This window comes from Peromyscus maniculatus, chromosome 5 (assembly GCF_049852395.1).
Source record: "Peromyscus maniculatus bairdii isolate BWxNUB_F1_BW_parent chromosome 5, HU_Pman_BW_mat_3.1, whole genome shotgun sequence".
Lineage (NCBI taxonomy): Eukaryota > Metazoa > Chordata > Mammalia > Rodentia > Cricetidae > Peromyscus > Peromyscus maniculatus.
Window position 1 is genome coordinate 130,232,289 of NC_134856.1, and position 133,593 is coordinate 130,365,881.

The following is a 133,593-nucleotide window of genomic DNA, read 5'->3' on the forward strand; positions in this document are numbered from 1 at the left end:
TACCAGGCATATGAAAATCCAGGAGGGTTTAACAAAGGACCAGAGACTGGGTGCCCTGGATGCAGGCATTTACCATCTCTGTTTCTAGAGGCCACAAGCCCCTCTCAAGGGTCTGCAGGGCTGCAGTCCTTTAGAGGCATCAAAGAAGGATCTGTGTCTGGCCTCTGTCCACCTTCATAGCTTCCTGGCCTAGGACAGTGTCATTCCTGTCTTCCCATGGCCTTGGCCCTGTGCTTCTGTGTCCAAGTTCCCTTTTTATAAGAACACCAGTCATGCCGGATAAGGGCCCATTCTACTCCAACATGACCTTGTCCCAACTCCTCAGCTACTTGTATCTGCAGAGGCCTTATTTCCAAATAAGGCTACATTCTGAGATCCTAGTAGTTATGTCTTGGCCCCATGAGTTGAGGGAGGGGGACATGGTTCAGACCCTAACATAGGGTGCTACATCTTTACAAAGCTTCAGTATGACTTCACCTGAGGGCCTCCAGGTCACCTTAGTTTGAGCCACATAACTAACTTCCTGGAAGAGCTCCCAGGGTGATGACAGGGAGCCTGAGCACCCCACTGTGGTTTGGGAAATGCAGAGCAGTACCTAGCCACCAGGGAACCGTGTGTGGAGGATATGGGCAGGGTTGGCAGCTCCACTAGGACAGGCCCATGACAAAAAGATCTCTTCCCTGTCCACCCCACCACAGGAAGGGCTAAGAGCAGAAAACGTGTGTCTAAGATATCATGGGGAGAGGTAGGCTGTGGGGGAACAATAAATTAGCATATTCTCAGAGCTAGTCACTAATGCTTGCCCTGCAGGAAGAGTTGAGATAGGCTGACTTCTTTGTGGGGTTTTGTTTCTTTTTCTTTTTTCTTTCTTTCTCTCTTTCTTTCTTTTTTTATTTTTATTTTTCTGGAGACAGGATTTCTCTGTGTAGCCCTGGCTGTCCTGGAACTCACTCTGTAGACCAGGCTGGCCTTGAACTCATAGACATTCGCCTGCCTCTGACTCCTGAGTGCTGGGATTAAAGGCATCCGCCACCACACCAGACCTCAGGTCTTCTTAGAGATCCAGGCAGGGACAGGCTGATTTTTGTCCCTTTTGTTCATGTAAGTGATGTGTGTATGAAAGTATAGACAGGAATTATCAAACATTCTCTGTCAGACAGAAAATGAAGAATGAAGCTACATTAACCATAACCATCAACATGTTTACCCTCCCTAGAAATCAAGGTCATATAATGAAAGCCAATTTTTGCCTGTCAAAATTGGCAAAACACCATCAGACTGGCCTTGCCACGCAGCTGAGCTTGTTCATACAAACAGCTCCTGGACGATGGGGGCCAGCTATACCAGGAATAAGAAGCAACAAGGACTCACCTACAGCATGGCCTGTCCACCCCTCACCCCATCTCCTGTCCTTTTATTTTCCTTATTAAATGTGAACACCTGTGTTGCTCCCCCATTTTAACGGAAATGCTTCAAGGTGCAGGCCTTGTGCCTTGTCCCTCGAAGGGAGAGCGAGGCCTGGTAAAGGTGCTACACAAGAGCCTTAAGGAAGCAGAATGTCCCCTCTGTGCTGAGAAAGAAAATTCTATTACAACAAAAAAGAAGACCATACCAAGAAAAAAAAGAGCCGGGTGGTGGTGGCGCATGCCTTTAATCCCAGCACTCGGGAGGCAGAGCCAGGCGGATCTCTGTGAGTTTGTGGCCAGCCTGGGCTACCAAGTGAGTTCCAGGAAAGGCGCAAAGCTACACAGAGAAACCCTGTCTCGAAAAACCAAAAAAAAAAAAAAAAAAAAAAAAAAAAAGAAGACCCAGTGTTCACAATAGTTGTTTCAAGATGGCAAAGAGTTACAGCAAAAACCATAAAAGTTTCTTTTTAAAATATGAGAAAAACAAAAAAAATGAAACAAAGCAAAAACCCAGGAAGAGCAGCAACCCGACCCCAATCAGCCATCAGACCAGGAACAACACCAGGTCGAGTTCATCTTGGGTGTGTACAAAGCCTCAGATCCGTTCCTGAGTTCTGGCCAGTGCTACATACCGCCAGAGTCCTATCCTGGCACTGGCCTCCTAGTGATCCCCTGCAATTCCAGTGGTGTGTGAAGAACATGAGCGTGTCTCTGGCGAAGTGAGGGTCCAGTTCCATATCCCTGGAGCTTCCAGGACACTCTCCTTCATGCTCAAGCCTAAACTTCCAGTCCTTAAGGTGGAAACCTACCTTGGAGCCAAGAGTGGTCTCTTAGGCCTTAAAAACATGCAATTTAAGTGATATGAAAACAGGGGAGGGGGGGCGGGGAAGAGATCCCATCCCTGAGATCCCTGGCTTTGGGACTTGATGGAGCACAAAACTACTAGCCCCTCAGTTTAAGCCAGAAGGCTGTTCTGATCAGTTTGCTGACCTCAGGTCAGTTGGACTGAGGATCCAGAATAATGAGGTTTGTGGATGTCACCGCGGGGAGACCCTGCGAGGGTTCCATGTGTGAAGGCTTATTCAGACTAACAGTCTTCTACTTCGGTTGCAGGGCCATTCTTTTGGAATCCAAAGTGGACTGGACTTGCTCCCCATAAGCCACAGTCCTCCCTGGGACCATGGCTTTGTAAGATGATATAGGTCCAGCTACCAACACAGCCAAAGGTTCTGGTGGCCTGATAAGGGCAACAAGTACCAAGGTTCACCGTCACTGAGACCCTGGAGACCAAATTAATATAATCAGTCAAGAAGTAATTTCCCCCGGAATTTGGAGGTCACGGCATAGTAGGCAGACGCCGGTGGGTCCGGCCCGGTGGCTGGAACTCCGGTCCTCCCTGACGCCTCCGGGGGTCGCAGAGCAGCGGAACACAGGTAGTGCAAGGCCGCAGCCGCGGCTCTTTAAGTAGCAGGGCCTGACCGACCGAGCAGGCGCAGTCCCAGGCCTCGTCACGCGGTTCCGCCCTGGCACGGCAGCCCGAGCCGCCAGCAGCCTTCGGCATGGTTCGGCCCCGCCCCTAGACGCGCGCGCATCTGCCGCGAAGCCCCGCCCCGCCCGCCGAGCAAGCGGCCTAGGCTGGGAGTGCTAGCTGCAGGCACTTCCTGGCCACTAAGCCAGACACGCCTAAACCAGGCTGCGCGGAGATGGGAGGTAAAAAGATGGCATAAAAAGCAGCCACACTTGTAACTGCAGGTTTAGGAAGGATTTAATGCAGATCAATTTTTCTCCCTTAGACCTCCAAAAAGTCACTTTTGACTTCTCAGCCTGATTGTCTTTAACGGAACTCAAAACGTTGTGCTCAGAATAATCTTCATATTAACCACTTTCTAATGTCCCTCTAGAATTACTCTGACAGGGCACCATATTTCTGAACTTTTTGTTATCTGATGAAGCTCTTCATAAGCTACCCCAATTTGAAATAAACCTCTGTAAAATTTATGCTTTTACAAGTGAATTTAAAAGCCACACCATACTTTATACTAAAAGAATAAAGATTTTTATTAAGCATTGTAAGTTGCATTCAATAGCCTCCAGATACACCACACCACAATCCATCGACAGTCAATCAGACCCAACAGCAGTTCATTCTTCACAATCCATGAGTTAGGGCGGAACTCCCTTCAACTTACAGTAAGATCCTACTTAGCTCTTGCGGGCAGGGGCTGGGGAGTTACACCTCATTTCTGATCACTAATGTGATGAAGAGCATCGGAAGTATATGAAACGTAAGAAGTGATTCTGATTCAAAGTACATTGTTTGGAAACAGTAACAAAACATCGAAATGATAGAAGTATACCTGCTTCTACTAAATTCCTGATGGGAAACTTCTCAAGAACAAGCAATCTGTTTCCTGCTACAGTAGGGGAGGGGTGTTTTCTTTTTTAAGATCAAAGGGGTTTTTTTCACAGAATTTCATATTTCGCTAATATGAAGGCATAAAACAGCAACAAAGAACAGTAATGCACACAGCAGTGAGTACACCAGGGAAATGTCGATATTCCAAACGGCTAGATAATTTTGGGGGGTTTAGAATAAATGCAACAGAGGTCAATAATCACAAAATTTTAAGGTTAGAGCAAGATCAGTCAATGACTAAACAGAGTTAACATCTTTTATAGGACTATTACTGATTATTAGCATTTTTGTTTTGCAAATGGGCACATACTGGTAAGAATGGAAGAAAGGACAATAACATGCATAATATTAACTACACACTTTAAAAATTATGAACCATGCAGAAGTTTAGCTCAAGTAGTAGTACTAATGGTCTACATCCGATTCAAAACCACATAGCTCATTGATCACAGATGCATGGTATTAGTCACGAAGTTTCAGAACACATTGTGTTGATTTTGAAAGGTCATTTGCATCTTCTATGATTTCAACTTATCTCCATTGAACTTGCTTGTAAAGTATGTATGATGTACTGTGTATTCAAAATCAGCACAACAGTAGTTTACTCTATAATTTTTTTTAGTTTTGATAGTTGCACTTTTTTTTAACACAAAAGAACCACATCAACAGTGATGGAATTTAAGTAAGAAAGAAAAACTGTGGTTGTGCCTTATTTCTTTCATAATCATAAAAATCAAAGCCTTAAAACAAAGCTTCATTGTGAAACAGTAATGCAGAAATCAAATATAATGGCATACATATGGTGCCAAATGCTAAAAATTATATTTTAAGCTATATATACTTAAAGACTGCCAAAATTTGTTTTCTTTATAGTTCAAGAAACACAACTCTAGGCTTTTGTCGTAACCAGTTAAAACTTTGTGTACTTCATTTTAAGTGCGGGAGTCAAATGCTCTTCATTTTCTTTCTCTCTTTTTTGTTTTATTGTAGCATTTTGACTACAACTGGTTAAAACTAAAAAAACTGTGTTGTTTAAATCTCTGATATCAAAGAGGGATCTGAATTTCCAAAGTCCTCATTTTTCTCTTACGGAAAGGACAAAATGTACGTAACTGCAGGCTCTCTTTCTCTCCAGATATTCCGAAATCCTTACCCTTCCAGCGTCCTTCACCCTCTATAAAAATAAGTTTACTCTTCTTTATTTAAGACAGCTGCCTCCAGAGCAGCCTCCCTGCGGCAGGCGCTGTCTGTACTTAGTGCATTTAAGTGAGGATTTGTATTGCACGTTTTAGAGTCATTGTTCAAGGCACTTTCAGAGTGGCTGGGGGCCCTGGAGTCGCCTGTGCTCCCATTCATTTGGGGCACTGGCTTCTCCTCGGCCATCACTCCATTTTCAGCCAGGGACCCTTCTGAGGACACGGCAGAGGACTTGGATTCCCCCGATTTTGACTTCAGTTCCTTGGCCACTTCTTCTGCTGACGCAGCATAAGGAGGCCTGCCCTGTTGAGGAGAAGTGACAAGAGCCTTAGGAATGGAGGAGGCGGGCTGGACTGGGGACAACATGGACGGACAGGGACGGCTTGGCCATAATGCCTCAGCCAGAGAATTCAAAAGCAAAATGAGAGAGGCTAGGCCCCTGCCTCTGTTCTGCTTGGCCTTCAGCTGTCTTGGCTAATTCCTTCTGTGGCCCCTTCCTTCAACCTCTCTGCTGGTAATGTTTGTTTTGACATGACAAAGTCCCTTGGAGTGCTCTATCTAACCCTTTACATAGTACCTAAATATTTATTAAAGTTACAAGCACCTTCCGGTGAGTCTTCTCTGAAATGGAGGCTGTCCGCATACTGTCCAAAATGCATAGGTCTCCAAATACACACGCCCCATCTTTATAGAGTGAACAAACTCAGTCAGGCAACCTCCACACAAAGCAAGGAAGGCTGTATGAATCACAGCACAAGGGCTGCGAATGACCTCTTCTGGATTGCCCCTCCTCCTCTAAGCAGGTTGACAAATAATTCCCTTGAAAAAAATGGACCTTGAGCCTGACACATTTCCCAACACAAGGCTCTCTGAGATGGTGATGCCTACATACTGACATGTGACAGACACTGTGGCCTGGCAGATTTCTGCTGCAAGTCTTCTCCCCTTAGAAACCAAGTTTCTAAGTCATCAAGTTATGACAATCTAGGCCTATAAAAGTCCCCCTAGACAAATGAGACTGAGTGGAAAACGGGAGCTGAAGAGAGGGTCCCGGGTGGGGAGTGACTGTCCACAGGGTTCTCTGGGAGTGAGAAGGATGGTGGGACTCACAGTGACACTTGCTCAAGCTTGAGGACAGACGGAAAGCCACCAAACTACAAACAGCATCAAAGATGATCCAAAGACAGCACAGAAGTGACACAGCAATTACACACGAAAAGATGTGATAAATACAGGTCACCAGGAAAACACACGTTTAAACAATATATCACTACACAATGAATGGTCAAATGGCCAGGATAAGAAAGGTGGTGTTTATTTTTTGCTCTTTCAGGAAGGCCTACCACCCAGTTCCCAAATAAAGCAGACATGGAGGCCTATTCTTAATTATAAATGCCAGCTCTTAGCTTGGCTTGTTTCTTGCCAGCTTTCCTTAACTTTAAATTATCCCATCTACCTTTTGCCTCTGGGCTTTTCCCATCCTCTTACTTCTGTAAATCTTTTTCCCCCCCGGAGCTGAGGACTGAACCCAGGGCCTTGCACTTGCTAGGCAAGCGCTCTACCACTGAGCTAAATCCCAACCCCTACTTCTGTAATCTTACTCTTACTCTGTGGCTTGCTGTGTAGCTGTGTGGCTGGCCCCTGGAGTCCTCCTCCTTCTCTGGCTACTTCTTTTCCCAGATTTCTATTTCTACACACTCTCTCTGCCTTCTAGCCCTACCTATCTTTTTCCTGCCTCATTACTGGCTGTTCAGATCTTTATTAGATCATCAGATGTTTTAGACAGGCACAGTAACACAACTTCAGAGTTAAACAAATGTAACATAAACAAAAGTAACACACCTTATTTACCCCATAGAGATGAGAACTTGGGAAACTATAAAAAGCCTACACTCAGTGTTGCTCATTTGAGGTGCTAGGAATCAAACCCAGGGCCTTGCCAGCACTATAACACTGAACAATGCCCGCAGCTCCACTGAGATGTCTACACAGTTCTGTTAATTCAACTGCCCAAACTGTAAGCTACCAAGACATCCTTTAGCAGGTGAACAGAACAAACTGAGATGTGTCTAGACAATGGAGTATTATTAAATTAAAAGGAAACAGACTCTCCATTCACAAAAGGACAATGAGGAACTTAAAATACATATTGTAAAGTGAAGGAAAAACAGTCCGAGGGGCTAGAGAGATGGCTCAGTGATAAACAGTACTGGCTGCTTTCCAGAGGACCCAGGTTCAATTCCCAGCACCCACATGGCAGTTTACAGTTGCCAGCAGTAGTGCCACATGCCTTTAATCCCAGCACTCGGAAGGCAGAGGCAGGAGGATCTCTGTGAGTCCGAGGCCACCCCAGTCTACAGAGCTAGCACTAGGACAGCCAGGACACACAGTGAAACCCTGTCTTGAAAAACCAAACCCAAAAGAGTCTGAAAAGACAATAAATGGGTGTAATTCTACCTATTTACCCTTCTGGAAAAGGCAAAACTTGGGGGATAGTAAAAATGATCAGAAGCTCCCAGAAATCTCAGACAAAGCAGCAAGTGGGCGGAGGGCGCAGCAGAAAATGTTTAGGGTAGTGAAACGTCTGCCACAATATGGGAATGCAGACCCTTCAGCACATTTCTGTTTGAACTTGTGGAGTGTACAGCACCAAGAGTGATGTCTGACATAAGCTAATGTTGTGGAACATTTGTTTAACTAGGTAAACATGCGTTACATTTGTTTATGCTGCATTTGTTTAATTCTGTAAAGATGTGTTGCTTTGCCTGCCTAAGGCACCTGGTTGGTCTAATAAAAAGCTGAACAGCAAAAATAAAAATAAAAATAAAGAAAGCTGAACAGCCAATAGCAGTAGAGGGCTAAGCCAGGCTGGCAGGCAGAGAGAAGAAAGAATTAGGGGGAGAGAGGGAGAAAGGGAGAGAGGGAGAGAGGGAGAGAGGGGGGGGGGGGAGAGAGAGAGAGAGAGAGAGAGAGAGAGAGAGAGAGAGAGATATGCCCAGGGCCAGCCAGGCAGCTGCCAGACAGACAGACACGGAATAAGACATACAGAATGAAAGGTAAAAGCCCCGAGGCAAAAATGTAGATTAAGAGAAACTGGTTAAATTAAGTTCTAAGAGTTAATGGGACAAGCATAAGATAAGGCCAAGCATTCATTACTAATAATGAGTCTCCTCTGTGTCATGATTTGGGAGCTGGTTGGAGGTCCAAAAGAAAGCCTGCTACAAGCTATGAACTGGGGAGATTCTGTGTGTCCTGGAGGTGCACCAACTGTAACAAAGGCATCACTTTGAGAGAAGACAGACAGTGGGAAGGCAGAGGGGAGTGCAGTAGTGTAGGGAAGTCTACCTTTCTTAGTACTGTGAACCTAAAACAATCCTGAAAATTAGTCTTTAAAAACAAACCAAAAAAACAGCTGGACATGGTGGTGCATTCCTTTAATTCTAGCAATCAGGCAGAGGCAGGCAAATCTCTGTGAGTTCGAGGCCAGCCTGGTGTACATAATGAGTTCCAGGACAGCAAGGGCTATGTAGAGAGACCCTGTCTCAAAAAATAAGAAATAAATAAACATAAACAAACAAACAAACAAACCCAAACAAGTAGGGCTCAAGTGGGTAAAAACACTGACATTCTGATTTCAATCCCAGGAATGTACACAAAGGTGAAAGAAAAAAAACTAATGGGACCAAGTTGAGCTTTATAGTGCTACGTGGCCAGTGTGGTTCATGAATATATTCACATGCACCATACTCACACACATACAATAATAAATAAAAATAAGTACATAAGGTGTGACATGGTGGTTCATATGGCACAGTGGTCCACAACTTTAATCCCAGCACCCAGGAGACAGTAGCAGGGAATCTCTATGAATTTGAGGCCAACCTGGTCTATATAGCAAGTTCCAGGCCATCCAGGACTGTGTAGCCAGATTGTCTCAGAACAATAACAACAACCAAAGAAAGGAAAAAGGGAAACAAAACAAAATAAAAACCCTATAGATAAACTGAAAGCTGAGTTATAAAACAAAAGAGAAGAGAGGAGACAAGCAATGAGGAGCCTGCCAAGTACCAAAGGCAGACATACAAGAGCCAGCGAAGGCTTCTGGGAAAGGCAGCAAGGCTTCATGGGAAACCAAAACCAATCGGAGCACATAGGTCTAGCACACGGCTGAGTTCAATGTGAATGACATTAGGGTAAGTTGAAGAAAAGGGAGTAAAGCAAGACAATAGTGGAGAAAGTCTACAAGTCGGTGTCCTGATTAGGAAAACAATCTTCCCACTGAACAGTTTCCTTCAGTCCTTCCTAAGGGGCAATTCTTCAAGTACCCACTGAGAAAAGGGCTTCAGAGACCAAAACAGATGCCTACAGCCTGAAGGGGACGTGGGACAAAAAGGTATTTATAGAACCAAGACAAATGAGGCACATCATGGCTCCCCGCCCGGATACCAAATGAGAATAGCACAACTAGTGCTTAAAATGAGGGTGGTGCAAGAATGTAAGGGGCGCGCGCGCGCGCACACACACACACACACACACACACACACACACACATTTTTGAGACAAGGTTTCTCTGTAGAGCTCTAGCTGTCCGGGAACTTGTTTTGTAGATCAGGCTGGCCTGGAACTCAGAGATCCACCTTCCTCTGCCTCCTGAGTGCTGGGATTAAAGGCGTGCACAATCACCACAGGACTGAAAAATAAGCAAATCTCAACACACACACACACACACACACACACACACACACACACCCCAAAACAAAGCAAAACAAACAACAACAACAAAACAGTCCCATATATCGTATGTACATGTTTAACCAGGAACTGTGATGTAGCCTGTGGACTGAGTAACTGTTGGTATCTAGCCTATACTCTCAAAATCCCATTTCCATCAGATGGCGGTGCAAGCTTTTAATTGCAGCAACACTCAAAAGATAGAGGCAAGCGGATCTCCATGAGTTTGAGATCAGCCTGGTCTACATAGCAACTTCCAGGCCAACCAGGGCTACATAGTGAGACCCTGAATATTTTCCACTAAAGAAGTTGCAAACTCAGAGATAGGTAGCCAGGGGAGCCTGGCTTCATTTGGTCCAAACAAGAGGTCAAACACCACAGCTATCACCCTGGTGAAGTTCCTCAACGAAAAGGAAGGACTTGGGCTCACAGGGAGTTTTATGTAAACATGGAAAGCACCTATTGGCCAGGTATCAAAGTACCAATGGACCTCACTGTCCTACAGTCAGGACACAGGCAGGGGAAAGAGCCTGGAGGGAGACACGGGCAGGAGTGACTGAGGAACACCGTGCTGGCATTACCTGAATGGCTCCCTGGCTTTTGTAGCCTCTGCCATAGTACCTTCCACCTCTTCCAAACGTTCTAATCACTGGAGTGGAAATAACTCCCCTTGGACGCCTGGGTCAATATAGAAAGACAAGAGCAAACAGACTTAAATCTACCAAAGATTATGTTTAAAATACTTTCAAATAGATCTTATGCTGTGCAAGACAGCGAGTATTAAGTATGGTCATATCAAATCCAAGGAATCATTTTTCTGGTTCATACTCAAGACATTTGACTCCAAAATTGTTATAAATATTTTTTAAAATATATAATAATGATTAACCAAACAATTATACAATGTTATCTAAGAGGATTCCATGGAACACTAAGAATAATGTTAAACAGGACCTATCCAGTGACATAAGAACAACTCCTTTGCTGGGCAGGGGTGGTGCACACCTTTGATCCCGGCACTCAGGAGGCAGAGGCAGGCAGAGCTCTGTGAGTACGAAGCCAGCCTGGTCAACAGAGTGAGTTCTGAGAGAGCCAGGGCTACACAGAGAAACTCTGTCTCAAAAAAAAAAAAAAAAAAAAAAAAAAAACAAGGTGGGGGTGGAATTCCTGCTCAGGAGGAGAAGCCAGTCAAAGGCTATTTTTTTGCCCTTACACGAAGCACACACCATCCAGGTCCAGAGCTTACCCTCTTGTTGGTCCTCCTACAGATACCACCTGCAAAGGGAAGGGTCCTCGGCTCCCACGGCCCCGCCTGCTTCCAGCCCAGTGGCCGACCACGGTGCCAGCTATTTCTAGCTTCCCTCCCTGAGAAGGAATAGGTTGGACTCCTGCACACAGAAACAAACAAACAAGAAGATAAGATCTTTATAACCACGGCATTAGGATCAACAAAGAGAAGCAATTCCCACTCAGTTCTGCTTCCTATTTCGTAAGATGCCATTTACTCTGCTTTATGAAGATTTTATTACAGAAGGTTCTCTGTGCACACCATGTAATTTCTTTATTATTATTATTTCTCTCTATGTAGCCCTGGCTGTCTTGGAACTCTTCAGGTTGTAACACAGGCCATCTTCAAACTCACAGAGATCCACCTGCCTCTACCTCCCAAGTGCTGGGATTAAAGACATGCTTGCCCTTGCACCATGTGATTTCAAGCTCTAAAAACCCATAACACAGCTAAGTATGGTAGTAAACACCTGTGATCAAAACACTTGGGAAACTGAAGCAGGAGGATTGTGGATTTGAGGCCCAACAGCAGTATATAGAGAGAGCCTGTATAAATTTAAAAGGGGGTGGGGGGTGGGGAGAGGGACGGGGACTGATGTGATGGCTCTTCCATCCAGTAATGGTGCTTGCCACTAAGTCTGACGGATGAGCTGTGTTCTATCACTGAGGTGATACCACCCCAGGTTTGAAGGAGAATCAACTCCTGCAAGTTGTCCTCTGACCTCCATAAGTACGCAGCATGTTCATACACACAATAAATAAATGTTTAAAATACAAAAACAAATGGCTCTGCAACTGAGTTGGATCCCAACTGCCCAAGTGAACTCCTATTCAGGGAAATTCCAAGTTGAAGTGTAGCTGAGTGCAGCCGGCTTGCCTTCTACACTACCAGATGGACTTGTGCAACCTCAGGATGCCTTTCTCCAGGTAAACACTTCCATATTTGTATCATTAGCCAAATGTTAGGGAAGTTAGTAAATCTAGACGCAGCCCTTCCTCTCTCACTCTCACAGTCCTAGGAATTGAACCCAGGGCCGGGCATAGGCTGGGCAAGTGCTCTACCTCTGAACTATATGCCCACCCCATGAAACAGGGTCTCACTGTGCAATCTCTTGACCCTCTTGCTCTGTGTGCTGGGAGGAATTATAGGTGGACTACATGCATTCCATAGTTACCATAAGATTATTACCTTAGATTAAATTAGATTACCTTAAGTACAAACTTAAATATACACTGTATTCACCAACTTCTTTAATCACTGATATCGTGAATATTCTAGTTTTCTGACCTAAGCCATTTCTTCAAGTGTTAAGTATAGGAAAACTACACTTGATCTTAGCCAAAAGGCTGAGAAGCAATAAGTATAGGAAAACTGTTCAAATGAGCCTGACCACCCTACTCCTGAACTTATCACAAGCTCCCTACCATCCTGGTGTCAAGACGTGTGCCTAGGACTGACTCACGAAGCTGAGGAGGCACTGGAAACAGGTCTGCCTACCAAGTTACCCACCCTTTTTAGGAGGGGCCTATGTTTCCTGTAGCCACGATAAGAGTATAAAGAAACAGGCAAGACGGGTCTCGTTTTCTTGAGACAGGGACTTAGCTGGCTTGGAGCTTGCTATGTAGACCAGGCTGGGCTCAAACCTGTCCCTGCCTCCAGCGTGCTAGGATTGAAGGAGTGTGCCACCATACCCAGCCAGACGATATGTTTTAATAATAGCTTATTTTATGCCAATATTATTGTACCAGTTACTTAAATAATGTTCTTTTGAGACACAATCTTACCACGTAGTATTGGCTGACCCAAGACTTGCTATGTACACCAGACTAGCCTTGAACTTGTGGAAATTTTCCTGGCCTGTCTTCTTTTTATTTTACTTTATTTTTTTCCTTTTACTAAAAATAGATTTTTTTTTTTTGTCTCACATAATATATCCTGATTACAGTTTTCCCTCTCTCTCCTCCTCCCAGTTCCTCCCTACCTCCCCTCCCATCTGGATCCACTCCCTTTCTGTCTATTAGAAAACAAAAGGCTTCTAAGGGATAATAATAAAATACAATAAAAATAAAACAAAAACTGACACATTGGAATTGGACAAAACAAACAAAAGGAAAAGAGCCAAAGAGAAGGCACAAGAAACAGAGATTCACTCGTTCACACATTCAAGAATCCCATAAAAACAATAAAGCAGAAGCCATAATATATACTCAGAGGACCTGGTGCAGACCTGTGCAGGCCCTGTGCATGCCGCCTCAGTCTCTGTGAGTGCGTGTGTGCTTTGCTCCTGCTGATTTAGAGGGTCTTGTTTTCCCGGAGTCCTCCATCCCCTCTGGCTCTTACACTCTTTCTGCCTCTTCTTCTGCAGGGTCCCCTGAGCCCTGAGGGGAGGGATTTGATGGAGAAATCCCATTTAGGGCCTGCCCCTGTCCAAGGGCTGGGATTACAGGCATCACTACCACCGCCCTACTAAGACTGAAGTTTTATTAAGCTAGTTTACATCTATTTTCTGTCGTGAACACCTTGCATGCACCTGTACTCCAGGTCCACAGCTGATATGCTTCAGGCGCACACTGCACAGGATGAGTGTGAACAGGACAGGCAGGAGGCAAGGTAAGCTCCTTGGATCTTCTCCTCCTCACACTGTCCCAGGGAGCATTCTCCCCCTCGTTTTCCCCAGCCACAGGACAGACAGCATCAGTCAGCTCCAGAGGGAGCTCAAACACATCAGGGTCAAGAACTACAGGAGCAGCCAGAAGGCAGAGAAGCCCTCAAGAGGCCGAGCAACAGGAAGGTCAGGGCCCACTGGGGCTGCAGACAACCGATCCTCAGCCACATCTTTCCATGCACCATGCCTCTTGCTGGCCACTGTAAGTGCCCAGGTAACTGAGTTGGCAAACGTTACAATCCAAAAAGGTATGCCTATCCTGAAAGTAACTCAGAATGCATCAGACCGACCCTGCACCAGGACTTGATGGCTTCAAGTGACAGCAATATTGCAATAAACTACTTCCAAATCAAGACCAACACAAATGAAGAAAGATGTAAGGAAAATTTACAATAAGCTACATTAGATTAGAATTTTCTTTAAAAACATTTCTGTAAAACAAACTATCAGAAGCTTTTGTGTGCCAGGAATTCTGCACCTGCTGGCATCTTCTACACAAGTACAAGCACCTTTACCAAAGGATGGCTGCATGACATACACCACTATGCAAAGCTGGCAGCCTAGCCTGCGAGCACAATGTGCTGGCCAGGTCACACTGGTACACAGACAAGTTCTCTTCTAGGTGGACACTTAGTGGCCTACCCTGGAAGCAGAGACAGGACAGCTACAACAGGGTCACTGCACAGACCTAAGAGCAGAGGGTCAGTCAGGGACCCATGAGAAAAAGCACTACATTAGAGATGGCTTGAGAGGACAGCCAAGGAAGGAAGGTGTCAGATGCTGGCAGAGGAAGTGCTGGCAGGCACAAGTCCGGAGTGGGTAATAATTACCGCCCTGGGACTTGCTAGTCCTGCTGCTGTCACTGCCTGAGAAGGCTCCACAGTGTCCCGATGCTGCTGCCACCCGGAAGGCACGGTAAGGGCCTGTTGCGACCGTTTCCCCATAGTGGCCTCCAAAGCCACAGACTCCTGTGGGACCCGGGGTAGAGAGAAACAGGAAACGCATGAGCAATGGAGTTCAGAGGGACCTCCCACGCACAAAAGAGGGCACAACAGTCCATATCTCTTTCTACTTAGGGCCCTTGTGCTGTCTCAATATCCCACTCCACCCTAGCCAGAGGACATCACTAAAGGCCAGCCTCCCTCAGCAGTCATTCAGTAGGGCGCTGGCTGTGGGCTCCTACAGACCCTGGAGATGTGCTTCCAGAAGAGAGCTCCCTCTGACTCGGAGGATTTACTTCCCGTACATATGAAAGATGACTGAAATCAAGGCGACTCCCTTTTTCTTTCTCACCATCTTCTTCAGGATCCTACTCTCTCACCCCTACTTGGAAGAATTATCGCCATAAGATGGATTCCTAAAATCCACTACTATAGGTCTCCACATGGCAAACTATGGTGCCACTAGAAGGACCACACGCTCTGTCCCCACTTAACAGATTTCCAAAATATGACTCACCTGCAAAGCCCCTACCCCTGCCCTGTGAGGGCGGGACTGGCCCAAAGTGCCGAGGGTACACAGATGCTGGATAGAAGGGCAGAGCAGGAGGTGGTGGGAAGGGGAGTGGGTGGTTCTGCCGGGAGAAGTTGAGCCCCTCCAGGATGCTCTGGCGCATCTTTTCCACCTTGGCAGCCTGCTCAGCCTGGAAGTCAAGACAGGTAGGTAAAAACATCATCCACATATCAATACATCTGACAGTCACTAACAAAACAAAGCCACTACTGTTCAAAGTCCGCATCTGCGTGTTCTCCTAATTCTTTATTTTTAATTATCTGTCTCTGTGTGGGTATGTGCATATGTATGAAGTGTCTGTGAAGTGGTCAGAGCCCCCCTGGTGCTAGTGGTTGTGAGTTGCCTTATGTGGGTGCTGGGAACTGAACTTAGGTCCTCTGCAAGAGCAACACATGCTCTTAACTGCTGAGCCATCTCTCCAGCCCCTTACCTACTCCTGATGCTTATTCTTTTTTTTTTTTTTTTTTAAATATGTGTTTTTTTTTTTTATTTTAATTTTATGTACATTGGTGTTTTGCTTATGGAACTGGAACTGGAGTCACAGACAGCTGTGAGCTGCTATGTGGGTGCTGGGACTTGAACTCAGGTCCTCTGGAATAGCAGTCAATGCCCTTAACCGCTGAGCCATCTCTCCAGCCCTCCTGATGCTTATTCTTAACACCTAAATCAACAGTTGGGTGCTTCCCTGGCCACTCTAAGACCTACATATACAGGGTGTAGGACACGACAAACTGACCCTAGCTGAGCTCCCGTGGGACAGCACTGCTACTTAGTTAAGCAGCTCATACTGAAAATGGGGCTCCCTGCTGCCCTAGTTCTGCATTTTTGCCCCCTTTGGTGGTTGCACTGGTTAAGATACTCCCACAGTACTGAAGTGTTCTTCAGGGCTTGAAAAGGAATACCAGGCTATGATGTGCTGCCACAAGCTTATCCTATTGGTGAAATTATTAAGGCCACTCCACGTTGGCCATGAGCTCAACGATCACAATCAAACAACACATATTACCTCTTAAGTAATGAGAATCAATGATCTGTTGTTGAGAATGATCCACTGGGACACTCAGTTTAGATAGAAGATGGCAGATGTAGTGAGTAGTTGTATGTCAACACGAAAAAAGGCTAAAGCCATCTGAGAGGAGGAAGCCTCAATTAAGAAAAATGCCTCCATAAGATCAGGTTGCAGGCAAGCTTGTAAAGCATTTTCTTAATTAGCAACTGATGGGAGAGGGCCCAGTCTATTGTGGGTGGGGCCATCCCTGGGCTGGTGGTCCTGGGTTCTATAAGAAGGCAGGCTGAGCAAACTAGAGGGAGCAAGCCAGTAAGCAGCACCCCTCCATGGCCTCTGTATCAGCTCCAGTTTCCAAGTTCCTACCGTTTGAGTTCCTGTCCCGACTTCCTTCAATGACATGGTGACGTGGCAGTCTAATAACCCTTCCACCCCAAGCTGCTCTGTCACGGCGTTTCACTACAGTAATAGTCTTGACTAAGACAGCAGATGTAGCTTGTACACTGCATCCCACTGTAGTTCAAGATGGCCACCCTGTCCCCAACATACCTGACCATCACAGAGGTCGATGAGTGGGGTCTTTTCCCGGCTGGCTTTGAGAAGTTTGGACTGGAAGAGCTTCCCATCAAAATACATCCAAGGACAACAGTGTTCCCAGGGGATGGGTTGCCCACACGCATCATTGGCAAACAGTGCCATGTCTACTCCGCTCATGAAGAGAGCCGACAGCTGAATTCCTCGGGGATCTAGGTTTTCAATCTTTAAATTGAAAGAGTAATTTATATAAAGTAAGAGTACTACAGTATCACACTTTCCCACTAAAACTCCCCAAAGCTAATATGGCACAATCCTCAACAAGAGTACCACCTTGGCTTTACCCAGACCCGGTCTTACTCAGAGCAAACAATGGTTTTTGTTACTACAATAGTTAGGAGCATGTTTGATGAACACACTGATAGCTTGACATCTGTAAATTACTACACAGTATGGATACTATGGTGCTAAGACTGGACGTGACAAAAGGTCTGACGAGGCTCAGTCTCCTTCATTGCTCAGAGCCCCACAATTCCTTTGGGAAAGCCTAGATCTGAACACCAGCCCTGGGCTAACAGAAGGGTGTCCAAAAGGAATGTTTTAAGATCCTGCATTTTTCAAGTAGCTGTATTAAGAAATTACTTGGCATAATTTCATTTTGAAATAAATTTGCACTATATGTTTATTGCTTTATATGTCGTTTCAAAGAAGCTTAATTAAACTGTCAACATGTTTTAGCTCATAAACAAAAGAATGCAAAGAGAGAACCACTGTACTTGAACTGTGCTTCTGGTATTCCCAAAACCTGTGTATTCCTAGGCTGACTCTCTTGTCAGACAAGAGGCAGGGTAAGACACTTGACATAGTCCTATGGACTCTTAATCATCTGTGTGCAAAGGACCTAGTTTATGGACTAGCCAGGACAAAGGTTTAGTTCTGCTCTGGTTTCTTTCTTCTCACCTCAACAGTTTTTCAAGAATGAAATCTTTGAGGGGTATGCGTCCAGGTAAGGCCGCACTGTGGCAGGGAAAATGACTTTTGGAAAATGGCATTATATGAAACAAAAAAGAACATTTCAGTGCCAAATGCTAATGAACTTATGATTATCTGCTATTTATTTCCCACTGTTTTTGTAACAATATTTCCCATCATCAGCTAACATTCTTGCCAATCTTTTCTAAAGTTTTTAAGTCAATATAATTAAACTTGCAAGGCCTAGAGGAGTCAGGTCATAAATTTACAAACACTATTTATCTATAGCTCTGGATCCTACTTGTGAGAAGCACGAGGTACTAGGGTGGTAGAATTAAACGCATTTTCATATTTATGTGCAATAAAGAGAAAGAGAGGGTCAGGCTGAAACAAATGAATGCATATGCTTTATTGAGATTCTATCTGTGAGCTACAGAAAGGAAGGAGAATCCTCACCAGAGTGAGCTGGCCTGCTGGAGAGCAGCCAAGCAAAGGTGGGCTGTAAACAAGCAGAGCCAGCCCAGCACACAGGTCACCACTACCCGCCCCTCCCCCCTGGGGACAGTGACTATGAATCCCTCATCTGGACCACTGCTTCCAGCCCGTGTGCTCTGGACCCTACACCAGAGAATGGAAAATCAGGATCAAGGTTTAGGCAGAGATATGGTGGTACTCTAAGGGTTTCTACCTCTATGAAAATACCATACTGCCTGTCTGTGGACACAACTGTGGCAGTCTGCAGGCAACTCTTGAGGTTATGGGTTACTACTGGTCATATCCAGATACAAAGCCCCGGTGATGAAAATCCTGGCCATATCCCAGTAAGTGGAGTTTAACGGAGTAGAGCAGAGGTATACACCACAGAATCACCCTGCTAGAATTCCTTATTTCTGAATTTGTTCAGAGGAATGGAGCAAGCCCTTGTGTGCGTTCATTCATATATGAGTTACACTGGCCACTGAGGGACTGCTCCTGTGGATTTAAAAAATGATGTTAGGTCCGAGGATGTAGCTCAGTGGTATAGAACTTGCTTAGCATGCATGAAACCCTGGGTTCAATTCTCAGCAATGAAAATAAAAAGTATACTTTCAAGATAATTATCAATTTTAGTAATGCCAACTATTGTTAATTTAACAGGTAAAAGTTCTTAAAATAAAAGCTATATAATTATGTGAATAAGATTTCCATTACTGTGTATATTTGACTTCCTTCAAAATGTTTTTATTGTTTTAGAGGTAACAGCTTAGTATATACCCCAGGATGGCCTCAAACTCTTGGTTCTCCTGTCTCTGGTTCCTAAGCATGTGCCAAAATGCCTGCCCTAAAGCTTTCTAAAATTCATACTGCAGTGTTTTATTTCCTTAAATGTTAATTTTTAAAAAATGGTTATTTATGTGTTATATACACTACATAAATGCCCAGTACCTACAGAGGCCAGAAGAGGGCGTTCAATTCCCAGGAACTGAAGTTACAGACAGTTGTAAACTGCCATGTGGTGTTGGAGCAGCAAGTGCTCTTAACTGCTAAGCCACCTCTCCAGTTCCCTTAAATGAACCCTAACTAGAACCCTGAACTGTACAGATATCTGTACTTATTGTCCTATGCCAATGACAATAAAATATTCAACATTATCCAAAGTTCCTCAACTAGAGAAACAGACAGAAAAATTCTGGCTTCACAAGAAATACAGCTGCAGAATTTATTCTCTGCCCATTTAGTTCCAGAAGCAATCCTAGTGAGGTGACTTTGACTTCTACTTACGGGCTACAGACTCTTACTCTATGTCATATTTACCTATATGCAAAACAATTCTTACAGGTATCACAGACATGTTGCACGCCCCTAATACTGTCTTTAAAGCTCTTCATTTTCCATCTTTTATATTCTGCACTTGGCATGTGAAACTGTTAAAAGAATTATAGGGATGTCAAGAACAAGGGAGAAGAAACTGGACAAATATCACAACGGTAAAAGTTCCTTCTCCTCGTCCTTCACCCACCCACTTTGAATCCCTGGCTCAGTGCTAATTTTACCTTAACAATTACACTCATGCTCAAAACCTAGGAGAATGGCTCAGAAAATATAACAGGGAAGAAAATGAGGATCATCAATCACTGTCACAGGTATTCAGGGAACCACACAGAACATGCTCAATTATTCATGGACATGGTGGACAGAGAAAGCATGGATGAGATGAATTCTTAAAAACTCATTTCAGCTAATGGTGCAGTGTCTCTTCCCACTAACCCTCTCTTCAGAAAAGCTAGTAGCAAGAGTCCAAACTGGCAGAAGTAGGATCTGCCTTCCTCTTTTCCTGCTCTGATGGCAAAGCATGTGTGGGACGCTGACAGGGACAAGAGTGACAGGTCTAGGCAATCCACAAATGGGGCGACAGCCCAGCCCAGCAACAGCGACAGTCGAGAGGTGACTGTGTCTTCAACAGTGAAGAGGCGTCTTACAGAAAAGCACCGTTGTTGCTTTTGACATGTCAAAAACTTCAATGATTAAATGAAAAAGCAGTTTTAAAATTTAATTTTCTACCACTGAATTCTGGAACACTGAACTCTACACAGGAATTCTGGGTAGCCTGAAATAAGAACATTCCCATCAATTCTCAATGCAATAGCTGAGAGGATGCTTAATCTTTAAAAAAACAAAAAAACAAAAACAAAAAAAAACAAAAACAAGCTGCCTTCCTCTCCATCACATGCTATTTTTCCCTGACAGCTCTTTGGAAATGTGTAGTAATCTTGACAATGAATAGTGTGGGCTGTGCTTGTGAAAACAGGACCACCAACTTCCACACAAGAAGACCCAGGCTGCGATGCATCAGACAGAAGGCCCCTGTTCGTGGAATGTATCTCACTGATACATCTGTAGAAATGTCTCGCCTTAGATGAAGAATCAGGAGAAAACCATGAAAGCACTAAGGCCTCAAAAGAACCAAAATGAAAGTTTTCAAAAGGTACATCCTGCATGTGGATCCGAAAATGAAAAGGATATGGGAGAGAAGATGGACTTTGGTTAAAGTAACTTGATGGTGAATAAGGAAGGCTTGGTGGGCATACCTGGTCCCTGGAGGTCTGATTTTCAGAACTGGGATGTCAATACTGAAGGAATAATCTACACAAGAGAAACAGGAGGAGAGGTAGAGGGTGGCACCACACTCTAGGGCAGTGATTCCACCCCCTGAAGCACAGCCTGCGGCGAGGACGGTGGTGACGGGGCACCCAGGGAACACGCGGGAGGACCTGACTGGGTCCGCCACACTGCCTGACACCGAAAACAAAAGGGTTAAAGACAGCAACAATTTCTGCCCAACAAACAGAAAAGCTTGATCCACAAAGTAAAGAACACAGTTGGAGGGCGAGTCTGCCAAGCTTTGGTTTTTGTACTTAGCTTGATTCGAAGTCATCAGAAGCCTCAAGGGAATTCCAGTTAGCACCAAAATATGTAATTTAACATAATAATTTTGGGAAAAACCTGAAATTTATTGAGAACCACCTGTCAAATACTAAAAAAATAAATAAATAAATAAATAAATAAATAAAAAATACAGAGCTAGTTTAAAATCTTTGCCATAAGATGCGTTCATAAAGAACAGCAAAAAGATCTAAAAGTGAAGGTAATTTTATCAATAGAGATTAGCTGACTTTAAATCATATCTGATAAAAAAATTAAATAACTGTTGACAAAGAAAAACAAAACCCTAACTTTAAAAAGAAAAGGCAGAGCTCTGAGTTTAGCTACCCTCGAGGTCTTGAACTTTCTAACATTTAATACAGAAATAGGAAAGCAATTATAATCATGAACACAGCAACTAATGGGTGTAGTGAAAAAGATGACACTACAAACCAGGGCCAACTTAGGAGAAAATGAACACTGCCAACACAAAGAACAAAGGAGTGCGAGAAGGCAAAATCAAAAGGAACATGACATTACAGGCTCACGAAAAGGGGGGTCGGGATGATGGTCTAACACCGTTCTTCAAGTGGCTCTTTTAAAAGGGACTGCGCAACACTAGAAGGGCAAAGAATATGCTTTAGAGAAAACTAAAGTTGCAGCTAGGAACAATGGAATGAAATAAGAAAAAGAATCCTGGCTAGATGTTAGAAAATTCCTAAGATTGAATTCCCTGGGAAAATAAAAAAAGAGAAGTTTATTTTCTGATGTGAAAAACAAGAATAAACATCCATTGATAAACATATAAAATCTGATAAATGTGGAAATTGACTGTTTTCCTGCTTACAAACCCTGATGGCACAGCCATACCTAGACAGGAATATCCCCTTTGCCTTGAAGGCTTTGACACATAGGACATTAGTATCATTAGTTTGGTGCCCAAACAACTGTCTGGTGAGGGTTAGCAAAGTTACACCAAAATCCAAAGCAAGACTTCCCAGGACAAGGAAACAAGGCTGATTGGTACCTTGAGTTCCTGCAGCTGGTCCGGCTCATAGAGTTTGGGGGACAATGCCTGAGCCAGGAAGGCATCCAGCTCCTGACGCCGCAGAATGCGAGCTCCGGGCCACTGCACCATATACCTGGTGAGAAATAAAATGAGAGTGGAATGACTGGAGCTGTTAGCCAGGACTTGGAAAAACTGAGGTTCGCAATAAATCTGGACGGTGCAAGCCAGGACACTGCCTTTGTACTCTCTTTCAACCATTCTGTTTCTATGAGCGAATGCCAGCTGTAAAGTGCGTACCTGATCAACATTCAGCATTCGAGAATGTTGTGTTGTGTTGTGTAGAGTCATTAAAAACAAGGTGCTTTGCCAGACCTGGTGGCACACGCTTTATTCTCAGTATTTAGGAGGCAGGGGCAGGTGGTTCTCTATGAGTTCAAGGCCAGCCTGGTCTACACAGAGAGTTCCAGGCCAGTCAGGGCTAGAGTGAGATCTGTCTCATTTGAATTGAGGTCTCCCCAGCAGAAGCTGAACATGGGAATGGTGCACGAAGTGTCCATGAGGAGGAGTTACTCAATGCACTGAGAGCACCTTCACATTTGGAACATCCTGGTGTGGATGGATGTAGGGAATCAACTTCCAATAGGATAGATCTGTCAGGCAGCCAACAGCCTGCATCACTACAGAATACAACCCCAAGTAGCTTCTAGTGTGGGACGGGAATGGCTGACTGTAATAGTCATAAACCCTCAAGCCCGCTAGCACGGATCCTGTACCCAACAAACCTTAAGGAGCACCAGATCAGGTTACTAGCTACCACTTAAAACAAAAACAAACAAACAAACAGCTCCTGAAAACAGACTGCTTTGTGAGTGCTGGAGAACAACTCAAAGGAGTATGGAGAGTCATGATAGCAAATCAACACTCTTTCCACTTTGGCCTGCTGAGTAGGCTTTCCAAGGCTTAAAACCAAGTTAACAAAACCAGGACCAGAGCTAGCATTCACCCATGGGAATGTACACTACGAGAAGGCATGGGTAGGTTCTAGTGAGATTGATAAGCAATGTGGAATTTTACATGCTCACTAAGAGGCAGGCATTGGCTAAATATATTTTACAGACAGGAACTTATCTATTGTCCTAGCAATTCTGAAGCAGAAATAAGTCTCCTGTATCAAAGATGAGGAAACTGAGAGACAGAGAGACATACACTTTATGGTACAATTATGTAGCATAAGTAGATGGGCAATTAAATTTCCTTGTGAAGGATACTAAATATTTTTACTGCACTTCAATAAAAGTGAATTCAACTATCAATATTTGCACTGACAAAACTTACATCCTTTGGCTGGAAATGGTGGTGCATTCCTTTAATTCCAGCACTGAGGCAGAGGCAGGTAGACCTATGTGAGTTGAGGCTAGCCTGGTCTACATGAGGAGTTCCAAGCCAGCCAGTTATAGTGAGATCCTGTCTTAAATAAATAATTGGATAAATATTACATATTTTGCAACTAAGTGCCAGAAGTCATATAAAATGGTCCCATTGAGGTTCAATAAGCTTAATGGAAAAGAACAAGTAAATGTGACAAAAGCCCCAACTATTGACTGATAAAAATATTGTTGTAGATACTATGATCAGTATCCACATATCTATAATATACAATATTCTTTTCCTTAAATAACCATGGTTTATGTTCCTCTCTTTTCTTCATGTTATCATTTGTATACTTCTACTCCTTTATTAATAACTCTATTTATTTGTAGCACTATACATATAACACAAACTTCCCTGTACTGTGTCTGTCCCTTTCTGAACCTGCAGGCTCCAATGCCATTGACACATTTCCAATGTCCTACAGCCTCGCTCCCCTGCTCAACTCCTTTCATCTCTTCGATGCAGACTCTGACCCGTGAGCACTAACTTCTCAGACTCCACCCTGTCTCTAGGTTCCTTTTAAAATTCTGGATCAGAGAAAGTTGGCAGTCATAGTTCCCAATTGTTTGCTGTTTTTCTGGAAGGAGACTCAGAACTCAGCATAGCTGGAGGAATCCATGTCCCTGTTGGTCAAAGTGTGCATTTCCTGCCCTTGCCCTTCTATTTGGTTACCTATAGCTCTTCTCAGATAGAGACAGATGAAGAAAACATATTTATGAAAGAAAGCAAGGATCAGAGCCCACAGATAACAGAAACAGCGACTCACTCTGGGGGATCTCATTTATTCAGTGTTTCTTATCTGCACGTTTAGAATGTTATCAAATACTAATTGCATTACCAATTTATCTAAGACATTTTTGGTGTCTTTTCTGTGCAATTAACTGGGCAGAGTATAAAAGGTAGAAGCAGGAGAATCTATGTCCATGAGTTCCAGTCAGTCAGGACTACATAGCAAGTTATAGGCCAGCCAGAGTTATATACTGAGACCCCTGTCTCAAAACACATATTTGGTGAGTTTGTAGCAATGGACTTGAAAGAGCTGTTTACATTGTCCCCTTCTCTGTTCTACCACAGAGGCTAAGGGGCAGTCTAGACTGTTCCCGCCCGCGCCTTCAAAGACTTGTCTGCCCTCTACATGGAAATTGGGGAAAAGGTGGTTTGACATCATCCTGAGAACACACCTGGCACAGTCTGGAGCATCTCCAAACACAACCAGATAGCTGAAGCCTTGCTATGGGACCTTGGCCCCTTCCTCCTTGAAAAATACTCATGTATATGTAGTTGGCTGTTTTGTTTTTTGAACTAAGGATCTTACTTTGTAGACCAGGGTGGTCTTGAACTGTTCACCCTCCTCCTCTAGCTTCTCCTAGTGCTGGGACTACAAGTGTACATCAACACATGCAGCCTCCTCCTTTATATTTCATACTGACTTATGAACACTTAACTTAAGCCCAGCCAGTATCTATTTGTCTGAGGTCTTGTCTCTTCACTTTCAAAGAAGCTCTTCTTGGATTTAGTTTGTGTGTAGCATGACAACAAACCTTCCAGTCTTCTCCCCACATCACACATCAACTTCTGCTCACATTCCTTGTTTCCTCATCTCTGGTTCCTGGATTCTAGAGACTGTACCAACAATGCCCCCTATCTATCCTATCTGCTGTCCTACTATGACATTCACAACATGGTAATGCCCAATGTGACCTTTCCCAGGGTGGAGGCTGAGAACACTGGCAAAAGCTGCCTCTGGAGAACGCCACACCATCTCTGTGGTTCTCTGCCGAAGTACACGAAGGTGTCAGGGATAAATGATGATCTACATGGGGAGGCAGAGGCCAGAGAGATACTTGTGTTCCTCCACCTCACCATGCCCATGGCCCACTCTTCCTTATGGGGCCAAGAGAATAAACAGTCAAGACATAAAACTATCATCAGTCCAAGAAGCATGAAGTTGTCCATTAGGCAGACAAAATGTGAATGTCACTCCTCATCCATAACTACCAAATATGGCTGTGTGCTGCCCAGAAGTGACCACAGATTATATATCCCATGGGGTCCAGTGTGCTACCTAGGACAAGCCATGTGTTACACATCATTTCATACTTGGAACAAAGACTATAAACTGACTGTACTTGACACAAACCTGGGAGAGAGAATCTCAACTGAGGAACAGCACCCATCATATTGGCCTGTGAAGATGTGTGTGTTTGGGGTGAGGGATGGAGTTCTTGATTGCTAATTAATGTAGGTCCCAGGACACTGTGGGTGGTACCATCCCTGAAGAAGTGAGTCTAGGCTGTTTAAGAAATGCAGCTGAGCAAGCCTGTAGGCTGGGCTCCTCCACTGATCTCTGCTTCAGTTCCTGCCTCCAGTCTTCCCTTGATGACTATAAACTATAAGCCAGAAAACCTTCCTCCCTCAAATTGCTGCTTTAAGTCTAGGTGTTTACCATAGCAACAGAGAAATGACTAGAACAATAACCAAATCCACTTTTGCTCATGATCACAAAGTGCACATATTTTCTGTGTGTGTGTGTGTGTGTGTGTGCGCGCGCGCACATGTGCGCGCAGTGTAGAGGTTGTGCACCTACACGAGCACACATATTTTCACACAATGACATAGTATTTACAAGCTATATGTTTTCCAAATATACCCATTCTATTAAATGTACTCTACAGTGTAAGTATTTGTTGCATTGATGTGACCTCCATCCCTAGACTATACATACGAACACAGATCTAAGACAATCTTAACAGACAGCACAATTCCTATACAGGAAGCTTGTCATTGTTCCAGAAGACTGAACATCGTGATTGTGCCCCTGCTCTGTAGCAGCCCTTAGTCCCATGGACAGTCACGCACCGTAAGACGCAGCAGAGCACCATGAGGTGAGTGGGCACATTGGCAGGGTTGAGCATGGCTGGGGTATCGGACCTCATGCAGGCCAGGAAGGCCCTCATCCGGCGGTTCTTGTCCTCCACCGCCTTGCCCAGCCAAAGCCTCTTCAGGTTAGGGCAGGTCCACTCCCGGAAGGCCAGCGCTTCCACTAGTTCTGGGGTCTGAGGAGACTTCCCCTTGTAAGCTGCCCATTCCTTAATGATCACTGGCGAGACTGCAGAGGAAGAACACAAAGAGGCTCATTGCAGCTTGCTCACTGGCCCTCCAGTCTGCACCAAAACAACCTGCTCTAGCACCAGGCCTCAGGACTGGCCTTCCTCACAGAGAATGAGGCCTTCTTTCTTTAGCAAGCTTCTAAGCATAGGGTTTCTCTGACCCTCTGTACTGTGATTAACAGCTCACTTAGATCTTCAGTCAGGCCACACATAAATTTTTTCTCAGACAGATCAAGACTTGATTTCCTATTTGCTGAATGTATAGACCATAGATGTGAGATTTGTTGCTACTTTAAATCTATTAGGAATTTTAGTGCTAACAATGGATGGAATACACAAAACTATGGGATTCTCCGGTAATCCAATATCTCTACCCGAATTAGGCATTCTCTTTTTCTCTATAAATACTTCCACAAGTCAGATCTGAGAAGCCATTTACATTTTGCAACAACTTTACTTAAGGATTTCTATCTGAACAGGCAGTAAGTACTACACGGTGGCCAGTACGACCATGGAGAAGGAACATTCCAACTTCTGAATCCCAGGTGGTGGCAGAACACAGCAATTATCTTCAGCAGGACTTAAGACTGTGCAAAGTTCTCCAAAACTTCATTGTGAAAGAGGCAAATTGTTCTAAATGCACGTAACAGACAATGACCTCACATCCAGGGTTTCATCACTGCTGGAGTCAATTCTTACAGACACAGAAACATAACATAGTCCCATAGTCTTCAAAGACAGCACCAAGGGATAGCTATAAGAGGGGCAATCCAAAGACAAACCAGCCTGCAATCTGCAAATTGAGATTCCTCAGTTCTACTGAGATAACAACCTGATGAACAAGCAGTGAACTCCAGAGACAGAACAGGGCCTGTATGCAAGGCTCCCCCTGGCTTGACAACCAGGACGGGGCTCAGGATAGCCTACCAAATAACCTTACCCTAGATTCAGTTCTCTAATGAAATACCTAGGGCTGTGGAGATTCGGAAGACTCCAAAATTGTGGGAGAATCACCCAAGTAATTGGCCGACCTCCAGTTCCACTCTGAGTCTAAATATAGTCGGGTGATATGACAATTTCTTCAAATATAATAAAAATTGCTAGGAGTTAGGCACTGAGAGGTACAATGTATCAGTAACAGGAAAATAAAATATGCTTGAACACATTTATATCTCAACATGTAAGCTAGCAGGGTCACATATGGGGACATCACAGGCAGGCACACCTTCAGGGAGAGCTCCAGGCAGGGCCCCTGTGGCATGCAGGCCAGCAAGTCCAGCAGGAATACAAGTGCAGACAGTCACTGAAATGTCCCTTTTACAAGAAGTACTGCTGTCATGAGGCAAATTCCTTTCATTTACATTTCTTAGATGGAAATATAAGTATTAACACGTTTAAGGATATCTAATATTGAATAGTGTTAGACAGATAGCTGAGACAACTTAAAATGCTTACTTGACAGTTTATCAACTCAGAACACTCTCTCTATATATATATATCAATATATACTTTTGTTTTTATTGAATATTTTAGGTGTCAAGAAAATCAGTAAAACGGCCATCAGCAAGCAGGGCCTGTCCGTGGACGCACAATCTAAGACATCACCACATCCCACCTGGTTCCCACTGAGCTCCAGCACAACTCAGATTCCCAAAGCTTCTCCAGCTGTGCCAGCATCAGGACATATATAACCACCACCACCACCACCACCACCACCACCACCACCACCACCACCACCACCACCACCACCACCACCACCACCACCACCACCACCACCCACCCCCACCACCCACCCCCACCACCCCCACCCCCAGCCCACCACGCAGCCATTCTGGAAGCCCATTCCTCTCCCTGCCTCTTCCCTCCTGTGTCCACCACAAAGGACACCTAGTACTGAGAGGAAAAGGCAGGCCAGGGCCCTTCAAACTGAGCTTGACCAGATTCCCACATCTGTGACAGTACTCATTTGTTCCTTCATGCGCACTCTCTCTCCCACTCTCCTCTCCCTACCCCCTACACACACACACACACACACACACACACACACACACACACACACACACACACATCACACAAAATCCACAAACACACTCTGCTTACAGCATGCATTTTAGTGGATCATAAAAGACAGATTTCCTATGTTTAGACTCCTTTGGGGTTTTCTTAAAAGAGGCATTCTAATTCATCTCTTTGTCGTCTTTCTTTCCCTTTCCTCAGCTGTTTTTAGTCTATCTTTAATGATTTTTTTAGCACACGTTCTGTTTCATTTATTTGGGGGACCAGATCTCAGTATGTACATGTCTTAGTAACAAGCAATTGTTTTACTTGATGGTGTTTTGTGCGCATTCTAGGCACTGCCTGCCTAGTACCCATAGAGCCAATTCCTCCAGCATCAGGACCCTGACAACTTTCTGCCTAGGGCTCTGAGGGCCAGCAGTGTCCGGAATTTGCCTCATCTGATGATACATTATGGACCCTACACCTTGGGGATTCCATGGGTACAGAGGGTACCAGGCAAGATCACAGATGCAGAAGGGATGGACGAGGAGGCTTCTGCCCTCTCACACAGCACTAAGCATTTGGTCATCCACCTGCAATGCTCATGATAAGCACGGTTCACACCTAATAGGTATAATAAACACACAAAAGGCAGCAGTGCTCAGGATTTGTTTTGTTTTTCCCAGATGTTCAGCTGTTTTGAAATAGTTCAGTATTTGGAGACCTTCTGAGTACATCACTACTCAATAGCTGTGCAATTGCTGGCCAATCACTAAACACAGCTAGTGGGTACTTCATATGGCAGGCAGGGACGGGACAAGAGAGACAGTTTCAGCACCAAGAGCAGTGCATGTGCCTTAGCTTCTCAGTCCTGGCCTGGTTCCAGGGCTAAGGAAAAGGGCTGAAATCCTGCTATGCGACAGAACACTAATTAGTAGCATAAGAAGCACCTAGCACTCTCTCCATGAAGGGAAAACTGTGGATCACAGCTTGTAATATGTTAAATTTATGATTATACTTATATTGATTACAATAATTTAAATTTTAACATAACATTTTATTAATTCCTTTGAAAACTCCATACAATGTATTTTCAGCATATTCACCCACCACTACTCCTAGATCTACCCTTAGCCCTGTAAGTTCATTTTAAATAACAGACTAAAGAGGGGGCGGGGTACTGGGTTGCCACGGGAGGGGGGCACTGTCTGGCCTGGGGATAGGGTGTGCATCAGTGGTAGGACCACTGCCGAAGTCACGCTCATGCTGCACTTTCAGGACAGAGAAAGATTACCCAAGAACTATGATCTGTCAGCTCAACAAACATGAATGTCATCTTTCCTACCACAGCAAAGCCACTGCTTCTAGAAGGGGCCCACTTCTAGAAGGTGATAGAGCGTATCTTTCTGATCCTACCCTAAACCATACTTTACCTTAGCAAAACCAGTTCTAGGAGATCAAGTGTTCATGGAAGTGGAAGCTCAATTTCTAATACACTTACTTTATAGAAAGCACACCCTCCAATGCAATTCGGGGCCATACAACACTGCCCTACTCAAGCTGTCCATAAAAACCCAGTGTTTGCCATCAGATGTTAATCATGCCCTTGTATTATGCCTAATATACGACCCCTAAACACTCCGGGCATCTATCCCCAGCCCAAGAGCAATAGGCACAGTCCACTTTGTAGAGCAGTGTCTACTGGCTGGTAGTGGCTGCCTCTACAGCCCAGTGCCACAGAAGTACCATGTCAGGGGCGGCTGCAGCATGCCACACCACCTCTACAAGGTGTGTGTGTGTGGGGGGGGGGGGGGAGATGCAGCAAGAGGAGCAGCTTCCAAACTTGTGACCTGTGTGCATGCACATGTGCACTGTGGAGAGGCGCTGCTGCCCCTGAGATTGTTCAGGGGAAACTATGTAAACAGCTTCACCTCAGGATAGAAAGAAAAACTGCATACTATGAAATCTGTTCTTTCCTTCTCATGGATGTTGCCCACTCCCAGCACCAATGAGTGGAAGTCAGAGAGGAGCACAACACTCTAGTTTCCTACTCTGAGCACTTCCACATCCTCAAAGGGGAATGAACTAAGAGTTTTCTCTTAAAACTTTCATTTCATTTCTGGAGAGATGGTGCTCAGTAGGTCACAGTTCACAGGCAGGCAGGCACACTAGCAAAGATGGGGAGATGAGTGCTGCTCAGTCCTCTTCAGTCTCCTCAGGCACATGACTCCTGGCATTTTAGAAACTCAAAAAGCCAAGGACTTAGGAAATAATAATCAATTCAAAAGAATCATCTTACAGACTGGTGGTGGTGATGATCCTGAGTAACTACTTGTGTTGGTTAATTTGAAGTCTGTAAGAAAACTGTCTGTGCTAGTACTGGAAAGCTGTACAGACAAAAGAAATTAAGAGTGATCTGTAAACAGGCTTCATAGAAACCATGGGAATGTCTGGGTGAGGGGGCACACAGGCCTATAATCTCATATCTGGGGCTGAGGCAGAAAAATGATTAAGTTCAAGGCCAGCTTAGGCTACACAGCAAGATTCTTTCTCAGTAAAAACAACACAAATGAAGCTAGATGGACATAAAAGCAACTCTAATTCTGAAATGCATCAAAATATTCTCATATTTCCCCGCACACACACACCCCAGCATTTAGGCATGTGCATAATGCCCCTGCACCCTCCTCCATAAGCTCATCTACTTTTTTCCTTTCTGCACGGCAGTTATGGGACTCAAACCTGGGCCTGGGCTACTGCTAAACTGCACTGTCCCTGCCTCCACATTTCATTCTTTGATAAGCCTAGTTCCTATGCATCATTCTGAGATAGTAGGGAACATCAAGCAAGGAAATAATGGCTAATTTAATAAAATGGATGGTGGTTTTGCTCTGTTTTATTTGAGACAAGGTCTCATTGTGCAGTCCAGGCTAGCCAGGAATTGACTATGGAAGCTCACGTCGTGACTCAGCCTTCTGAGCTAGGATTACAGATATGTGCTACCACACACAGCTCAAGTGTATCATGGTGAATGCATTCATCCAGCTTTATATTCTGAACAATGCACTTTGCAGTTGTAGTAAAGGCTCCTCATCCCCCTTTCTGTTGCTGAAACCTGCATTTTACTCTCATGCCTCAAATCATTTAACCCTTCCCATCAGTCAGTCCTTGGAGAATACCAGTGACTGGGGATAACTGAGAGGCCAGAGGTAATTAGGCTCAGGAGGGCAGCAGAGTCACAAAGCTTTCTGACCAGCAGGGGTGAACCAGGAAGCTCCAGAGCTTTACCTTTTCAAAGGGAAAACTTAAGACAGGAGATGTGGCTTTCAGCTCCTGCTACTACTTAGGCAACAGAAACAGGGCTCCTGCCTCTATGACAGCAGGGGCACTAAGCCTATTCTCAGTGTGGGTGCCCGCCCTGGATCCACCAACAGGGATCAGAATTTCACTGAAAAACTTGCAATCAGCAAAGATCCTTAAGTTTATAAGAATGAACTACGTCATCGCTACACAAGATGAGTACACTATTATTACTGGGTTACATCCCCAGACCTCCCTGGAGAATGTCCTTTGTTTTTAAATTTTAAAAAGTATGTGTGTGTGTGTGTGTGTGTGTGTGTGTGTGTGTGTGTGTGTGTGTGTGTGTGTGTCTGTGTGTCTGTGTGTCTGTGTGTGTGTCTGTCTGCCTGCAAACATGTAATAGAGAACAAACTTTCAGGAGTCAATTCTCTCCTTCCACTATGTGGGCTCCAGGAATCAAACTTAGGTCATCAGGCTTGGCAGCAAGATTCCTTACTTGTGACCATCTCACTGGCTTGCTTTCTGATAAATTTCTTAAAAGCAAAATTACATAAATGGAAAGCATAAATGGCATAAATGGAAAGAAATAGGAAGTAAACTACCAGTGCAATGCAATGGCTCTGAAAAGGCTGGTGTGTGGTTTTTTTTTTTTTTTCCTCTTTTCGTCTTCATCTTTCGCAGTGCTGAGATTAAACTCAAGGTCTCCCTCACAGGTGCTAGACAAGTGTTCTTCCACTCAGCCACACTCTAAGCCAAAGCTGAAATGTTTAAAGTGACTGATATTCCAGTTTAAATTAATTTTAGGTAAATGAACCTTAAGCAAAACACTTAAAGACTAAGAATAAATTATGAACATGTCCACATGCCTTAATCACAGGACTGTATTTACAAATGGGTATATGGGTGTAGTATTTTTAAATAAGGCATAAGATTTCTTTATACACTTTGGATAGTTCTCTCTGCTAATAAGGCCATCTTGGACAAATTTTTATTGCCATGGTGACCACTGACAGGCGCTTATCCCTATGTATTCTGAGGTACTTTGCACCATCTAGAGTCTACCCACATGGGTCATACATGGAAAGAACCATCCTACAAGGATCTGCCCTCATAGGACACTTTCGTGGCTTATGGCTCTCCTTCCATTTATCAATAATATCATGTACACTACAGGTCATTCATGATTGGCCACAGGTTAGAGTGACATGCCAATAAGACTGAAATCCAGTCATGGCTTTATCATGGCAAGTAAGCGCTCCTGAGTAGCGTTGTTAGGCGCTTCATGGCAGCACAACGCTTACTTTCCTGGCTTGTTCAGAGCCTTGGGAAGCAGCAGCAGTTACCTGACACTAGAACACTCAGCCAGCAATTAGCTACTGCAGATAATAAAGCTCCGTCTGATGCTCAGGGTAGTCAGTACTCAGTTGGGTAAAACTCAACAGAGAGGCTGTAAAAGAGACACTTTCAAGCACACACTGTAAGCATTAGGAGGCTGTGCCAGCCACACACACACTAAGTTCTCATACACTTTGAACAAGAGAAGAGGATTCAGGCTCAAAATGTTCAAGGGATGATAAAGACAAGAGTGTCTCTGCTGAGGGCTGGGAATCCAATGAGACTGTTCTTTGGTGGGAAGGAATTACTGCCATAAAAACTGATGCTTCTGGTGGTAGTGTTTTCTTTTAGTTTGGTTTTTAGAGACAGGGCTTCACTATATACTCCGAGTTGGCCTGAAACTTAGATAGGCCAGGTTGGCTGCATACTTGAGGCAATCTTCCTTCCCACTTCTGCCCCTGAGTGCTGGGACTACAGATAGGCATCACCACACTGGGCCTATAAAAAAATATTTTTTAAAGACTTGTCAAGGCCGGGCGTTGGTGGCGCACGCCTTTAATCCCAGCACCCGGGAGGCAGAGGCAGGCGGATCTCTGTGAGTTCGAGGCCAGCCTGGGCTACCAAGTGAGCTCCAGGAAAGGCGCAAAGCTACACAGAGAAACCCTGTCTCGGAAAAAACAAAAACAAAAAAAAATAAATAAATAAAGACTTGTCAAAAAAAAAATGCAGTAAGAGTTTTTTGTTTTGTTTTGTTTTTTTTTTTTTGGGGGGGGGGAGGGGCAGGGAGGCTGGAGTGATAGCCTAGCAGTTAAGAGCACTGGCTGCTCTTCCAGGACCCTGGTTCAATTCCTAGCACCCACATGAAGGCTTACAACTGTCTGTATCTCCAATTCCAGGGGAGCTGGCATCCTCACACAGACATACATGTAGGTAAAACACCAATGCACATAAAAATAAATAAATTTTAAAAAAAAAAAAAGACTTGTCCATCTACTCTCTTCCTCTCTCTTCCCCTGTGAATTAACTGATACAGAAAGCAAGAAATCTATTCCATTTAATCAGTTCTCCACAGAAGTCTAGATTCCAAACTGGTGGCTCATAAAAATCTTCCCTCGTATTTACAATACTAAAGTCCTTCAATATTAAACACTAATGATCAAAGTTACATTACTATTTCCATTCAGAAAGTTTCTATTTATGTTAGCACAGTAATAATACATTTCTCCAAACATCTGAAATTCTAGGGGTCTCATTAACTAACTACACAGCATCTGCAGGGACCCTTTCTTTACCATACAAAGGCCTCATCTGTTTTGAAGTCTACACACAGCTACCCCACATATCTTTCTACATAGCAGCAGCACTGACCCCAAACCTTGAATGACCCTCTTACTCCTATACAAAGATTGAAAACAAGGAGCTCAAACACGAGGAGGGGATGACCCAGCACTGAGCTTTCAAAGAACCTCAGTAATTACATGCTCACATGGGGATTTTAATTTCCTAAAACACTAAAAGAATTCGTGTATCCATCTCAATGAATCATAACCATACATTGGTATCAATCATTCGCTCATTCTTTTCTTTCTTTCTTTTTTTTTTTTTTAAAAGATGAGGTTTCTCTGTGTAACCCTGGCTGTCCTGGAACTCTCTTCATAGAACAGGCTGGTCTCAAACTCAGAGAGCCACCTACCTGCCTCTGCCTCTGCTGGAATCAAGGCATGTACCACCACCACCACCGGCCATTCATTCATTCTGTGATTGCCTGTTAGACACTCCTCTCTCTAGGAGTCACACACTCAGAAGTAAGACATGTTGACAGAACTGATTTCAAACACTTCCATCTAAGCACAAAGCCACAGCTGACAAGAGGCTGGCTCACTGTTGTGTGAGGACAAGATGCCCTTCGCACCAAAGCCCACCTGGCCGGTCCCACTCTTTGGCACAGTGTTACTTGGTTCCTTTTCCCAAACCAAGCCCCAACACTAAGTCATCCACACTCCTCCTGCCCTTTCCAGGAACAGTGGCTCCAAAGAATGGACGGACACCTCCTACCTCTCCAGTCTGCATCCAGACACTGGCTCCATATTTACACTTGTTTCTACTCTCTAGCACATACATTTTCTCTCTAGAGATCCTTCCTGGGGGATAAAGGAAGAAGGAAGGAAAGAGGCAGCCACAGTCATATCCAGGCAGCCTGTCTGTCATCTCAGCTGTGTCTACAGAGAAGAAGACACAAAGAACAGTTTGTCACCTGCAATCTGTACATTCTTCCATGTTCCTTTATCTTCCAAACAGGCCAGCAGCCTGCACACCTGAGATATGTGCATGAGTCACTTCATACTTCCTTACTCCAATCTTTTCTCTCCTTGATGGCTTATTCCATGGGATTTCTAAGGCTGCTTGGAATAAGGTTAGAGGCAGGCAGGCATCTAAGGAAAAGGCTTTTGTGGCCCCTAACATCCCCCATTCCTCATGTACTTTGCACATCAGCTTTGCAAAAGACTTGTCCTTGCTGCCTGCAGACTTGCAGCAGGACATAAGAGGTCAAGATTGCTCTCTGAGTGTCTCTGGCATGGCAGCACACCCTGGCACTGAGCGGAAGAAGTCAGGCACACCAGTTCTGTGGGATGGCATAATGGTTACTGGGAACTCTTTAAACAGTAGCCCTGTTTTTGAAAACATAAGCAAATAAACAAAAGAACATCTACTGAGAAGTCAGTCCAGTCCTTTGGCCCCTGGAATCCTTAGCCTTTTGGCACAGAAAGGTAGAGCAGAAGGGCTGGTTTCACATCTGTCAACCACAAAAAGGGAAACAAGGCATTTGTTTTAAAGCCTTATAGGTTCTAACTTTGGCACAAGAACAACAAAAAGAAAATTTAAGAATCTATTGAATTTAAACCAGGTGTTTTGGCTCATAACCTGTCATCCCAGACCTCAGGATGCTGAGGCAGGAGGGCACTCTGTGAGTTCAGGCCAGCGTCTGTAGATGGAGCTTAAAGTCTCCGTGCTCAGAATTACAGTTAGTCAGGGAGCGACGACCATCCGTGTCACCGCCTAGTGAGGCTAGTAAGGCGAACATTTGCTCACCACAGCCAGAGCCACAACCAAAGGTCCTTGCTCGAGAGACTATTCCAGGAATTTATGAATTCACAACATGCTGATTTTAGACTCTATGTTTTAAAGATAAATTCTGTACTTCCTAGCACATAGTGATTTTTATTTTTTGAGATAGGGTTTCTCTGTGTAGCCCTGGCCATTCTGGAACTCCCTCTGTAGACCAGGCTGGCCTTGAACTCAGAGATTCGCCTGCCTCTGCCTCCCGAGTGCTGGGATTATAGGCGTGCACCACCACTGCCCGGCCCATAAAGTGGTTTTTGTGTTCTTAAATTAGCAGATAAAAGTGTCAGGAAGAAAAGTGTCAAGAAGAAAAGGCGGCTTTCCCCAAAAGATGACCCATGCCTCAGGAAGGGCAATGCTTTGGACCTCAACTTTGACCAGCGTTCCTAACAGCGCTCTCCAGTGTCCACCCTCCCTTACAGTTGATGAGCTGAAGTGGTTGTACCCAGGTAAACCATGGTAGTCCTGAGGTGAGTCCATTATGAGATCTGTTCTCCAGAACTCTGAGGGGCTGGAGAGCACAGATCTGTGCCTCGTGAGCATAGAGCAGATACATATGCATCTTGGGTATAAAACTGGGTAATTACAGAGAGTGATGGCCATCCAAGATGTTTTCAGAGCAATATCAAGTTTAACATGGAAACCTGCTGTTTTATTCTTTTACCAGATAAACGTCATTACTAAAACAGTACCAAGTGTGGCCTCTCCTCCTGTTCTGAGGGTCTACCCTGGACTACCGCCCCGAGAACAGCCCACCTCCTACACAAGGAGGGACTCAGGCAACTCAGCCATGGTTCGTCTACGGCTTAGAAAATGCACAAGAGATTACGAGGTACCGAGGGAAACAAACAATGGAGTGTTACAGTACATACATTCTGGTGGAAGTCTGTTCTTTCTAAAAGCAAGTCTCTCAGTTTTCTTTCTGCTTTCTGCCAAACTAAACAGGACTCCGTAAACATACTGACGAACTGGCCTATAGAGCAGGGCGGCCGGAGGCAGGTCTTTGTTGGCTTCATCTTCAATAGAAACAGCAATTTTGATTTCACCCTTTGCATGGAAGAAAGCAGAATAATATTGCACATTTTTCATGTTGAATTTACAAGAAACTCACAGCAATATACTGCATCATCTCCATTAATGATATAGCTATTCTATTCCAGGTCAGTGGCTTTACAACTTGCCTATAGTGAGATGTTTAGGAGAGTTCCCTGGCAGTCTGTGATCCAAATGTATGTCCAGAGACTCAAAATTAATCCTATATTACTTTATCTTTAACCCAAAAACCAAGAACAAAAGAAAACCACATAGATGAGCCAAAGTCTTTTAAACATTCTACACAGATAACACCAGACAACAAATACAGAAGAAAGCATGAAGAATCTACAACTTTTATTCATGGATCAAGATGGTCAGATGTAATAAAATTTGTAATTTTCAATGACCTGTACAAAATCAAAGGAATTCAGTATTCTGAAATGAAAGTCATATTTTACCAAGCTTTTCCATAAAAAGTGACCACACGTTAGAAATTATCTCCTAAGAGAGCTCTTCTTTAAACGTGCCCTCCGCCTTCCCCCAGTGCAATAGCAGGTGCTTACCACAGGTCTCACCATGGTCGAGCCACAGACAGCTGATAGGACAGAAAATGAAAGCATCCCACCCCCAACTCAGGTCCCACCATGGCAAGACCTTCATCTGACTCAAGAATATGCCACCAAGAGACAAACGACTAGTGTTCAGCAGCTTAGGTTGTTGCCAAACTTCTACTGCATGGCATCACAATACAGCAAAATGTTCAAGGAATTTTATTTATGTATAGTTGTAACAAAACACACACATGACCTTCAATGCCTATTAAACATCATTTGTAAGTTCTCTTAATAACAACCTTGTATATTTGCTCTTTCACACAAATTTCAAAATTGCTTTTCTCCTTATCCTCAACACTTTCCTCTTCACTAATCCAGTAGTTAAACGTTCTCAACATTACTATGAAGCTTCACGTTACTGCAAAAGTCCCAGCCTTGACAATTGCATATCATGGCTATTCAGCTCACAAGAAATAGTATGCATTGTAGTCTAAACTGTCCCCTATACTGAAAAAACTTAAGTAGCATTTTTAAATTAAGAAAAGAGAGTTAAGTTTACTGTTCCCAACCCTGGACATTCTGTCAGTCTTCCCCTGAAATCTGTAAGACAGAAGAAAGCTATTGGTACTGTCTGTACTCTTCGCATGGATCTACTCAACTGCCTGACATCAAGGCTGGCAGCACAGACACAGAAGGTAGCTCCAGTATCCCTTACATCTCAAACAGTCTCACGAGGAAAGAGTGCCATCTCTGTACATGTTCTTTTGAAAAATGTCTTTTAAAATTTTGAGCTCTTAACTATACCAAAACAAAACTTGCATTTTGCGTAATTTTTGGTGATTCTCTAAAATGTTTGTCTTACAAGCACAATCTGACCACTGCTATTCATGCACGCATATTAAACAGTAAGACGAGACTTGGAGGCAGTGACAACTAAAAAGTCAATGAATTAAGAGTTGAGTTATAGCATTAGCTAAATATTCTCTGTGTTTGGATGAGTTGGCCAACAGTCCACCTCATGAAAACTATCAAATAGGAAGGAGCCTTTTGCATTTACTGACTCCATTTTACAAGCCACAAATGGATTGCAGAAAATGGGGGCGGGGGTGGGTGGAGAATAGGGGCCATGTAATAAAGAAAACATGTTGATAATAAGATATTAATAAACCAATTCTTTATGACAAATTTGTCACTAAAGTGACCTGTGCCAACATGAAGACCATAAATCACTGAGAAAATTTAGTTACACAGAGATACACTGAGACATAAGATTAAAAAACAATGTAAACTATATGCCTATATTGAGCTATACATTTGGTAAGACACTAACTAATAAGGTAAATTATGCCACTCCATAAAACGATTTCTAAATAGTACATTTTAACAAATTCCTGTATTGCAAGTGGGTCCTATCATTAAAACTGCAGTCAATGAAGTAGAGGAACAAAGTCAAAATGCATTAAGTACTATACGCTATTCAGAAGAAAAGTAATTGCCTAAGGACAAATAGTAAAGAAGTCCGATATCACTTACGACATTATGACTAACCTGACATTACAACACAAATATGGTGTAAAAAAGTCTTGTTTCAAAAAACGTTGTATTAAATTGAAGAGGAAAGTAAGATTTCATTACTTGCTTTTAAATTGCATTTACAGGTACAAATTTTTGTTTAATGTTTAGAAACAAGAAATACTTTAGAAAGAAAAAAAAAGTTTACAAAAGTTAAAAAAGTTACGCAGTGCCTGCCAAATACTTGAAGCTACTCCAAGCCCCTGGAAAATACCTTCGTCAGGACGTGGAAGATGTAGGGGTACATCAGTCCCTTCTTGTGCCTGTGTTCAGCCACTCTCAGCACCTCAGGTGCGACGGGGGGCAAAGGAGGTGTGGTAATGTCCATGTGGTTCCTGGTGGGCATCGACAGGAGGCATGGGATTGGCTGAACAGTGCCCATATGGCTCCCTTTGCCTTCAGCTAGCTGGCTTCCTGAAGAGGCAGTGGATGAACCTTCTGCCTACAGAGCAAAGGGCAGAAGTGGGGAAAAGAGTTCATGTCCCATTCTCATTATCTCAAATGTACAAGGCACTTGTGCACCTAAAAACCACAGAGAGCACAGAGATGACTCCTGCCTGGAGTGGTCAGATCCAGCGCCAACCAAAATGCAAGGTGGCCAGGGAACAAACACGCTCACCTCTCTCTTCTGACTGCCTTATGCACAAAACACCACCAACACACGCCATGCCAAGGAGGACAGCACACACTGCCTTCTCTAGTGTGGGGACTGGAAAACTCTCTCAGGAAGCTGCTACAGCTCTCCCAACCCTGGGTTTCCTGCACGGAGCTCCCAGCTCTCTGAAGCTGCCTCACTCTCTGACCATCACTATGTGTTCTGGCTCTCTGTGTTTCTGCTGTCCTTAAGATTTTGCTAATGTTTTACTCATTAGGAAACCAGCACTTGGGAAGACTATGTATTTGACCACTGTTCTATAATCGGTAACTCAAAAAACTGAATTCATACCAAGTCTGACTTCAGTCCTATAATTCAAAGCCACTGCTTGGTACTCAAGAATAAAATTTCCATCTAAAACTTTCTCTATAGTCATGATAAAAACCCCTCATGTAATTATACAGAGGCAAAAGTAAAACAGAATAGTAACAGCAACAATGCAGGACACCACAAATCTTCTCTCTAAACCCATCAAAAACAATGACTCAGACCTATAAATGCCAACTCTGAAAAGTGGGTAAGTGGAAAATGCCCATTTTGTTAACAAATGCTTACACACAGCAGGCACAGGCACAGGGCAGGAAAGCTGAACTACGATGGGTTAGCTTAGGGTGGCACCAGTGCCAGGCAGGATGCCAGAGAGAAAAGAGGCAGAGGCAGGTGTGTTGGCATACTCTGAACTGTCTGAAAAACTGCCCAAGAGTAATTATTATTTGCACAATAAACTTTCTTTCTTGGTCAGAATGCTGGAAATAAGAACAGCTTATTGCTTGATTTGATGTCACCCTAAAAACATGTATGTTTTTCTGTTTTGTAATAAATGTCTTCATTACAAGGCTATGTAATTGAGTGCTAATTCTATCCTTTAACATACAAGTGCCAATTTTGGTCTTAGAAGAACCTGTGAAATATTCCTAAGGGCTTTCTACACTTTCCCTCTTCCATAAGAATAGATACAAAACAGTACAAAGTATTTTGCTAGACTCTTTCATGAACAACAGCTCCTCCTGAAGTTATTTTTGTTCCTTATTTCTAATTGAGTCATCATCATTAGCAGACTCAGGGTTTTAAATGAATTTCTGGTACCCAGATGATTTTGCCCAACCCCTCTTAAAGCAGGAGTCTTGCTCTTCCTCGGGCACCACAGGTGGCAGACATGATCTTGCAAATCAAAAAAGTATTCCCAGAGGTCACTACTAGTAAACAAAAGTAGGTATGGGAAAAACAGAATTTTGTTCACTCCTAATTGTTTTTGTTTCGTTTTTTCAAGACAGGGTTTCTCTGCGTAGTTTTGGTGTCTGTCTTGGATCTCGCTCTGTAGCCCAGGCTGGCCTCGAACTCACAGAGATCCGCCTGGCTCTGCCTCCCGAGTACTGGGATTAAAGGCATGCGCCACCTCGGCCGGCACTCCTTTTGTTGAGACAGTGCCTCACTGTATAACCCTGGCTGGCCTGAACTCACAGATCCACCTACCTCTGCCCCTCTAGTGCTGGAATTAAAGACAAGCACCACCACACCCAGCTACTTCTCTACTTCTAACGAACATATTCCAGGTGCTTTCTAAATCAGTCTTCACAAAGTCCCATTAAAAGGAGGCACAAGAAGGCTCAGGTACCATGTCCTGGAGAGGAAAGAGTGTTCTGGGTGCCATGCTTCCCAAGTCAAATAGACTGAGGCAGTTTCAACAATTCCTTCCCTTCCTGAGCCCTCTGGAGAACATGTGACCCAGGACACAAGGCAGAAAGGATTTCTCTAACTCTGTCACCAGTGCGCATGCCCAGTCAGAAAATAAGCAGCAGAAGGTGTGGGTTCTGTACCTTCACTTGGTCTCCGGGGTCTCCCCGTGCCAGTGGCTCTGCGTGGCTTCCCGTCTTCTCCCAGCCAATCTTGTTCCCGCCGATGTGGCTAAACATAAATGAACAGGGCGTGACTACTATGGACTAAATCACCTCACGGTGAGAAGAAGGGCCCGAGCTAAGTCCGCAGAGTCAACATCAATAGGAATAACTCTCCATGCTCTAATGGCCTTATGTTTCCCCCATAATTCTATTTCGGGACTATTTCCTCCTGCTCCAAAGGGAAAAGGGGTGATCAGGCACTAACTAAGCCATGAGAAAGCAGTTCAAAGGTGTGCTCACTTGAAGAGTGTTGAGACACAGCCAGACTGGGGCTCCAAAGCACCATGATGGAAACCAGGAGAGGAAATCAAGCATCACACACTTCCAGCCACATCTCTCAGGCAGGACAAGACTCAATGTTCTCTGGCATAATTTCTCAGTGTAAGATAACAACACTCTTAAAGGCACCCCACCTTCATGGGAAGGGAAGAAAAGTGGGGTGTAGGCACAGGAGATAGCTGAACTCAAGTTCAGAGAACAGAGACAGATTCCTGTTTGGAAAACAGCCTGGCAAAGCGGAAAAACAGGGTTGGAAAGAGACGGGACAGTCAGGAGGACACAGTTCAAGCCCCACCTGACAACTGCAAGGTGACTCGTGAGCTGTCTGCAGCCTCTGAAAACACTTTCCTGAGTTTAAACAGTATTTTCAAAATCTGAAATGCAGCAGACGAGTTGAGTGGTCTGGAGAAGCATTACTTCATAAATCATTTGTTCACTTGTATTTAAGGGACACAATATTAGCAGGTAAGTAGTCATGGTCCCTAGCAAAGGTGGAAATAGGTAGCAGGGACACAAAATGCTTGAGACAGAGAGGTAGGGCATACAAGAATAAGCCAGTAGGCAGGGTGATTCCAAGTAAGGATAGCTGGGGCCACTCTGGATACATGGTCCCAACACCCATCCTTCACTGGCAGCCCTTTTGCCTAAATTACCTGTAATGACTACAGAACATGTCGCTTCAGGATATTGGCTTGCCTTCCTAAATGATCCACACAGCAAAGGGAAAGATTTAAATACTCATTAATTCTCCTACCTATTAATCAATTTCATTTTAGTTTTTTCCAGAAGTGGTAAGGGAAGCATTCTAGGACTGTCCCATCCATCTTAAATCATGAGTGCTGTTCCACACGGTGACACCCCAGAGTTTCCTTGATCCCACTCACTACACGGCAGGTTCTTCTAGCCAAAGACCGTACAATCAACATGAAAAGGTAAAGGGCTTCCTTCCACGGTGCTGCTGCTTCCCAGGGTCAGAGAAAGCACTCTTCTGTCCACACCCCCACTGTGTAAAAACTCAGTTGCAGCTAAACACACAGTGGGGACCAAAAGGCAAAAGGAGCACAGTCACCTCTGGAGAGTCAAGGGCACATCACCAAAACCACAGACACCCAGAACGCAGAGATGGGACACGGGTGACAGAGGGAGGCCCAGGGCATGATGAACCAATCACTCAGTGGTATACAGCCAAGGTACAGACCTTACTTATCTCTTATGTGACATAAAAAACAGCAAAGGTTCTCAATCTGCTTGTAAGCACAATTGCCTGGAATGCTCACTGAACTCACAGGTGTGTGTGTGTGCAGTGTTCCTGGGGTCCCTGAGGTTACCCAAAAACCAGATGGCAACAGTAGGAAGGAAAGCAGAAGGAAAGGGGACTCACTTCCCTGATGGCTCTACAGCCGAGGTACAGTACCATGCTACCTAACACCCCAGAGAATCTACACATGCCTCTTTGGTTATACACATACCATCATTTGAAAATACAGTAATGCCATCATCCTGATGCTCATGAGACAGACTAGCATTATTCTTCCTGGAAAGCATCTTAATAATAGCCAATGTTCAAGTGGTCTAATTCACTTCAATAGGCTACCCATTACTTCACAATGTAAGAAAACAAAGTATGTGGCCGGAATAAATGCTTTGCTTTTTGAAGAACACACGTAGTTCAGCACTCTGTAACTCATCTGACACAACTGGCAGCACCTTAAGCTTATTTTTAGAACCAGATGTCTCACCAGCCAGCATGAGCTCTCTCTGAGTCTCACCTATAATCCCATGGCATAAATCTCTGATGATCAAATTGAGGCTCAGAGAAGGAAATCTTCCCCTCGGCCCCCAAGAAAAAGGCGTTGGACTCAGTCCCTGACCTATTATTCCAGACTGCACCACATACTGTGATAAGACAGCCATCTGCAGATGCAATATACATGCAAAAATACAGCAAGCAAATAGCCACTTCAACTCCAACTCTGTGGAGACAGCTGCAGGGGGAAGAAAGGCCCTGAGGCAGGGCAAGCTTTGTAGGCTGTCAGAGAGCTGGTAGGCAGCACTGTACTGGTGACACTTAGGTGACACTTAGGTCACAAGCACCTGTTGAAGGTGGCAGTGTGTTCTAGACGTAAACAATCCCATCCCATCCAAGATCTCCCTTCAGAACATGTGGCAGTAGGACCTGGCTCACACTTTCCAAGACACCAATGCCTGTGAGCTTCCTACTGTGGTAAGACTAATGTGAAACAGCTGACAACAACTAGAACGTAGATTCTCTTGCTACAGGGAAGATCAAAAATAAAGATCAAAAAATTTTTCCCAAAAATAAAATTTTGAATTGCCTCAATGAAAAGATCTCAGAAATATGTTAAAAGAATCAAAATATGGGCTCAAGAGATGGCTCAGGGGTTAAGAGCACTGGTTGCTCTTCCAGAGGTCCTGAGTTCAATTCCCAGCACCCACATGGTGGCTCACAACCATCTGTAATGAGATCTGGTGCCCTCTTCTGGTATGCAGGCAGACATGCAGGCAGAACATTGTATATATAATAAAGAAATCTTAAAAAAAAAAAAAAAGAATCAAAATATAAATGTAAATTCGCACACTAGCCCAACCAATGGAAAAAAGCTCATCAGGTGCACAAGCAAACCTTTCTCTCAACCCTGTCTACAATGTTCTTGAACCCCAGAGTAGGGAAACATGAATTCTCTTTGTTAGCCACCAAAAATTGATAGATAGATAGATAGATAGATAGATAGATAGATAGATAGATAGATAGATAGATAGATAATCTAAAGTATACATTTCCTGAACTACAGGTCAAAAAGGTGAACAAAACCTTTCAGCTATTTTACATTAAAAAATCAAATCATTGTTTTAGTTTTATATTGCTCCACTAGTTAATTTTTGAACAGTGTGACAGCTGCCATTTATTCCAGACATCTTAGCTTATATAATTCACAAGCAACTCAGACACACACACACACACACACACCAGCCACCACCAGCCACATTTGAGTGTGCTGGGGTTTGGCAAGCAGGAAGCTACATAACCACAGCTAAAAATGCCAACCCAGATCCTGCAAGGGCAAGAAGCAGCTCAGCAGGCCTTTGAATGTTGGCACTTAGTAGCCTACCTTCTTGGGCTCATTTTTCACAGGTTAGATGTGATCCTGGGAATCATGAGCTATTAGAATTGGTGGAGGAGAGTTTATACAAGAAATACTACCATATTACTAGGATACTGTAACTCAAAATCAACAATATATACTGTACATCCTAGTACACTGGACTCTTTGCTCCATGCAAGACATACATCTATGTTCACAAAACAAAACAAGCCTGTACAAAGTCACAAAACTGAAAAGTTCAACCTCTCTGAGTAAGGACTTTTACATACACATTTTAAAACACCAGTAAAAAGTTAGCAATATTTATCAAAAGCACATTATTTATTAAACATCAAGTATTCATACATTTTATTTACATGCACAAATATGCTTAAATAATATATCAAGTAAAGGATAGGAAAAGTATAAAAAAAGGAAAAGGGCAAGCTGTCCCTAAGACCTCATTATTATAAAAATGGTTTTTAGTATATGCAGAGAAAAATAAGGTGCTACTCATTTACAAGCTTTGGCTAGTCACCATCTAGATTGGCCACTGTGCGGAATTCTTTGTATTTTCTAAAGTTTTAACTCTACATAATTCTGTCTACTAAAAGTGGTAATTAGAAAAAAAATGCATAAATGAAGAATTTAAAATATCCAAGTTATTAGTCTCCTTTGATTTAAATCTTACAAGCCCAAATAAACCTCTGAAAGTAATACAAAATAAACACCTCCAATCCAGACCCAACTGTAATTCTTAGTCCAAAACATATCTACAAAGGTTCAATAGAGGCCAGATGATGATGATGATGATGATGATGATGATGATGATGATGATGATGATGATTATTTTGAAATTTTAACAAAAAGTAGAGCAAGAAGCATGCTCTGTTGCTATTCTGATGGGGGGAGAGAATAATTTAGTTAGAAAGTAGAACACTTCTTTTTGTTTCTGTTGGGGTGGGGGGAGTTCAACTACCTGTCCTAAGCCTAGACAACTGGCTGGTTCAGTTGCTGCCCAAGGCACAGATAAGCCTGTTTTCCTCCACAAACAATGCACGAGAAAAGTGCAAGTCTGTGCAGAAGTCACCCATTAAAACTCAGGCCTAGACCTCCCATCAGCATGTCCATGCAGTTCACCTCTTCCGGTGTCCTGGCTGGGTGGCAAGTGGCCACCCACATCACAGAAGACTCCAAGGGAAGGGTGGGGCAGAGCCACCTTACCATTCATTCCACTAGAGAAACCAAAATGCTAGGCGAGCATTAAACAACTAAAGGGCGGTGAAGGAGTAAAGAGAGCATGCGGACGTTCAGCTCTTGCTATCCACAAACCTGGCAGCATGGCCTGCCCATCTGCGCAGGAGTCAGCTAGGAGCATCTGTATCCTCTGTGGCCTCATGGGCACCTGCAGTTCTTTAGGACATCTCTGCAGCACAGGCAATGTTTCCTGTACATATGGCCCCTGATGACAATAGTCCACACTCACCTTCATGCATGCACATAACATATCTCTACCAAGCAGCCCTTGTCACAGCAAGGCCAAGAACAAGGGTAGAGACCTGCTAGGAGTGGTCCCACCTCCATCCCACTCTTTTTGTTTATCTTTAAGAACAAGTATTTGATGGTTTAAAGGTTTTAAGCTGCATTTCATCCCCCCAGGGAAAGAGGCCTTCCTTTTACATATGTAATGATATCAGTGTTACTGCCAATTCACAAGTGTCTTATCTTTTGCCATTTAAAATATTTTACTATTACTTGTATGTGTATGTGTGTTTATCTGTTTGTGTGAGCACGACATGTACATGGATATCCATGAAGGCCAGAAGAAAGGGTCAGATCCTCTGGTACTAGAGTTACAGGTGGTTGTGAGACACCTGATGTGGGTGCTGGGAACCAAACTCCAGTCCTCTAGAAGCCCAGGAAGTTCTCTTAACTGCCATTTTTTACAGGACCTTATCATTTGTTCTTCGAAAATATTTACCTTATCATTTGCAGGAAACTCTTCTTGCATTTCTATTTCTTCTGTAACAGTCCCCAATCAATGATTACTTGATTTAAGGTTGGAGAAACCAGACCATTTACTCAGTAGATCATCCTATACCAGAATCTGGCTACTGTTCCCAAATACAGTATCACACAACATATACCAAAGGAAATATTTCTAAATTAGGAACCCACATTCTGTTTTGGGCCACAGTTTTTCATCTTAACTAGTGAGTATTTACTGAGTATATTGTGCTTGTCCCTAAGCACAGCCAAGTAGTCTTGGGGGTCTTAGCTGGCAAGGAGAGTCATGTGCACATTATGAGGAAACTGGAAGGACTCTCTTCCCTGTTTTTTTTTGTAGTATAGAACTTGTTAAGAGTTGATAATGCCCTGTTGGACAGGTTAAAAATTAGAATTATGAAGTTCAATTGTCTGTCTCAAAGGCAAATGGCACCAAAAAGGAAGTATATTCCTTTTAAAACAAACAAACAAACAAACAAACAAAAACAGCAGATCTCTACAGACTAGGTCCACTCAGCTCTGCAAGGCCAGATCTAGAGACCAGCACTTAATCCGCCCTCTGCTCTCTGATTTCCTCACATGGTCATCCTGTGGGAGGGACCCTATTGCCATCTGTAGACTGTCCTCCAGCACAGTACACCATTAGAGCACACTTCCTTCTCCAAACATTTCCAAACTGCAAGTGCCTAAGCATTTCTTGGACAAATGAACAGAAAACTTCCTTTCCCTCAAGACTCTCCTAAAAGCACAGTATTGGTCAAGCCCAAATCAAAGGTAAAATCCTGACTTACCACTCCTACTAATATTTTTGTTTTGCTTGAGGTTTTAGAAACAGATCTTACTCTGTAGCCCAGATTGGCCTGAAACACTATGTAATCACGCTGGCCTCAAACCTATAGCAATCCTCCGAACTCAGACTTTCAAGTGCTAGAACTATGGGAATGAGATACTGTACCTGGTATTGCCTTCATGTTTGAATACAAGGTCTCACCATGCTACCCAGGCTGCCTGAGCAAGTGCTCACAAGACCATACTGCTTCAGTCTCCTGAACAGTTGGGACTACATTATTGACCAGGGCGCAGAGCAACAAAGAACACAAGACTCTGTTCTCATATGCAGACGTGAGCTGCATATATCACACTCTACATGCAATTCACTCCATGGCCTCCCTAAGTAAGGACTGTAACCCCCACCACCACATTTATAAACCCAAACTGTATCACAGCATCCACCACAAAGCTTGAAGTACAGGGCTTCAGGAACAGGCTTCTTACCTCCTCTGCTACCTTCCTCACATTTCTAACACAATTTCATATTCATGGTCATAAATGAGGCCACCAATTAAAGGAATTAAATTCCTGAGTCAAACGTTGATGTGAGTCTGTGTATGTATCAAACCTCCTGAAGGACACTTTCTCCACAACACTGGCAAAACAATTAACTGCCAGAATGAGCAGTTTTTACATCATCTTTGCAGGAACAAGATGTATAGGGAATAGTCAAATAAACGATAGCATTCTGGAGAACGATCACAGGAACTTCAAGAGAGTAATGAGAACCCGGGAACAGCTAGCCACAGTCTTTTTTAACAGCAAAGAGCTGAAGACACTCTCATCCCAACCAGAGAGGAGCACTCTTCCCAATGTCCTCCCTCCACATCTGGTAATCACCATCCACCTTGTCCAAGCAACTACTTAGACCTGGTTTCCATAGCTCTGTCACTGCAAGGCTCAAAGCAAACACTTTCTTCTTTTGCCTTCTGCCAGTGTTTCATAACTTGACAACAAATGCTCCCTGTACAGATGCCTTGTTCTTACCGACCCTATGGAATGTCTCAGAATTCTAGACAGAGAACTTCTTAAACCACCTGCCAGTTGCCTTCAGGTTGGATGAGAATCAGTGTACTTGTTTAAAATGCAAATTTCTAGGGTGGCAACCCAGAGATTCTGGTTCAAAAAACCAAAAACCTATCATCCTGCTAAACAACCCATTTAAAAGTACAAATACTAAAAAACAATTCTTAACTTCATTTGGAATTTGCACATCCAGCCAGTGAGTATCCAGACAAGGTGTGCAGATTCAGTAAACACTTGACCCAGGTCAGCAGACACCTGCTTCCATTTTGCAGGTAGACACACCAGTGAAAACTTGCATTAATGCTGGAAACTGCCCCTCTCCAGTTTCTTATGTCTGAGGGCAGAGGTAAATGTAACGGGCTCCAGCCCTGCTGGCACCCATGCAGTAGTAGCCTGCCCTGGCTGGTTATCTCACGTAAACAGTACTCAGAGTAAGGAGATGGACTCACAGGAACATATTTAGTCCCCTTTCTTCCAATCAGAATACTTTAGGGGGCAAAGGAGGATACAGTATGATTTCTGCCATCTGATTTTAACCAACTGTGCATTTGTGAATTTTAATGCTCTCTAGGAAGAAGTCTGATCTGAATCCAGGCAGCATTCTATACTTTTGGCTAGGCAAATGGTGTTATTTCAAGAATGGCGCCTTGAACTGCTGAGTTTGGAGGAGAGAAATTCGGGGCTCTCTTCTCCAGGGAGCCCAGAAGTTAATGCTGCCAGGGGACTTGGTGTACATGATGAGCCCGTGGTGCCACACAGCAACCCCCATATTTGAGAAGTAACGTAATTGAGTTACTGTTAAACTTTCTCAGGTTCCTAGGATCTCCAGCCACAGGACTAAAACAGCAAGACTTGACACTGGAAAGACCTCCTCTAGGTACACACAGCACCCACTTGTGGTAGACAACTTTTCGCATAAATTCCAAGTAGCTGCAGAATTAAGGAAGCCCTCAGGTCACGACACCTGGAGCACTCGGTGACTGTGCATACTCACTTGGTTGTCCCGCCACTGCCCTCATCATTGTCTGATGATGATGATGTAGAAGAGCCAGGAAAGTAGGCAGAATCCACGTGATTGGGGCTGCCACTCTGGGCTGGGTTGATGGGCGAGGAGCGCTCATACAGCGGTGTGTGCTTCCCCTCATGAGGAATGTTGCTGTAGCTGTTCTGCTCTGTCAGGTTCTTCCCGCTAGTATCCAGGGCGAGGGCAGGCTCAGGGAGGCTGTATGGGTATGGACCCTGGCCTGGGGCACCCCCTGGGCTGGGCACCTGTGGGATCTGAGGTGTAGAACACAAGTCAGTGCACAGGGCTGGTAGGACCTGAGGCAAGCCTAGACTGGCTGTGTCCTCTTTAGACATTTTTAATTGGACAAATTGGCATCTACCTTATATATCAACCTAAGAATTTAAGAAAGTTCATATCCAAGGCCCACAGCACTACTTGACTCAGGGGATACCTTACCGCGGGCTTTGCTTGCAGAGAAGTCTGTGGAATGTTGAGCATCTGAGGGGGAACATATGGTGGCACCATCCCAGGCATTCCAAACGGATTTGGTCTGGCTGTTTTGTCAATATGGGAAGAAAATGATAAGACAGCTGTGAAGAGAATGTCATATCTCCAAGACACCCCGGGGAAAGCCCAGGGTCCATGTGCCCTGCCCTTTTCAGATATACCACTGCCTAGAAACTTTTAGAAACTCGAATTTATCGTGTGGCTTCAGATGCCATGACTTCCTCATCTTGCTTTAGAAGTGGAAACAAAGCAAGCCCAGAGCTCCAATTCAGTGTTCTCTTCAGATCAGAGGGCTTTCTAGCCTCTGCTCTGAACAGCACTGGGCAGGGGAAGCACACGTGACCACCACCTCTTAACCCAGCTTCTAGCCAAGGAACCTACCCCACTCCCAGAGTTCTTCACTCTCCCTCTCTGTGAAAGAAAACCTCCAATTCCATATTGCAGGAGTGATTCAGGGTCACACTAGGACTATAAATGCAATGCTAGCCTCGCTGCTCCAATCTGGCAGGCACAGGGTCTCTTAAGAGCCACGGTGCAGCTCACAAACACTGGAAGAAACACACAGATCGCTGCACACTTTCTCCTCTCCCACGAGGATCCAGGAGCTAAGCTCACAAGCTGCCATCTCTCTAGCATTCTCATCTCCAAGAGCCTACAGCTCTCAGCTCTGAACTGCCACACAGGCCTTTGATCCTGGCTCTCACTAACTAAATCCTGGCACAGCTTCCCCTTTATACTGAACAAAGAGGACTGCCCTACAAACAGCTGGGAAGAGTCAGCCTGGCATGTGTGCTCAAAGGGCACATTTACACATGCAGACACACCAAACATGCATGCACCTGCACACAAGCAACCAGTCTACCAGTTCTCCAAGTGTGAGGTAAAAGTCATTGCACCTGTTAAAGACATTCTATGGTAATTCAGAATCATAGTGGAGTAGCGACCAAAAAAAAAAAAAAAAAGGCTACAAAATCCAGTAATGCTTAAGCACTGTCACTGGAGTCACTGTAGAAAGCCTGCTTAATTTCTGGTAGCTGACCTTTTCTATTTAACTTGGGAGGCGGTGGCTGAGACAGGGTTTCTCTGTGTAGTCCTGGCTGTCCTAGAACTCGCTCTGTAGACCAGGCTGGCCTCAAACTCACAGAGATCCACCTGCCTCTGCCTCCTGAGTAGTGGGATTAAAGGTGTGCACCCCCACCACCCGAGGCTGGCTAACTTCTGAATAATACAACAAGGTCTGGGCTCACAGCTTACAGTCATCCCTTTCAGCTGAAGATAACCACTCTGTGTTATGCTACTTTTAGCTAGAACTACTAATACCTCCCTAAAAAGCACAAACTTTCCTTTGAACAAACAAATAAACAATATAACATAAATTCAAAGATTCCCTCTAAATTGTATTTCTATTATTTTTATTTGTGTGCACACATGTGTGTCATATGAGTGCAGGAACCTGTGGAGGCCAGAAGTAAGCACCGAATCCCCTGAAACTGCCTGACATGGTGCTGGGAACCTAACTCAAGTCCTTCGCTGAGACACCTCTCCAGTGCCCTAAACCAAACACTGTAGTCAATGGCTGCAAACATACGCTGTGTCTCCACAGAGCAGGCTACTGTTCTCTCATGTCAGTCCTGTGGTGACTGAATGAGTTTGTCTGCATATTCCTGAAGAAATGCCTGACCACTCAGGACCTGTCTCGGGGGGCCTCTCTCTAAATTGGTTCTTGTTCTCCATGCCAGTGCAGAAGCTGAAAAGAACCATGGTCCCCCTTCTCTATGACAAGAGAGTCTCAAAAGAGACACAGGGCCCAGTGTACAGGCAATACTGCTGCTTTCCAGTTTCCTTTTTACCACCACATACTAGAGGCAGGCTTTTGTTAGCAAAGTACAACAAAGGGGAAAAAGAATGCAGGAAGAATGTTTACTTAATGTAGAGTATTTTTACAACTTTAAAAAAAGTGTTAAGTATTACAGACTTCTCCAGGAATGTGCAGAAAAGCGGCACATAGAGCTGCCTTTGAGGTGCGTTCACTGACTTTTCTCCCCAAGACCCCAAAGCTCAGTTCCATGACCACCCCAGTGACTCACATTGCCCATAGAGCTGCCTGGCTTCTCCTCTATATTAAACTAGATACCTGTTTAAAGGAATGGTGTTATACTAGAACCACTTCCAGCTAACTGCAGACATAACAGCCCAACCTAACAGAGGCTATTCTGTTAAACTAGAGATGCTACATTAACCCAAACACAAAATAGGAACAGTAACCTTTTAAATGTTCTGGGACTGGGAGATGGCTGGTGGATAAGAGTGCTTGCTCTGCAAACAAGACCTGGATTCAAATCCCCAGCCCCCACATGCCAACATCAGGATGAGGCGGCAGAGGTCAGCCAGGCAGCCTAATGGAAATGGCAAACTTCCAGTTCAATGAGAAGCCTTGTCCCCAGGTAATAAGGTAGAGAACAAAAGAGGAAGACAAGCTATATCTTACTTTTCCAAAGATGTTAAAAATGGAGCTTTGAGGCCAGGCGGTGGTGGCGCACGCCTTTAATCCCAGCACTCGGGAGGCAGAGGTAGGCGGATCTCTGTGAGTTCGAGGCCAGCCTGGTCTACAGAGGGAGTCCCAGGAAAGGCGCAAAGCTACACAGAGAAACCCTGTCTCGGAAAAAAACAAACAAACAAAAAAAAAAATGGAGCTTTGAAAATTGATTCAAAGACTAAAACAATGTAACTCCTGCTGTCGACATTAGTTTTCAATGATTGTTTATAATTGGCGGACTCTCTTTTCCAATGGGCACATTTACTGAAAAGTGCTTTAGGCTTTACCTGGTCATCGCTCCCTTGTTATAACCCTAGAACCACTGATCTTTTCACTGTCTGCATGGTTCTGCCTTTCCCTATGGAAATATGGAAGTATATTCCACACAGCTAGAATCACGTAGTATGGAGCCTTTAGTTTCACTTCTTTTATTTAGCAATGTGCACCTAAGGTTCCTTTGTGACTCTGCATGGCTGAATAATGCTCCACTACACCCGTGCTATCGTTATCCACGCAACCCATCTTTAGAACATCTTGGTTGCTTTCAAGTTTGGACAGACATAAATTAAGCTGGTATGAGCATCCATGGCAGTCTCCACAAACATGAATGCTGGGATCATAATTGTCAGAGTATGTTTTACTTTGTGAAAAGCTGCCAAATTGTCTGATAAAGTGTCCATCCCATTTTACATTCTCTCCAGCAACAAAGCTCTTTTTTTTTTTATTACATTTTTATTTATTAATTTTGTGAGGGTGCATGTGTGAAGGTACCAGGTACACATGACACAGCACGTATATGGAGGTCAGAGGACAGCCTGTAAGAGTCCCCTCTCCCTCACTCATGTGGGCCACCAGAAGTGAACTCAGGTTGTCAGGAGTAGCAGAGAGTGCCTTGACCTGCTGAATCATCTCAAGAGCAGCAACACTTCTTGTTATTTCACATCCTCAACAGCGTTGGACAATTTAACCTTCTGGACAAGAGTGTACTAGGAGCTCATTTACTTTTCCTAAGTGTGGTTCAGAATCATAGTGGAGTAGCGACCAAAAAAAAAAAAGAAGAAGCTACAACATTCAGTAATGTTAAGCCCACAGGCTCCTGTTTGACTACTTGGTCCCAGTTGGTAGAACTGTTTGAGAAGGATGAGGCACGGCCTTGCTGGGGAGGGTGTGTCACGGGGGACAAGCTTTGAGGTTTCCAAAGTCCATGCCATTCCCCAGCAGTGTTCTCTGCCTTGTCCTTGTGGCTCAGGTGTAAGCTCTCAGCTACTCTAGTGCCCAGCCTGCCTGCTGCCATACTCCCCGCCATGATGGCCACGGCCTCACCCTCTGGAACTGAGCCTCAATAAACTTTTCTTTCATAAGTTGCCTTGGCCATAGTGTCTCCTCACGGTAACAGGAAGGTAGCTAAGGAGGGCTCTCGAGTCACTCATGCAGCTTTTAAATGTGCATAAGCACTAGTCTGTGCTCAAGTAACTAGTAGGACATTAGTACTTGTCTTATCTGTCACTTTAAACCACAAATTCTGAGAACTCAACTTAAGCCTTTCTCACGCTTGTGTTCAAAGTGGTGATTCATGACAAGCTGTAACGGATAGTGTGCTAGGACACAAACCACGCCACCCCTAGTGTGTGTGTGTGTGTGTGTGTGTGTGTGTGTGTGTGTGTGTGTGTGTGTGCGCGTGCTGACATGCAGCACAGCACACGTGCAGAGGTTGTCAGACAACTTGCAACAGTCGGTTCTCTTCTTCCACCATGGGAGTTCTGGGGAACCACACTCCCCGGCCAAGCCTTCTCAATATGCCCTGTACTTACTTTTAAAAAGCTAAAAGAAGGCACAAAGACATTATCTGAACACATACTTTTTCCATCTTTCAATAATGCCTCACACATCTAGCTCACGGGTAGGATAGATACTGATGTCTCTCCAGGCCTCCAGGGTAGTAGTATTGAAACAGTAATGACTTTTATCAGGTCAGGCCCAGAGAGACCCTTATAAGCTGAGGGTGCTGTCCTTTGAGTGGATAATACAGAAAACGAAACTGAATTTCCAGTCAACTTTATCCATAAAACACTTAAGTATCATTTAATTACTGAAAACATGAATGCACTTCATACACATTGTAACTTAAAATTTACCTTGTTTACAACATGGTCTCTAGCCTTGACCAACGCAATATCATGTGTACAGTCAGGCATCCCTCAGTATCCCCAAAGTATTCCAAGGGTGTCCTGATAACTCCATTATCCCAGTGGATACCAAAAGCCATGGCTGTCCAAGTCCCTTCTCTATATGGTACATTTACAAAGAACCTGCATACAGAGAATTCATACAGAGAGAACCTGTGCACATAGAATCCATACACAGAACCTGTGCACACCCGCCTGTGTGCTTTACATAAAAGACTAAGAACAACAACTAAATACCTACAAGGTAAATGCTGTATATACAGTTGCTATGCTGCATTATTGGGAGGAAATGACAGGGAACAAACAATCAGTACATTTTCCACACAATTTCCTTTACAAACATTTTAGGGACTCAGATATGGAGGGCTTACACTATCTTTCACCATATTTCCTGTCCTTAATACACTGTGAGGCACCATTCTGCTTTCATTATCTCCAGTAACTGCTTAAAATGGTAGCTGCTGCTCACTGCTCCATGTGCTGTGGTCTGGATATGCTGTCTCTAAAAGGGTCATGTGATGGAGCACAGTGGGAAGGAACTACTGAAGACCCTTGGACCCTAGTCGTCTGTCTCTCCCTTCTGTCTCTCCCAGCATGCTCTCTTGTGACAGCACAGAGCTATCACTGTGGCCCCATCTGCTGTTCTCTCCCTCCACCATGTGAGACCTGGAGAGAGAACCCAGGTCATCAGGCTTGGCAACAGGGACAACCTTTACCTGTGATCCATCTTGCCAGCCCAGTCTTCTTTTCTTTAGAACGCTACTCAGCCTTAGACATTTTGTTATAGCAGTGAAAACCAAAGTAATGCAGAGAGCCAAATGTCGACACCTGATGATGCCGTCCTACTTCCTTGAACAGTCAGGCCTCCTGGCTGTTCATTTAGCATTCCGTCACTGATTCAATTGGTTGGTGCCCTTTAGGCCATTCTGCCTGTAACAAATACTTCACATACACTTTCTCTTTCATATTCATGCAGTGATGCCGCTACAACAGAACATAAATCCAAGGCCAGCAAGTAGTTGTATTAGATGGGCCAGACACAGGGTCTAGTGTTGATTTCATGCTTTCTATCACCTCAACAAGCAATTATGAAACATCTCCTGTGTGCAAAGCATACAGCAGATATATCCTAACTGATGGAACAATGTATACCTGTTCCATTTTATAAACTATGTTCCTTTTCCAAGAATGATGCCAAAATACACCACATTACTTCACTCCCTTGATTTAAAAACATAATGGTTTAATTCATTCAGTCAAGTATTTATCCACAGAGGATGAGAACAGGCCCTGGGTCCCTAGTCCCTGTGGGTGGAAGAAGGTGCAGAGGTGAAGCCACCAAGAGTTGCAGACACTGTGTGAGGATGTAGCAACTGACAGAAAACACTGGGTGCCCTCGGTGAATAGACACCCACATTTGGGTCTCATACACCAGCTGATTCCAATCCAAGGCAGTCGGGGAGAGGAAGGCCAGATGTACTAGTCAGTGCACAAGGCCACCAGCAGATGCCAGCTTCGTCCACTCAAGGCAAAAAGGTTCCTGCGCCATGGGCCTGAGGGGCAAGCTGTCAGCAGGCAGGGCGGGGCCAGGTGCAAGCAGAGTCAAGACAGGAAGTCAAGCCGAGTGTGATGGAGCCAGCTCAGGGACTTAAGTGTACTATGTCATATTTTGAAAGATTGCTCTGACTACTCTGAGAAAAGTGAATTGCACAGCATACAACTGAGTATCAGGAGAGAGAGAGGCTGGGTGAACAGATGGCCAGGCTCCCCTAGCCCTTCAATCCCATCTCCCTCAGCCACGGTGTCTGACAGGTACACTGACTTGCTCAGCTCCCAGCTGTCATGCCAAGCCCAGGACCTCTGCTCTGAGTTCCCAGTGCCTAACACACTGACACAATCATACCTGAATCCTCCACAAAGAACAGCTCTTAGGGTCTAGGTAACAGTGCTTTCCACACAAACCTGACGACTTAAGTCTGAGCTCTCCCATTAGGAAAAAATGTCTCTCGAGCTGTGGCACACATGTGCCCCCACCCACCCATAAACACAACAAACAAAGATAAAAAGAACTTTTGAAAAGTATAATTCCCACATATATCTAAGGAACATCCTATTTTTGCTAACAGTTGCCATGAACAAACAACACCAACAGGCCTTGGTGCCACTTCTTAGACTTTCTTATCTCTATATTGAACCTGCCCTTCTGCAAGGAAAAACAATGGCCATGGAGGGAGAGGAAGAGGAGGAGGAAGAGAAGAAAAGCAGCAGCGATAGCAGCACAAGAGGAGCTCCTATCAATCTACCGCACTGTCTGTGTCCTCAGGAGACCCGTCCCTGCTGTGACCTGCAAGCCTGTCTCCCTGGCCTCCACTTTTCCCTTCCAAGTCTATACATTCCCTCTTAGGAACCACTAAGAAAGTGGGCCACACTTGTACAAGTGCAGAAAATCAGACTTTCAAAGAACAAAGCTGCCATATGTGGTGTGTATATCTTTAATCCTAGCACACAGGGGCTGAGGCAGGCAGATTTCTCTGAGTTCAAGGACAGCCTGGTCTTCATACTGAGACCTTGTCTCAAAATAGTAAGTAAGATAAACAGATAAAATCTGCTGGAGAATAATGAACTCTCAGGATTTATACACTTAATGGCCATGGCACAGAGGCTTTGTTTACTTACCTAAGTAATGTGGTGGGTGAAATGGCATAGGCTTGCTAGTTGCTGAGTAATATCCAACTGCTCTCTTAAATCGAATGACTTTGTCATCTGTTCGAGACTGAAAGAAATGTGGGAAAGCCTTAGTTATGCCACTGGTCATATGTATGAACACTTTTATCATAATTAGCACATGAATAATTTGTAACCTTTCAGGTTAGATAAGAATGGAGAATGATATGAAAACCTTCAGATCAAACACAATAGACTATTGCCAAACTTTCAAACAAAAACTAATGAAATGGAATCAGAATCAATGTGGTTAGAAAGTAGGCTTCTCAGCTGGCATCAGAGATGGGTGCTGTTTCTATGGCTTCTCTGATCAACTCTGTTTGGTCTCTGACACTCTCCCCACACCGCCAAGCCTACCACCTGCTGTGGGATGGACGGCATAGACTGGAGGGGTAACATGAGCACGGTGAGGCTCTTCAGGCCGAGCCTCAGCATCTCAATCCTCATCCGCTCTACTGAGCTGACTTGTCTGCATTCTTTATTTCCCAAAACAGAAAGTCTAATCGTCAATCTACAATGCCATCTGACCAACATGCAGTTTATCTTTTGAAAACTTTGGCATGAGCCAGGCATGGTGATGCATAACTTCAGTCCCAGCACTGAGGAGGCAGAGGCAGGTGGATTGCTGTGAATCCAAAGCCAGTCAGGGCTCTACAGAAAGACCCTGGCTCAGGAAAAAAAAAAAAAAAAAAAAAAAAAAAGAAAGAAAATCAATCACCTGGTACACACATCTTATGAGCACAGAGCACCACAGACCCTGGCGTCACTACACTGACTCCCTCCTGTTCACCAGACAAGCAAGGTGACAATGGCTGAGACCACCCAGCTGCTGAAAGACACACTGGACATACTAATCCTCTGACCCAAGGCCTACAGCATCCTATCTCAAGCACAGCCTTCCAACCTATCCCCCTGAGCACAACCCATGCAAAGCCCAATTCTTCCGATTTGTGCTGTTACCTGTGAATGCTGAAAAACATCTTTAGCTATGGCATCCAGGTCAGAGGTGTCGTGAATGCTGCGGACATAGTCAGCAACGGCTTTGATCACTACATCACAGGGTGGTAAGACCAGCTGGTGGGCTCGGACCTGGAGGACAAATCACATGTCAGCAGCAGGCAGGAGCCTCCGGGATGGGTAAGTCTGCATGCAGGGCCCCGACACTCCAAAGGGTGCCTACTGGACCCCTGCTAGGACCTGCATACCTCCCACCCATGAGATCCTGGCCTGGGCTCCTCTAAGAGTAGCTGGCTCTACCCTGTGGGGCTGAAAGAGCACAGCTGGGCTTTCATCACTCAGCGTTCTACACCCCACAAACTCAACAGCTCCACTGGAAGCCATTAGCTTCCTTTCTGTATTAACAGGTTAGGCCAACATAGTGTGACCTTTGAACCTGCACCCAAGGCTCTCTGAAGCTTGAAGGATGAACTCAGTTACCAAGTGCCTACACCCACCACATTTATGTATGAACTTGACAACAACGGTAGTACTGTCAGTGCACTAAAGACACACTTGAAAAGAGAGGACTAGAGACTGTAGTCTAACATCCAATAATGAGAGTGGGGTCTCTCGTTATCCAAGAACAGCTCCTACCAGCAGAAAGCAGGTTAGTATTAGAAGGAAAGCAAAGTTGGGGTAGACACAGCCATGGCTCCCACGACTATCTCCATTCCGCTATCCAGAACCTGCACGTACACTGTGGTGTGCAGGATAGAAGAGGTTGCCAACTGTCTCACCTAAAAATAAAGTCCTGTCTTAGACTGTGTGGATGGCAAAGTGTAATCACAGGGTCCTCCATGGGGGGCACAATGTCCGAGAGGCGGCATGAGAAAAACAAGACCTGCATTGCTGGTTTGGATGACAGAGAAGGAGCCAAAAGCCAAGGAATGTAAGCAGCTGCTGGAAAGTCCAGGGAGAATTCTGGACTGCCGATGAACACAGGCCTGTTAGAGCTTGACTTTAGCCCAGTGAGACCATTTACACTTCTAGTCTCTCTAACACTGAGATAATGTTCGTGGCTTTTTTTTTTTTAGACCAGAGGTGTGTGTATAGGGAGGGTAATGATTTAAGAAAAGTTTAACCTTAATAAATAAAATGGAAAATACATGCATTTATTACTTTGAGATTACTATGCAAATTTCCAGATGCCCAAAGCTACATTAAATTTCCCTTTAAAAAAAAAAGAAAAGGCAATGTAGTTTTCCCCCTTAAAACACGTGGAATTTTCCATGTGGATCACTGTTTTTCACCCATAAGAGCAGCACTTTGTTTGGTTTGTAGACTCTGGTTCAGGGAAAATACCATGAGGGCTCCCTGAGTGTGACTGAAGTGTTTGCTGATGTTGACCATCAGCACATTCCTAGAAGCCTAAAGCCCCTCTGTGTGTGGCAAAAGACTACTGCCACCCGTGCTCCCAGAAGACATGCAGAAGGGTGAAAGTGCTTGAGACTGCTCTAAGGGGAAGGGGCTATGCTCTGCCTCCTTTGGGATGTTTCAACAAGCCCAGGACAAGGCAAGTATGGGGTCACCCCAGCAGCCAGAGAAGTGAGGTCAGGACAGAAATCCTGAGCTAACCCATACTACCTCACTCTCATGTTCCTGCTAACAGACATTTGGGCACCTTGCTCTCAGTGAGTGTCCCATCACAAAGGGCAGCATGTGGGCTGAGGGGTTGGGGAGTGTCTTGATGGCCTGGCTTCAACCTATAATCCACAGGTTCAAACAGGTGTTTGTGGCTAGCTGGCCACTCAAATACTAGATGCACCACTAATGACTTAATGCTTAAACAGTATCTGAAACACTGGTTATTTAGGTGGCTTTATACATTAAAAGACAATAACTCAAGATGGCAAGAACAGAAGTCACTGGATATAATAAAATAGCTTCTTGATTGCTCTTTCAAAAGCAAAGGCAGCCCATGGCTGGAGCCTGAGACCTCCCTGCTGTCACTCCACCCAAGGCTGCTGCCTCAAGAGTCCTGATCTGAACAGATGGCGTAGTAAGCACACCCAAAATCTTTTAGGTGGCCCGAGCAACAACCGTCTATTCTTAGTTCCATTTTTAAATTTTAGCTTAAAATATAAGGTTAGGAAAAACAAACATCAAATAAACTCCAGCGACTCCGAAGTTGGAAACAATTATTCTGCTTCTGAGGAGAGTATAGATGATTTCTGCTTCATTAAAAACTGTTTATGGTCAAGTTCACAATCATGAAATTGGGAAGAATTTTACTGTAGATCACTGCTTTGTTCAAAAAAGGAGGGAGGTATAAAAAAGCCACAGGGTTTACCCACCCTGTGCTTCCCAGAAAAAAAAAAATTAAATAATAGGTAATGTTATTTTGGTAAAAATGATAATTACCTAAGCATAAAATTTTCATGTAAGCTGGGTGGTGGTGGCACACACCTTTAATACCAGCATTCAGGAGGCAGAGACAGGAGGATCTCTGAGTTCAAAGCTAGCCTGGTCTACAGAGTTCCAGGGCAGCCAAGGCTACACAGAGAAACTCTGTCTAGGGATGGGGGTGAGGAATCTCCCAATGTGAATTTTCACTTTGAGCACTATTTTCCCAAAATGAACCGTTTTCTACTGAAAACTTTGTGCTATGATCTTCCACACATCTGTGACAGATAGCTATAGCACAGAACCACCACACTGGAATCAGTGACCTGCCAGAGTAGCCCCAAATGACAGATTACAGTCAATGAATCAGCAGACAAGACATCCCATTCCGTCAGAACATAAACTCTGTCCTTTGACCTCTGTTTGAATATGAAATGCCCCCTCCCTAAACACACACACACACACACACACACACACACACACACACACACACACACACACAAACACTTGGTCCCCAGCTGTAGTCCTATTTGGAGAGGTTACAGACCCTTAGGAGGTGGAGTCTTACTAAGAGAAGTATTATCACTGGGAAAAGGCTCGATTTTACAGCCTCACTACACCTCCCATTTGCTCTCTCTCTGCTACCCATGTATAACTGAAATATGATCAGCCAGCCTCATGTTCTTGCTGCCATGCCTTCCATGCCATGATGGACTCTATCCTCTCTGGAATTATAAGTCAAAATAATCCCTTTCTCCCCCAAAGTTGCTTTTTATCAAAGCATTCTATCATAGCAATAGAAAAAACAAATAATACATTTAATTTGAATTAAAAAAAAAATTCTCCAGGAGACCCAAGCACCAGGGCTGGGTCGGTGACGTGGGCACTGGCTGCATTTCCTAGCCTGTTCCCAGAGCAGGTATCTAATCTCTACAAACACTATGTCCATGCCATTTGAGGTTCAGCTATACCACCAAGCAGCTGACAGTCCCAGGGCTGCTTTCATTCTTCCTTGGAGTGGGTGTAGAGATATCCATAAGGTGGTAGGATGGTGAAGGATGGTACTCACACCACAGGAAATCAAGGCAGCCTCTAGCAACTAGATCATGGGGATCTTGGAAGGGAGGGGGCTCTACAGCCAGAGATGCTGATTCTTTACAATCACTGATTTTGGTCAGTTATTTCAAAGGACATCTTAAGGAAGCTAAGAAGAAACAATACACTATACCAACAAAGCACAAAGTAAACAATCTCTTTCAGATAAGACAAAATACCAATGGCACCTGTTATAGATGCATTTATTCACTGCGTATAACCCTGCAGCTCCAGTCTTGACTCCACTGTAAAGCTCTAAATTCATTTAACTAATGTCACTATATTATATTCCAGTTGTTAGGTTAAGCCCACCACAACACAGTATTCAGATATTTTCATTATAACCAAAGACTCATGGAATATCATTGACAAAAAAAAAAAAAAAACCCAACCTCCCAATGCTTTCTAAAACTCATCATTAGAAAGGATAACTTAGCAGTCTTTAATGCTTCTGTGCAGGGGTGAGGTTCAGGCCAGTCTCCCCAGATAGCTCCCACTGCACAGGGAGCTTATAGGCGAGCTGCTTTCCACAAAGCCCAAGGGGAAATCAATACACTATTTCTGATATGTCAGACACTGAGACAGCAATTATGTTTTAATCAGGCACACTTTCTTCATCAGGGCAATCACAGCACTGCACTGCACTTGTAGACAAACACTGCCTCAATTCTAAGTGGTCTCAAAATCTCATCCAGAATAGGATTTGTGTGTGTGTGTTAAGACAAAAAAAAAAAAAAAGACACTTACCCAAATATATGTCCTTTTATGTTGGGTAATATTCCTTCCACCCTGCTTTTTGAGACAAGATCTCACAATGCGGCTCAGGCTAACCTGAAATTTGCTATCCAGCCCTCTCAATACATAGCCTTGTCTAGCCTCCAACTCATGTTCTTGCTGCCTCAGCCTCCTGAGTTTCGGAATTACAAGTGTGTGCCACCAATCCTCATCACTTCAAAATTCTTCTTCAAAAATGTTCTTTTCTTTGTTTACTTTTACCTTTAAACAACTGTGGATGCCCATTCACCCTATGTATGAGAACTCACAATGTACACTCAAACAGAATGCCATCCATCATTTGGGTCCTGCACCATGCCACCAGACCATCACTCATATCCATGCTGCATCTTAAGGAAAAAGAACTTCAACATTAGGATGGCCACAAAACAAAGGAGCACATTTATATACCAAACTGTTTATTACAAAAAAATGGGTGCCCTCAGCCTGGAAGCTGTATGAGACTCAGCTGAAGACGAGAAACACAAGGAAATGTCGGCACTTGGGGTTCAGAAAAAAGGTGCCGTTTTACTTTAAGCAACATTCATACCAGGCATTTCTCCTCATCTAGAATACATGATTTTTAGCCATTTGCATACTTTTCATCATATAGGCAGAAATTGGAAAATAGCTGTTTACAAATTGAAGCCCGTGAAACAGTAAATAGCTTTGTGACTCACCAGATTCTGTGTGTATATTGGTATGTGGATGAGGAGCACAATTCATTATACAAGTTTTTCCCAGTAAACAATTCAGCTAGATATCGGGCTTTAATAAAATTGCTAAGTGCTCTTTAACTGTTTAAGTTGGTATGAAAGTGGGAGACGGGCACACTTGACGCCACAGTGCTGTACTGCATGGCATACTCGTTTCGTGGGAAACAACAGTTTGTGACTTTAAACATTTTCTCACAAAGGTGTTCAGAAAACCTAACAGTTTTAAAAATCCAATATTGAATGCATGAAGCAAAATTAAAATAATGCCACATGCTTGTTTTGTTTGAAAGGATTGCAGCTTTGTATCAATTCTCTTGCTGCTAAGTGTTCTTTTGGTGTTTTGTTTTGGGAAATACTAAAACGTGCTATAAGAGATTATGTAACAGCACCCATATTTCCAAGTTTTACATTAAGTATTTGTATTTTACATGACACTTCAGTCTGACTAGTCTGAAAGCTTCTAGGCCAATCCCAAAGCAGCCTAGCCTCCCGCTGATCTGCCTCCTGTCACCACGGTAGTCTTCTCTACAGACTCACAAGAGTGCAGCATATCTATTTCCTCTGGGTCTACAGATAACACTGTTGGGATCTGTGTATGTTACCAAGACCTAACTGTGCTCCTTTGGTAGCTGTTTATCCACCCATCATCTTTCAGTAAGAATTATCTCTAGGCTGAGGACGTAATAAAGCTGCTATGGACGTTCAGGTGAACGTCTGTGTGAACGTGGTGTTTTTTTATTCTCAGGAATGAGACCGCTGGGATGCGCAGGGTGTGTCTGACTTACAAGAAGCCACCATACTGCCCTCAAAGTGACTGTTATTCCGATGCCACTCCACAGCAGCAGAGCTGCAACTGCTTGACACTCTCCCCAGTCGCCCTCATTTAGCCCACCATACTCGGTTAGAAGTGGCCATAACTGCTTTAACATTGCAATACCTCTTATGTACCCTTTGAGCATTCTGTAAAATGACTGACCCAAACCTGTGCCTACTGTCTTACTGGGTTATCTGACTCTTGTGTCAATCCCCATGTACCATGGATGTAAATTCTTTATTAGACACATTCTATTTTGCAAACAGTTTCTCTTAGTGTGGTTGTTTTTCATTCTCTTAACTAAGTATATGGAACTCATAAAGATTTTCTTCTAATTTTTGGGTTGGTGGTTTTTTGTTGTTGTTGTTTCTGTTCGTTTGTTTATGTTTAGAGACAGGTTTACTCTGTGTAGCAATCCTCACTGTCCTGAATCTCGCTCTGTAGACCAGGCTAGTCTCAAAACTCACAGATATCCACCTGCCTCTGCCTCCCAAGTGCTGGGATGAAAGATGTGCACCAACCATCATTGCCCTGCTACTTTCTTCTAATGCTAAATTCTATTTTGCACATGGATATTCATTTGTTGTAAAGTTACCTTGTAGCATGAATCTTAAATGGTCTTATTAATAAAAAACAAACCCGGAGCCAGGTATTGGGGTCAACGCTGAAAGATCAGAGAAGCAGAACAAGCCACAGCCACCTCACCTTGCCAATTCCTCAGCTGATCCTGTTTCCTCAGACTGGAAGCCTCTGAGTCCTTATCCAGAATGAATCTCAGCTGAACTGTTGCTCAAAAGCCTGAAAGCTTAACCAACCTAGTTCCTGGTTTTCACGCCTTACATACTTTTCTGCTTTCTGCCATAAGTTCCTGGGATTAAAGGCTCTTGTTACCATGCCTGGCTGTTTCCAGTGTGGCCTTGAACACACAGAGATCCAGGCGGATCTCTGCCTCTGGAATGCTAGGATTAAAGGCGTGTGTGCCACCATGTTCTGGCCTCTATATCTAGTGGCTGTTCTGTTCTCTGAACCCAGATAAGTTTATTAGGCTGCACAATATTTTGGGGAACATAATATCACCACATTACCTTGGAATTTCTGATGAAATAACTGACAATACATATGTGCTATTTCTGGATTGTTTCACTCCACTGATTTACATGATCATCCTGGCTGACAGTGGTAGCTTTAGTCTTGAAATGTGACAGTATTAAGTCATCCTACTTTGTTCTTCATATTGATAATTGTATTTGGGACTGGGGAAATGGCTCAGTGGTAGAGGACTGTCTGTCGATATGCTCAAGGTCCTGGGCCTAGACCCTAACACAAGAGAAAAAGGGGTGAAGGGATGGTAGTTGTTATTTTCAGTCCTTTAAAGTTCCATATGCATTTTAAAATCAATGTATACAGAAATTCTGGCTGCAATTGTGATCAGAAAGGACATTTTGACAATGGGCTCACAGGCTCTTTCTTTAATTTAGACCGTGTCTCCACAATGACATCCACCTGTTCTTTAAGAGCATGGTAGGAAGGTAAGATGGATGATGTAGGGGTAGCGGGTGCATGATGCTTATCAGGAGTTCCCTGGGTGTTCTTGTTTCAGTACTGGAGGTAAAATGTCATGGTAGCAGAAAGAATTATATTATTAGAATTATTAATTATTTAGAATTAAGTCAGTACGTGGAAACTCTGGCTCTAGAGACAGGAGGCTGCAGTAGAGTACAAGAGGACCCAGGGTGCAACTCGGATGTCTGCACTAAACCAAGGCACTGAGGAGGTGGGGATAGGGCAGATGACGTAATGGAACCGAGTCAGTGATGTGGGGATTATCAGGACACCACTGAGGAGGAGAAAAAGTCAACAGCAGGCTCAGCATGGAGGTACGTATATAAAATCCCAGTCTGAGAGGGTGGAGACGAGGATGGGACGCTTGAAGCTAACTTGACTCACTGTTTCAAAAATCAAAGACATACAAAACATTTGCAAATTTTGTATCTAACAGAAAAATTGCATCTGAATATATTAAAATCTGTTTTAATTTGATGAAGATAAATAACTCAATTTCAAAATAGGCAACGTGCCGGGCGGTGGTGGTGGTGGTGGTGGTGGTGGTGGTGGTGGTGGTGGCGGCGGCGGCGGCGGCGGCGGCGGCGGCGGCGGCGGCGGCGGCGGCGGCGCACGCCTTTAATCCCAGCACTCGGGAGGCAGAGCCAGGCGGATCTCTGTGAGTTCGAGGCCAGCCTGGACTACCAAGTGAGTTCCAGGAAAAGGCGCAAAGCTACACAGAGAAACCCTGTCTCGAAAAATCAAAAAAAAAAAAAAAAAAAAAAAAAGGCAACCGATCCAAGTAGACCTTCACTCAAAGGAGGCAGGGAAATGGCCAAGGGGCATAGGAAAAGATGTGCAACATCCTTAGTTATTAGAGAAAGTCAACTTGAAAGCAAAATGAAGACCTCAATAAGCACTAGGGACTAAACACAAGAACAGACAGTAACAAGTGCTCTTAAGGATATGCAGAAATCCAACCCTCCACATACTGCTGAGGGGAGAGAAATTGTGTAGCCACTACACAGCATAAATGGTGTGATGAACTCTCAAAACACTAAGCATAGAATCAGCACACAGCCCAGACACTAAGGAGAAATGAAGAAATGTATAAAAAGGTGTGCCAATGTGTTCATAATAGAATTTATTTAATTTTTTTTAAATCTTTTGTTTTTGTTTTTTGAGACAGGGTTTCTCTGTGTAGTTCTGGCTGTTCTGGAACTCACAGAAATCTGCCTGCCTCTGTCTCCCAAGATTGAAGGCATGTGCCACCAATGGCTTACAATAGAATTTAAAATCACCAGGAAGCATAAACAACATAAAAGTCCATAGACTGACAAGCAAACAAAATGTGGCATAAACATACAATGGGATGTCCTCCAGGCCCAGGAAGGAATGTGATGCTAAGACATGCCACAGTATCAGCAGACCCTGAAAGCATTATGTCAAGTGAAAGTAACCAAATAAAGAACAGTACAGTGTCTGATTCTATTAATAATGAAGCAAAAGAGTTTAATATCAAGGAATTGGGGTATATTAATAAGTACATAATTTTTGGCATAACAAAAATATTCTATGATGGCTTCACAGCTTTGAATGTTAAAACCCTTAACATGTACAAAGTCCTTGATTTGACTGTATGTGAGTGATACATCTTAACACAGCAGTTACTGATAGGAAGAATGGGCTACTATAGAATTGGAGATGGGAACCAGTTGTGTCTGAGCCTGAGCCTGAGCCTAGGCAAGTAAGAAAGGAAGGGGAATCCTATATAGAAAGCCATATTAAACACAGCCCACAGGAAGGACAACGTCTCACTGGGGAAAAGGCTAGTTTCAAGAGGCCAACTTGGACAAGGCCTAAATCAGAGCCTTGAAGAAGCCAGTAAGCACACAAAGCTGGGCTGGTACACCCTCCATTTCTGACCTAAGTGTCAGATGTAGTCTTGAAAAACCATGTCTGCACTAACTGACACACCCACACAGTGTTAAGGATAGAAGCATCAGCATATATACTGACTACATCCCCAGACCTGTGGTCTAGCCTTAACAAATGATTTCTCTAGGGAACAGAGAACTGCCCTGGAGCCTCCAGTGTATGGATGTAGTGTAACAACAGTGCTGGCCGGCCATCTGCTCAGGGTGAGGGGCTGGCAGAGATTAGAGAGCAGCACTGAATGTCACTGCACCCCAACACCGTCCCGACCTTCAGAGTAAGGTGAGTGCTGAGCAGGAAGCACTGGAACCCACCCGGTTTGGAACAGAGCCAAAGCTATGGCCTCGAGTCAGGACATGAATTACTGCCGCTAACTACACTGCCATTTCAAATGAAACTAGAGCACTGCACGGTGCGCACAGAAGGTACCAACACCAGCCTGCAGCCTCCCTCTGCGCCCTTCCTCCTGGCTTTCTCCAGAGTTCTCAGAAGCACCACCCTCCATGCCCAACCCTATCACAGACCTATTACTAAGTCTGAGCAGTTGCCGCATGAGGTCCTCACTCTCTCCATGGAAGAGCAAGTCCCTCTCTTCCTATCACGATGAGGGGAAGCCCATCCTAACCTAGAAAGTATGGGCAGAAAGCTACGCCTGAGTCCCAACAGACTGCAGCGAATTCCTTAGAGCTGCACATTTCCCACATTGATTTTTAGGAAACAGAAAGCCTCTGAGTTGTCATGTACTTAAAAGCATTCCACTTAACAATTCAATTGGTAAATTAAAAATGAGCAAAGAATAAATTTCATACTAAATCTAGGTTCTCAGGGTTCGTATTAACCACTGAGAACATGTAGTAGGCCAGCAGTGGTGGCTGTTGCCTGTAATCCCAGCACCTATGGGGCAGAGACAGGAAGACTGTCCTGAGTTCCAGGCCAGCCAGGACTACACAGCAAGACCCTGTCTCTAAACAAACAAACCAACAACACAAATGCCTAGGTAATATACATCATGGCCATAACTCAATGCTAAACAGTAGCAGATACAATTACTTCTAGAAGACCAAACACAAACATGCTAAAGGCAATTCTCTTCTCTAGAGCAGGATTTTAGGTGGCTTTCATTTCCACATTACACTTTTCTCTACCATTTGGAGTCTGGAGAGTAAAAATGTTAAAAGAAATAGGAAAATCATAAAGATCAACTAATAAGAGCAAATGTGTAATCAAACCACCTCAAGTTAGGTGACTACATTTTTTTTCTCTTCTATTCAGGCAATGTTTTGCTTCTGTTGTTTTTTTACAGGCAAAGAAGGAAGAATGTTCAGTTTATTTGCCTTTCAGTCCCTACTATTGTTTTCTCCAGAGTCCAGGAAGTACTCACATCTCAGATATTGTTTCTTTGCTCTTACTGAGCCAAAGACTGACTGAAGGTAAAGGATGCATTGTGCTAACTTCAGCTTGACACTAACATACAGGCAGGAATTCCTTCCCTAGAAGATTCATGGAGACAAAACTGTCCCTTTGTGCTAGGACAAAAAGCAAAACAGGTATTTATTGAATTTATATCCAACTGAATTTTAGAGACCATTCCAGAACATTAAAGCCACTAGTCCACCAACCTAGCTCCAGTACTCATCTGACACAAAAGAAGCCTCTAAACACTGGAATTTTGCTGTTCCTCTTGGGGGAAGCTGGCTCCACACAGCGACATCAGCTTTCTGGGTCCCTGCTGCCACCTTTCCAAGGACAAGGTCCAGCACCACAGACACTGAGGTTAGTGACACTGGACAGTAAGCATCATTACACACACACACACACACACACACACACACACACACACACCAGGGGTGAGGGATAGTAAATCATTCCAGAAACTCCAAATTCTGGAAAATCATCAACAAGAAGAAATTATATATTTTTTAAAAGCTAGCAACATTGATAAGACTTTTTAAAAATTAAAACAAAATACCCACCCAAAAGTTAAAATTCCTGTATCTGGTAAGGACACAAAAATCATAGAATAACATAAAACCCACAAAACACACTTGGAAAAATCACTTTTAGGGTGTGTCTGTGGCCAGGGCCCTATGCCAGGCTAATGTTACGGCCTCACACACCTGTGCAGAACACTTGCAAGGGCTGGGTTGTGTGAGGCCAGTCGCCAATCTTCATACGCAGGCAAAGTGACCTAATTATCCCCAGGGCACAAGGGAAGCAGGGTCAGGGGCATTGCCACAAAGGTAATGGTAGCGCACACACTTCAAGGCATGAGGCTAACTTGAGAGAACACTCTGCCCCACCAAGACCAACCAAGTGGGCACAGCAGGATGTCCAGCAGAAGCCGCTTTGGCAGGCCAAGGCACGTTGATCTGATGTTCATTACTGTAAGTCAGTACAGAAAAGTTCTTCACAATTACATAACTAAGACTAAAATATTATATACTAAGAGCATTTTCTTCCACCAGAAGGTTACAGTGAAGATTGCTCTGTACTTAAAAAGAGGGTATTCCCCAAGTATATCCAGCCACTCCAGGTAAACGGCATACTCTCCTTTTACAGCCAATGAACTCACATACAGCCTCAGGTCTGGGAGTCCGACCAACCCTCAAGTCACCTACCCTGCCACCGGTTACTTTCTTTCTGCCATTATCAGGGTCCCCATTAACAGGGCCAACCCAGCCACTGGGCCTCTAAGACTGAAGCAAAGGACCTCAAAGCCAAGATCCTGATTGTGTATGACCTGAAAAGCCACTGAAAAAGTGCACAATCCAGCAACTGGGAGGCAGAGGCAGGTATGGATATTTTTAAGTTCAAGGCCATCCCGGTCTAAATAGCAAATTCCAGACCAGCCAAGGTTACATAGTGAGACCCTGTCTCAAAAAAAAAGAAAAGAAGAGAAGAAGAGAAGAAAAGAAAAGAGAAGAAGAGAAGAGGAGAGAAGACAGGGAGGGAAGGGGAGGGGAGGGGAGGGGAGGGGAGGGGAGGGAGGGAGGGAGGGAGGGAGGGAGGGAGGGAGGGAGAGAGAGAGAGAGAGAGAGAGAGAGAGAGAGAGAGAGAGAGAAAGAAAGAAAGAAAGAAAGAAAGAAAGAAAGAAAGAAAGAAAGAAAGAGAAAAAGAAAGAAAGAGAAAAAGAAAGAAAGAGAAAAAGAAAGAAAGAGAAAAAGAAAGAAAGAGAAAAAGAAAGAAAGAGAAAAAGAAAGAAAGAGAAAAAGAAAGAAAGAGAAAAAGAAAAGAAGGGAGGGAGGGAGGGAGACTGACTAAAAAAGCTCTAAGTGCCGGGTGATGACTGCGTCCAACCCAGCACTCAGTCTAGTGATGAACACAAGGCACTGACTGACAGGGCAGCACAACCTTCCCACCTAGCTGTCCCCTTTGCAGGTGTTCATGAGTTCCTCAGCTGTTCAAGAGCAGCTGGGCCACAGAAACCTGTAAAGGGAGTGAAAGAGGAGAGAAAAGGGAAGGAAGAGTCCCAGCGATGAAAGCATACTGAGGACTTTGAGCCACATAAACTGTGGACTGCTAGCTTCTTATCCATATGTGATTTTATTAGCTATTTAAAAGATGAAACTTTCTCGAGACTTTGAGTTTTCTTTTTAGCATACTGTGTCAGATTCTTTTAAAGATTTTCAGTTTATATGCTCAAGTGTGAGTCTTCACCTATTTCAATCTTTCATCACACATTTGGCACATTTTGCCAGAATGAAATTTATTACATTATTGTTCACAGTGAGTTGGTCCTACATGAATTCACTGTCTAACAACTCAAGGCACATGAACCTGGGAACAAGATGAAAGAGAAAGGGGGTCTCAAGGAGCAAAGAACAAGCTGGAACAAGTAGCAAAAGAATTCTACTTGAGCCCTGAGGAGACAGCAAGGTTAAGTGCAGATTACATATCAGGAGGAAAACTTGAATTTGAAACTAAGTATCAATTTTTAAAACCAATTAAAATTCTAGGAGTATTATGGAGATAAGCAACAAGTATTCAAATTTTCAAAAGATAGAATTAATTTTATAACTGAAAAATGAGAAAGATTAAAATAGCAGCTGGGATGCATATCAATAATGTTCCAAGAGAAAAATCATCCCATTCAGCTCTCAACCATGTTAGGATGATTAAGACAGTGCCACACACAGAAAATGCCTACAAAGAAATCTAAACATAAAAACTGGCCAACAACAGCTAGAGAGATGGTTCAAATGGTTAAAAGCACAGGCTGGATGGTCGGAAAACTTGAATGTGGGGCCAGCAGCAGTGCTCAGCCTGGGAAACATGCTGGCTGTCAAGCCTGCCAACCTAAATCCAATCTCCAGATTCCTACATGATGGAAAGAAGAAAGCAATTCCTGCAAGTTGTCCTTTGACCTCTCCAAGAGATATATGTGTGTATGTATGAGCACACACACACTTATAAAATATTAGTAACTATAAAAAGTTTTATTAAATATTTTATTTAATATTCATACATTTATAATGTATTTGGATCCAACTCATTTCTCATTCCTTCCCCTCCAATTCTTCCCCTAACCTCCCTCACTTTTTCCTCCCAACTTCACAAAAATAAGTTTTTTTTTTTTTTAAAGGAAAAATGGAACATAGACCTAATGCTCAAATTTCCGTTTGTGAATTGCCGGGAGTTTTGTTACTGGTAACATTAATACAGAGAAGACGCCCTCAGTGGTAGGTGCAGTGATGCAAGATGGAATACGCATAGATGGAATGCTGCGACAACTGCATCTTATTTCCAAACAGTCTGAGTTAAAACAAGACACAGACATGTCTACATAATTTATGGGGAAATGTCAGCAAGTACTGAACCAAGATGGTGGCTACCTGGACAAACATTTTCTATCCTTTCAGCATTACATATACTTACTAAGCTGGTTTCCCAACAATCCTACGAATTACTCTTCGTATCTAGGCTTATGGAGGGCAAAGCAAAGGCGGCCCAGCTGAACATGTGACGATACATGCACAGAGCGGGAGGTTTCCACTCAAATCCCTTACAGCAAGTATCCACGAAGTCCCCACTTATAAGGACCCAGTGCTTAGCAGGCCAAATGTGCACAGGCGCAGCACCGGGAGCCCAGCGGTTAGAGACCACACCACCCCAGCCTCTACTCCACTCGCCATCAAGATAGCAGGTCCTGTCACTTCATTCCTAAGAACACACAGGAGACACTCCATTACCAACAGCAAAAGGAAAGCTTTGCAAAAAGTAAAAGGGAAACAAGTGATTCCTAAAAGGAAGGGGAAATTAACCTTCAAGAGAAGTTGAAGGTTACTTAACCAAGAAATATTACAGTGAAAAGAAAATACTTCAAAGACACAGATGAGAGAGGAAAAGAGGTTCTGAGCAGCAAGAACTAAAAAAAGGAATCCTTCTTGAGAGATTTCCCTTCAGGAAATCAACAATAATGCAAAGAAAGAAAAACTCACATTTAAAACTGAACATCAATTACAACCGTTAGTGAATGCAGATTTGCAGCACGCCTCTGGAGACCACCCACTCTGCCCTTCCCTTAGTCTAAGGAAGCTGGTCCCAGAGCTGGAAGTGACAGTGTCCAAGTCCCCACCTAAGGCACCTAACAAGTGAGAATGCTAGTCATAGTGTCACTGCCAGATGCCAGAGAGTGTCCTCCCGGCCCACATCAATCTCACTCCTTTCTTTTAGGCTTTCATAGAATAGACAACCTCCTCCCTTCAGAACCCCCTGGTGAAATGTCTCTTTTCTGATGTTCATTGCTATCACACATGGAGAAAAACAAAAGGGAAATGAGAAAGAAAGCGCTGTGTTAATAAACCAATGCAAATGAACCGTCCTCTCATTATTCAAGAAGCACTAAAACACTATTTTATAATTGTAGAAAGGTAAAAAGTTATGACTATGTTAAAAATTCTCAGACTGTGTGCTAAAAGATGTTGATCTAAGTGACAGATGACATTACCCATTTAAAAAAATTAGTATTTTAAGTGAAAATGTGAATCTATAAAAATTACAGCTCAAAGATTTCTTCTTGTCTAGCTAGGCACAGGACATTCTCAACACAGGTGTTGAGAACAAGGAAGGCAGCAGGTTACTTATGAAGACAGAGCAGATCCCCAGGTGAGGCACAAACAAGACACTCTACCCACACAGCATGTCCCTCCCTTCTTCAGGAAAGTCACTAAGGCACTGTTAAAGCAGTAGCAGAGTCACAGTAGTGAGCCACATGCTAGAAAACCAAGCGACATTTGTACCTTCAGTGAGGCGAGTGGATGTTCTGGACCAAGTAAACTCCAGTGAAAGGAAGCCAGATCCTCATCAGGTAGTATGTGATTTCCTAGAATATAAATGTGGACAATGTAAAAGCCATCATTACCAGCAACACAGGGAAACATCCCCACCACTGTATGCTAGCTAACTTGCATTCAGCTTTCAAGCAGACAAACATTTCTTCACACTGTTCTATGAAGCAACACACAGCAGGCAGTCCTTAAGGCTGACTCAAGCACCAAGTGAATGCTCAGTCCAGTCTGGACATCAATCACACGAAGGACTTCCCAGCACTATGCAAAAAGTCAGTCTAAGGATTCCAGGAAGTCACATAGAGACCAGATCTAAGTTTTCATGTGTTCCTGAAACACCTGTGGTTGGAAATGATTTGACAATTATTTAGCCAGATGTGGAGTCTGCAGTTATAAAATCTTCCTAGAAACATTAAACGATGACAACTGTGTTCAGTACGAATCACCACAAGTATCTGTGACAAAGCACAGACCACAATATCTGAGCGGTCTGTCCTACCTCTAGGGCTATGCTAGTCTACAAGTACGAACTACATTCCTGAAGGGTATTCTACTTTCACAGCAGGGCATGAATGCCTGAAACACTAACATCTACAGGGTGCTGGTACTCTCGCTGCAATTCAAAAGTAGTAATTTCCTAAGTAACTCTGTGATGTTTGTACCATGGTTTTATCACTTCCCCATTAAAACATCCGATTCATTAAAGGTAATGCTGTGCCGCATCGCTACAGCACAGTACCCACCCCAACATGCAGTACGAACCAGGACATCAGACCAACAGATAAGCCCCAGCGGTGCACACAACTGGGCTCTGCACTGCTGCTTGCTGTTAGTGAACTGCACAGAACCTTATTGTGAAATAAAGTCTCAGAGTGATTTTAAAGATTCAACTTAAAAAAATAGGAAGTTAATTCCAGTATCAGTAATGGACTTTGTAAAAAACTCAAACTTTTTTCTTTTTTGGTTTTTAGAGACAGGGTTTCTCTGTGTAGCTTTGTGCCTTTCCTGGATCTTGCTCTCTAGACCAGGCTGGCCTCAAACTCACAAAGGTCCGCCTGCCTCTGCCTCCCGAGTGCTGGGATTAAAGGCGTGCGCCACCACCGCCCGGCAAAACTCAAACATTTAAATGAGTATTCCACTCAACTTTCTAAAATAAAACTTTAAATAGCTGCACTTTTTATGACAGAAAAGGAAAATAGCTTTATTTAAAGATAATGACATTTTTACAAAATCTAAAATAAACAAATTTACTCATAATTTGCCTTAACTTCTTAAATAGACTAGACTCTTATACCTCAAATTAATTGGATGACTTTATTATTATTTTTTTAACTATTGGGAACTGAACAAGGGCTGATATCATCCTATCACTGAGTTACACTCCAGCCCCCTTTTCACTTTTTTGTCTTGTGACAGGGCCTTACTAAGTTGCCCAACAGGACTTAAATTTATGATCTTCTTGCCCCATTCTCCTGAGTAACAGGGATATACAGAGCTAGCTAAAGTATTGCTATGGATTGTTTCTTCACTTATTTCAAATTTCTCTAATACAATTATTTAGAAAAGTATGAGTTGATGTTACCTCAAAGAAATATACTCAGTATTTCTTAAACAGAAATCAAATATTCGTCCATATTTCAAATTCTAGGCAAAAGACATTCTGCTTAGCACTTAAGTAAACATTGAATCATCTACATAACGTGTCACCTACCTACCAATATATATGTAATATATTAGGGCTTTTTACTCGGGGGGGGGGGGGGGGGGGGGGGGATTTCAAGACAGGGTTTCTTTGTATAACAATCCTGGCTGTCCTGGAACTAGCTCAGTAGACCACGTTGGCCTCGAACTCAAAGATTCTGCCTGTCTCTGCCTCTCTCCCAAGTGCTGGGATTAAAGGCGTGTGCCACCACCACCTGGCTATAAAATAGGTTCAGATACAACTCTGCCGACCTGGAACTAATATGTCAAGGTCACCCAGGCTGACCTCAAATTCCCAATCTTTCTGTATCAGCCTTCTAAATGCTGAGTATGTATGCCCAGCTCAACACATACTTTTAACATCAAAAAAAAGTATCCATTTACATTATAACTTCTGAAAATATATTTCATTTCTTTTAATCTTCCAAATCTCAAAACACAAAAATTCCATAAGAATTTTTTGCTATATTTGCAACTAGATCTAAATAGAGACAGATCAGTTGGCAAATGCTTACCTTACAAGCATGAAGACCCAAACTGTAACCCCAAAACCCACATAAAAAGACCTATATAAAGGCACATCCTATATAACCCCAACATGAGGGGCATGTGCACCAGACACAAATGGACCCTCCTTAGGGCTCACTAGCCAGCTAGCCTACACTTACTGGTGAGCCCCAGATCCCAATAGGAAACCCTGTCTCAAAATAAAAGAAATCAACAACAAAAGTGGACAGTTGTCCAGAGGAACGTCATTGGAGACCAACCTTTGACCTGCATACACCTATCTTTCTGGTAACTAGAAATTTGTAAAAATAACCCACAACCTAATTAATTTCCCAGGATGGGCTAACTCCATAGAAAGCACAGTAACTTCACTAGAGACCATGCAGCTCCCCAAAGGGCCCTGAGTATCTAAAGTAAAGAGCCAAGGGGTTAAGTCTCAGGAAAACCTCACTCCAAAAAACATGCATTTCTACTTGGACACAATTATGCAAAAAAAGTTAAAGAGATGAATTTTAAAGTAGCTTGACACATACACAAAGACATAGGAAGGGGAAGCTAACAGGAAAGGAACTGCACAAGGCAGGTGCAAAGTAAAAGGTGTATATGTGCAGCTTTAATCCCAGCACTCAGGAGGCAGAGGCAGGCAGATCTCTGTGAGTTCAAGGCCAGCCTGGTCTACAAAGCAAGTTCTTGGACTGCCAGGGCTACACAGAGAACCCCCATCTCGAAAAACAAAAGCAAAAAAGCAAACAAACATGTGTATATGTACATGTTACTACTTGAAACGTATTTAAGTAATATAAATTAATACATAAAGTATATCCTTTCTGGAAATATAGCAAAATAATTCTTTCATGGGATGTTTTTAATCTACTTACAATAGTTTGTTTTTATTTTAAAGTAGTTGTTTTTCTGCTAGGTGTGGTGTCACGCACCTGTAATCCCAGAGGAGACAGGAAGACCTAAAGTCCAAGCTCATCCTCAGCTACAAGGTCACTGGAAGCCAAGCTGAGCTATATAAGACTCTTGTTCAAAACAAAATACAACAAAAAGGTACTTGTTTTCTTTTATAATAGTGGCTATCATGCAAAGGGAAAGAAATCATAGCAATGCTTTAGCCCTGTGGCATATTTTCTTTGTGTTTAAGATTTGTGTGTGTGTGGTTTTCTTTTCCCTTTAGTTTTTTGAGATAGCATTTCTCTGTGTAGTCTTGGCTGTCCTGGAATTCACTCTGTAGACCAGGCTGGACTTGAATTCAGAGATCCCCCTACCTCTGCCTCCCCAAGTGCTGGGATTGAAGGTGTATGCCACCACTGCTCAGCAAGATTTTTTTTTTCTAATTTTAAACTTATTTATTTTATTGTATGTGTCCAAGTGTTTTGTCTACATGTATGTATATCGGTATGTATGTGTGCCATACATGTGTGCCTGGTGCCCACAGGTCAGAAGAGGGCATTGGATCCCTTAGAACTAGAGTTATAGATGGTTGTGAGCTACCATGTGAGTGCTAGGAACCAACTAGGGGTGGGGGTGGGGTCCAGTGCAAGAACAGTAAGTGCTCTTAACCTCTGAACTATCTCTCTAATCAAAGATTTATTTTGAATTGTGTGTATGGGGGGGGGGCATATGTAATTCAGAAATGTTATTACTCTAAAATTTGGAGTTTATCACAAAGTAAGTTTTTCAGCCTGGATAGAACATATAAACAAAAGCTTAGAAACAAGAATAATACGTTACTAGCAAATAAAGAAAAAAAATATCCAAAAGAATGCAATTGAAGAGCCCATTCTTTCATTCTTTTTTTTTTTTTTTTTTTTTTTTTTTGGTTTTTCGAGACAGGGTTTCTCTGTGTAGCTTTGTGCCTTTCCTGGAACTCACTTGGTAGCCCAGGCTGGCCTCGAACTCACAGAGATCCGCCTGGCTCTGCCTCCCGAGTGCTGGGATTAAAGGCGTGCGCCACCACCGCCCGGCTCCATTCTTTCATTCTTAAATGTAAATATCAGATATAAAACCAAAGCACTCAGGCAGAAAATCTTCAAAAGATACATCAGTATGCTTACTGTACCACTCCCTTAGCAAATAGTTTTCACACTACTCCACCTACCTAACAGAGCAGCAAAAATAGGAAAACGATTTGGGTTCAGGTCCAGTTGCTTGGCAACTTCGTGCATCAGATATTGGCTTGTGGTGAGACTCTTCCCATTGCGGCTCAGTTTCAGGGCATGGGCACTGAAGTAGTAGGGGATGTTGCACAGTGCATAATCAGAGTCATACGCCACCAAGCCATGGAAACCATTCTCTCTGCAGAAGCCAATCACTTCTTGATGGTGATCCTCAATGCTCTGTGCAACCTACACACAAAAAAAAGGAGATGCCATCAAACGCAGGCTCTAACTGCAGCAGCAGGCTCAGCAGGCAGTCTGACATAAACATTACCCAAATGATCACAAAGCGCCAGGTCCAAGTGTGTAGCACAGTGCTCCAACAGGAATCTCGTAGGAAAACTGAATTCAAATCACCTCTCAATAACCTACCATCCCATCTAGACTGCAAATTAATTCCCACTCATGACAATCCAAACTCATCCTACTTAAAAACAGGCAAATCTGACTGATCCCTCTGACAGTATCTAAGAGAAAGGAAAATGGAAGGGGTAGGGGAGATGAAGAAGAGAATAAAGCAGAAAGAGTAAGACAAAGGAGGCACCCACATTTGCATAGCCAACCATCTCCTCAAAGTACATCAAAAGGGTTGGAGAGCAGTATCATACTTTCTCCCCTAAAGAAAGGCCTGCATTACCTGTCTCCTAGTCTATGCTCCTGAGGTACTCATTACAGAGGAGCCTCGGGGTACACATGAACACCCTTTTAAAGATAACTGTCCCTGTGCAAGCCATATCAGGACTGCCACTTAACTAACTGCCATGTTTGTGAAGAAAAGGAGCCCAAGCACTCTCCCTCTGCACCCCACTGTCAACTAGACACAGCAACCTAGCCTGGAGGCTCACCGAGGAGCGGAAGACACCTAAGAAGCCCTCTGGAGTCCTGGACACATACCCACAGCACTGAAAACTGCTCTGAAAGGTTAAAAACCAAAGTCAAAATCGTTTTTAAAATCTTAAACAAGGTATAATACTTCAAATCCCAAACTACTGATTTCCCTTTCTTATTAATTCTCAAACTCTGTCCAACTAAAATTCTAGAAAGCTATTTGTCTCTATAATGAATAAAGGTTTGTTTGTTTTTTCTCCTAGACAGGGTTTCTCTGAATAATTTTGGAGCCTGTCCTGGATCTCGCTCTGTAGACCAGGCTAGCCTCCAACTCATAGAGACCCACCTGGCTCTGCCTCCCGAGTGCTGGGATTAAAGGCAAATGAAGGCATTTTAGAGACTAGAATTTACATTGAAGCAGGAGACTCAGTTCAATCTCCACAGAGACTTAGGAGAAACACATGCCTCTTTAACCTGAAATTTCTAGAACTACAATCTAATGTATGGATGTAACGAGTAAAATTTTAAGTTCCAGCAGCCAAGGGTCAAGTGACCAGCAGCTTTCCTACTGCACCTAAGTGACACAGAACGTCTGTGTCTCCTCAGTGGTGGCCATCATTAAGCTCCTTGCTGGCTTTCACAATGGAAGTGGTTTCCAGGTCTTGCTGAAATTAGTTGTAATGAAATCTCATCAAGAGGCAAAGCAAACTGTTGAGGATAATAGTTAAAGGAAAAATAACCTTTTGAATTCTCTTGAGGAGAAAATTTAATAAAACATACAAGTTATAAGAAAAAGCAAAACTACAATTAGGTAATGCTCTCCCTAGAATAAGAGAAATTTATTTCATCCTTAATCTAGAAACATACCAGCTAAAATAGAAAAGTAGATGAAAAAAATTTCTAAAATTAATCCCATCTAGAAATGGTAATCTTAGTCTAGTCCAAATTCTTTATCAAACATTCTTCCACACTGGTTGTTTTCCAGCCATCCCCTAAAAGATTCCATGAGCTTGAGGAGATGGTGCAGAGAGTCTAGGCAGTCCACGCTTCTATCTGCAGGAGGTTTATCAGCACCTTGTTCCAGAAAACTGAGAGCAGAGACACCCACCTCCAAGGTCACAGCCAGAAGGGCTGGGCTCAGCTCCTAGTACATCACTCTCTGAGCTCCTAGACTATCGCTTCACAGGGCAGGGAAGTGGCTACATCCCAAAGCAGGAGAGGCTTCTCTTAAGGAAAAGCTTTTCAACCAAAGGCTGAAAGAAGAGGCAGTTCCGGGTGGGTTTCCACGGCCATGCCCATTCACATCTGAGGTAAAAATCAAAGACCGGGAAGTAGAACTCCACCTGGGCTCAGAAGCCAGAAAGCGGAAGGTGAAGACTGAGTCAGCAGGGGTCAGGTCTAACTTGTCAGCTTTCAAATAACACTGGGAGTGGTGTAAAACAGTAGGCAATATATTTTAAAAGCTGTAAAACCTTCATGTTCTTTGACCAGTAACCCTACTCCAACAAATAGACTAAAAATTAATCTACCAAATAAAAATCATTAGAACCATGAAAAGAATCATAGTAACTCCTACAGGAGAAAACTAAGCTTAAACTATGAAACAGGTAGTCACTACAATGTTTTGTAGAAAAACTTGAGAAAAGTTTCACTAAAACATTAATCATATGCCGGGCGGTGGTGGCGCACGCCTTTAATCCCAGCACTCGGGAGGCAGAGCCAGGCGGATCTCTGTGAGTTCGAGGCCAGCCTGGGCTACCAAGTGAGTTCCAGGAAAGGCGCAAAGCTACAAAGAGAAACCCTGTCTCGAAAAAAACCAAAAAAAAAAAAAACATTAATCATATTAGAACACAATAAAATGTTAATTATAGCTATGCAAAACTGTGTCTGTGGAAACAGACTGGAAATGAAAAGCCCCAATAGAGTTGTATCAGGGTAGTGGAATTATGGGTGCACAACTTTTTAAGAGAGAGAAAAAAAAAAGAAAAAAAAAAAACCTGCTTAAGGGCTGGGAAGCAGGTTAGTGGCCAGGAGGGCCTAACATGTGCAAGTCCTCAGTTCCATCCCAGCACTACTACAAAAGGAAAGAAAGAACTGTCCCACTAGAAAGCAGACCACTCTCTGGTCCTCTCTCTGCTGTAGACTTCAGACAGGTTCTTACAGTTTAGAAGTCTGTCTCTACAAAACACAAGGACCTCCACTCATCCATCCCCTGCAGCTAATCATACATCCCATGCAGCCACTCATGCATCCCCTGCAGCCACTCATACATTGCTTGCAGCCACTCATACATCCCCTGCAGCTAATCATACATCCCCTGCAGCTAATCATACATCCAATGCAGCTAATCATACATCCCCTGCAGCTAACCATACACCCCCTGCAGTGAATCATCCATTTCCTGCAGCCACTCATACATCCCCTGCAGCGAATCATACATCCCCTGCAGCCACTCATACATCCCCTGCAGCTAATCATATATCCCCTGCAGCCACTCATGCATCCCCTGCAGCTAATCATACATCCCCTGCAGCTAATCATCCATCCCCTGCAGCCACTCATACATCCCCTGCAGCTAATCATACATCCCCTGCAGCCACTCATGCATCCCCTGCAGCCACTCATACATTGCTTGCAGCCACTCATCCATCCCCTGCAGCTAATCATACATCCCCTGCAGCTAATCATACATCCACTGCAGTTAATCATACATCCACTGCAGCTGGCTATTTATTTAGGGCTTTATCTGTCTTTGTTGAAGAATCACAGTATTGTTAATCATTTGCAAATTAGAGTTGGGGTAAATTACTAAAGTTTGTGAGCTTCTTAACACATTGGATTTTTGTTGTTCCTTTGTTTGAAGCAGGATTTCACTGTTTTTTCAAGCTTGCAATCCTCCTGCCTCAGCCTACGAAGTGCTGGTGTTACAGGCCTTCATAGTCATACCCAGCTACACTTTGCTTTTAAATGCTAATCTGAAAACCAGTGTTGAGAACAAACAATTCTGCTGGGGTGGAGGAAGAAGCTAAAGGGGGAATTGCTGCAGACCACTCAGCGACTGCGCATATTGTTGCTGCTGGAGAGACCACCTTGCTCATCTGTAACTTAAGAATCCTGGGGAACTCACAAGCTATAGCATTTCTCCACCTCAGTGATTCCCCGGTGTCAGGCAGCAAGTCTTCTCTAATTCAAAGATGTGTGTGTGTGTGTGTGTGTGTGTGTGTGTGTGTGTGTGTGTGTGTGTGTGTGTGTGTGTGAGAGAGAGAGAGAGAGAGAGAGAGAGAGAGAGAGAGAGAGAGAGAGAGAGAGAGAGAGAGAGGGCGCAGGGGTCCTTGTTCTTTGTAGAGAGAGTCCCATAAACTGTAAGAATCTGCACCAAGTCTACAGCAGAGAGAGGACCAAAGAGTGTGTTTCTTTTTCTAATCAGACTGTTCTTCTTTCTTCTTTTGTTTTGTGTTGTAGTAGTGCTGGGCAGAATCCACCCTCAACCCACCACTAACCTGCTTCCAGCCTTTAACCAGGACTGACTGACTGAGTGAATAATGGAATGAATGAGCGAGCTAGATAACTATGAATGTTTATAGTGGCCGAATACACAATTCTCCAAGCTTTAAGCCAATGGTAGTTGATACAAAGACCTAGCAGAGGCTGTGATCAGAGTGAAAACGGCACCAAGAGGAGCTCTGAGCGGGGGGAGGGGAAGAGGGCCGCACCACAGGCCGTCTTCATCAAATGTAGTAATGCAGAAGCTGCACGTGGTGGCACACTCCTGTAACCCCAGCCCTTGGTAAGTGGCAATAGAACCAAGAGGTCAAGGCCAGCCTCAGCTACATAATTACTGACTCAAAATAAATAGATTGGATTGTATTTTTTAAAAACTTAAAACAAGGTTTGGGGAGATGGCTCAGGTGATGTGCGTGCCATACATGCATAAGAACCTGAGCTGGGATCCCCAGAATCCATGTAAAAGAACTTCTGTAATCCCAACACTAAGGAGGAAGGCCAAGAGGATCGCCAGGAGCTCACTAGCCATACCAATGGCCTCTAGCGTCGATGAGACCCTGTCTCAAAAAATAAGGTAGAGAGTGAGAGGAACACACTGAACATTGACCACTGGCCTCCACATGCACACACACACATATGTGCACATGTACATGTGCACACACATACACGAACACATGTACATGCACACACAAATGAAGTACTAAAGCTTCAGTGCTCAGAAGATAGGGTAGGACAAACAGGAGCCATCCTCCTCTGGTAATCAGGACTCCATTACTTTTTGCCTTTTCTCCTGCTTCTACTCTTCCCAAGATGAGCCTGGGAGTAACATAATTTGTATTTTTATAGCTTCATAAATTTGTTAATTTCATTTTTAGATGTGAATAAAAACGACGCTTAAGGCTAGAGAAATGGCTCAGTGGTTACAAGTGCCTGCTCTGCAATCGTGAGGACCAGAGTTGGACCCAAGTACCTAAGCCAGCATCCCCACAAATGCCTGCAGCCCCAACTCCCTCAGTCCCCAGGGCACAGTAGGGCAGAGACAGGAGGCATGGTGGGGTTTGCTGGCTCCCAGCCTGGCCAAGAAGGACAGACCCTGCCTGAAAAGGAACAGGCAGAGATCTCTTCTGGTTCATACACCTGCACATACACTCACACAGATACACACAAGTCAGTTAATTAATCTTTGGTATGGGGTGGAACTCTAGGGTCAAGTGCTTGCCTAACAAGCAGGAGACTCTAGCTCAGTGCTTCTCAACCTTACAGTTCTTCATGTTGTGGTGACCTCCAACCATAAAATTATTTTCATTGCTGCTTCATAACTGTAATTTTGTTACTATTATAAATCATAATGTAAATATCTGTGTATCCTGATGGTCTTAGTGACCCCTGTGAAAAGAGTTGTTTGGTCCCCAAATGGGATGACACCAGGTTGAGAACCTCTGTTCTAGATTCAAATCCCAACACAGGGGAAAAAATGTATGTGGTCAGTTGGTGGCAGATGTCTATAATTTCAGTGTTCAGTGTGCCAAGGCATGGAAAGTTCAAGGACAGTCTAGGTTACATAGCAGGACCCTTTCTTAATAAATAATAAATAGCTGGGCAGTGGTGTTGCACCCTTTTAATCTCAGCCCTCAGGAGGCAGAGACAGGTGGTTCTCTGAGAGATCAAGGCCAGCATGGTCTACAAAGTGAGTTCTAGGACAGCCAGTGCTGTTAACACAGAGAAACCCTGTCTCGAAAAATCAGAAAAGAATGCTATGAGACACAGCATTGAGAAGATTGTTACTGTTACCCCCAGAAAGCATACAACAAGAGAACGAAGCCTTCACAGCTACTTAGAGAGAATCCATCTGTCATTGGAAATCCCATATCAGAAGCCAGAGACCACCTGCCATGTTAGAAGTAGTGCATGCTTCCAACCAAGAAAGTGAAACTCCAGAACCCCTGAACACACTCAAAGGAATAATCTTCTTCAGCTCCAGCTGAGGGCAAGGCCAGCGACCCACACAAGGTACCCGCCTAAGCCAGCTCTCCCAAGAAACCGGGAAGGGAAGGTTAATGCTGACAAGTTTAAGTGGCACCAAAATGTACCGGTTTAGCTCTCAAGGAAGTGCCTTCTATTTAGCTTAGGATGATTTTTATTCTACTATCAACTTACACAGAATTCTGGGTTGATTTTTAATGTCAATATGGTGTTAGATGTCATATTAAAAAAAATAAATAAGAAGCTGAAGAGATGGCTCAGATGTTAAGACCACTGGCTGCTCTTCCAGAGAACAAGAGTTTGGTTCCCAGCACCCACACAGTGGCATACAAGAGTCTGTAACTCCCATTCCAGGGATCCAAGGCCCTCTTCTGGCTTCCGTGGGTACCAGGCACACAAACAGCATACAGACACATGTGCAAGCAAAATACCCACACACACTAAAAATAGAGGGGCAAGTAAGTCAAAGCTGCTTCTATAAAGAATAATGATTTCAAGTTTCCAAGATTAGCTAGCAAGTATAATAACTAATCTATTAACTGTGAAATGCAGACAAAGGGACAGCCCTGGAGGCAGCACTACTACTCACCCCTAAACTCCAGGGAAAGCACGCTCTTATGTCCCTGCCAAGCAGGTGGGTAAACTGCCCACTTAATAGTGGTGTACTTCTGTGTTCATTACAAGGAAACTGGGATGAGTGGACACATTACATGTGAACCTCACAGAATCATTTCAAGTAACAAACAATTGAAATGTGTCAGGCACTTCTTCAGTAAAACAGGACATGTCACAGAGAAACACTGTGTATAACTTTTCTTAAAATGCTTTTACAATAACTCAAGGAATAATTAATCCATCCTCCAGCCATCCAAGAAGATACAAGTTAGCCTGATCATATGAGGATGTAGATGAACCTCACTTCTTCTATTTAAAAGACGAAACAAGAACAGGCTTTGACGTATGCCCACAAAAGTCCAGTCAAAAGGTATTAGGTAGTGAAACTCACTCCTGGCTTCTGTTCCTGCCCTCATCCAACTCACAAATCAGACACAAATTGACAGAACCCAACTGTCAATTCCAGCTGGTGAGGTGGGTTATTGCTTCTGACTTGAAAGGAGAGATTTAGCTGTAATAGCATTCATTCCAATTTCTCCCTCTAGAGAAACTGCAATCACAGCTGACCAAGCAGATCCTACATGCCTCATTTATCCCATAAGAACAGAAGGCAATGGTCCTAAAAGCAATGAAAAATATCTGAACTCCACCACAGCCAGCAACATTTCTTTTGAAATAAAAGGAGAGGCACCAAAAAAGATTCACAACTTTGGCAAGTATTAGAGAAATGCAAACCACACCACAAGTAACCATGCTCAGCAGGATGGCTACTATTCAAAACAGGTAAGAAGTATAGGCAAGCATGTGGAAAAAAAAAGAACCCTGGGGAGTGAGAACGTAAAGTGGTAGAGCAAGTATGAAGCACAGCATAGTTCCCAAAAAGGTGCATCATCAGGGTGGAGAGGCGGCGCAACAGGGTAAAGCAGCTGCCTTGCGACTGTCCACCGACCCACACCCATGTAGACCGGTGGGGGGGGGGGGGGGCGGCATGGTGGCCCATCTGTAATTCCAGGGATCAGAAGGTGGAGCTGAGATTCCTAGGACAAGCTGGCTAGCTAGACTAATGGAACCCTCAGGCTCTCTGAGTTCCAGTGGGAGACCGCCTGCCCCTCAACACAGAAGGTGAAGATCAGTAAAGGATGACACTCAACATCAACTGGCTTTCACATGTACACATGCACATGTGCTCACACAAGAATGCACACTACACACATATATATGCAAAAACTGGTTAAGGTACCAAATTATGCATACCATACTACAATTGTAAAAAGACAATAATAATAATAAAAGAAGGGCACCACCCCGACTCCTGATAGTCTTAGAAGGCTTAGGCACTTAACTCCAAGACAAAACTTTTTACTTAATAAAAAACACAAACCTTATTTTCCCTGTGGATATATGACAATTGAACATGTATGTAATGCCTTTTCTGAACTACCAAAGGGTGTGATTTTTTTCCCCCTTTTAATTCCTTTAGCAGGCTGTTTGTTACATGACTGCAGTTTGACTCTGCTTATTCAGTAATAAAACTGTTTTCTTTCTCTTCTTTAAAAAACAAGGGAGTAGATATAAAAGAAATGCAAGTTAAACTTTACATTTTTTAAAAATTAAAAAACCTAATAAGAGACATTCATAGTATTTTATATGGATTCTATTTAAAATAGCCTACTATAAAAACCTCCAAGTGACTCGACTAAAATTTAAAACAGATTTATTTTTGTTAAAAAGTCATTCTAAGAGCTGGAGAGATGGCTCAGCAGTTAGGGCACTGGCTGCTCTTCTAGAGGACCCAGGTTCAATTCCCAGCACCCACATGACAGCTCACAACTGTCCGTTACTTCAGTTCCAGGGGATCTTCACACCAATGCACATAAAATAAAGTTAAGCCGGGCGTGGTGGCGCACGCCTTTAATCCCAGCACTTGGGAGGCAGAGCCAGGCGGATCTCTGTGAGTTCGAGGCCAGCCTGGGCTACCAAGTGAGCTCCAGGAAAGGCGCAAAGCTACACAGAGAAACCCTGTCTCGAAAAAAACCAAAAAAAAAAAAAAAAAAAAAAAAGTTAAATAAAATTATTTTTCAAAAAAAAAAGTCATTCTAAGCTGGGCACAGTGACATGCACCTGAAGTCTCAGTTATAACATAGCAACATCTTGTATCTAAATAAATAAATAAATGGTAAAATTTTAAATTCATTCCAAAATTTAAAAGCCAAAACTTAATTCTCAGAGTTCAGGGGAAAAAAAAAAAAAAAAGGAAGAATTTTAGATTGACACAATTTACCCCAGCAATGTTTGCAAAGTTCTATGGTCCAACAGCTTGCAATGGTCTGGGCAGGGTCTAGAGCAGCTCAGCTGTCTCAGTGGTCCTGTCTCTCTCTCTCCATGAATGGGCTCTAGTTCCAAAAGGCCCACACTGGCCCTGAGGAGTCAGTCCATCAGCCTCTGGCTGAACTGCCTGTTACTACACCACACTAGCTGCAGTGTTTTGTAGCGCGGCAAAATGACAACAGCACGGGAAATCCACTCTTTCCCAAACCACTACTTTAGTTTTTTGTCATGGTTCTGTTTTGTTTTTTTCTGAGACAATAGCAAAATAAATACCAAATGACTAGGGCACAAATGGATCCTGTCTCTCAAAGGCAGCTCAGTCCACACTCCCCCGTGATGCCTCAAATCAGGAGCAAGGAGAAAAGCAGAAGCCAGTTTACCTCCACAGCCCTCCTTTAGGCCTTCTCAACAGAGTACATCTGAGTTAAGAAGCATAAAAGGATTACTGCAAGATAAACCCCAGGCACCAGGTGGCTGGGATGAGCTCAGTCAGTCACCTTTGGAATTAAACTGACTCTGGGCTGAAAACCCGTCTACTTCCTCCTGTCCCACAGCCTGCAGAAGGAAGCTGCAGGGTTGGGTGTGTCACACTCAGCAGGTAGTCTGTGAACAACGACATAAGCCAGGGATTGTTCCAGGAGCTGGATGACAGCCAAGGTCCTCCCTCATAGAACTTACTTTCCATAGAGGGAGGAAAAAAAGCAAAAGCAAAATGAATGATAAACTACACAGGCATCTGGAGAATTTTAAAACATTGCATGTTGTTATTTATTTAGGTGTACATGTATATGTCCACATGAGTGAGGACAGGGATGTAAGATCCCCTGGGGCTGGAGTTACAGACAGAGCTGCTAGATGGGGTGCTGGGAATAGAACTCAAGTCCTCTGGAAGAACAGTTATGTGCTCTTAACCACTGAACCATGGCTCTGGCCCCAAACTTTGATTCATTTATATGTCTAATTGGCTTTAGGGGTTTGTTTGTTTGTTTGTTTTGTTTTTTTTTGAAATTCTGTCTACAAATCCACTAGAAAATAGCCTAATCATTCTAAAATACCTTTCTTCATATACAGTCTTTTGACATTAACTCCTACAGTTAATTGCTTACCAAAGTGGAATGTGTACTGTGTTATTAATTAGCTTCTTCTCATTAGTATAAATTTCAGTAAACTCAAATGAAGAGTAATAGAAGCCTAAAAATATCTTAAAGATAGGGTGTATGTATATGTATATGTATATGTATATGTATATGTATGTATATGTATATTTTAGTTTAGAAACTTGAGCTGTACTTCTGAGTTCTCTTCCTGGCGTACAAAGGACCCAAAAGCCCTACCACTTAGAACCCTTGACTTGAGGGCATCAAGATTTCCTTGACTTGGCACTACTGGTATTCAGGACTAGGTAACTCTGCTGCAGGGAGCTGTTCTGGACTTCTGCAGTATCCCTGGCCTCTACCCAATTAACATCCTCTGCCCTGGGGGCTCTGATGACACAGCCAACTACCTCATCTGTCAACCCTAACTAAGAACTACTCCCAAGTCTTCACAAATATGTCATCTTATGGCATCAAAGAAGTTCTAGACATTAATATGAAAGACTTACCTCGATGCTGGCTAACCCAGGGAAAGCTTCCCAAAGGCTTCCCTAATTCTCAGTTCCCTTCTCTGCTCCATGACAAGCAGTAAGAGGCACTCAGTTGGCTGCTAAAATTAAGCCCCTTTCGGGGCTGGAGGGATGGGTCAGTAGTTAAGAACACGGGCTGCTTTTCCAAAAGACTGCGAGTTTGATTCCCAGTACCCACATGACAGTTCACAACCACCTATAACTCCAGACCTGGGGGAACCTGATGCTTTCTATTAGCCTCCGTGGGCACCAGATATGTACAGATATGTATACATGCAGGCAAATGATCTATACTCATAAAATAAGTACACATAAAAAAAAAGGAACTCCAGCCGGGCGTGGTGGCGCACGCCTTTAATCCCAGCACTCGGGAGGCAGAGGCAGGCGGATCTCTGTGAGTTCGAGGCCAGCCTGGGCTACCAAGTGAGCTCCAGGAAAGGCGCAAAGCTACACAGAGAAACCCTGTCTCGAAAAAACCAAAAAAAAAAAAAAAAAAAAAAAAGGAACTAAGCCCCTTGAGTAACAGAAAGAAAGCATAAGAAAATACATTTTAATGCATATTGATCCAAATGTTGAAAGAAAATAAATTTTTTCTGGCTATATAAAAGAATACAGTAAATATTTTAATTTAAAAAAAGTGAATGTTGATGTAGTGGTGCAAACCTTTAATCCCAGTACTTGTGAGGCCAAGACCAGCCTGGTCTGCATAGCAAGTTCTGGACTAGACAATTCTACATAGCAAAACCCTCAAAAAAACAAAAACAAAGCCTGGCATAGTGGCACATTGTAACACAAATCTTAAAAGGTCTTATTAATTTAAAATATGGTGCCAGCTATTGGGGTAAATTCTGAAAGATCAGAGAGGCAGAACAAGCCACAGCCAACCTCACCTCGCCAATTTCTCAGCTGATCTTGTTTCCTCAAACTGGAAGCCTCTGAGTCCTCACCGGAATGGATCTCAGCTGAACTGCTGATGAAAGCCTAAAAGCTTAAAAAGCCTCTAGTTCCTGGTCCTCACGCCTTATATTCCTTTCTGTTTCCTGCCATCACTTGCTGGGATTAAATGCTGTTTTCAGTGTGGCCTTCAACTCACAGAGATCCAAATGGATCTCTGCCTCCAGAATATTAGGATTAAAGGCGTGTGCTACCACTGCCTAACCTCTAAGTTTAATCTAGTAACTGTTCTGTTCTATGATAAGTTTACTGGGGTGCACAATACATCAACCACAGTACATGCCTTTAATTCCAGCACTCCAGAGACAGACACAGGCAAATTTCTGGGAGTTCCAGGCCAACCAGGGCTACACAGTGAGACCCTGGGGTTTTTTGTTGGTTTGTTTGTTTGTTTGTTTGTTTGTTTAAGGAAATGCTGGGACTATGGCGATGGCTCAGTGGGTAAGAGTGCTTGTCTGCAAGCATGAGAACCTGAGGACAAATCTCCAGAACTCACAGTTGCATGCTTCTGTGACCTTTGAGGGGCAGAGACGGCCAACCTAGCCTAACCAAAACAAGCTGCAGTTCACTGAGAGACCCAGTCTCTAAGCAGTTAGGTGGTCACTAATACAGGAAGATACCCAACAGGACATCGTGCTCAGGCCTCCAAATGCATGAACATGGGTACACACGTGTACACACACACACACACACACACACACACATACCAAGGAAGCAAGGTGGTGTTTGAGACAGGCTTTGAAGCGAGTATAAGTTTGCCAAACTCAAGTGAGGTAGCAATCAGAAAAGATGGGATGACAGACTCAAATAAGTTAAACAGGTAAATAAGGTAGGGATGGTATGAATCATGAAGCATAAGATATAATGGCCAGGGCTGCAGAAGGGTCTACAAGTCTGAACAGAGCTGGACTCTAATGGCTTTAGTCAAGTCTGAACACAACAGAGGCCTCCCTGAAGATGTGGCGGGTTGCTCTGCCAGGGTGTGAAAGATGAATAACCTGGGGTAACTAACTGTTCGAGCCCGAGGCCATTCTGACATATCAGCAGGAAATGGTACTAGTTCCTAGTACATGTCTTACATTTCTAGATTCTGGTTGTATGAGTCTATATCATTTCTTAAATGCCAATAGATAGAGAACAATTTGGTTTCAGAACCTGCCAATTGGTTTGCAGAGCAGCTGTGTGGTAGGTAGCCTTCTGTGTCAAGGATGCTGGGAATGAGGAAGAGGAGGAGGTAAGAAGATTGTGGTGCTATCATGTGTCATTAGTGTAGGGACTAGCAGAGTGGGGGGTGGAACAGTCAAGTGATTGAAGCAGTAGAGACTGATGGGAGTGATCTGGAGGCTCAAATCTGTCTGGGTAGAAAGTAAAACTACAGAATTGGGAAAAGGAATGTTAGAAGGCAAGGGAAGTCCAGGGAAGACGTCCAGAAAGGAACACAGAACACAAGCCTTGAAGGGATTGGCACTTCTTATCAGGTCCAAGCTAAGGACAGCAACAATGAAATTGGAAATTTATTCAGAGTGAGAAGCCAAGAGGCGGATTAAGAACATAGCTGGTGGGGGTGTGAGCATGTGGGATGTGGAGAACAAGCCTGGTTGGTAGAAGGGGGAGAAACCACTGGTTAGTAGGGCAAGGAGACAAGACACGAATCAAGAGCTTGGCGAGTGTCAGACATTAAGAGCATGTGGCTGGGATACCCCTCACAAAAGGTGATACTGGACACCAGGAAAAAGAGGAGCATGGAACAGAGAACCCTAAGGCCTTTGGCCTGTAGGGAAAGTCTCTAAACTGCTTTGGCCACTGAAGAGCGCTCAAGGTGGGAAGAGAGAGTGGGACTCTAGAAAAGACTTTGGTGAGGACAACAACTTGATAACCGTCAGTGCTCAATGACAACCTTGTGCTCCAGAGCTGAATCCAGCCTAGAGCACGGTTTTGCTTGGCTTGACAGTTTTTAAGTAGAATAACTTTAAATAAAATGTGGATTTCTGGTTTACTTGAAAAATCTAGACATCTGGCAACATGGATACACAGTCCCGCTTGGCTTTCATGCCACTGGGCAAGGTGGCTCACATCTATAATCCCAGGAGGATGAAGCAGGAAGGCTGCCATTAGTTTGAGGCCAGCCTAGTCTACACAGTTAGCTCCAGGCCAGTCTGAGCTATACAGTGGACCTTGTCTGGAAGAGAAAAGTAAAAAGGCAAGACATGAGAGGAGATGGGAGGGTAAATGAGGAGGGAGGGAAGAGAAGAAAGGGGGCGTGGTGTTGCAAGCCTTTAATCCCAGCAAAGGCAGAGAGGCGAGAGTATCTCTGTTGAGACCAAGAGCAGCCTGGCTTACATAGTGAGTTCCAGGACATACAGAACTTTATAAATAGAGAGACCCTGTCTCAAAAAAAAAAAAAAAAAAAAAAAAGACACAAAGATTTTTTTCACATATTAAAAATTGCTGATATTTTTTTCACATATTAAAAATTGCTGATAATGTATAATATAACATGACATAAAACACATAGCTTCTGTAGCCACTGTGGTAATAGCAAAGCACTTTTGAAAGAATTAAATAGATGACTGATGTAACTTAGTGACAAAGTTCTTGCTTAGAAAGCATGAACCCTTGACTCAATCCCCAACACCACTAATATGTGTGGTGTGGTGTGTGTGTGTGTGTGTGTGTGTGTGTGTGTGTGTGTGTGTGCATGCTAAACAAAACTGTCAATTACGTGGCTATTCTACATCTGAGTACATACTTAAAAAGAAATAAAAGCAAAGATTCAAATCTATTTGCATACCACATTCATAGAAGCACTACTCATTTTTCACAATTATCAAAAAGCAAGAGAAATTCAGACGTCTAGCTATGGATATGTACCACACACAGATGGAACACTGGTTAGCTTACAAAAGTACTGACCCTGAAGTGGCGAGCTGCAGCCATGGGCCTGGACAGTCAGTGTCAGCACACACTGTGTCTAGCTTCCTACTGCACCTTTTCTGTTCTGAGCTGGAAATACCATTATGTCCAACTGTCTCTGGTGTTCTTACAGTCAGACACTGTACAGGCCTGCAGCTGAGAGCAACAGGTCTCCAGAGATATACATATACATATACATATACATATACATATACATATACATATACATATACATATACAGCCTGTAGGCTACACCAGTTAGGTTTAAGTATACGTCAAGAAACCAACTGAATATGTATTCCTCCTGTCGTTAAGCAACAGAGGACTAGTTACAAAACTGACATATGAGAGAAAAATATTTATTTTGAATGGATGAGCAGTTTCAGTAAATTCTCAACTGTATTTCCTGGTTACTTAAAGGTCCCTGAACATTGCTCTTAGTTCTCTGGATCTAGTGATGGAGAGCAGAAACCCTGCTGCTCCTATTGTAACTGCAGACGCCTGCTCTCAGAACAGCCAGGGCATGAGCACTATGTAGGCACACCCCTAAAGTACTCATGCAATGGAACTGGACTTTTGACTTCAGCCTGCACTTCCCTCTGCAGGGTGCCTAGTCCCCATTTGTAACTGAATCAGTAGACGCTGTTTCTCACCATGTAAAATAGCCAGGAAGATAGAGACTGAGTACTAAGGACAGAGTGAATGTGACTGAGGACCAGGAAGCATCCAGGCTGACACTGGTTATTCCTTGCCACTGACTCGCAAGAAAAGATCAGCCCTAAAGACAAATGTGTTTCCTTGGCGTGGCTGAACACAGGAACACCATTTTGTGTAAGCTCTGAGGAAACAGACCAGAGCATTGATTTACCAGAGCCCTACTGGAAGGAACTCAGGATGAGGTCTGAGGAACCTCAGGATAAACTTTCACACCTACACCTCCAGTCTGGTAGGAGAGGTGTTTAGACAGTGCCAGTGAATGAATGTCACCAAGATTTTTAAATAAACACAAGTCACTCCTGAGGCTTCAAAGGTTACCATGACTCAAGGCACACAAAGGCTACTCTCCCAGTGACTAGCAAATGCCATGTTCAAGTAATGCTGTGTAATGTCCACAAGAAAATTATCTCTAAACCAACTTCTAATGGTCACAGATCCACTAACTGTGCAAAACATGCAGTGAGGGCCAGCAAGACGGCTCAGCAGACAAAGGCCAAGTCCAACATCCTGAGTCTGTCCCAGGACCCACCTGGAGAGAAGCCCAACTGTCCTGACTCCACAAGTGCCCCAACACACATGCCCACCACCAAAGAAATAAATTGAAATGCAATTTTAAAACATAGTTATTACTCTATCAAAGAAGCATTTTCTAAATCAAAAAGGATTTCTCTAAACAAAGATGACAGAAAATTATACCTTTCTGCCAATTTATAAAACACTAAAAAGGTAGGAAAGTGGGAAAGGGGAGAAAGAGCTGGAGATGACCAAAAGAGATGGTTTACATGTATGAAACTGTCAAAGAATAAATAAAAGATATCCTATTTTAAAAACACTAGAAAAAGTTAAAAAGATGGTATTTTGTATTTTTGTAACAGAAATGCTTTTTATACAACATAATATATGCATAGGCATTCATGTCAATTTCTTTACCAAAATTTATCTTTTTTTTGAAGTAGTAACTATCATACAGTAAATTAATTTTTATTTAGCTTTGGTGTAGTTTTGATTTTGAAGTGTTATTATCACCAGAACAGACAGTTCTGCCCTCAGCTCCAAGCAGCTCACTCCTGCAGCCAGTGTTCACACCCTCTCCCCTCCTGACTCTCAGTCACTTCCTGGACTCTCATCCCTGTGGCTTTCCTTTCTCTTTCAGAGGTCATACAAAAAGAGAACAACACTTTGTGAATCTCTCTCTCTCTCCCTGTGTGTGTGTGTGTGTGTGTGTGTGTGTGTATGTGTGTGTGTGTGTGTGTGTGTGTAAGCCAGAGGTTCAGGATGGGTGTCTTCCTCAAGTACTTTCTACCTTTGTGAGAAGGGTTTCTCCCTGAACATGGAAACTCCTGGTCAGCAACCCCGAAGATCTCCCCATGTCCATCCACATGCCGCACTGGGGTTAGAGCTGACACTGCCATGCTCAGCTTCCTCTATGGGTGCCGGGGTTCAGACCCAAGCTCTTGTCTGTGCAGCAGGCATTACTAACTGAGCCACCTTCCCAACTGCTACAGGCTTTCTGTTCTATTTTGTTCTCCAAGACAGGGTCTCACAGAGCCTAGGCTGGCCTCTAAGTGCTATGCAGCTGAGGTTAGCCCTGAACTTCTGATTCTCCTGCTTTTACCTCCCAAGTACTGAGACTAGAGGTGTGTGCCACTATGTCCAGTTTATACAGTGCTGGGCATGAACCCGTGGGCTTCACACACACAAGGATGCTTTACCAACTGGCTATATCCCCAGGCCAAATGCTAGTGTTTATGTGAATAAACTTTTATTAAGAAAATACCCATTAGTGAGATTTGGTAGAATATGTACACTTAGTAAGAAACTGCCACTAGAGAAAAGGCTCAGTGGTGAACACTGGCTGCTCTTCCAGGGGACCCAGGTTCAAGTCCCAGCACCCACATAGTGGTTCACAACCATCTGTAACTCCAGTTCCAGGAAATCCAATGTTCTGTTCTGACCTCTGCAGACACCAAGCACAGAAGTGGTGCTTGTCTACCACGCACAGTTGTGTCCTTCCTGAATCTAATGTCCTCACTTGAATGCTCTAGTGTCTGAGCTATGTGAAGCTGCTTGTGATGAAGAGTGACCACAGGGAATGGAGAAATCCTGCTGCTTGGTGTCAGTTTTTAGGTCTAGCATTGGGACTAAGAGTATATGTGTACACAGGGTAGAGGGACAGGGCTGCGGAGGGAGACACATCTACATCATGCAGGCAGAACACCCATACACATAATAAAATAAACTGCCAGCCCAATTCCAGATGCTCAGAATCCTGCTAGCACCTGGTGCTGACAGTCTTTCCTATTCACCTATTCCGTCAGACATGTAGTGATAGCTCATCACTGTTTTACGTTTTTATGAGCATTCAAAAACAATTAAAAATCCAATACACACATGCACACACAAACACTAAAGGTAATTTTTATGACTCAAAATCATCCTTTTTAAAACATGTACAGTACATTATTACTTTTTAAAATTATTTTTAGATTTATTTATGTGTGTGAATGTTTTGCCTGTTTGTATGTATGTGCACCACATTCACAGCTGGCGACTGAGGAAGTCAGAAGAGGGCTTCCAATACCCTGGAACCGGAGTTACAGAGAGCTGGGAACCACTGTGCGGATGCTGGGAATCAAATCCAGGTCCCCTGCAAGAACAAGTGTTCTTAACAGCTAAGCCACCTCCCAGCCCCTGAAAATCATCCTCAGAGGATAAATACTGCACTACCCTCAGGGGTACCAAAGTGCACAGGATTGTTTGCTTGTTTAAAAATATCCCCAGAATCCCGTCTGCTTTCTGCAGTTCCCCTCTTCTCTCTGGTGTCTCTCCTGCTATTAATGGTAATCCTGCCGCCAGCAGACTCTCTTCTTCACTCCTCTCTCCTCAAGCAGAGCTGAGAAAATGGACAACAGAGTTGCTAGAATTACCTCTGCAAAGGCTAGAGCAGGCTGAGAGAGGTCCTTCGGGCAGGAAAGACAACACTATTCTCCTGTCATTCTACCCCATGTTCTTGAGATTGTGCTTGGTTGCTAAGAAATTTCTAAAAGCTAAATCTCTTAGGCATTTTTCAAAAAAGTGAGGTTGCTAGGAAGATCACAGGTTCTCACCCTAAAGCCCATGCATGCTAACCTCAAACTCAGGATCCTCCTGCCTCAACTTTCCAAGTGTTGGGATGACAGGCATGTCCCACCAAACACATCGAGACTGTCTTAAATGTGGCTTACATCTAGCTTCTAAACACACACTACATTGGTCAAAACTCCGAGGTATGGGAGGCATTCACAAGGGCCCAAAGATGTTACAATCAGCCAGATATGGTGGTGTGACCTCAGGAGGCAGAGGCAGGGGCAGGTGGACCTCTGTGAGTTTGAGATCAGCCTGGTCTACATAGAGAGTTCCAGGCCAGCCAGGGCTATATAGTGAGATCCTATCTTTAAAAAAAGCTTACAATTTGTAAGAATTCAACATTTCTTGCAAAAAGGTAAAAGCACACACGAACCCACACGCCCAGATTCTAATCTGAAGTAATTAATATTCAATGTTTTCTTGAATGTGGGCTGCCTTAGGATCCAGCCCTGTGCTGTTAGCAAAAGCAGGTGATAGCTCCTTGTGTGTTAAATGTCACTTCCCATCACCAACAGCACTAAACCAGGACCTTTTTCAGGCTGTCCACGAGAGGTGGATCACAGAGGAACGACTCCCCTTTCCCCTTCCGAGAGCCCCAGGCTACAGAGAAAAAGTGAAAAAGCACACATCGCCTCTCACACGAACTAGCTGAGAAATGACACGCGGTGTAGCTGCCACACTCCCGGGCCAATCACCACTCTTCCAGCTGCCTCCACCCACAGACTTAAACACAACTTCACCAATTGCAACAGGATCCTGGGTGGGACTTCCGCAATCATTTTAGGCTTAACTACCACCATCTCATCACTGCCAGCAGGGATGATCAGGAAGAGGGAGACAGTCTAAAACTTTCAACTCAAGCTCAGTTCCCAAAGAAAAGAACAAGTTGGAAGACAGTGACAGATATTAAAAACTCAGACAGCCTCATCCACCCTGCAACCCCCCAAAAACAAGTGTTTTAAAGAAAACATGAAAATGCAAGCTATCCAAACTTGAAGATAAGTTAGGTGCTCCGCTTTCAGGCAACTGCTGGGCCCTTACGCTCCCCTCTGGCCCAGTTCTGGCTGCAGTCCTCGGCCAAAGGGACGGCAGCAGGCTGACAATGTGCAGCTCTCCTTACCCACTCATCAGGGCCCGGTGAAGGTCACTGAATGCTTCCTGTGCGGCAGAAAAAAACAGCTCTAGCAAGCTTGTGCCTATGCCAAACGATCCCCAAATTCTGACTCCTGATTCTGAACTACTACCTTCACATCAGACATACAGAACTGACAAGACGCCATCTCATCAAGTTTTACAGTACCTTGAAACCTAACACCAAAATTTTACCATAGCAATTTCTCCAAACATCTCATTTTCCAAGGTAGAGGGGCAGGGGGTCTGCCTTCAGAATCCGAGGCCAGCAAGGGGCTGCACACAAGGGTCGCCTCCCACAGCTCTGGAGGCAATCTCTACTTTCAGCTGCCTGTCCCTAAGGCCATGGCGGTCCACTGTCACTATTCTACAGGCTTCCAAGATAAACCTGTTGCTGGGAAAGAGCGGGTTAATTTCGACAGATGCATCTACAATTAAGTCTAAGACCATGGAGTGGCCTGCCAGCCTCCAAGAGGGGAGAGACTGGGAGGATGTTGGAGATGACACCACCAATCCCTCTTGGGTGTGGGTCTGTCCACAAGCCTTAAGTGTCTTACACACAAGTCCACGGGCCCACAGCAGACCAGAGAGAAAGTGGAGAAGAATGGCTGTGGGCGGACTCCAACCAGGCTGGGCCTAATGGGCCCGACATCCATCTTGCTCCAGGCCCCCTCTGCGGACTTCGCATCGAGCTTGAGCATGGTGACACGCTGTGTCCCAGGGGGCCCCTAAGAGACACTGAGGCCTGCTCCCTGGCCTTCCACAGGCAGGGGCACCCAAGACTCGGCCTGGGCCAGGCTGGGCTTCCCGGAACTCGTCCAGCCCTGACACTGGCCCAGGGAGAGCCCCACAGGCCCAACCCAAACCCAAGCCCGAAGGGACTCTAGACCAAGCCTTGAACCCTAGCACAAGGGACCCGGGGCCCAACTGTAACCCTGGCCCGAGGGACCTCTGGCTCAACTCCGATCCCTACCCCCATCAACTCCAGGCCCAGCCCAAACACAAGCACGAAGAGGCCCAGAGCCCAACTCTTGACCCCTGCCCAAGTTGACACCAGACCCCCAACCCTGACCTAACCCCGAAGGGATCCCAGTCCAAAGGGCACCCGGCCCGACCCTGACTCGAGCCCGAAGGGACCTCAGACTCAACCCCGAGCCCCCGGCCCGCTGGCCCCAGCCGCACCTTGACGTGGAAGCGGATGAGCGCCAGGCGGATGCAGTGGGCCATGCAGACCGGTGGCAGGAACCAGACCTTGGGCGGTGGCGTGCCCTTGTTCTGGACATGGCTGACGATCTGCTGCGCCGTCTGGCGCTCGTTGCCCTGCCGCTTGACCCACTCGTGCAGCCGGGCCTTCTCGAGCGCGCCGTTGAAGAAGACGAAGAGCTCGATGTTGCCGCCGAAGCAGGCCTTGGCCAGAGCCGCCAGGTAGCCGAGCATGTGGTTCCACTGGCCGCCGCTCACCCAGTCGGTGTAGAAGCCACCGTACAGGCGGTGCAGGCAGTTGTCGGCATCCACCAGCAGGCGCAGCGGGGTCTGCGGGGGCCGCTGCCGCCCGCCGCCCACCAGACTGCCCCGGGCCAGCTTCTGCAGCTCCACCGGCACCACGGCGCTCGGACAGTGCTTCTCGATGTAGTCCTGGAAGCCCTGCACGCCCATGGCGGCGGCGGCGGCGGCGGCGGCGGGGCGGGCGCGCGCGGGCGGCGGCGGCGGGGCCGGCGGCGGCGGGGCGGGGGGCGGCGGGGCCGTGGCGCGGCCGGCGGGCGCGGGCAGCCTCAGGGCGGGCTGGGGCTGGCCGGGGGCGCGCTCACGGCCGCCTCGGCCGCCATGTGCTGCCACCTCCCAGGGCCATGGCTGGGGAGGGACCTGCGCCGCCGCCGCGCTGCGAGGCCGAGGCCGAGGCTGGGCCGGGCGGGGCGGCGCTGACGTCGGGCCCGCCCGCGCGGACGCGGAAGGCGGAAGAGGCGGCGCCGGGCCGCGGCCGGGCTCCCGGGGCGGCGGCGGCGGCGGCTGCGGAGGAGGAGCGCTGCTCGGCTGCTCGGGCCCTGAAGGGGCCGCGGCCGGGCGGGCTCGGGGAGGCGCTTGGGCCCGTGCAGGCCGCGCCCCGAGGCCACGGGCCTCCGAGGCCGGCCCCGCCCCGCGCGCGGCTGCGGGCTGGGGAGGCGTGGCCGGCAGCCTGCGCCCCTCCTCCGCCGCGTGTGTCGCCCGGCGGGGCGAGGGAGCCGGGAGCCTGAGAGTGCGAGCCTAGGAGTGCGAGCCGCTGAGGAGGACAGGGCCGGCAAGATGGCGTCGCTCCCGGGACCGGGCCGTGAAGTCACGGCTTCGCGTCAGCGCCCGGCTGAGGAGACTTTTCCCCGGGAGCCGCAAGCCTCCCCGCGTTGCGCCGCCCTCCGGAGGGGAGCGGACGTGCGCTGCCTCGGGGCTGCCCGAGAAGGTAGCGAGGACCCCGCTAAACCCGGGCGGCCACGGTACGTAGGCTGTGCTGGGACCGAACGCCCTGACAGAGAACTCTTTCCCAGCGCGCCTGGGCGTCGGAAAGGGAGCTGGGGATGTGGCTCGGCTGACATGGTGCTTGTCTGCCGGGCACGGAGCCCAGGGTTCGAGCCCTGTGTATTGCGCGGGCCGTCCTCCCAGCATTCTGGAGGTGGAGGCAGGGGGATCAGAAGTTCAAGGTCATCTCCATCCAGTTGGAAGCCAGTCTGGGCTACGATAACCCTGTCTCAAAAGAAAATAAAGTTTGAAGGAGCGTTTTGGGTTTTGCTTACCTCCAACTCTTCATCTGTTCTTTTTTCTGGGCAAGCCCGTGCTGGAGCGGGGTGCAGCAGACACAGGGGTCGCGCAGAGTGAGCACCAAGTCCATGCAGACCCAAAGCCCCCCCCAAAAGAGTCTCCGAGAAAAGGCAGACTGAATTCCATAGGGTTTTTTCCTTTTAAAGAATGTCTTTTATTCTTTGGCAGCTTCGTACATGTATACAGTGTATCGTGATCATAACACCCTTTTCTTAATCTCAAGCACCGGCCCCTGTGACGTAGATAAAACACTCGTGGTGCCTTGATGGATTTTGAAAACCCGATAAATTATGCCTCTTATGTATAGGATTAGTGATGAGGCCAGGATTACATGTTATTTAGAAACTGGAGTTGCACTTAAAGCCTCGCTAAGTAATAACACCCCCAAAATAGCCAAAACGTTTTGGAATTCATGGTTGGTACACAAGATTGAGTCCCCGTCACTTGTAGTTTCACTGACAATACATTCCACATATTTCCATCCAGGTGTTTAGGTTTGGGCTTGTGGTTGAGGTTTCTTGTTTGCTGGTCTGTTTGAGAACTGGTGGACCACCTCGGGCCTTGCATATGCTCCGCCACCCTTTGGCCCTGCCGACTCCCCATCCTGTTTTTATTTCTTTTAAACATTCTTGCTTTTCTTTAAAAAAGAGAGAAGAACCTATTGTGCCTGTATTCATGATTCTGGAAATAAATGTACTTTTCGTCTTAAGACGGGAACGCTAAGGTTCTGGAGGTGGACCACAGAAACTTCGTTCTCTTTACTCTGGACCTTCTAAAAACCACTTCGCCTGTGAGAACCCTGGCTTTCACTGGCCGCCCAGGTTGTTACACAGATGCTAATAATACTGAATTTGTAGTCACTTCCTACTCCTGTGATTGTGTAGACTGTGGAATTTTTGCAACTTTAAAATTCATTTTCATAAGCAAAGCCTTCAAAATGTAATCGTGCTTACTTTCCCTTCTTAACTAGGTATGCACTTCAAAATAAACAATTTCTGAGTAAAATTTATTGATGCGGTAAATGTTTGGCTAACAACACTGTAAATAAAACTCAGGTTGAGTGACATTTAAATTCTCTAAATACCAAGGTAAAAGCAAGCCCTATTGAAAAATACTAAAACTTTTTATCTGCTTATAAATACAATATGATTCGGGACTTTTTTCTTTGTTTAGTCTTTGGGTTGTATGAGAAGAACGTTTCATGAAGAGATTACCAAGCTATTGAGGAAAAAAACAGCTGAAAAATAAAAATGTTAAAAACCGACTAAGCATAGGCTTCACAAGAATTACCAAATAAAAATGCTGGGGGCACACACCTTTAATCCCAGCATTCGGGATGCAAAGGCAGGTAAAGCTCTGTGAATTCAAGTCAGGTCTACATAGTGAGTTCCAGGCCAGCCAGTGCTACATAGAGAGGCCCCAGCTCAAAAAAAAAAAAAAAAAAAAGTTATGATCACTGGATTAATGGAGAAAGAAAGCCAGCCACAGTGTGTAAATTTACCCAGCCAGTGGGAGAAATACTTGCTTTTAGCTTTTTTCCATTTTAACTTGTGTCTGATCAGTTAATTCATCTATAGCTTAAAGCAGGAAAATATTGCCCGGTTTTGGTTTGGGAGTTTGGGCTGGTTTTGGGGATTTCCTTTAGACAGGGTTTTACTCATAGCCCGGGAAGATCTGGAATTCACTATGAAGTCCAGCCAGCCTCGGTTTACAGCAATCCCCCTGATACAGTCTCCTGAGAACTGGGTCACAGGTATGAGCCACAATGCCTGACAAAAACGTTGGCAATAGCAGTTGAGTGTTTCTTCAAGTGGTGGAGACCGCTTTCCTGCGCGGGTAGTCAGTAGCCAAGGTTAGAGGAACTCCAGGACCCTGTGACCATGAACAGACACAGCAGTCCCTGCTTGGGATTTGAACCTGTGCTGTGTTCCTAGACCTGCTCTGTTTGTTGGTTGTTACTTCCAGGTCTCCACAGAACACAGGCTTTTTCAGCAGTCTTGGGGCTTTTCTTGCTTGGGGGTTTCAGGTACTCTGGGATTAGGAAGCATTTTCTTGTCCTCCTCAGGTGGATTAAAAATGCTGTTCTGTTCACAGCTGTCAATTCATTTTCCCTTTGAACTGTTTTAAAAATACATTTTAAAGTTTTAAGTTACAAGCCAATGGGAAGGTCAAGTTAGATCCTGTAAAACTAACTTTGGCAAGTGTCTGAGTTAGGCTTTCTCTTGCTGTGATGAACACCATGACTAAAAGCAGCTTGGGTTGGAAAGGGTTGGTTTGGCTCACACTTCAGTTTCACAGCTCTTTATGAAGGGAAGTCAGGGCAGGAGCTCAGAGCAGGAACCCGGAGGCAGGAGCTGATGCAGAGGCCTGGAAGATCACTGCTTAGGGCTGGCTCCCCGTGACTTGCTCAGCCTGCCTTCTTATACAGTCAGTCCAGCACCACCAGCCCTGGGATGGCATCACCCACAATGGGTTTTGCCCTCCCAATTTAATCACTAATTAAGAAAATGAGTTCCAGGACAGGCTCCAAAGCTACACAGAGAAACCCTGTCTCGAAACCCCCCCCCCCAAAAAAAAAAGAAAGAAAGAAAATGCCCTGCAGGCTTGCCTAAGCCTCATCTTATGGAGGCACTTTCTCCGTTGGTTCCCTCCTCTCAGATGATTCTAGCCTGTGTTAGGCAGCACAGCACAGATAGAGAACAGAGTCCTGAAATGATTATTATATGATGAGTTATTTACTATCTCAGCCAAAAGTCCCTGCACTTCCTTGATGGCTGGAATTGCTCCTTACCTGCCTGTCCACACTAGTGGAGGCTGCTTGGGGTCCTTTTCTTGTGTCTCACTGTACCACTTCTTGGCATCTAAAACCGTCTTCTCCAACATTCCTCTTTACTGAAGCTAGAGATCTGGGCATCATGCTTTGTGGACTCCTCACCCAGTACTGAACTTTCATTGCTGTGGGCCAGGGTAGGAAGGAGAGGAAAAAAACAGAACTGTCTGACTTTGCACTGGAACCAGGATCCTAGTATGATTTTCTGAATGAACAGGCCTTTTCCCCTCAAATAATGAATGGAATTTAGGAGTGTGTTGCTGTCCTTTGAGAACCCATGTTCCTGTTTTCCTCCCGGTTCCCATATTGGAGTGAAAAGGAAGGAGAATCACTCCTAGCCTTAAATTATTAAATCTTTTGCAGACTTGGGAACTGCATGGGAAATGGAAGGTCAGCAACTAGTCCCTTGAGCCTTTCAGCATGCTCACGGTTCTGTTTCGCTGGTCCTCGGGCCCTGATAGCCAGCATGAGTGGAGAAGGCTGGTCAACATGCATTGCATATTCAAACAACTGGTGTAAATTACCTTTCTTTCTCTTTTCAGATTTCCAGAGGCTGTTGTGTTAATTGCAAAGTCCTGCCAGGACCAAACAAAAATAACCTACTCAGCAATACCGAGGCTCATTTCCAAGGCCACCAGTGTAGATCTGTCCCCCAGGTCAGCTGTTGATGCTCACTCTGCTGAGAAAGGGAACTAGTGTCACCACCAAACAGGGACAGTTTTCTCAGGTTGAGTAAGACAGGTCCCCCCACATGGGTGAGAGCAACCAGCACTGCTGCTGAACTTAGGGTCTCAGAGTTTTGTCTTACGTTTTCAGCCTAAAGAACACTGCCTGCTTCTGACTTTTTCCTTTCGGGGAGGGTGGGGAGAGGATGTGTGTTTGCCCTGACAGGTTTGTGGAGGCAGAAGTCAGCACGGGTTGTCTTCTGTCTGCCTCCATCTTTTGTTAAGTGCCTTTCCTCTGCACCTGAAGTCTGCTGTTGCGGCTGGCCTAAGTAGCCAGTGAGACCCCAGGACTCGCCTGTCTCTACCCGCCCCATGCTGTCATGACAGGTGATACCACCATAACTAGCTTTTACGTGGGCACCATGGACCAGAAATCGTGGGCTCATGTTCACACAGCAAGCTCTTTCTCCCCAGGTAACCTCCCCAGCCCCTTTTGCTGTGTTTCTTGTTAGTTAGCCATCATGCCATCCAAACTTGTGTCCAGATGGCTTTGGGCCAAATCAGAAGTAGCTGTGCTCAAGAGAAGAGTTGCTGAGGACTTTGAAATGAGGGCTGTATGTTCCCTAGGCAACTTCTAAGAGGTGACCCGAGCAGCGGCAGTAGCGGAGGGTGTTGTAGCGTAATCCTATTTGGAGAAAGAACTTATTCTAGTCATTCCATAAATACTGCCTGATAGAATGCAGCATGAGATCTCTAGGTTTTTGGGGAGAGGCTCTCACTAGAATGCCCAGGCTGGCCCCAAACTCATGGTCCTCCTGCCTCTGCCTCTTGTGTGCTACGGTTTCAGAAGTGTTGCCACCACCCTTAAATTTTAATTTTTAGTATGATAGAAATCCAATGGAAGTTTTTAAGAAATTCATTCAAATACAAAGTGATTTTCAGGTTTAACCATTTCTAGATGAGTTACTCAGTAATCTGTTACACTTGTGCAAACAATAACAATATATCCAGAAAAATCACTGCTCTTAGATCAGAGTCTGAGAAGCTATCCAGGCTGGGACACATGAGCCTGATTCTCTCTGGAAAGCACAGTCATCCTAAGAATGGTGGAGACTCCCTGCTTAGGTCTGGGACAACAGCCAAAGAGATTTGGGTTACTTGAGCTACAAGAACAAAGTGCATTCTACATGTAAGTAAGTTCTGCCTCACATTTAGAAAGCAGTGTGGGTGGAGCCACTGACAGCATGGGAAAGCTCCACCCTAAGACACTGAGACTGAATAACTGCCCTTCCTCCCCTGCCCATCATTGCTGCCCCCTAAAAGTCCCCAGCATGTGGAGTAGGGAGAGCGGCCCTGGGAAGTGGGGCCTGGAGCGTCATCTACCACATATGGCAGCCCACACCCAGAGTTTCATCACAATTACAACACCTAGTCCTTTGTGTAAAAGCCAGCCTTAGGCTGGGCATGGTGGCACACACACCTTTAATCACAGCCCTGGGAGGCAGAGCAAGATGGATCTCTGTGATTTTGAGGCCAGCCTAGTCTGCAGAGTTCCAGGACAGCCAGGACTCTGTTACACAGAGAAAAGCCAAACCCCATCTTAGGGTTTCATTGCGGTGAATAGACACCATGGCCATGGCAACTCTTACAAAAGAAAGCATTTAATTGGGGCTGGCTTACAGTTCAGAGCTTTAGTCCATTATCATCATGGCAGGAAGCATGGCGGCAGGCAGGCACATAGGTGTTGAAGAAGTAGCTGAGAGTTCTACATCTGGATTCTCAGGCAGCAGGAAGACAGACAGCCACTAGGCCTGGTTTGAACATCTGAAACTTCAAAGCCCACCCCCCAGTGACACACTTCCTCCAACAAAGCCACACCTTCTAATAGTGCTACTCCCTATAGGACTATGGGGGCCATTTTTATTCAACCCCCCCAAAAAATTACCTTCAGGCAAGCATGATGGTTCATACCTTTAATCTTAACACTCCAGAGGCAGAGACAAGCAGATCTCTGTGAGCTCAAGGTTAACCTGGTCTACATAGTAGGACCTTGTCTCAAAATAAATAAATAAACCTTCAAGGGGCTAGAGAGATGGCTCAGGGGTTAAGAGCACTTGATGTTTTTCCAGAGTCTTTTAAGATTTTATGTTACACTGTCAGTTTGGACCCTCAGGTCATAGGCAACAAAAAGTACAATATAAACAGTTCATTTCTTACAAAGATTAGTCAAAGCGCCAGTATTCAAATGGTGAGAATTTCAGTGGTAGCTTGACCAAGCAGTCTAAGGTACTGGGTTAAGAAATGGTGGGTGGGTGTCAGAAATATGCCTGGGGTGCTAGTGACTTGAGCAGAATGCCATTAGCCCAGCAGTGAAAGTCACTCTGGTCTTCGGTAAGGAAAGAAATCTGGGTAGTATTAGCACATGCCTATGATTACAGTACTTGGGGTGAGGCGGCAAGAGTTCAAGGTCATCGTGGCTACATAGTCAGGCTACCCTGGGCTCCATGACAGCCCTGTCTCAGATTTAAAGCTAGCAGTATGGCTTGGGTGAAACAATTTGCCATGCAATCTGGCAACATGACTTCAGTCTCTACCTGTGGGTTGTGACCCCTTTAGAGGTCAAAGAGCCCTTTCACAGGGCTTGCCTGAGACCATTGGAAAACAGATGTTTACAATTCAGAACAGCAGCACCATTGCAGTTGGGAAGCAGTAAGGAAAATAATTTTTATGGTTGGAGGTCACACTATGAGGAAAGGTCACAGCATTAGCAAAGGTAAGGACTACTACTCTAGAGCCTGCTCCACAAAGTTGTCCTCTAGCCTCCATATGGTTCAGGAACACATACACTAATAAGTCTGGAGAGATGGCTTGGCAGTTGAGAGCAGTTGCTCTTGCAGAGGACCTAAGTTTGATTCCCAGCACACAACATGGTAACTCATACCCATCCTAACTCCAGTTCCCAAGGGATCCAACACCCTCTTCTGTCCTCCACAGATGCTAGGCAGGCATGTGGTGCACAGAGATATATGAAGGTTAAAACATTCATGTATGTAAATCTAAAAAAAATTTAAATGTTACAGCATCTGACCCGTGTAAGATTTGTGGAGACCCAGTCCTTAGAAGACAAAGCAGGCCATGCCTTAAAAATCATAAGCCCTTGATTATAAATTGATTTGCCACCAAGCCAGATGTCTAGAAGAACTATCTTGTTGTAATTTGATCCACTTGACTTTTTTTCTTTTTTGAATTTAACACCATAAATTACACTGAAAGCCCAATGTCTGCTTTTATTACAAAGGCTCTCAATAGAGATGCATATGCATCTCTTGGTGTGAAAACACTGCATGCCATTTCCATCACTTAGGAGACTAAAAACTGCTGTGGCAAATAGTTCAATGGCTCAATCCTTCAAGTCTATGCTTATTAAGCATTGTGTGTGTGTGTGTGTATACTTCCAGGGTCAAGTTTATTGTTGACAATGATTGTAGCAATAACCACTAAAACATGCTTAAGATTGCTAGGTAAAACCCTGGATTTTTCATAATATGCAAACCTGTAGCTCTCTACAAATGGCATGGTAACAGATGAAAGGGGAGAAGTGATCTGAGAAGGTAAAACAGGAAAATCTCTTTAGAAGCTTAAAATATATATGTGTATGAACTCGGAGCAAAACAGCAGAGGAGATGGCCCTTTTCAAGGCTGGCAACATTCCCCTCTGCCAGCTCAAGCCTAGAACAACACATGTTCCATATATTTGGTAATTAGTAGCATACAAGAAAAATACTCGCTTGTTCTAGAAGGGCTACTTTATATAAAAAGCTAGAAACACGTGTACTCAGTCTACTCCCTACACACTTGGACTACAGTGATGACAAAAAAGCACATTCAACTTTAATACGTTAACTGTGTTGCTTGATAGTCTGTCCCATTTCAGTCTGTACACAGCCTCAGATTATGGCTTGTCAGATTTTATCTATTTATTGGTTTTTTAAGATGGTTTCTTTGCATAGCTGTGGCTGTCCTGGAACTAGCTCTGTAGGCCAGGCTGGCCTCGAACTCAGAGAACTACCTCCCTCTGCCTCCCAAGTGCTGGAATTAAAGGCATCACCACCTGACTTTTATTCTTTTAAAAAAGAAAAAAATGGGGGATGGGCTGAGGAGATGGCTCAGTGGTTAAGAATGGCACTGGCTTCTGGAGGACCTGCATTCAGTTCCCAGAACCTACGTGACAGCTCACAACTGGTCTGTAACTCCAGTTTTAGGGGATCCAATACCCTCACATGGATAAATATGCACATAAAAATAAAGCCAGGCGGTGGTGGCTCACCTCTTTAATCCCAGCAGAGGCAGGCAGATCTCTCTGAATTTATAGATGAAGCCAGCCTGGTCTATAAAATGAGTCTCAGGATAGTCAGAGCTGTTAAACAGAGGAACCCTGTCTTGAAAAACCAAAAATAAATTTAAAAAAATCTTGACACATAAATTTACTGCAGGCTTGTACTAGAGTCTGCTCTTTTAAACAGTGCTGTGTGTGAGGTTTCTTCGCTCTGGACTCCTCCACTGGGTTAATGCCTGTGTTTTTGTGCTGGAAAAATAGAACACAGCCACTTGAGCGATCCACACTGGTGCATACAAACGGCTCCTGAAGTAAAGGTTCTTCAGTCAGTAGCTCCAGAAACCCCCTGTCCTTCATCCATGTCTTGACTAGTCTCTCTGTCATTTTCCAAACAATTTAGCATCATTGACAGCTTGGGCTGTTTCTTTTGCTGATCAAGGAGCTGTTTCCATGGTTCAGTTCTCACCAGTGTTGATAGATATAAATAACTTCTCTCTGGTGTCAAACCTGTTGGGATATCTAGTTTCAGCAATAAGCAATTAAGGTTATTCAAACGAGTTTTTATAGTTTCATTAAGCCCTAGACTTTACTATTCCTTCCTGCCTCTGCCGAGACATGCACCACCACACCTGGCCTAGCAATAATTTTTTAAATTCTATTTAAGTTATGTGTATGGGTGTTTTGTCTCCATGCATCGGTGCACCATGTGTGTACTGTGCCGTGGGAGGAGGGGTCAGAAGAGAGCATTGGGTCCCTTAGGAACTGTAGTTACAGACTAGTGAGCCTCCAGGTAGGTGCTGAGAATCAAACCCAGGTCCTCTGGAAGGAGCCGGCAGTGTTCTTAACTGCTAAGCCGTCTCCTCGGCCTCAGTAAGTTTTTACTGTGTTGTTTTATTGATTAGATCTGTTGACTTCCACTCTGTGTCATCTTGAGTACTATTAAGTGGTTTCTGGCCATTTTCACACTTTGCCTCCAAAGCACAGAATCTCTCCATCCAACTATTGATTAACTGACAAATTTCCTGTGAATGGGTTTCCATTGCTGCCTTCAAGTCTTCATTGAAGTTTCCACAAAGCTTTTGTGATTGAACCAAGGAAGAAACTATATTTTCTTAGAGTCCATGTAGATTATTATACAATACACTGAGAAAGCTTTTCTTTTTCTTTTCTTTTTAAATCTCCTGTCTTTTTCAACCATTGCCAATAAAGTCTTGAAACTGTGTTGCAGTTGTCTATTGGTTTTCAGTGTGGACACCACACCAGGGGGTGAGACAGCCTTGAGGGAACCAGGATGGCCAGTCACAAGCTCAGTAATTGATTTCTGCAGAACAACAGTCTTACTTTGTGCAGCTAATGATCGCTCTTCTCGTAGCACATCAGAAATCTGAGACACACTAGCTGCCACATTTTCTTGCTGGTGACTTGAGGTTTTGCCTATGTTCTTTCCAATGTTAAAGAGACGTATTCCTCTCTAATAACTTGGAAGTCTATTTCTTGTGAATGTTTCTGAGTGGTTTCATGTCCCTGTGCCTTATTTGCAGCTCAGATTTACACTGGTCAAGTTCATTACCCACACATAATTAACACTATTTATAACAAATATAACAAATAATTAACACACTTGAGCCCCTCCTCAAGAGCACTGATACTTTTTTCAACAATTTGAAAATTTGATACCAGTTCAACAATTTGTTTTCTGAACAGTTAATCTTCCACTCATGGCTCTTTAAGATTTCCTTCAGAGATGCACACTCCATTTTCTCATGGGCTGTATCGAGAGCTCCTGTCACACACTCCATCGCTTCTGTGGCGTCCTTAATAGGTTCTGCGGCAGGTTTCTGATCAACTCCAGGCTTACTCAGTTTGTTCTTTGAGCATATTCTAATGTACTCACAGGTTCCTCAAAAAATGAGAGATGCAGGGAAACGTTTACAATTGTAGATGTTCTCGTACACACACCCCCAAGACCTTTGCAAGATTCTAATTAGTTTAGACTCTCGATAAAGAACATGAGGTATTATTTCCACAAGAGCAGCAAACTCCTCCCAAAGTCAACAGGGACTGATGGATATTTCCAGCATCCTGGATGCTCTTGTCAACAGCTCCAAGATGACCAAATTTTCATTTCCTGCAAGATGAACCAAATGCAGCTTTCCAGTTTTAACAAGCTGCTCTCCACCACTTGTCGCATCTTTTCTTGTGTATTTTATAGAAAAACTGGAGGAAGCATTCACCAAGGTTGCTCCAGTTGTCCAGTTGCTGTTCTCTTCTCCAAAGTTCGGTAGACTTCACCTGGGTTGTGCTCTGTAATTTCCTCTAAACCTTTGATTATCACTCTGCTCTTGTTACAGGATCATCAAACAAAGCAGTCTCTCAGAAGAAGATGGTCAGAGAATATCAAGAGTTCTTTATTATAGATATCCAATAGAGACATTGGCTGAAAATTCAGTACCATTATCAGTAAGGGTCTCAAAAATTAAATGAGTTTGTGAAATTATACCAGCCAAAGGATCTTCCTCCCAGGTGACCTTTCATTTTCCGCTGTAAAAGTTTTTCCAGTGCTAGTCTGTAAAGATAGTCCAATTATAGCCCATAATAACTTCATCTAGAATGGACAAACACTGCTTTTGTAAACATTGGTTTGCTCAGTAGATATTCCAAACACCAGATCGAAAGGAAATGTTTTCCTCGAGCTCCTGTCAGTGAGTCCTACAATAATTGATTCACTAAGGTCTTTTTGTGCACGATCACATTCTATTACTGAATGCAGTTAGCTTTCCTCCCTTCCAAATTACATGGTCTGCATCTCACCACCGCCTGGATGCTCTTGCCCTTCTGCTCTTTCTTGGGTGAGCTCTCCTGGGACGTTGTCTTAGAGTTACTATTGCTAATGATGGAACACCATGCCCAAAAGCAAATTGGGGAGGAATGGGTTTATTCAGCTACCCTTCCACATCATAGCTATCATTGAAAGAAGTCAGGACAGGAACTCAAATGGCAGGAACCTAGAGGCAGGAGCTACTGCAGAAGCCATGGAGGGTGCTGCTTACTGGATTGCTAATCATGATTTGCTCAGCCTGCCTTCTTATAGCACCCAGGACCACCTGCCCATAGGTGTCCCTGCCCACGACGGGCTGAGCCCTCCACCATTGGTCACAAAGCATTTTCTCAATTGAGGTTCCCTACATCTTATGTTGACAAAAGTATCCAGTACAGACATGTTGACAGTCCCGCCAAAATCTGTTGGCCTGGAGATGATTCTGACCCTGGGGGGCGGGGGGGGGGGGGGGGGAGGCTGGGCACCCACATCTTTCTCCCAACTAAAGGCTTACATCACAGTATCCCCATTGTTCACACAGGCCTCTGACTGTGGCCACCAACCTGCACCAACTGGAGAAACTGAACCTTCAAACTCATCTCTGTTCAGAAACCAACAACAAAGCATTCAGATTTTTAAAGCACTGTACCGCAGCTTACATTCTTTCATACTCTCTAGTCCACTGGAGGTAAAATAGACCCATATAAAACTTGCAGCCAGGGGGTGGTGGCGCACGCCTTTAGTCCCAGCACTCAGGAGGCTGGATCTCTGTGGGTTCAAGGCCAGCCTGGGCTACCAAGTGAGTTCCAGGAAAGGCACAAAGCTACACAGAGAAATCCTGTCTTGAAAAACCAAAAAAAAAAAAAAAAAAAAAACTTGTATTAATACAATAATTAATTTGTTTAGTAGATGCTCCAAAGGTGTTTGGAAAGGAATTAGTTCGTACCTAGAAAGCATATGAAATATATTTTAAGATTTTGATTCAACAAGTTAATCTTAAATTGAATCCTTTCGCTTCTGGCCATGATTCAGCACTGAATTCCCCACCCACCTGATGCACTTAAAATACCAGACAAGAGCTGAGGAAATGACAGTGGTAAAGCTCTGGAAATGTAAGCATGAGGACCAGAATTCAGGTCCCCCCTGCACCCCAAAAATGTCATGCAGGTATGTAGCCTGCCTATAACACAGCACAAGGAAGGCAAACAAAACCCCTAGGGCAAGCTAGTGAGCTAGACTAGCCACATTGACAGCCGTGGGTTCAAGTGAGAGACCCTGCCTCAATATATAACGTGGAGAGCCGTGGAAGACCTCCGACATCAACCTCTGACCTCTACATGCACACATACACCTCCACTCCCATCCACTCACATACATGTGTGCCTATACACCTGCACACACACCTGCCCAAAATATAAATAAGAAGAAACAAAATAGCATACAAAATATATTAGATATTCAAAATATCAGGCAATGAAGAGCAGGGATCCTTCGCTGATTAAAAATCAGATGAACTTCCCCATGGCGACTGCTCCAAGCCTGGAAGAAGTTTTCTGGCCTTGAAGTGAGGGATAGTGCCTGAAGTAGGGCCTGTTAGTCCTTGGGTTGGGGGGTGAGCAGGGTGATTAGAAAACAGAGAGATGGGGCATGGAAGGAGGGATGCTGTTCAGAAAGCATGTCTGAACTGGGCACGGTGGTGCTTGCCTTTAATGGCAGCATTTAGGAAGCAGAGGCAAGAGACTCTCTGAGTTCAAGGCCAGCCAGAGCTACATAATGAGACACTTGTCTATAAACAAGCAAATAAATAAATAAAAACAGTATGTCTGCAGAGGCTCCTCTTAAAGCATGCAGCTGCTCTTGCCACACTGAGTGATCCTGTGACCTTTCCAAACTCAACAAAACAGTGGTGTTCAGTTAAGTTACCAGGTTTGCAACGAGTATGAACACCTGCAGTGGAAAGTGCCGGTTTTCTACGACAGCCTCTGTGACAGTTCCACAAACTCAGTGGCTTAAAATAACACAGATTAGGGCTGGGGAGATCTCGAGGACAACCCATAGAGATGCTGGATAGGTGATGGCCCACCTGCAATTCCAGCCTTTAAAGGTGAGATCCTCAGGCAAGCAGCTCTGGCCTGGTTTAGAGGTCCTGTCCCAGTGAATACGGTGGAAGAGCAAGCAAAATGAATCCCCAAGTGAACCCCAGGCATCCACATGTGTGTGCTGTGGTGTGCATGTTATTGTATAACAGTTTCCTTGGATTGAAATTTTCCCTCCAGGAGGGAAAAGGAGACTCATAAGACCCGGGAGGAAAGTCACAGGTCTGGGACAGTGGAAACTTGGAGGATTCTCGAAGGCCGGTCCCTAGCTTTATAGGAGTAAGTAACTCTTGGGGAAGGAGACGAGGCAGGGCACAGAGAGGAGACTACTCGGACTATCGGGCAGCATGCAGGCTGTGCAGACAGCATGCAGACAGCATGCAGGCTGTGCAGACAGCCCCCTTGCAGCTTTCGTGAGCCGGCACGCATGCTGGAGTGGGATTTTCAGTGATGCGTGGCTGGCTGCCTTTGGGTCTTCCTGCTTCTGTCACCTTTCCCCCACACTCCTGCTAGTTACCAAAACAACAACTACCTCATTACTTCACGGAGTTGGACTTCTATGCAGTTTTTACCGTTGTCTTTTTATGGGTCCCTTTGGCGAGTTGGTGTATGTGTTGAGTCTTGCCAGAAAAGCCTGTCACACATTAATGTGTACAAACACACATGAAAATGAAACATAAAACAACACAAATTATTGGTTTTTTAGACAGGATTTCATGTATGCCGGGCTAGCTTTGAACTCAACATGCAGCTTATGTTGAACCTTGAACTTCTGACCCTCCTACCTCCACTTTTTTAAAAAAATGTATGTGTATGGGTCTTTTGTCTACATGTAAGTCTGTGTCTATTAGCAGTTGCATGCCCAGTGCTTGCAGGGGCCAGAGCGAAGTTAAAGACAGTTGTAAACGGCTATGTAAAGACTTGGAATCAAACCCAGGTCCTCTGGAAGAGCAGACAATGCTCTTACCAGCTTTGCCATCTCTGGTGGTTTCAATAAAAATGACCCCAATAGGCTCATATAATTGAATGCTTAGCACTATTTGGAAAGGATTAGGAGGTGTGGTCTTGTTGGAGGAAGTGTGTCACTGGGGCTGGGCTTTGAGCTTTCAAAAGCACATGCCAAGTCCAGAGTCTCTCTTGACCTATGCATCAGGGTGTGTAGCTCTTAACTACTTCTCTGGTACCACACTTATCTGCCACCATGCTCCTACCACGGTGATAATGGACTAAAGCTCTGAAATTGGAAGCAGGCTCCCAATCAAATGCTTTCTTTGTAAGAGTTGCCTTGGTCATGGTGTCTCTGCACAGCAATAGAATGGTGATTGAGACACCATCTTTGTACACACACACACCCCTCCCAGGGCCTTTTATTTTTTTTTAAATAAATTTCTCTATTTTTAAAAAATAATTTCTTTAACTTTATTTTATATGCATTGGTGTTTTGACATGGGTGTCAAATCCCCTGGAACTGGAGTTACAGACAGTTGTGAGCTGCCATATGGGTGCTGGGAATTGAGCCCGGTCCTCTTGAAGAGCAGTCCGTGCTCTTAACCACTGAGACATCTCTCCCGCCCCATCCTGACTCCTTTTTTGAAGTTCTGGGATTTACAGGTGTACACACCAGTTTAAACGGTGCTGAGGATTGAACCCAAGGCTTTAGAGATGCTAGGAAAACACTCTACCAACTCAGCCACATCTTCAGTTCCTACAAATTAATTCTTAATTTAGAGATGTTGAAATCAGAAGTTGTCTTAGTTACTGTTCTATTGCTATGAAGAAACATTTAACTTGATGGTTTCACACTAAAAACCTACCAAGGCTGGCGGTGGTGGCGCACACCTTTAATCCCAGCACCTGGGAGGCAGAGGCAGATCTCTGAATTCAAGGCCAGCCAGAACTACACAAAGAAACCCTGTCTCAAAGAGAGACAGAGACAGACAGAGAGACAGAGACAGAAAGACAGAGAGTGAGAGAGACAGAGACAGAGAGAGAGGGGGCGGGGGGAGAGAGGAGCCACCTGGAGGACTGACAACTATATAATAACCATGGTTCTGAGAAGAAACATCATGAAATATATACAGTGGAATAGCATTTCCTTGAATTAACAGGAGACTGACTTAGGACTCGGGCCTGCTGAGGATCAAAGGTGTGAGCACCACACCCCCAGCAATAACAGATTTTAAAAGCTTACCTCCAAAAGTAAACATTGTAACAGGTGCAGGCACCCTTGCCCACATTAACCGAGTGACACAGGAAAGGCAGCCCATCTCCATGAGAAACAGCACCACCTACTTTCTGAAAACCAAGAACTATTGATCTGGCAAAGCCTTAGATCCCAGGGTCACACACGGTGCAAAGAGACAAGGGAGTCCTGAAAGTTGTCTTCCGCCTCCACAGGTCAGGACATGTGCGCATGTGGCACACACAAACACAAAATAATAATCTTCAAAAGGGGAGCTTTCAGGAACAAAGGAAATATAAGGACCCTTTCAAGCAAAAAACAGCAAAAGACTGGCCCCCATAACATATGCTGGATGAGGTGGTCACTGGGACAGCACATACTGAGACCCTGTCACAAACCAAAAGTTGAATGATATCCTTCTGGCCTGAAAGAAGTCATACCTGATGGGAATCTAGGCCTACACAAATGAAAAGAACAGAAACAATACCGCCCAGCTAGATGAAGCCAGCCTACCTTTCCTCTCTCCCTCCTTCCTTCTTTTCCCTTAAGTTTGTTGAGACAGAGTCTTGTTATATAGCCCCATGATATCCTGAAACTCACTGTGGTAGCCCAGGCTGGCCTCTAAATCTTGATACTCCTACCTCAGCCTTCCTGAATGCTGACATTACAGGGGGAAACCACCACATGTGGCTAAAATTCTCATTTAAATTGTTTGAGGGAAATTGAGTGTGGCAATACACACCTGCAATCTCGGCCCTCGGAAGATTGAGGTAAGAGGATCATGAGTTCAACGTCAAATAGTTGTACACTGCCCCAAACAAATCTCTTCAGGAAATTATTTATAAACTATTTGTGGTAGTTTGAATGTAATTATCTGCCATAATCTCATAGGGAGTGGCACTATTAGGAGGTGTGGCTTTGTTGGAGTGGGTGTGGCCTTGTTGGAGGAAGTGTGTCACTGTAGGGGTGGGCTTTGAGGTCTCATATATGCTCAAGCCACACTCAGTGTCTCAGACCACTTCCTATTGTCTGCACAAGATGTAGAACTCTCAGATACCTCTCCAGCACCATGTCTGCCTGCACACAACCATGTCCCACCCACCATGATGATAACAGACTGAACTTCTGAACTGTAAGCCAGCCCCAGTTAAATCTTATCCTTTATAAAAGTTGCCATTGCCCTCTGAAAACTAAGTGACTCAAATAAACCTTTATTCTCAAGACATTAAAAAAATAAAAGTTGCCATTGTCATGGTATCTCGTCACAGCAATAAAAACCCCAACTAAGATGCTATTTATCAAAAGTTTAAACCCAAATAATAATAACATATATTGGTTTAGGATGCTGTTTTAACTATTTTAACGGGGTGGCTTAGATAAAATAAGTAAGCATTTATTTTATCACAGTTGTAAGAGGAAAAAGTGGGAACTCAGGGAGCCAGCATGGTCAGGTTCCGGTGAGGGTTATTTTCCTGGCTTGCTGATGGCTACTTTGACACTGAGTCCTCACATAAATGGGAAAGAAAAGAATACCCCAAGCCTCACTTACCTCCTTACAGGCTATAATCCAAAGTCACATTTGGGTCAGAGCACAATTCGGTCCATCAAACTCAGATTATAGAGTTTGTAACCTACAGAAGTAAACCTTCCATATATACATGACCAAACTTGTATAATATTAGAGGGACCAGCCTTAATATTATATATCCCAGGGACTCGGGAGAGAGAACTACTAATGGCGAGGACTATTTTCAGGAAATAGAATCTCAGCACACCGAGCTCTATAGTCCACTTGCTTTAATTCCTCTGGCATAACATCCTGTATACACAGCTTCAGTCCTGTTCTCGTGCCTAGCTCCTTTCTTGCCTTATTTCTCTCTATATTTATCTACTGCTCCCTCTTAAGTTCTATCTTAATTCTCTCGTCTAGGTCCTTTTCACCTTGTTCTTACCCAGCTAGGACTTTCCCATCTGGCTCTTCCTCATCTTCCATCTCGTTCCTCTAGTACTCTCTTCTAGTCCTTCAATCTAGTTCTTCCCCATCTCAGTTTGTTCCTCGCAAGTTCTTACCCATCTAGTTCTTCCATTCTCTTTTTTCTTCTCCGTCCTCCACCTGCCCTGGAAGTCCTGGTATATAAAGGGAGGGTCCGAGCTAAATTGTGTAAAGCTATTTACTTAACGTCCACCTCAGCTAGGGAGTGTCTCCTTGTGGAATTTACCTTAAGTCAGGAGACTTGCATGTGGGCTGCTATCACTGTTAGTGGGCGGTGTCTCCTGTTAGTCCTTGAAAGTGGCTAAGGGAGATAATCTGATTCCAGAGAAAGCCTTTCCTAAACCTGTTCTCCAAATTCCTGGAATGTGTATGTCCAGAGAGTGATCAGTCCACACTGTTAGCCCTTCTAAGGGAAAAGTCAATTGGGAAAACTATGAAGGCACACATGATTTTCATAACAGAAGACAGCTGATACATAACAAGCCAAATAACACCAAAAACTCCTTGGAATTTGGCTTCCTCTGGAGGAATTCCCTGATCCCTCCAGGTAGTGACTTTGCCATAACCAGCTGAGTACTTAGGATATATTCCTGCGGCCTACAGCACAAAATACAACAAATGCTTCAACCTCTCTCTCTCTTTTTTTTTTAAAGATTTATTTATTATGTATACAGGAGAGGGTACCAGATCTCATTACAGATGGTTGTGAGCCACCATGTGGGTGCTGGGAATTGAACTCAGGACCTCTGGAAGAGCAGTCAGTGCTCTTAACCTCTGAGCCATCTCTCCAGCCCCCCTACAACCTCTCTTGAAAGAAAGCTGTTGTACATGAAAACCTGCATCTGCTGAAATCAGCGGCAAAGAATACACATCACAGAAGCACAGAGGACAATGACCAGATCACACAGACACCGCTGGGACCAAGCACATGTAGAGAAGAAAGGGGAAGTCAAGGACAACAGCAATGAACCAACGGCGAAGGACAGCTGCCGGAAGTGAAGCCACGCTCAAACACACTCAGAACCTGCTTCCAGAAAGATGGAGTCGAGGAAGCTCCTCCTGTTCTGCTAAGCAGACTAAAAGCACTACCTAGAGGACAAACCTAAGAGTAATTGAACATAAAAATCAGGGGGAACAAACAAAGGAAAACACTAACAAGTGAAAGAAAGAACCAGGAAGGCGGCACACTGAATTTACAGTGCCCTTAGACGAGAACTACTCTTTTCCAAACAAGGATTGCAGGGGAAACTTCAGCCTGACTTACACACACACACACACACACACGCACACGCACACGCACACGCACACGCACACGCACACGCATGCGCACACACACACACACACGAACACATGCACGCACACACGCACATATGAACACATGCACACACACACATGCACATATGTACGCTCATAATTAAGAGCAACTTTTTAAAAGAAATGAACAAATATAGAAAAGGAGCAAAAAGAAAAAATATAGGGGCAAAAGGGGAACCCCAAAGACAGTGTCTTAGAGCAGTTTCTTCCTGAGTTCTCCAGAATATTCTGTGGTCAGGTGGAAGATGACATCAACTGAAGTTGAGGCTCTTCCGCTTCCTGTTGTTCAAACTGGGGTGCTCACAGTCAGCTGCTTCACAGGGTCACAGTCATTTTAGGTGCCTTTGCTCACTCTCCTGAGGCTGCTCAGTTTGTGTATCTTGGGGTGGCTAATGACTAATGTCTGGGGAGTGTGGAGATTTCTGGGAGCCTTCAAGAGCACTGAGATCTTTACTGCCCTCAATGATTTCTAGTTCTCAAAACCACACGTCCTGGAGGATGGAGGAGGTTGCAGAAGACATCCACTGAACCTGAGATTCAGGCTTTTCAGTCTTGCATATGGAAATCCGCTTGGCAGAGAGGAAGGCATGGAGTTGAAGAAGCTTCTTGACCTCTGACTCGGGATTGGCAATCTCCTCAGTTACCCTGTTCTCAGTCAAGAAAGGTAGGACTGCTATCCTCTGACCCTGTCAGCACAGAAGCCTCTCCCTGCCTGGGCTTCTCAGCATATCTGTGTCCAGCCCTCCTTGACCCATGACTGCTTCCTGCACACCAAAGAGGCCCACCAGACAGCGATCTCAAGCAATGCATCCCCTCTCAAGATGTGCTTGAGCACAGCCCTCAAAAGTATGGAGAGTGCCCAAGTGGACTTCCCCAATGCCAAACTATTCCATAGGCATCACTGCCATACCAAATCCTACAACTGAATTTAAGGCTTATAAAAACTATGGGCTTGTCCCATGACTGGGATTAGCTGTCATTCTCAAGACCAATGTTCCTGGCCTATGTGGTGGAAGAATCTGTGGCTTCCTCTCCCCTGCTGGAGTGCTGGAGTCAGCTTCATTCTTTCTGCTTAGCCTTTCTAGTTCTCCAGGCTGTTCAGCCATCTGGCGACCCTCTATGTGGTCTGAATGAAAATGGCCTCATAGACACGGAGGGAGAGTCACTTGCTGGAGGGGTGGCCTTGTTGGAGGAAGTGTGTCACTGGGGATGGGCTTTGAGGTTTCAAATGCTCAAGTCAGGCCCAGCGTCACTCTCTCTTCCTGCTGCCTGAGGATCCAGATGTGGAACTCTCAGCTCCTTCTCCAGCACCATGCCTGCCCACGTGTGCCATGCTTCCCCCCTTGGTTTCTGACAGGCTTCTTCTCTTCAGACATCACCCTTAAGGTCCCTAAACTTCCTCAATCTGGTATTACATAGAGATTACTCCACTCCTTCATTATTCTGATAGACTTTCAAAGTGTTCTCATTACTTAAAATTTTCTTTTGTTTGATTTATTTTATGTGCATGAGTGTTTGTAAGTGCCCTGTGTGCATGTCCACAAAGGTCAGAAGAGGGTGTCAGATTCCCTGAAAGTGATAAGTTACAGATGGTTGTGAACCCCCATATGGGTGCTGGGAATGAACCCAGGTCCTCTGCAGGAGCAGCAAGTCCTCCAAACTGCTGAGCTGTTTCTTGCTTAGTGCTTAGTGCTTAGTGTTTTATTACCTTTTACTTTAACTAGCAATTTACAAAAAATAAAAGAGAGAGAGAGGGAGAGGGGGGAAGGAAGGGAGGAAGGGAGCGAGGAAGGAAGGAAGGAAGGAAGGAAGGAAGGAAGGAAGGAAGGAAGGAAGGAAGGAAGGAAGGAAGAAAGGAAGGAAGGACTAAAGCGAGTGAGGAACACACTAAATCAGACCATGCAAAGTAAAATCCAGAATAGCATGATGATTCAAATTCTTCTTTTGGTATTTTTTCCACAAAAGAGAGAAAAGAGAAGGAATAAACAGAGGTGGAAAGCCAATCCTCAACAATTTTGAGAGAATTCAAAACATAAAATGTGTTCTTGTGTGTGTGTGTGTGTGTGTGTGTGTGTGTGGTGTATGATGTGTTCACATGGGTATGTGTGCTGTATCACCATGATACCCAAACCAAAGACATATTAAAAATAAGACACTATAGACCAGTATTCTTCGTTAATACAAACATGAAAATACTTTAAGATATATTAATGTTTAAAATGTTATATGTATCAATATTACTATGCCCCTACTAGACTGACTAAAATTTGCTGCTCATTATCAATTTTTATCCTTATTTAATTTTTATCAATTTAAATTTTTTGTGTTAATTATATATCTATACCACAAATGTGATTAATATCATGAGTGTAATTAATGAATATCATGAGTGTAATTTAAAAAATAAAAATTAAAAAAAAGTATATATCTCTGTGGGTATGTGCACATACATCCAAGTGGCCTGAGTCAGAAGGAGAGACCAGATCCCCTGGAGTTGGAGTTATAGGCAATTGTGAGATACCCAACATGAGTGCTGGGAACTGAACTCAGGTTCGCTACAGGAGCAGTATGCACTCTTAACTGCTGAGACATGTCTCCCACCCTCATTATCAGCTTTTAAAAATGTCATCAAATTGAAGCCAGCTATATAGAAAAAGAATTATACCCATGACAAAGTGAGATTTCCTCTAAGAATGCAGGCCGAGTTCAGTACTGGGAAGTGAAAAACAGACTGAAAGAGAATATATATCTGCCCATATAGGGCAGAGAAGAATCTGACAAAATAAGTCTCCATTAATGAGAAAAAGTCTCCAAAGAATAGAAATAGGATGGAAATGCCTTTGTCTTGATAAAGATCATCTACAAAGACAAAACATCCAACTTCTGCAGTTAATGCTAGGAGAGACTGGCCAGCCGGAGCCGTCACCCTCACTGTGGCCATTCACAAAATATCGAAAGTTCCAGCCAGCCCATTGGAAGGAGAAGACATTAGGTGGGAGAGGAAGAACTAAGACCTTAACAAAACTTCAGCTCTAAAACTAGAAAATTCTCAGGGAAAAAGTAGATGAAAATTCATGGCTCTGCATTAAGCAATGATTTATTTACTTTTAAAAAAGATTTATTTTATTTATGTGTATATATATAGATGTGTGTGCATGAGCACACAGTGAGCGTCCCATGTGAGTGCTGGGAACTGAGCTCAGGTCCTCTGGAAAAGTATAACACACTCTTAGCCCACTGAGCTAATTCTCCAGCCTGGTAATAATTACGTAAGTATAAACAAAAGCATAGGCTAGAATAACAATAAATAAGTAAATTCATGGAGACAGTATGTAATCAGAGTTTCAAGAAGTTGGGGATGAACAATGGAATATTATTGCATAATTTTATAGCTTTTAAATTTTATTTTTATTATTTTTAATTAGATAGAAAGATGGATGGATAGATGGACGGGCGGGTGGGCGGATGGACAGACGGATAGACAGACAGATGGATGGATGGATGAGTGCGTGCGTGCGTGTGCGTGTGTGTGTGTGTGTGTGTGTGTGTGTGTGTGTGTGGTGTGTAGGGACCCATAGAAGTCAGAGGCATCAGTTCCCTTTGGAGCTAGAGTTACAAGTAGTTTTGAATTGCTCAACATGGGTGCCAGGAACCCCTCAGCAAGAACAGTATGTACTCTTAATCACTGAGCCGTATCTCCAGCCCTGAATTGTACAGCTTCTATGAAAATTAGGGAACTATACATTGGTGACAGATGTGCAACACTGTGAATAAAATCTATGAGTTGCATACCTTAAGATGGCTAAATGGGAAATTTTATGTCATGTGTATTTTACCAGTTTTTAAAAACCTGATATTGCTGGGGCTGGTGAAATGGCTCAGAAGGCAAGGGTGCTTGTGGATAAGCCTGGCAAGTGAGTTGGACCCACACTGGGAAGGAGAGAACCAACTCCAGAAAGCTGTCCTCTGATCTGCACACAAGCATTGTGGCATGCACAGGTGCCCACACTCATATACACACATCATGCACACACATAATGATAAATATGTAATTTAAAAAACTGATATTGTGGTACGACAAAACCCATTAAACTGCACACATAAGAGCTGTGTGTGAATTACGTCTCAATATCTTGTGTGTCTGGGTGTTTCCCTACATGTTTGTCTGTGCGTGTGCATGCCTGGTGCCTTCAGAGGCCAGCGAGGGCAGCACTAATTGGACTCAGTGGGTTACAAAAAAAGAAAACAAAGAAGAGCAGAGAATGTGAAGGAGTAGCGAAGATACATTGTATATATGTATGAAATTATCAAAGAATAATAGCTAATCCTTTAAAAACATCTGCGGGGACTGCAAAGATAGCTCACCAGTTCTCGGGACCGAATTCTACTCCCAATACTCTCCCTGGGTGGCCTCATAACTAGCTGCAGCTGGTCTGACACCTTGTTCTGGCCTCCAAGGGCACCTACAGGTACATGTCTAAGTACACACACACACACACACACACACACACACAGAGAGAGAGAGAGAGAGAGAGAGAGAGAGAGAGAGAGAGAGAGAGAGAGAGAGAGAGAGAGACAGACAGACAGACAGACAGACAGACAGAGAGACAGAGAGATTAATTAAAGAGGAGGTGTGGTAAGATGGTTCAGTGGGTAAACGTGCTTGCTACCTAGCCTGCTGACAACTTGAGTTCAATCCCTGGGACCCACATGATGGAAGGAAAGGACGGATTCCTGCAAACTGTCCTCTGATCTCCAGAAGTGCTCTGTGGTAGGTATATGCCTCTCTCTCTCTCTCTCTCTCTCTCTCTCTCTCTCTCTCTCTCTCTCTTCTCTCTCTCACCCCCCCTGTCTCCCTGCCCTCTCTAAATAAACTAATGTAAAAAATGTTTTTTAAAAAAGTTGTCCTCTGACCTCTGCGTGGGCACCCTGGAACATACGCCCCTCCTCACACACCAAGCGCACACGCATATATGCACATACACAAATAAAAACGAACTTTTAAAATCAAGTCAAACCAGTATGTAACTTTCAATAAATGTTTGATTGGAAGTATACATTGTCAACCAGGCTGTAGCTAAAGACAGACAAAATTCTACCGCTCATCCGTAACACTGCACAAGAGACTATTTGTGTATTTGTTGGACAAATAAGTGCTGTGGAGGTTCTGCTCAGCTCTTTTGTCATGGGCCACAAAGAGGAAGAACTTGTTAACCTGTTGCTAAGCAACAGTACTTCCTGGACCAGGACTTCTGCACAGAGTACACAGCGAATTGTCCAGATCTACAAAGGAAAGAGCGGGTGCAGTGTACGCATGAATAGAGAGACAGGAAGCCACCTCTGGAAACCAAGCGGAGGATTGAAGTGAGCATCTGAGAAATGAGGCCCATTCTCAAGTCCCCCCAACTCCTAACTCCCACTGACTAGAAGACTACCCCTGCTAGAAGACTACTCCATGAAATCAAAATGAAAAACAGTGATGTGAATTTTATGAACATGTTTATTTACAAGGCTTTGCCGAGACTGCCAACTTCAAGGGCTCAGACATTAACGGTGCTTGCCACCCGCCCTGGAGACCTGAGTGTGATGCCTGGGACCCAGTCCCACAAGTGGTCCTCTGACCTCCATATGAGCACTGTGGTATATGAATCAATCTCTCTCTCTCTCTCTCTCTCTCTCTCTCTCTCTCTCTCTCTCTCTCTCTCCCTCCCTCCTCTCTCTCTCTCTCTCTCTCTCTCTCTCTCTCTCTCTCTCTCTCTCTCTCTCTCTCTCACACACACACACACACACACATTAAATGTCATTTAAAAAAACCTACCATCTTCATAGTGGTAAGAGAAAAACCATTAAAAATTAAATTAAAATTTTAATTCATTAAATTCTGAATCTGAAGTACGAAACAGTCCACTAACCTAAGTGGTAAGGCTAGCTTCGTTAAGATTTGGGACGCACCTTTAATCCCAGCACTTGGGAGGCAGAAGCAAGCAGATCTCTGTGAGTTCAAGGCCAGCCTGATCTACAAAATAAGTTCCAGGACAGCCAGGGCTACACAGAGAAACCTTGCCCTGGTGTGGGGGGGGGGAGATTTGAGCCTTAGATTTTCCTTTAAAATTTAAGTTAAAACATTAATTTTATAGAGAAAGTACTTACAGAATAATGTTAATACTTCTTTTTTAAAACAGGGTCTCTCGCTGAAGCTAGAGTTTGCCAAGATGGCTGGCCAGCAAGGTCAAGGGATCTGTCTGATTTTGTACTCCCCCTCCCAGGACTGGGGTAACAGACATACTACCTGGCTTCTTGTGGGTGCTTAGGATACAAACTCAGGTCCCCACGATTACTCAGCAAGCACTCTGCTCCCTGAGTCATCCTCGAAGCCCTAGGCTTCATGTCTTAATGACCCTGCTGCCTTACACATCATCAGCTGAAGGCCAGGTTCTGAAGACGGGAGCTTCCAAAGGATGCTCTCAGTTCTCCCCAGACCACAGCACAGCTGCAGGTGAGATGGGGGGACAGGCTCTTCGGTAGTGCCGAGTACAAAGTAAAACGAGGCATGTCTTAGTGTTATCTTCCTGCTGCTGCTGTGATAAAAATACCCTGACAAGAGCAACTTAGAGGAGAAAAGATTTCCAGCTCACAGTTTTGGGTCATAGGTCCATTGCTGTGGAGAAGATGAGGTAGCCAGGAGTCCGTGTGGCTAGTCACATTACGTGCGAGGTTAAGAAGCAGAGAGCATTTCAAGCATGCTTAGCTCACTCTCTCCACCCTAACACGGCCCAGGATCTCCTGCCTAGGAATGGTGTCACCCATACTGGGTGGGCCTTCCTACATCAATTACTGGAATCGAGACAGACATGCCTGTGGGGTAACTGTTCTAGACAGTTCTTCATTGAGACTCTCCCCAGGTAATTCTCAGTTGTGTCAAGCTGACAGTTAAAACCAACCACCTTGTGCTGTTGCTGTGGGAAACCACTTGGTAGCTCTGCAGAAAGTTAAACTTAGAACTGTCATATGGCTCAGAGATCCCACTTCCAGGCATTTACCCCCCAAACCGAAAGCAGATACTAACAGACACTTTGTGCTAATGTTCACTGAAGCTTTATTCCCAATAGTCAAAGATGAGAAAAACACAAATGCTTGCCTATGAACAGGTAAGTACAAATAAAAATGTTACATATATGTTAGATGGACTGTTTTAACAATAAGAATGGAATGCTGACACACAAGACTACATGAACTGTGCTAGCTTCCTTCTCTGGAACACAGAACCTTAGAAAATAAATTTACACGATGGAAAGATTCAGTTATTAATTTATATAAATTCCCTAGCCCAGGCTGACTTCAAAATCACCACATAGCAGAGAATGGCATTAAACTTCTTTCAAAAAAATGCTTAGATATATTTATTTTATGTGTATGAGTGTTTTGTTTGCATGTATTTATGTGCACCATAAGCATATTTGCTGCCCGCAGAGGTCAGATGAGGGCATCAGATCCCCTTGGCCTGGAGTTGTCAGCCACCATGTGTGTCCTCAGTGACCCAACTTCCAATAGGTCTCACTTCATAAGCTTGTACCCAACAACGCCATCACCTGGCTAAGACTGAAATCGCCATGTGGGTGCAGCATGGAGACTCTGTGCTAAGGGAAACAAGCCGCACACAAAAGGACAGACAGTGTACGGCTCAGTGAATTGGAAATACTTAGAACTGGTAAATCTGCATAGAAAAGGCAGATAGAGGTAAACAGGCTAAGGAGAGGGGTAATGGGAACAGAGCTTCAGAAGGAGGAGTTTCTGGAACAGCTATAATGTTTGCACACGACTATTAATGTCATTAAAGCCACAGGATTTTAAAATTTAAAAGGATTATATGGTAGATGTTACACTGTATATATTTTACCAAAAAATTAAAAAAAAAAACAAAAAACAAAAAATCTATATTGGGTGTTAGGACCCGCCCAGTATCCTGACGTCATCTTACATAAAGCCCCTCTAAGAGGAAAAAGTCCTCCCCCTTCCTCTCCTTCCTCTTTCCCTCTCTCTCCACGAGGCTGTGCGCATCTCTGCTTTCTCTTTCTCTCTTTCTTCCTCTCTCTTTCCTTCTTTCTCTCTGTCTCCGTCTCTCTCTCTTCCCTCTCCCCTCCCCCTTTAATAATAAGACTTTTCACGTGGACGCCATGCCTGCATGGTGTGTCTCCTTGGCTCAAACCCACCAAGGCCTCTCAAGCACCATTTTTGCAACATTGGGGACATTGGAGAGATGGCCCAGTGATTATGAACACTGGCTGCTCTTGCGAAGGACCCAGGTTCAATTCCCAGCCTCCACATGATGGCTCACAGTAACTCCAGCTCCAGGGGATCCAAGGCCCTCCTCTGGCCTTCTGGCCCTTTTCAGGAACTGCACACACGTGGTGCACAGACATACATGCAGGCAAAATACTCATATACATAAAATAAAAATCTTTAAAAAAATGTTTGGGAGCTGGGATCTATCTAGCTCCATCCACAGAGATGCATTTGCCTGGCAGGCAGGAAGCCCTACATTCTGTCCTTAGCGCGGAAAACAAAATTCCCCATCTTCAAAGGAAAGGCACCCACTGCCTTCAGCCACAGCCACACTCCCAGCTGCACAATGGGACAAGTGATGGAGATGCCACCACCGGTGCAGACCCCACCCACAATTCTCCCTCGCAGCCTATCTCCTCAAAGCTGTATTTGCAAGAAAGAATCCCAGGCCTGAACAATCCTCCAACAGCTTGTCTGTTACATAAGCCAGTGAGCCAGAAGTGGCTTCTGTCTGTTGGGTCTCTAGGGTTTTTATTTCTTCACAGTGAGCTAAAATGTGCTGGCCAAATGCCTACCAATACCAGATTCAAATTTGGACACACCCACCTGTTTTAAATATCCTTCAGATAAACAGATTAAGTCACGTAGAACCTGACTGTTCTGCATACTGGGAGAAGTTGTGCCCAGCATCTGCTAAAGTTAAGATTAACCCCCAAACTGTGATGACCCCAAGTCATCGATGCCTCTAGGATTCTGTGACCTGGAGTGTCCCCTCCAGGCTGCTGAGTCATTTCAGCCAGCCCGGCCAGCACGACCAGCACTCCCCCAGTCCTAAAGGGTCTCTCCCCTCCAATGTGTTTCCCAGCCCCTCGCAGTCTCCTGCCCAAAGGACCTCCCTGTACTCATCGCTTCAAGTTTTTTAGTTCTACTGCCACCTTGTGGTCATATTTTCTTCTTGACCCCCACCCCCACCCCCAGCCACAGCCCTGATTCAGACCTCATGAGCGGAAGGGCTTCCTGGGGAGCAGCCAGCAGGTAGGGGCAGCTAGACAGCCTGTGCTCCAGTCTTGTCGTCCTGCAGGCAGTTGGCTGTGAGCCTAGACCTGGACTCAAGCTCCCTGAATCCTCCTCTATAAAAAAGGGCTAACAGAAGTACCTGTCGTGAGGTGCCATGTAAGGATTAAACAGGTTGTCTATAGAAAGAGTCTGACCTAGAATAAACACTCAAGAGGTGGAGCTGTAGTCTTTTGTGTGAATAAAAGGGTATTCGGGTTCTTCCAAACTCATCAGGACAGAGCTTCATTAATATCACCTCTGAATGCATTTCACGTCACTGACAGCCATTTCACAGACACACACACACGCATAGACAGTCTGTCAACAATTTTGCACTCTCTTCAATGTAATAACATATTGAAAGAAAATTTCACGTCAAACTTATAGATTCAGATGCTAACATTTGTGATCCCAGAAGCCCCCAAAACATTGCCATGGCTCACCGGAACTAGATAAAGACACTAGGACATAGAAAACTCAAGCTGGAAGTGAGCCAGAACTCTCTTCCTTGCTGGGTGGCTTTCATAGCGATGTGAGTGCTGTATGGGCCTCTAGGGCCTCAGCTGTCCCACCTCAGAGCTCATCCTCCAGGCTACAATGCCAACTGTACGCAAGATGTGCCAAATGGCCGGACAGTGGGCATGCACATCTTTAATCCCAGCACTCAGGAGGCAGACGCAGGTGGATCTGTGAGTTTGAGGCCAGCCTGGTCTACAGAGTGAGTTCCAGGACAGCCGGGGCTACACAGGGAAACCCTGCCTTGAAAAACAATAGAAAGACCTGCCAACTGCACAGTAGTGGCATGTTAATGGGGTAATCAACTGCTTTCTGATTGGATTTGATGTCCACTCCGTGGGAGGGGATTTATGCCTGGTACTGGTCCAAAGCCCATAGCTGGGGAGGGCATACGCGGAGTGGAAAACCTACCAACATTGTTTGGCTAAATGGACATAGCTCTTGTAAAATGTAAAAATGCCTTCTAAATGTTCATTTATGCCCACAGAATAGTGCTGCTCTCAAGCTTAGTTACAGAAGCTTAGTTTGCAGTGAGAATGGTTAATGCCAAGACGTGTAACTAGTCAAATTACTAAGAATGGATAAGCATTGAGTGTTCAACCTGAACAGGACAATTTCATCCACCTTCCTTTCAAGGCTCTGGGAAGTCATGGAAGAATGAATGTAAGAGCTGGAGGGGGAGGAGGAGGGCCGTGAAATGCTGTTCTCTGGACATGACATGGGTATTGCACTCATAGCTCACAGCAGCTGTGGTTACCTGCACAAGACCGACACAAACTGAGCCCATCAACATTCACAGAAGAGGGGTTTATGAGGCACCCCCTTAGCTGAAGAGCTTTGCCACTAATGCTGCTGGGGAAAGGGGAGTCATTCTTTTTTTTTTTTTTTTTTTACAAGAAAAACTATCTTCAATAAGTATATGCAATATACAGTCAAGATTACATTAACAATGTCTAGTCCATTAACATTTGACAGATCCAGACAAAAAACTCCATTATATATATTAACAATGTCCAGTAACATCTGATAAACTCAGACCAAAAAATTTTCATTACTTATCTTATTTAAAACAAGTAGTTCCTTTTTAAAAGTAGATTCCATAATCTTTTTATCTTATCATATCCATATTCTTTCTCTTTTTTCTTTTCATAATAGATTCAGTAGTCTACCTTTTGTCATTTTTATATCTTCCCCTTTTTCTTCAGTGTAGATTCAATGATCCACCTATTTATCCTATTATTTCTTTATCTTTTTTCTCAGAGTAGATTCGATGATCTATCTCATATCTATATTCTCTTTTTCTTTTTGCTTTCTAGGGGTGAAGATATCTTTAGGGAATCTTGAAAAGAAAATTTTTGGGTTAATTGTCAAGTCCTGTATCATTTGTCCAGTCTCTGCATAGAAGGATAGTTCAGGGCTTGTTTCAAGTCCTTGTTCAAGTAGTCTGTCAGGCTGGATCATCTCAGCTAGCCATCTCAAAATTATCCTAAGCAGTTTGTAGTCCAAAGCAGATCTTTCAGCTTAATGGCTTTACCATAGTCCTTTTGAAGATTTCAAAGTTGCTGTTAGGTGTGGTCATGGTTCCATGCAGTTTTTTTTTTTTTTTTTTTTTTTTTTTTTGTGCCTCCTTTGTGGTTTGGAGCAATCACAGTCTGATAAATGTCTGTCTCTCGGAACCATGAACATTCTTCCCTAGAACAGAAAATCTTCACAACAATTTCTCCCCACCAAAATTTGTCTTGCCAAAATTTTCCAAACTGACCTTTGCTGATGCTTTCTTGTAACACGATGGTCCTGGCAATTCTTCTCTGAACCAGCAGCAGTAAACCCTTCATCCCTGGTAGCAGCATCACCGAAGTCACCAACACGATGAGAAGGAGCTGGCAACGTGGAGCAGTAGCCACTGCGTCCATGGTCCCACCACTGTTTGTGGTTCATTCCGGGCCAAAGCTTCTTCCAAGCCTCCTAGGCCAGCCTCAAACTCAGGATCCTCCTGCCTCTGTCTCCTTCAGCAAATCCTACCGGCGTGCGCCGCCACCACCACTGGCTGAGTGTAGCTTGGGCCTGAGTTGGGGCTCACAAGGCCACAGGCAAACAGCTTTTTCATGAATTCGTAACACGAACGTTGGGCGCCAGATGTAGCAGGATTCTTAAAAGTTCTTATTAATAAAATCAAACCTGAGGCGAGTTATTGGGGTCCATGCTGGTAGATCAGAGAGACAGAGCAAGCCACAGCTATCTCACCTTGCCGGATCCTCAGCTGGTCTTGTCTCCTCAGACTGGAGGCCTCTGAGTCCTCATCCGGAATGGGTCTCAGCTGAAAAGCCTGAAGCTTAACCAGCCACATGCTTAACCAGCCAAAACCAAAAACCGGGGAGTCATTCTTCAAGGGTGTAGTCACTGGTAATTTTCCCATGGCCCAATAAATAACCCCAAACCCAAATCAAAGAAATTACAAATTGTAAAAAGTAAAATAATAATAATAGCAGCAACAATTAAGAACTGGGAAACCGGCCCAGTTGGTCAAGTACTTGCCTGGAAAGCATGAGGACCAAAACCCACGCACAGAAAGCTGGACATGGTAAGTCAGTGCAAACACACAACTCTCACCTCAGGGAGAGAAGAGTCTGTTTATTCTGAAGCTAAATATGAGTGACCTTGGCCCGAACACAGATTCAGGTTACCCTGAACTCCATATTCCAATGTGGTAACAGTTCAGTGAAGTTTTTATGGTAACAGAACCAAGAATGCTTTCACATACATTCATGGAGACATTACAGAAGAACAGAGGAATCTCAGCTAGAGGCTCCAGATGCTATCTGATGACACTCTTACCCTTCTGACTGGTAGAAACTGGTTTTTTCAGTTAATACATTCGAGAAGGTTCCACCTGTTAGTCACAGGATGTTTGGTCAGACTCAGAATAACAATGAATGGCTGTTGCCGGGTTAGGGGCAGCCTAAGATAAACTGTAATTTGGCTGTGGACCTGTAACATCCCAACCTCTCCACGGTCACTGGGGTTAACAATCAGTTAATTGGTCTTGCAGAAGGGTCAATGGATGGAATGGCTTCTCTTTGGGTCCTTTCATCAGCAGGGATCCCTAGGGCTCCATGTGCAGCGAACCAATGAGAAAGCCTGTCATGGTGGTGCCTGAGGGAACGGCAGCCCTCTGGCCGCCATAAATACGTGCACATCTGCACCCTCTCCTCACACAAAATCATTCTTTTTTGTTGTTTTGAGACAAGATTTCACTATGTAGCCCAGACTGGCCCCAAATTTACAATCTTCCTGCCTCTACCTCCCAAGTTTTGGAATTACAGGTGTGTGCTACCGTGTCTGGTGTGAGATAGTTTTAAAATAGTTATTTTGCAGGGTGATAAACATACTTAATCACAATTTGGGGGCAGCTAAGTGGGGGGGGGGGTTGTGTGTGTGTTCTTTGTGTGCTGGTGTGTGGTGTTAGGACTCAAAGGTCTGGACTAGAAGTGGGTTCACCCAACTTCAACCTAACCAGAAAATCTCTCACAGCTGTGCCCTCTACCTCTGGATCGGAGTTCATTCCAGATGTAGTCAAGTTGACAACGAAGAATAGCCATCACACCATACAAACCTGGCCACCTGAGTTCAGCTCCCTAAAAGAAAGTAAGAGCTGGGGGCAGGGCTGCCAGGAGATGGGGTGTGGTGACAGGAGATGCTCGGGAAGCTCGAGGCCGGCCTGCTTGGCTCACACAGTAGAGACTGAGGACCTGGGGGTCGTCCTTGGG

At 44.3% G+C, this 133,593-nt stretch overlaps 1 protein-coding gene and 1 pseudogene across 3 annotated transcripts; both read right to left on the reverse strand.

Moving 5' to 3' along the window:
• Positions 1-3,439: 3,439 nt before the first annotated feature.
• Fam120a (family with sequence similarity 120 member A) lies at positions 3,440-100,630 on the reverse strand. 3 transcript variants are annotated; one of them, XR_013051630.1, is made up of 19 exons: positions 100,133-100,627; positions 79,170-79,416; positions 74,810-74,892; positions 59,313-59,441; positions 58,305-58,401; positions 50,856-50,953; positions 50,388-50,671; positions 42,066-42,153; positions 39,808-40,035; positions 37,305-37,479; positions 26,429-26,678; positions 22,157-22,271; positions 19,522-19,631; positions 16,771-16,980; positions 15,162-15,345; positions 14,534-14,671; positions 10,997-11,138; positions 10,332-10,428; positions 3,440-5,322 (listed from the first exon to the last, which is right to left on the reverse strand). XR_013051630.1 is itself a non-coding variant. In XM_006992292.3 (18 exons), exons 1-18 carry the CDS (start codon positions 100,604-100,606, stop codon positions 5,011-5,013), a joined length of 3,351 nt encoding a protein of 1,116 aa, XP_006992354.3. In that variant the 5' UTR covers positions 100,607-100,630; the 3' UTR covers positions 3,440-5,010. The 3 variants fall into 3 exon arrangements, 2 of the variants coding, with proteins under 2 accessions (XP_006992354.3, XP_076429391.1); XM_006992292.3 differs by lacking the exon at positions 19,522-19,631 and having other exon boundaries at positions 100,133-100,630; XM_076573276.1 differs by lacking the exons at positions 3,440-5,322; positions 10,332-10,428; positions 10,997-11,138; ... (4 more) ...; positions 22,157-22,271; positions 37,305-37,479 and having other exon boundaries at positions 26,519-26,678; positions 100,133-100,628.
• Positions 100,631-110,356: 9,726 nt separating this feature from the next.
• LOC102927972 (kinesin-like protein KIF11 pseudogene) lies at positions 110,357-112,487 on the reverse strand (annotated as a pseudogene).
• Between the last annotated feature and the right edge of the window lie 21,106 nt (positions 112,488-133,593).

Coding starts and splice junctions, on each gene's coding strand:
- Fam120a (XM_006992292.3), bottom strand. CDS start 100,606: ATGGGCGTGCAGGGCTTCCAGGACTACATCGAGAAGCACTGTCCGAGC. Junction 50,672..50,855: donor CTCTGCAAGCAAAGCCCGCG/GTAAGGTATCCC, acceptor TCTACACCTCAG/ATCCCACAGGTGCCCAGCCC. Junction 37,480..39,807: donor TCTTCCACGTCCTGACGAAG/GTATTTTCCAGG, acceptor TTCCATGCAAAG/GGTGAAATCAAAATTGCTGT.